Source organism: Squalius cephalus, assembly GCF_949319135.1.
Source record: "Squalius cephalus genome assembly, chromosome: 23".
Lineage (NCBI taxonomy): Eukaryota > Metazoa > Chordata > Actinopteri > Cypriniformes > Leuciscidae > Squalius > Squalius cephalus.
In genome coordinates, this window is record NC_137144.1 from 15,268,225 (window position 1) to 15,412,403 (window position 144,179).

The following is a 144,179-nucleotide window of genomic DNA, read 5'->3' on the forward strand; positions in this document are numbered from 1 at the left end:
TGTTGTCCAGTGTTTGTCACATCTGAATGCGGCAAATAATTACTTGTCCTGAAGGGACGAACACAAAATTCTAAAATAAAGCTCTAGCTGATGAAAAACATTTGATTTTAGTACAAAACAACAACATTAATGCGGGTGGAAACCACAGCATGAGTCTTCTAGATAAGTGACGTCCTAACAGAAGGGCTCAAGCGAAGATCTTCTAATGTGAATACAGTCTACCATTGAGAAACCAGTGTGGTGAGAGACATTAAGTCAACAGGCAGTGATGCTATAGCAGTTTGGGCTTCCCAAAGTGCTATCAACACCTCGACGGGATTGTTCAACTGAGATGAAACAGTAACCTCCCCTATCAAGCAGACCTCTCTGGGTGTTAATGCAAATATACCAGTATGCTGATAGGAATGGGTGGTAATTGTATTTTGATAAGTTTAGCTCAGCATTAAGTTGAGGCACTTTGATTTGGTTGTTTGATTTTCTTTTTTAAACCATTCTTTTACAATAGGGTTGGGCTTTATGACGGTGTAGAGATTCTGCTATACTGTATATGAACTTCAAGTGTGGACAGGTTAGTTGATTGTAATTTTGATTTGATGCGTCACATGCATCCAGTTTAAATGTAGGTTGTTCACAGTTGCTGAGTAACACTGCAACACGAAGCCATATCAACTGATCTGTGGTATGGCTGTTTCCCAAAAAAAAAAAAAAAAAAAAAAGATGAAATAAATGGGAAAAACAGAAAGGCAAAAAAACGAAACAAGAAAAAAGCAAAGTAGTTCTCAAAATAACACACAAAATATATTAAAAATAAATAAATGAGAAGAGACAAAGGCACTCAAGTAGGCACTTTTATTTAAAAAATAAATAAATAAGATAAAACTGTCTAAGATTTTTTGTCACAAAATGTAACTATTATTGCCCAGCTCTTCTAAAGTTAGATGTCCAAGTATGCAAGACTTTATTTGCATACATACATAATACATGCGGCATGTAGGGTGAGATTTACTATATAGCAAATCTCAACTGCTTTATCGACTGTATACTTTACAAAATGTAAATTATATTATCGCACAGATCTAATCTGCTAAATGTGACTACGGCATGAAGATATTAAGATATTATAAACATTAACATCATGATTTTCTGTAAAGGTGCTTTGAAACAATGCGCATTGTAAAATTTGGCGACTCAAATAAAAACAAAAAATTAAACTGGAAAAACAGAAAATAAAAAAAGAACCAAAGAAAGTTCCAAAAATAAATAAATACAATTTAATTTCCCACAATAAAAACATAACGCAAAAAAATAAAAAGAGAAATAAATGAACTTTACAATGATCATTAAATAAAAAAGACAAACTTTCTCTGACTGAACTTATGTCCCAGTGCCATAGATTATCATCACCGCTGCAGCTGCTCCATGGGCAACAGCATAGAGCAGCACCATATGGGATGGCCTTGATCTTTTAATCCAAATCAAATAACTGGTTCTCCACTGCCAAAAGTCACAGTATCACTTATTTGGCTCCTTGCTGTGCCAGGAGCAATAGAGGCGGGGGAGGGAGTAGATTGGGCACATCTATCCCTGGGAATTTGTAATGGATCCATTAAGATCAATTCGTGGCTGTATGCAGCACTACGCTAAGTGATATTGTAAGGTGTGCGGCTGTCCAGTGTCCCACAGTAAGATGACGTGGGAAAAATTATGGGGAAAAGGTCTGTAAAATGTGCAGTGTAAAGTATGCAAGGGCATTGACAACCAAAATGTAAAGTTTACTATATAAGGAGGCGGGGAAAAAAACAAAAACAAAGCAGCTTTATTAGCCCTTATTGCTGATATGGTCCTTTGAACAATACAAATGGCACATAGTTGACAAGAGCCGAAAAGAGAGACAAAAGGCCCAAAGCCAGGGCCTGTAACTGCTTGTCCAAATCCTTGAACATCCTGCGAAGGCCTGAGGCAGAGTTCACATCCATTATCTTTGTCCTGACTGGGCGCTACATGAGAAAAGAGATTGTCTTTCACACAAATGGACACAGGTGTGAACATTTCGGTCCACCGTGGTCCAATCCCAGTATTGTGCCCTTTGGAAATTTGTAAAGGAAGGAACTGAAGGACGACATCATTTCCCAGAAGCTTACCTGTCCTCTGTGGCTCTTCTACTAATTTTAAGGCCTGGTTTCACTGACCTAATCCTAGCTTAATCCAAGCCTTGTCTTAGTTCAATTAGGAGATCTAAGTAGGTTTTATAAATGCGTCTTAGAAAAAACATTACTGGTGTGCATCTTGAGACAAAACAATGGCACTGACATATTTTAAGATATGCCAGGGCACGTTTCTTTTAGTTAAAACTGTTTAGACATACATTTTAGTCTGGGACTAGGCTTAAGCCTTGTCTGTGAAACCAAGGTTAAGAATTTAAAAACATCAATAATCCCTCAAGAATGAGATTCGTGGCTTTTCAGGATTCAGAAAATCATGATATTTGCATACTGTTGATAATACTTTGCAATTCTTGCATCATGTCTACACCTGCAAAACACATTCATTAATTTAGCCAAATGGGAATAACAACTTGATCCCAAAACTATAGATGCAGTCCACCTTTTTCAAAAGATGTTTTTTGAAAAGAATTTTAGAGAAAGTTCAAAAAAGAGAGAAAAACAAAATCCTTTGGTTTTAGCACAAATAGATAAAACACTAAATAAAGATAAAACTAAATCAACACAAAAGCCACTAAGTCAACAATAAATAAAGGTCAATTACATAAGATAATAATAATGATAATACTAAGTAGAAGAAATAATTAGAAAATTGGCCTTTTGTCGTTTTTTCCATCAAAAAGAACTATATCGTGATATAAACCAAAATGTACTTTTAACCCATATACAGTTTTCGGCGATGACACAAAAACCTTACTTTTAACCCCGCTGGCTAACAATTTTAAGCAAAAACATCTGTGCCAGTCCGACAAAACTTTTTACGAAGGTATGCATTTCTTTAGCACTTCCTAGGTGTGCTTGAAATTCCACATTCTAGTGACGCTGATAAATAGATACTGTGTGATGATAAAGCCCTAAGGTGCTTTTGGTAGAACGAAAGCGGCGAAAACCTCTGGCGAGTTGGGACACGTTTTGAGGGGGGTTGGGGACAAACATTCTACACTTGTTAAGAGGGAAAGGAAATGGACGGACAAATAAGAAAACACACCCTCCCTTCACCATATACCTTTCTGGTTGATTACCATTCCCCCCTCCATTACTTGCTTCTGTTACACTTGGTGAAATGGACTAGAAAAGGTCACAAATCATAGGACGGCTGCGACAAAGACACTCCCTCTATTCTTGCTTTATGCCCAGGCCCCTAATGGGAATTCTCACCATTTGAAGAAAAGAAACTCTAATTCCACTTGGAATGTTTCCTCTGGGTGGGGCTGGACAAACTAGACGCAGACACCAGACCCTCAACTACACTCACATTCTTGCCTCTGGCCTTTAAAGATTTTTACTATCAAATGCCTCCTATTCAAGGGTTAGAGTTACCACCCTACCAGATACTTCACACTGGAACGGGAAGGGTGAAATGGCACCAAAACACAGCTATAAAACATCCATCTGACAGCTCTTACTCAAATAAACCACGTTTTATCACGGAATTGGGCTGATATTCTTAAGGGCTAATTGAATCGCCGCTGATCTATCACACAGATGGGCTGACGCCAGCGATCACAACATCATATAGGACCCAGGAGGGCCGTCCAACTGAAACTTCTCCATCAAGATGGACTGCAAAGCTACCAGAGAAAGATTGGCAGACCTCGCGAGCGCATTAATGCCCGTAACGCGTTAGAGAAATAAGCTACGCCGTGCTAATAATGTACACCAGATGTACGTGCTAACATTTAGAGGGAACGTACAAGTGTGAGGCCATCAGGTCATTGAGAATTTATATGGAAAATCATTCCACTGCGACAGCAATATAATAAGAATTGATTGCAACCGGCTGGGTTGTATCGCGAGCGTGGGGGTGACATGTTGTCAAGGTGACGCTGACAGTTAAATAATGCAACAGTTCGACAAACAAGATTGTCCCCCGAACCCAAGGACAAATTTCCTGTTGTTAGTTTAGAAACACGCTTTTGGGGGAAGGGAGAACATAAAGAGTGTGCAATCTAAAGCACTGCTGTCTTTTTGTTTATCCATACACATCACTTTTACCATAGAAACCCCAAGGAAGACAATGTATCCCAGTACATGTTGGGGAGCGAAAATGCAATTGGAAGCTTCAAAGTAAGACTTGGAAGGGAATATTTCGGCCCCTAAAATAATAAACAGGTACTTGGTTAAAAGATTTTGCTAATTGCTGCCATATATTTCTCCTGACAAACGCAGAATCAAAGTAGCGGGGGTGTTTCTATTGACCCCATGCCTTTGATATGGTCATCATACTCACCAAATGGGAGGCCGTAACTCAAGGCACATGCGCGCTCCGACGTCAACTGAGCCTGATTAAAACTCCATTAATCACCCAAGATTACCATGCCGAGCTCCCTAAAAGGGGCATTGTGTCAGCTACCGCTAAAAACGCTAGGTTTAAAGGGCGCCGAGCTATCTGGACTAGCCTCAGCCATGTGTTCAATGAAAAGTTTAATGGCAGCCATTTGACCCCCTCACTGACTTGGAGATGATTTATTGAATTCAACGCTAGTAAACCTGAAAAACAAATCAGCAACAACAAAGCACAGGAAGTAGAAATTACGATAGTAACATCCACGAGCTTCCCTCAAAAACCTGCAAAGTCCTTCCCCTTTGGAGATATTAAACAAAGCTGGCGTGAACTTCCTTTATCTACAAACTGCCAATTAACTCCCCCGTTTGCTAAGATTATGAGTAAACGCTACTGCCAACTTTACACCCGACTACTGCGCTTTTATTAAAGGTGTTTACTGATTGACTAAGGCTTATCCATTTAAGTGTGAAAAGCTTCAAAAAGACAACCCCCCACCCTCATTTAGAAACGCCATTTGTGGCATCTGTTCTCTTTTGTGTAGTCAGTGCCATCAAACCAGTCTCTTCACATCCCCCCCACCATGCAATCTGATACTGTTACCACAGAGAGCATCATTAAATACTAAAGGACAGAAATAAAGACGGGTGGGACCAAAAAAAGAGGGTGGGGATGGGATTGAAGCCCTCAAGGTCTAAAACAGTTCTTATTAAATAAGCTCTTTTTTGCGTGCACTAAAATGGGACCAAAAATGTCTGGGTCATCTCAAAAACCTATGGGTAAAAAAATAATTTACACTTAATTATTAGAATATATACTTAAAAGTACATTAAACTTAAGGAGACAACAGACACATGTAGGATCAATAATTATTTTTTTAGGACAAATTTCTCATTACCGTAATGCATTTGACATTTTACTTTTACTATTTCCATTATTTTTATTGATGCTTCTCATTACCACAATGTAGTATTTAAAAATAAATAATTAATTAGCATAAATTAAGAGCTATATAACAAATATTACCATCATTTATACATATACAATTCTAAAAATATGAAATTCTTTACATTACGGTAATGAAAATACAAAAACAACTTTTATTTATGCATAACGGTAATGAGAATTTAGGGAGAACTGCTTAATTTTTATAGAAATAATGTAATAATGCAGAAAAATCTTAATGGTTGTTAAAAGAGCTTTATATTAAAGAAAAAATAATTTCTAGATGCTAACTTTTGATTTTGGAGTGACCTGGACATTTTCTTGACAGATTTCTTTGTGAAAACCCCACCCTTAAAAATGCACTAAACATGAAGTGACTCTATAAAGCTCATTCACTAAACCCTTCCCTCTTAGTAATGAGGTATAAGTCCAACCATCAGCCTTTTCAGAGCACTGAATCTCCTATTGTTTCCTATACACGTGGACAAGCCTATATTTGAAAAGCAGTGTACAAGCCCTCAGACCACTACCCTCTATAAATACATATATAATGACATGGGTGTGATGAAAACATCACAGAGCTGCCTGTCAACACACAACCTTCCCAACCATCACTAGTTTTACCAACTTGTGCTTGTTGTTACTGATATACCGCAAATAAAACCGCTTTGAACGTGCTTGATGTGAGTAACTGTCAATAAAACCATGTTGGATGTTTAGCGTAAAAACACACGGTCATAACATCAAAGATAGCAACACTTACAGAATTAAAATGGACGTACTACCACTAAATGCCGCTTTGGGGATTTCGAGATATATAAATATATATATGTGTTATTCAACGTAGTATAATAAAGAAGGGTAAATGGGCTTTGATTGAAAGCATGCCAAATATCAAGGGCTCAAGAAGCCATAAGAGTGAGCGTCTGAAATTAGAGCAATCCATTTTTCCCTGATTGATCGATCACTCAAGCGCAGCTGAGCAAACAAAGAGCTCAGACCTGAGGCCACTAAAATGGATGACAGCACTACAGGGAAATGTCTCACTCCATATTAAACCCACCGAGACAGACTTCTGAAAGACGGCTTCATCCTAGCATGATTGACGCAAGTGCTTTAAAAGCACGAAATTACGTTTACGAAAATTACGTCACACAATCATGAAAATGCCAAAGTCGTCTCATGTAGTTCCAAACCTGTATGACTTACTTTCTTCTGTGGAACAAAAAAGGATATTTTGAAGAATGTCCAATGTCCAACTTTGGACCCCATTGACTTTCATTGTATGGGCAAAAAGACATTTCTCAAAATACCCATGTTCATCATAGGTTTGGAACAACATGAGGGTGAGTAAATGACATCCGATTTTTTTCTTCTTCTGATGAATAATCTCTTTAAATGCACTTATTTAAGAGTCCCACATGCAATTGTCTTGTTTAGAAGATCTAAATACTGCAAAATCTACACGTGTCAACTGTCAGGGCGGCTCTCCAACAGCATGCGCCTCTCTGACATTCTCCCACTTGTATTGCAACTTGACAGCGTGCCTCTCTGGTCACAGGCCAAGACAGCGTTACTGCCAAGAGCTTGTTCTCAAGAAACACCAGCGGCAGGGGGAATGACAGAGGAAAGTGAGACGGCAAGAAGTGAGAGAGAATGAAAGCGCTCTCCTGTTGGGCCGCCTGCCAGAACGCCACACTTCAGGGATATCCAGGGACAAAAGCCTTATGTCAGGACAGAATTCCCTAAAGACTCGGGCTGAACAAACGGAGAAATTAACTGACAGGGTCGAAGGACCATGTCTGAGGGTACAGCTTGGCTCACAGCAGGACACTATTGACGATAAGGGAAGAGGAAGACAATAGCTTCAGAAAGGAGAACGCAACAAGAAGAGGAAAAAGAGGCACAATTTCTTTTGTACACTTGGGAGAATGCATGTTCCTTCTGCGTTCAAGAAAACTGGAATTGGAATTGAATTTCAATTCTCATTACCATAATGCATTTGATATTTTCTTTTAATATTTCCAATGATGATTCCCATTATCGCTGCTTTTTAATTAATTGTATTAAAATTAGCATAAATTAAGGGCAGTATACCAAAGTACAACCAATTGTTTATAACTTGATTTAATAACATTATGGCAATAAAATTTCCGAAAAACTAGACTTTTTTTATAACAAACAAACAAAAAATTGATTTCTTCTGACATTTTCTTGACTGATTTAGAGAAAATCTCCTCCCTAAATTACACTCAACATTGTTGTATGTATAATCTTTCACTAAACCCTTACCTCCAAGTAACAAACAAATTCTTTTGTACACTTTTAGAACACACATTCCTGATGTGCTCAAGAAAACTTGATTAAATGTCCTATTCAGAGCCGAAAAACTTCAGTTGATTTTAGTGGTTTCACAGTTTTTGAACATGTAAAGACTCTTTACAATTCATCTTATGATCTGACTCCCCTCAAATAATGCAGTGCTGAATGAAAATATGCTGTATTGCTGCTTTTGTAGGTCAATGGTGATAGAGTGTGAGAGAACACAATGACAAGAGATAGAAATATAAACGCAAACCTGTTTCAATGAGTCATCGAGGCTCCAATCGGCCAGTCCGTTTGGTGTGTTGAACGATTGCTGGTCGTTGAGGGAGTCTTCGGGTTCATCTTTCACCTTAGTGGTTGGTGACAGAGCACGTTTTTTAGCAGCCGAGGGCGAGGCGGCGTAGACGGCGTACGGATATGGAGGGACTCCGACAGCCGCTTGCTGAAGAGCAAGGCTTTGCCTCCTGAGGAACTCCAAGCCTTCGCTTTCCTCTTCTTCACTGCCATCTTCTCCATCCATCATCATCTCGTCATCGTCATCTTCGTCCCCCTCGGAGCCTCTTCCCCTGTCCATCTCATCAGCGGCGTCCTCCTCGTGTACTAGGTCAGAGCTGGTTTTTATGGGCCCCCTGGCAGCTGGAGGCCCCTGGCCGCCTTTCAGCGCTCTGTCTCTGGAGTTTTTGCTGTAAAAATCAGGGGTTAATGGGGTGCCCTGGGCCCTAGCGGAGGCCATGATGGCTTGCTGTGCAGCCAGCTGTTGGGCGTACAGAATGTGGGCTTCCCTGAATTGTCTCTCCTTGCGCTCCATCTCCAGTTTAGCTTGTTGTTGTCTCTGGAGCTGCTCCATAACTGCCTCCAGTTTGACGCCAGCCGCACTTCCGAAAGCCGCCTGGGAAAATGCACTAGCCAGACTGCTGTCTTGAGACAAGCTGGGCTGGATTGTGGACAGAAGAAAATAAGTAAATTCATTCATTCTGTACACAAATTCTTTGTCAATTTCTTTGTCAACCTCAACAAAAAAAAAAAAAAATTATATATATATACATACATACATACATACATACAAGAGATTTCTATTTTAAATAAATGCTGTAATTTTTTATTCATCAAAGAATCCTGAAAAAAAGTATCACAGATTGTAAAGAAAAATTAAGCAGCACAACTGTTTCCAACATTGATAATAAATCAGCATATTAGAATGATTTCTGAAGAATCATGTGACACTGAAGAAGACTGATGAAAATTCAGCTTTGCATCCCAGAAATAAATTATACTTGAAAGTATATTAAAATAGAAAACTGTTATTTTTAATTGTAATAATATTTCACAATATTACTGGTTTTTTTTATCAAATAAATGCAGGCTTGATGAGCATAAGAGGCTTCTTTCAAAAACATTAAAAATAGTTATGTTTCCAAATTTTGACCAGTACTGTAATTTAACTCAAATATATAATAATAAACAACTGAATAACTCACTTTCAAACGTTCAGTCACATAACACAACTAATTTGTAAACAATCACATTCTACTTTTTTTTTACAACTTCAATTCTTTTAATTCGAATTAACAATATTTGCTTAATAGAAACGCATTAGAGTTCGAATTAAGGATAAACAAATACGCATTAAGAGCCGTAAACGGAGTCGGCTAATAAATTCGATTTAAAAAAAATGCGTAAACAAATAAGCACAAACGACAGTAAAAAAAGGAATTCAATTTAATTTAATTTAAATGGAACAAATACGTGCAAGCAAATCTTCACAACGAACGTGGCCCGGTCAGCCTTCGAAATTTCGAATTAATGTTTACAAGTATTTTAATTAGTGTTAACAGTATTCATGTCACAAAAGGATTAAAGTCGCATTCCGCAGCTCGCCTATTGCCCAGTAGGCCAACCTACCTTTGACCCCCCCCCCCAATACAGGCGACCAGTCTAGATTGTGGAACGACCGGATGTCCGGCCAAAACGGCGTCTCGCTTTACACTTTGTTAAATAATTAATATTTAGCCAAATCCACTCGAGTTATGCTTTTACTTTATAACTAATCAAAGCATAGTTTGATAAGTGCGCGCAGTTACAGAAGATATCCAGAGCACAGTCGAATCATGGCTGCCAAAAAGTATGGCGCTCTTCCAAAAACAATTAAGCTATTAAAAGAGAGTACGAACACACGACGCAACAAAGTATCGCGTTCTAATGGAAACAAACGGAGATGTTTTTGACGAATTCGAATTCGGCAGCGCGCGAACTGAAACTTTAAAAACAAATAAACAGCACGAGTAGTAGGCTATAATCAAAAAAAAAAAAAAAAAATCCTGATATCATGACGTGTACAATGTGGATTTTCGCTACATTTAATAGCTTGATCACTCACACGAAGGTAATTTAAATACATGTTGATTCATTGCGACTATGTTAGAAAATCTTTAGTGTATACATGATACAATATTTTATTCGCTCGAGATCGGCTGATGAAATATTACAGTAGCTTATCAATACATTCAACAGGGCTCTGTGCCAACAGGACGGAACTCACCACTTGCGCTTTGCTGCTACTGGAATTGTCCACCATCACTCTTTTCCTAGATGAACCACTGTGCGTGTTTTGCTCAGCGCACCGAGTACGTGTGCATCCACCCGGACGTTTAATATCCCCTCTGATAAATCGGTAATAAACCTCTCGGTGTTCGCAGAGGGAGGGAAAAAAAACACTCGACACTGGGGCCAGCCAAAGGGGAAACGCCTGACCTCACCTCCCGAACTGCGCGCTCAGGGACTCCCACAGTCCCCTCGACTTTTCCTCCTCCAGCCGGAGCCAATCCCCCCGCACATTCACGCACATTTAAATCCCGCCCCACTGGCTCGTGCAACAAGTTACTCTACGTTCTTACGTTTCCCCTATGTAAGCAGCCAAGTAAAATATTTATAGCACATAACCGATAGGACTTAACATACACTTACGTGGCTATTTCATGGATCTAATATTAGGCTGTCATTTTTCATTTTAGACTCAAAATTCTGACCCCAGCTTAGCTACGCATGGGCATACTATTTATTGAAGACCAAAATAAAAAAAATTCTCCGATGGAAAAAGTACGTTATACTCAAAAGGCTTTTTAAGTATATAGGCTACACCACAAGTTTTAATTGTAATTTTGACTTTTGATATATGATTTAAAGTTGAAAGCATACCTGCTGCGCCCTCTACTGATTCAAAACTGCTATAACGTTTACTATATAATTATAGTGTATGGTGGTGGTGTCAAGCAGAAAAACAAAAATTGTTTACTAGTCACCTTATTTTTAACGTAAGGGCGGGCGCGTTCATGTTTACCTCGAATGTGCGAGGCTTCCGGTATCGACCGCTTCCTCTTATTTTAGGTACGGATTGTTCGTTATGCTGATTGTTGTTGGAAACTGGTACTTTTTTATAATATTATTTTAAATGTATTATCATATGATATTCATAAACACTGGTTTGTAGCGCAAATTGTTTGACCGTTTACTGTTGTTTACCTATGGCGGCTATTCGGAAGTCTTGCACATTCACCGGAAATAAGTTGCTTTCATTCAATTTAAAAATTCAGTAACATGTAACAGACTTGTGGATAGATTTTAAACTTTTGTGATTGATTATAACGATTTAAAGACACAAACAAACAAAACTACATTTTTAAAGGGATAGTTCGCCCAAACAATGAATATTCTGTCATTTACTTACCCTCATGTTGTTCCAAACCTGTATGAGTTTCTGTTATGTGGAACATAAAATGAATGTTTATTACCAAACAGCTGATGGCCACATTGACTTGCATATAGTATTTGTATTTTTTTCCTTCATACTATGGAAGAAAATGCCACAACCTTTGGTTACTGGCATTCTTTAAAATGTCTTTTGTGTTCAGCATAAGAAAGAAATTCATACAGGTTTGGAACAACTTGAGGGTGAGTAAATGACTATTTTCTTTTTTGGGCGAATTGTCCCTTTAAGTTAACAGTTAATACAGCAAGTCTGGAGCAAAGTCTGTGAGGCATCAGATAAAAACACAACAAGATTGAGTAAAGATAAATCTCCCTTTATTAGGTCCATCAATATTTTACAAGCAAAAGAACGTAATAAAGGCCAATTAAATACAACACAAACACCATGACACGAGGCAAAGACTTCAAGTACAGTGGTCTACTCGGTCCAGACAAGAGCAGCAGGCCTCTGGAAGACTGTAGGTGAAAAGGAAAGATACAATGCACATGTTCAATCAAATAAGGAAACACCTTGCACTTTCATAGAGGAACAATACATCCTGCATGCTAATACTCACCACAATCGCAGACATCTATGCTTTGTCAATGCCAAGTTCCTCTGGTGTAGGGATACCAAGCTCACTGAGGGTAGGTTGCAGCTCTTGGAGAACATAGGGGTAGATCTCTTTGTGTGGCCCAGATTTGTCCTGTGTAAAAGAAAAAGTAATGCATGTGAGTATAATTTTACTTAAATTTGTAAAAATATTTTTTTGTATTTTCAGAAAATCACGTTAAAAACAGCTTCAAGAGATGAAGTGAATAATGTCTCTGTGGTGTATTTTGCAGTTGTCCAGAGAGACTGAATGACCTTGACTGCCTCGAGAATGCGGATGGCACTGGCTAAATCGTCGAGCCTCCGACAGGCTTTCAGGGCTGCCTCCAGGATCTTTGGCTCAGGTACCAAGTCGTAACCGATCAAAGTGTTCATTCCTGAAGCAAAAAAACAAACATTTTCAGACATTCACTCCACAGACACCAGATGGGTGTCATTCTGTTGACATTGTCTTCCTTACAACTTACACTTCCTTGTTCCAAAGATTTTCTAGGTTAAAGATAAATAGACAGTCATAAATCTTTTATATCAACGGATCAAACTAAACCAGCTTTACAGGTTAGTAAACATTAAAAAGCAAACAAAAATTACAACATAGATCCATTTGTTATGTTTAATTATGGAAACCTACTTGTATAATGGTGTATTATAGTTACAGAGTGATACAGCATTTATACAAAAGAGAAATCTTTTCAAAAAGTATTAATTTCTTTCAAAAAATAAATAAATATAAAATACTAACCCCAAATGGTTGAATGGTAGTGCATATTGTTACAAAAGACTTCTATTTGAAAGAAATGCTGTTTTTTATTTATCATAAAATCCTGAAAAAAAGTATCACAGGTTATAAAAAAATATTAAGCAGCACAACTGTTTCCAACATTGATAATAAATACAGCATATTATAATGATTTCTGAAGGATCATGTGACACTGAAGTCTGGAGTAATGATGCTGAAAATTCAGCTTTGCATCACTGGAATAAATTATGTTTATATTCAAACAGAAAATCATTATTTTATGTTGTAATATGTTATAATATTTCTGTATTTTTGATTAAAGAAATGCAGGCTTGATGAGCATAAGAGACTTTTCAAAAACAGTTATGTTTCCACACTTTTGACCGGTACTCCGTGTGTGTGTGTGTGTGTGTGGGTGGGTGTGTGTGTGGGTATATATGGAAAAATGGGGAGCGAGCATCAAAAATATTTCAGGGACATAACTTGCTACGTAATTTACTTTCTAAAATACGGCAATCATAAAGAGCAGCATTCAAAAGAGGATTTTAGATTTAGAAAAATATTTATGAGAGTAAATCCTCAGCAGTCGAATGCACAGCTGGCGATTCAATGAGGTCGAAGCGCCTCAGTCACCCACCTTTCCTCAGCTCCCAAGCATCGATGTCCGGCTTGCTGAAGTAAGTGACCCAGCGGGCATCGAACTCTTCATCGGTCTCCTGTTTGCCATGGGAATAAGAACGAGCAGCTACCGAAGCTGTGAAAGTAAAACACCAGAGACGATCAGATCAGAAGAGACCTGATACACTAAGTTAGTAAGAGAATGACATCCAGACAATAAACATTGCCGTCATGGCCAATGGTGTAGGTGTAAAAGGGCCATAATTCTCATAATAATGCTATAATAATTTAGTCTATGTATCAATGATTGCGAACAACTTTTAATAGTGCAGTGAGATTTTGCATACAGGCCTTGTTCCAGCTGGAACTGGTCCAGTTCTCGTTTGACCTATGTTACCTTGTCCGATGGGGAAGTATGACAGTCCTAACTGTTTGCTAAAGAATGTCATGCAATAAATCCAACTGATATGCTAAAAATGAGATGCAAACTAGATGTTGTATGATGTGGTCTATATACTGATGATACTATACTTGCATCGATTATGATCTGAGGTGTGGGTTCGCATAGAGGTCAGTCAGTGTATTGTATCTAATGGGAAGTGCGGTTTGCACTGACGCAAGGTGAATGTATGCGTAACGTTATTCTTCATCTTAAGATGCAAGTCTTGCACGTAGCCACTGACTATATGATTAAACTGCTTCAAAGCAAAAAGTATAAACCACACAGCCTGTTTGCTATGTTTAAAATGCAGAGTGGTCTTTCAAACTTCAAGTATTTAGCCATTAGACTTCCTGTTTCAACGAAAGCTCAGAATAATGTGTCAATCTAGGAAGCTTTCAGTTTGAGTGTGGCGTTTCCTCCGCGCGCTGGGCCGAAGCCTTGCTCTAGTGGGTCATTACAAGGACACTGTGAGAAAACATCTACAGGATTTAATAAATTACAGGGAAAAACACGATTATGAAATGGAAATGCTTTAATAAAAGCGTTTAATGAGAGCGTGATAATAACCTCTAAAAGGTATAACCTTTCAAGCAAGGCACCGGTGCGGCTTCGGTTAGCTCATATGCTAAGCTACGTTCAAGGTGTTTCAGTTAACTCTGCCTCTTATATAGTTTTTTTTCTATTAAAGACTTCATAAGTAATACGGCAAAATCTGCATTTACCTGTATATTGTGGCCGTGCCCTTGTTAAACTCCGAGCACCGGAGACTGAGACTCGAAGGGCGGCTCTGAACATTGTGCGGGTCACCGGCAAGCGCTGCTCGAACTTGAAGAACGATTCACGGGCTCGCGCTGCTGAGGCTACTTCAGATAGCCGACCTGCTAACACCATGCACGCGACTGTCACGTCACTGCGCATGCGCAATTCTTTGGCAATAAAGCAACGTATGGACTCTGTTCATGGTGAGGGGGTTAGCTAAAGAGGATTATAAAAAAGCATGAAGGACAAAAGATACATTTCTGTGTACAATCACCACGCCGCTCTATGAGCTGTATCCAGTATGAACACAGTAATAAATTTAAACTCATGTCTTGTGCAGTATGAAAGCAATGTTTGATTCAATATGTTTATATTATTTTGTTATTTAATATGCTTATTAATATTTTAATTGATATTTAATAATGGATAACACAAAAACCATCTAAATAAAACAAAAACTTACAGCAGCTGCAATATTCTGCATTTATTGCATATAGAAGCAATTTTCATTACATATTTATAATTTAAATGATATTATATGCCGTCATTAGTAAACTTTTTTTGTGCTATATTATGGCATTATTATCAAAGATTTTTTTTTTGATCAACATAGTTAAGTTTCATTACATTCATAGATTTTACTTTATAGAAGCATCTGTGTTTCCAAAATAGTTGTTCTCATCAGCAGGGGGCAGTATTACATTTCAGAATGTAAAACCCAGGTATAGTTAAAACTAAACTATAGGTAAAAACATTATTGTTACTTAATATATATATATATATATATATATATATATATATATATATATATATATATATATATATACATATATATATAGTTGCAAAATGAAACATCTCTCATTTACATTTATTTTAACTTGATGCAGCCTACTAAAATAACTGAAATAAAATGATGGTCACTGTTCCATCATTAATGAATAATAACTACACACAATATTAACATTCTAGTAACTACTATTAGCAAAAGGGATAGTTCACCCAGAAATGAAGTCATCTATTCACCCTCAAGTTGTTCCAAAGCTGTATGAATTTTGAAAGATGATATTTTGAAGAATATTGTGAAACAAACAGTTGATGGACCCCATTGACTTTCCATTGACTGGAAGTAATTATTTGGAACAGTTTTCTAAAGTGAAAAGCATGATAACTACCTAATGACTGAAGTCATACGCTTTTGAGGTTTTTGTAAGATTTTGGATAGTAATTCTTTCTGATGGATTTGGAAACCCTTGAGTCATGGTTACCATGATCTTCACTTTAGCATACTAATTTATGATTCCCAGTGTTGGGGAAAGTAACTTTTAAAAGTAATACATTACAATTTTGCGTTACTCCCTAAAAAAAGTAATCTGTTACGTTACTTTTGTGTTACTGTTTTCTCACCTGCTGGGCTTGCTTGTTTGTTTATAATAAAAAAAATCTATTTTTTGGCAAATATAAAGACCAAAAAGACTTTCAGACCAAAAGTGAAATGAATAAGCCTCAGGCTGAAGATATGAATATGAACACTGATGTCTACGATAGCGATCAAAATCAGCTTTTGATAGAAACTTGGTGCTTAAAATAACGCATTTATCGATTAGGCCTACATTGTTTCGCCACTAAGTGGCGACAAGTGACTGTTAAAAAATGTATTTGTAAGAACCATTTATTCAAGAGAATGTAGTAGCCTAGTCTAATGTATAATACTTCTGAAATAAAAGTCAGAAAGATGTGATGATTTGTTTTTGTAAATATGATATGACTCTATATCTTATACATCATGTAGTCTGTATAAGTGTATGATTTAACTTTTCCCGATGGTCTAGTGTTAAGAAAAATTCAATAGCCTATTGCAAAATCGAATCGCAATAGGCCTACATATCGGCACCCAAGTATCGTGATTCGTGATATTATCGAATCGGGAGATAGATGTATCGTCCCAGCCCTTGAATTGGATCATTGGAAGGTCAGCAAAGACAGAAGTGAGATTAAATAGTGTATTTGTGTTAACATATTTATTGCAGGTTTGTGTAATATTCTGAGTTTGCATTTCACTGTTTTCATTCATTTTGAGGAATGCTGAATGTATTTGTTCAAGTGAGATGAGTAAATGCATGCTCATATTTAGTCTAGAACTACAATAACATCATGTTCACACAGCGAACACAACGCTTCCGCACTTACATGATTTCTGTGGACAAGAGAGCTGTCAGTTTATAAATGGGAAAACAAAGTAACTTGCGTTACTTATTTGAAAAAGTAACTCAGATATTTTGTTGTAAATTTAAAAGTAATGAGTTACTTTAATAGTTATTTGAAAAAAGTTATCAGATTATGTAACTAGCGTTACTTGCAATGTGTTACCCCCAACACTGGTTACTCCTTTAGAAGGATGTCATAACATTTGAGTCATTATATGCAAAACCTTACACTGTCTTCAGTCATTACTAGAGTTATTATGCTTTTCACTTTAAAATACTGTACTAAATAATCAGTAATTCCTTCTGAAGGATTTGGTAATACTTGAGTCATTACTAGTGGGTTATCATGACCCTCACTTTAAAATGAATGATGCTTTATGCATTATTCACATTAATTATGAACCTGTAAGGTAGTTCTGGGAAGTGTATAGTGGTTAGCTAATAGAGAACTACCACATTCAACTGAGCACTATTACTTACTAATTCATAAATCAGAGTTTCTTGTCAGTTAAGGTGTTAATATTGCGTTACTCATTTGTTCATAGTTATTAATTAATGATGGAACAGTATTCCAAAGTGTTACCAAATGAATATAAATATGAATAACTTCGAGCAGGCATGAAAGTGAATGAACAAGAGAACTAGCCAACAATAAATTATTTGGTTTTATATTTTGGATGTAATTTAAACACAGACCATGTGGTAAAACTAACAAAATTACTACATGCATTTTATCATTCAAATTACACATTCATATTTATTGCATCCTGATATGTCCAAGTTGTATGACAGTTATAAGCATATAGCAAGTTATACACAAAATATACTTTTATATTAACATTTTTTAACTGGTTCCAAAGCTGCAATTTTGTCCTGTTCCAGAGCAGCTCTTTTAAGACTGGGAAGATCATGAGAACAAGGACTCGGTGGTCTTTTTTCTGGCTTTCCATTCCCATGCGGTCCATCTGCCCATTTGCTTTCCTCCGAGAGAGTCTCGACTGGAGGCTGATATCCCGGCTCATGCTGGTCCAGCGGTTCTTTGGACAGAAGAATACAAATGGAAGGAAGCGTTCTGTGTATGGTCATCTGAACCGGGCCGCTCTCCTGGCTCTCCCACACCTCAGTCACTGTCCTGTACTGGAGCTTTGACACCTGGTGTAAGCCCTGCACTTTCCGTTTCATAATCTCCGCACAGGTGATGGTTTTGGTCACAGCCCGTCCCGTCCCACTGAACAGAACCTGCGACGTTGGAGCCGCGTGCCCGTCGCCTTGAAACCGAGACATGGCAAAACCCAAAAGGTTCCTGATCTTGCTTCCTTCCTTCACACGCATTTCCAGCACCTCAGACGACAGTCCTGGGATTGGACATGGGATTGGTTCTCCAGTGGAACAGACCTTCCTGAATCCTTCTTGCTTTGGTTTGTTAGGAGATCCAGTAACGTTTGTGGGATTCAGTTTAGAGGGTTGGATAGATGTGGTACAGGTAGATTGTGTTTTATCATGAAGCTCTCTGCCCGGCATAAACATATTTATAGGTTATTTATATGTTCTTGAGGCTGCAAAATTTAGAACCACTTCATAATATTTCCCAGAACTGAGTCCTAGCACTATTCTGTTCCAACATAAAAGAAAAAGCACAAGCGTGAGGGAAACCAAATTATATGAAATGCTAATGTTCTGTTATTCCCAAAGCTCTGAACTGAATGACAAGGCAGTTGACATGAAGAAAAGAAAAAAATCTGTTCTGTAAATCGAGAAAATTCATCAAAGCTGAAAGTGCTGAGTATCAGCAATTTCTCAGTCACTACCTTTGAAGCATATTTCAGTCTCCGTTAGAGGGGAGCTGTAACCAAACAAGGGGAAAACATGATGAATTCAGAGGCAAAACCACATTTTAAATTTAACTAGCCCATTTTGGGCATAATGTAGGCAAATTTGTATCCAAACATTCAAATATTGCATCAAAGTTTTCAGCTTGTAGTTTATGGATGATACCATGTACAGTATAAACAAATGTATTCAAAATTACACAAATAAAATAATTTTAAATAAAATAAAATTGCAAATAATAATTCTAAAATAAGAACACATAAATAATAATAAACATATATGAGACAAAATCTGCTAAGTGGTAATAATGGAACAACAGTTTTAAAAAGTGATTTTCCACTATTATTTGCAACAGGATCTGCAGGATTCTGTTGTAAATAAAATATTTTTGTTATCAGAGACAATAGAAACAACTGTGCATCAAAACCACTCCTTTCCTGGTTAAAAAATGAACTTGATTTTCACAAGTCAACGAATTTGCGACAGCTGAATGTTTGACAAGCCAAACATGTCAGTCTCTGAGTTACATGTAATTTAGGCTATACAAAATAAACTTTATTTCATAAAATAAGAATAATGAACTACACAGAACGTCTCCAGTACATTTTAGAATTGCCCAAAAATCAAACACAGTTCAACCCTTATGCACGTGACCACGTCCGTCAAAAACTTAGGCTGGCTGTTGGAATATTGGAACTAAAAACATCGACATAAACACACTCATGGGCATCAATCACTTCACTGAATACTTGCTGGCTAATAAATTAATAATTATTATCGTAGGATCCATATTTTTTTTTTCATCCACATAATTTGAATATCACGACATCAAAGTCTGTCAAAAAATAACATGCACAAGACAGTAGTATTTACGAGAAGCAGAAGTCCAGCAAGTACACGCATTTCCTGGAAAACTACCGGATGTTTTGAGTGTGTCGTTGCTTTCTGAGAAGAGGAATAAATCTCACACTTCTGTACTATATAGTAGGTGAAAACAGTATGTGACAAAAGTAGTATGTTTGAATTCACAGTACTCATAAAAGAGTAGGCAAAAAGTAACCGTATGACCTACTTCTTCTGGTGAGATTCTGACGTGTGCATACGACGGACACTTTACTATCCCATGAGGCCACGGGAGATGATTTGTAAATGGCAGTGAAGCGACTTAACTGACACTGGTAGGTCACATGATAATGACAACATGGCGAATGAGTGTCATACTACACACATTCATACTATATAGAACATACTTTTTTTAGCAGTCGAGAAGTAATTACTTATTAAAAATAAGTACCTACTCAAGAGAGTATGCGATTTCGGCCAATGTCTGTCAGAGACGGTAACGTACGTAATTCATAACGCACACAAGTATAAATTTGAATGATCAGGGAAGTGAGTGAAATGCTTCCCACTTCATGCTAAAGAGAATAAATGCCAATCCAATTGAAAAACCTCAACGGGTTTGTGAACATCGTCCAACGCGTTGATCTTGAAATGAGTCCCTGTAGTCTTCCAATCTCTCATATGCTGATGTAATATAAATTTGACAGGTGATCTTTATAAAAAGAAGTTTGATCACTATCCTCTCAGTTGTTTAAAAGATTAAGGCAATAATCAAATTTTATCAAAAGTTTTATCAAATGTTGTTTAATATTCCAATAAAAGATGATACATTTTGAACATGATTTGTTCAGATTTGTAGCAGACTTTGACTCATATAAGAAATAAAAATAAATAATATTAAAGGCAATTGTATTTAGATATACAATTACACGCAATTAAACTAAAATGTGTAGATAATACAAATTTAATTTAATAAATAAAATAATAATAATATAAAAGTCAAGCATGCAATTACACACAAATACAATAATTTAATGAAATAAAAATGTAATAACTTTATGGAACAAGAACAAATTAACATTGAATTGATTTTGAAGAAACGTCTAGTGATGCATTTACCTTTTTGCTCTTAGAACTCTCATAAACGTCCACTGTAAGGTGAAGTTCTGCATCTGTTACCGCGTTTCACCCTTGACGCCTGGTCATAATCTGAGACCTTTCGCATATTTACTCTTAAGTGGTGACTGCCACACTCCAGAATGCACTGAAGACCCAATCTGAGAGGTTGTGAGGGACATAGAGAGGGAGGAGGGCGGAGAGGCAAAAGATCTCTTAAAGACACAGTAACTGAGTCTGGCAAGTGCTCCGTGTAGAATTGAAAATTTCATCCTGGCAAATGCTTCCCCGAGTTCCCCGTTTAAAATCCTCAGTGTTAATGAAGTCCTGTCAATCAGCGCATGTCTGTGGCTGATTAACATGCGTGACTGATTAAGACTGAGAGTTTTAAACACATCCTCCCATGCATGACGGCACAATCCAGCTAGTAAACAATTATCTATATAAGCACAGTTGACTTATGCCAGGAATCTGCTTTTAAATGTGGCTTTGGGCCAACTACTTAAATGATGAAATTATGTTTGTATATAAAAAAACTAATGCTAAATTGATATAGCAACAACAAACTGCCATTTACCAAGTGAGGATTCACGGTGAACATTAAAGTCCGAAGGTGGCAGTTTCGTCAGTTCCATTTCTGCATCTATTCCCACTGTGGCTGCTGAACGCTCTCAAAGTGTTAGAGCCCCGAGGCTGTGATTTCAATCAGAGAAGAGGGCCACACGGTTCTGCTTGACAAAATACACAGTCTGTATCCTGAAGGGGAGCATCCAACATTCTAGAAACTGGGTTGACAGAAGGAAAGGCAAGCTTTCTGTTCAATGAGACGAGAAAGAGTAAAAAGCACAATTATACACTGTAAAATGTACAGTAAAATATATTTTATATGCAGTTAGATTAATGGAGGGTCTTAAAGTTTATCATAAGTTGCTTTTCCTGTAACTACTAACATATAGACAAGGTACAAAAACAAAACACCAACGTAAACATTTATGTAAAATTAAACAACATTAAACACTCCATTGTACATAACCGATAACAAAAATAATAATAAATATAACTATAAAGAATTCGATACAAATGTGATTGTTCATGCAGTGATGTGTTTCTCCATAATTAAAAAAATACAATTTCAAATATATTGTGCTATAATGGTAAATATACTGTATTTTTAAAATATAATATTTTCATATGAAATATTTTTTTTTTTCTTGAAAGAAACTGTTTTAACAATATTACACAGAGAAATTACTTGACAGGTTTTTTTATTAATAATTTAATATGTATTAAATTATTAAAATATTGTTTATTAATATGCTACTTTAAAATGCAATACAACATTAAACAGTACAATGTACACATTAATAACAATAATAATAAGAGGAAAAACCCTTTAAAAAATCATACAAATGTGATGGTTGATGCAGGGATGTTTTTCTCCAAAATTATAATGCGATTTATAATAAAAAAATATATTTAAAAAATATTTTACTTTAAAAGTATATATATATATATATTGTTTTTTTTAAATATAACACATTTACATATAGAATTATTTATAATGTTTACTTGTAAGAAACTGTTTTATCAATATTCTATAGCAAAATTACTACAAAATGTTATTGTTAATAACTTAATATTTATCGAATTATTAAAAATGTTACTAAATAGTTTATACTTTATACCATTCAGAGTTAAATATAATGATAATTTAAAAGATGATAAAGTAAATAAAATGATACATTTAGTCTTTTACAAAGCACAAATTATGAATTACTTATTATTATTTATACTTTTATATATATAATGTTTTTGTTTTTATAATTTTATTTCATTTGTGTGTATTTTTCTTTTTACAATTATTTATGTTTATCTTGCATATTTGGTTAGGTAAAGATTTTTGCAGTAGCATTTTTACATTGTTTCCCACCAAATGAATGCTATTTTACAGTGTAAAAGAGTGGACACATTTCAGTGAGTGTCTTTAAAGATGCTATAGGACCAGTTACAGATATGCTGGTGGTAAAACTGGGCCTTTCAAGTGCACTGCCAACCAGACGGTCTTATTTTAGTAAGCTCCCAGAAGAGATAAAAGCGAACATGTTGACAATTACTGTTTCAATTACTTTATCAATCTCCATAGACGACACACACTCACAGCCGCTATCTGCCCGACAACAGAAACCAAGCCGCAGGGCCTCTCTAGCGGATTTCTTTGGAAGTCTTACTAATTTAATTAAAGGGAAATTAGGTCTCAAAGAGGAGCACTGCAGATTGCAACACCCCCAGGGAAATGAAGTCAGAATGAAGTTTGTTTAATGGTGTGAGGCGACTGAGTGGGGCTTCAGTGAGAACTTTGGTTAAAGAGGCAATCTCTCTTACAAAGGGATGAGAGGAATATTAAAGATTCGCTTTTTACTTCACGTCCGCTGGTGTGGAAGGAGAAATTGGGCGCCAGTCAAGAGCGTTTCAAAAACAAACTGTAACAGCAAGTTCCTCTGTAGCGAGAAATATGCAAGCTTGAAAACTGCCCGGGTAATTTTCTCGCTGATGAAAAAATGGAAAAGGGCTCCTTCATGCCTCACTTCCATTCTGGAACAGTTCTCCCTCACGGCTCAGTCCAAGTGCTTTTTGAACACGTTTTGCTGAGGGTGTCAGAACTACTCGAGCTGGATTGTATCGAGGTGTGTTCAGCCGTGATCTGCACTTGTACAACATTTGTGAGGGTCAGAGCATTCAAATGTGTCCCGAGAAAGATAATAACCACACTCAGTGAAAGGTAGAGTGTAAAAGAAAGGGGAACAGAAGGACTAACAGAATAAAAAGTGGATCGGGATGTGTCGGTACTGATGTCTGCACTGGGGAAAAAATTGTTGTTTCAACTTAAAAAAGTAAGTGTTCGTGCTGGCTTAAAAATTTTAAGTTTAGTCAACTCAAATATGCAAGTTGTCACTTAGTACAACTTCACATTTCAAGTCGACTAAACGTACAATTTTAAGGCAGCACGGACACTTACTTTTAAGTGGAAACAAAAAATTTTTTTACAGTGTAATTTAATGAAAGATGTGCCTAACATCAATCCATTTTGCACAGATCCTGTCGACTAAAAGAAAACTTTAGAGTAAATGATAAAGAGAAATCATGTGCACATTATCATACAAAGCAGTTTTTGGAAGTCAAAACATAATTTAGCCTACAAAGAAGAGGCAATTTAGTCAAAGTGGATAATTGGGACAAATTAAAACAGGTGACAAAAACAAGATGTTCCACTGCCTTTTTCAATTTTGTTATTCTAAAATAAGAAGAGAGAACAATTGTGTTTTATATGACATAGGCATCTTCAAAATAGAAAGATTGTGTTGGTTAATATATTAAATGACTGTTTTTAAGCCTGGCCTATAACATTTTTGTATACGACCTTAATGTAACCTATCTAAAACGTAAAATACATACTGTGTTAATATAATCAAAATAATATTTTTTTCAATGGGTTTATAATTGCACATTATAATTTTGTTAAATGCATTTTAATATGGGATGAATATTAAACAGTAAAGTTAACTTAACATTGTATTATTATTAATATGTTGTATCACGTTTTTTATTCATATAATAAATCATATATAAATAAAATAAAATAAAATACATAATTATAAGTAAATCTCTCTCACTCTCTCTCTCTCACACACACACATGTATAATATTCTTTGGGTATGGGGTCTCGGAGCAGATGCGGGGCTCATGTGGATGTAGTGCACTGTTATGAATTATTATGTGTTTCTGCTTCAGAGGAGAACAGACCCGCTGGCTAAACCGAGAAGTCAAAATGTCCTTTGGGACTTTGGCGCGATGCAACACACACTATTAATTTTTTTAGGGGTCGTGACTCATGACAGATAACAGTATGACAACAGACCTAGCCTATTTATTTCTATCATTATGGGGACTTTCCATTGGCATCTATTGTTTTTATAAAGTTATAGACTGTACACCAACAATTTGCAGAAACGTTTTAGCGTTTAGACATTATTCAGACCGTTTATAAACCGTTTTCATTGTTAGGGAAATTGAGAGGTCTTAAAGGGATAGTTCACCCAAAAATGAAAATTCTATCATGATTTACTCACCATCATGTTGTTTTAAACCTGTATGAGTTTCTTTGTTCTGCTGAACACAAAATAAAATATTTAGAAGAATGTTGGTATGTTGTCGTTACATGCTCTAAATGTATTGAAAATGAGCTGAAATACAAAAATGGGCCGTTTGAAAAAGCATGACCCTCAGATTAGGTTAGCGTCTTCTCAAGTTTGACATCGACCAAAAATCATACCTTTCTCGTCTGTAATGTGTCATTACGTGTAGTTTATTGTCAAGTCTTCTCCACTCGAAGGTCTCTGAAGAGTGAATGAGAACACGATGCCTTTATAGTGCACAGCACCAAACGTGAACATTTCATGTAGGCCTAAGAGGTTTAAGATCCATGTAACAAGTGGCATCACAACATTCTCATGAAAATAAACTCAGTCAACTGACGTATATGCTGCATTTCACTAGTAAACAACATACATTAAACAGGACCTGTAATCTCTAGTCTAGTGTTAGATGTAAATAGATGTAAACACTTCAAAATGGCATGTTTATAGAATTAGAAGCCTTTCCTATTTCATTTCCAAGTTATTTTTATGCTTCTCTTTAGGCAATAGAGACCCCCAGTGGGCAAAATGGGAATTCATTTTTTTTTTTTTTTCAACTGCTGTAAATTCAACAGCACTTCTCATGATGTAGAAAAAATGTAAAGCGAACATGACATAAATAGAGACTAAATTAAAAATCAAGAAAATGTTTTATCAAAAAAGTTACAAAAGGGGATTCCGTTCTTTCCATGTAAAGACAAACTTGACTGGAGGTTAGCGTCACCAAAAACACCTAGTTTGAGGTAATTCTTTCCCATTTTCAGTTGATATGTTCCCTTGTAGAGTTTCTCAAAGCATCACAGTGGTGAAACGGGTCAGTCAGGTCGATTGTCCTCCAATCACCCGCAATATCTCCTTCTGTATCCGGACGTCCTGTGTGTTTATGTTAGCATCTCCTACCTGACCGTCCTCGTACCTGAGGAATGACAAAGAACATGCTAAAGCGTAGACCCAGCAAACAAAAATATGTTTTATGATTGTTTTTTTAATGTTCACATTAATATTTAAAAATGTTATATCTGAATGTCCTCTGAATGTAAAAAATATGTTTTAAGGTAAAAACGTTCCATGAATGTTCTATAAATTATGTTTCTTTGTGCTAACGTTTTGAGAACTTTAATAAGACCAGATAACTTTGAACAAATGTTTTATTAAAAGGCGGCATGAAATCAAAATGGACAATTTTGTTTGACCATAAAAGTTAACCTCCCCTGTTAGCCGGGAAGATACTCACACAAAAAAGAACCGTGTGCAGACGTGATCAGAAATCGGGCAGACCCAAATATTTCCATGTTTCTGTAGATCTTTGGATGTTATTACTGTTGAACAAAAATTAATAAATCTCTACAATGATTTGAATGACATAATTTGTATTTCCAGGTATTATAAACATCATACCCTCACACAGAGCAACACAGTTCAGATTCCGACTCTGAAGAAACCTTGAATGTACGGGTCGACACTGCAAAAGAAAAATGACACATTTAACAGTGATACAATACAAGAAAGTAAGAAGTGTCTTTCTTGTAGCTGATAAACTAGCGATGTGAGTGCAATCCCAAAAGTGAACAAATAACACTTATATGACTCTGCTTATATTGTTTCCAATCAGGTTCGACTCACCTAGTATGATTAACTACAGATTGCACCTGTAATACATCCGTATCAGTCCAATCTCCACAGATAGAGTTAATACCTGTAAGACAGTGTTGACCCGGTTGTAGTGCTGTACTAATTCTTCTTTAGTAGGCATGTGGTGCTGTCCTTTTCCCATTCCTGCACACAAATACAGCAGCATTAATTAACACTGCAGTAAAACATTCAAAATTATTTCAAATACTTCAGAAATGTTTCCTCAAAAACATAATCTGGCAGTGGTATTGATGGTACTTGGGTATATAAATCATAGTACAGAATGATTATCATATTCAAATATTAAGGTATTTATAAGAGTGTTTGTTTCAAAGTTTTTGATGCCAAGGACCCTCAAAACGTATGATACCTTTGCGAGGGGCCTCCTCCTTAGAATATAAAGGCAGCTGTATATTTTAATACATGAAGATACATTTATGTGAGAAAACCATTTATTATGATACTATAAAGTGTCTATAATACAAAAAAAACATGTTGTTTTCTAAATGACTTCAATCCCAAATTAATATAAATTATTTATAATTACTTTCTCTGACCTGTTTAAAAAATAAAAATAAGTTATTAATTTATATTTATTGTGATTAATCTCATAATCTGACCAGTTTCTAAAGAAAATACCAATAATTTATATTTATTGTGATTAATCTCATAATCTGACCAGTTTCTACAGAAAATACAAATAATTTATATTTATTGTGATTGATCTCATAATCTGACCAGTTTCTACAGAAAATACAAATAATTTATATTTATTGTGATTAATCTCATAATCTGACCAGTTTCTATAGAAAATACAAATAATCTATATTTATTGTGATTAATCTCATAATCTGACCAGTTTCTACAGAAAATACAAATAATTTATATTTATTGTGATTAATCTCATAATCTGACCAGTTTCTACAGAAAATACAAATAATTTATATTTATTGTGATTGATCTCATAATCTGACCAGTTTCTACAGAAAATACAAATAATTTATATTTATTGTGATTAATCTCATAATCTGACCAGTTTCTTCAGAAAATACAAATAATTTACATTTATTGTGATTAATCTCATAATCTGACCAGTTTCTTCAGAAAATACAAATAATTTACATTTATTGTGATTAATCTAATAATGAGACCAGTTTCTACAGAAAATACAAATAATTTATATTCATTGTGATTAATCTCATAATCCGACCAGTTTCTACAGAAAATACAAATAATTTATATTTATTGTGATTAATTTCATAATCTGAGCAGTTTCTACAGAAAATACAAATAATTTATATTCATTGTGATTAATCTCATAATCCGACCAGTTTCTACAGAAAATACAAATCATTTATATTTATTGTGATTAATCTAATAATCTGACCAGTTTCTATAGAAAATTTCTCTCTACTACTCTATTCTGTTCTATAACAAAAAAAAAAAAAAAAAAAAAAAATGCGTTGAATTATACTGAGAAGGGTCATAGCACTTGCATTTTGTTGTCCTACTGCTAGTTTAACTGCTTCTATTGTTCTCATTTGTAAGTCGCTTTGGATAAAAGCGTCTGCTAAATGAATAAATGTAAATGTAAATGTAAATACAAATAATTTATACTTATTGTGATTAATCTCATAATGTCTGACCAGTTTTTAAATTATATATATATATATATATATATATATATATATATATATATATATATATATATATATATATATATATATATTATAAATATAAAAATTTGTTAATTTATATTTATTTTGATTAATATCAATCTGATATATTTGTAGAAAAAAAATTATAGATATATTGTGATTAAACTCAAAAAAAAAAAAAAATTTGTATAAATAATTTATATTTATAGCAATTAATCTGACCAATAATATCTGACCAGTTTTTAGAAAATGATAAATCGAAATGTTAAATGTGTATCTTAGGTTAACACAATAACCTTGAAAAACCAAAAATACATTTCAATATGTTTTTCTTTCTCTCAAATTTTCTGTGGACCGCCTTGCAGCCCTGGAAAGTTCCTGGACCCTTGTTTGAAAACCCCCGAAGACCTAACTGGTATTATCATGGTGCATGTCTAGAAAATCATGGTATTACCATGGTCCCTGTCCCAAATTGTCAAAATATGTCCAAAATGTCTCTGTCTCTCAAAATGTCCAAAACGATTAACTTTTCGATGCATATTTAAAAAAAATGTTGCCCCAAAGACTCCTACCTGAGTATCCAAATGAGATGCTGGAGATGGGGCTGAGGTAGATGCCCTTCCCATAGGCCGCCCCATGCAGCTTGTGTCAAAGAGAACAGGAAGAAATATTGGCCAAGGCCCAATATGCTATGTAGGAAATCTGTGGTAGGGTAACACACTACATTAGGGGTAACCGTGGTACCTGCAGTTTCGTGTAGGAGGCGTTTACAAGTCCATTTCGTAGAATGGAGTGCCAGTTTTCAATATGAGAACCACTGAAGATAGAAAACCAGGGATTAGTCACAAAAGTCAAGATGTTAGTGATCATGATATGATCTCATGCAAAACTGAAGCTCACTGAAAAGCGAACGTGCTGCCGTGGAGTTTTCGGGCGGTGCGAAAGCGGGCCTCTTTGGCAGGAGGACTGCTGAGGAGCAGGAACTGATGGGAGGTGTGCATGAACTTCAGTTGCTGGAAGTACAAAAACGGAGGAGTGAGACAGAGGACATAAAGGTTTAGTCACGCTGTTATTTGAGAGAAAATGTGATCAAACGCCCTTACCCTGCTGGAGGGGAGCTTGACAAAGTGAGACCTGTTGCTGGATATAATCCTGAGAAGAAAAAGAAGATTAAGGGTCATTACAATGACAGGAAAATGTCTGAGGAAACACAGCTTCACTCACCACTGTAGCAGAGGATGTGCAAGCGGGTCCATTTTGTCCATCTGTTTCTTTATTTCAACATAAGGGCCCTGTAAAATATTAGTTTAGGTGTCACTCATTTCCTTAACAAGGACTTTGGATGGTCTATAAAATGTGAATGTTGATGTAGCAATTGTGAGTCACAGTCATAGCGCCACCAACTGGCAGAAGGAAGTGTGTCACAACAACAGGCTTTGAAATTGTCTTCTTATATTCACAGAATTGTTTCAAACTTGGTTAGAATAATGTCAAGACACGGATAATGTAAAATTACGTGTCTCAAATAATGTTGGCATTTTACAAATGACTCACTTGTGTTATTTCTCGGATTGACGTGATGCTGTCTAATGCTCTCTGCAGCCGCTCGTAACTTCTTTTCTATAAGCGGAAAATGAACGAAGAAAGTCACACAGTCATTTTAAACAGGAAATTCCAGAATTCTAAAAATGAAATTAGAAACGTTTTGTTTGGTAAAGAAGCTACCTTCGGATTGAAGGCCAGAGACTTGGGGTCATGAGGGTCAACGACAGAGGGGTAAGGGTCAAAGATAATGCTTTTACGGGTAGATTCAAGTGCAGCACGACACATTGCCACCAGCAGGTCCACTACCTGTATAAAACAGTAATATTGTGAAATATTATTAGGATTCAAAATAACTATTTACTGGTAAATATACACTAAATGTATAAAACTTTTGACCGGTAGTGTATACATTTTATATAAAACCATCTTATTTAACAACAATAGAAGCCTATGGTATGGTATGGTATGGCTTGATTTAGCTAAGTGAAGTGTGTGTGATACCTCAGCTCCTGTGGCTACATCTTCCGCAGCTCCTGACATGACACCCAGAGTGTTGAAGGAGAACACGCACAGTTCTCTCGTGCAAACAGCAGGCTGAACGACACAATGAGAAAATAGATTGTGATGATAGTGATATGGACGTACAAGTGCTTTTCAATGGAGATTTCCAAGTGTGTGTTGTACCTTGAGCATGGAGCCGTTCTGAAAGACATGCTGTTCATCACAGACCACGCAATAATCGTTCAGAGTTGGGATCCTTTGTTCTGAGTACTTCAAAACCTAGAGGACAAAAAGGTAAGTTGGATAATCAGGTTAAATAGTTTTATGAATAAAACAGCAAGAAAGAATACAAGAAATAAGACCAATTGCAATTCATTATGCAAATATTAGAAGTGTTTTACATTTAAACGTAGAATGCATTGAATAATGTTGAGGTTTACCTGAACGAGGAAGCCGTACTCCAGGGTCGGGATGCTCTTGCAGTGCATGAGCGCTTGTGAGGAGAAGAAGAGTTGAATGAGCTGCCTGGTGGTGATGTGCACTGTGGATCTTGAGCCTGGGACGGCCACAGTCTGTTAAAAAAGCACTGCGTCAATCATTTGACAAATTGTTAAATAGATTAATATATACAAAGTGACAGTGTGTGTATATATATATATATATATATATATATATATATATATATATATATACATACAGTACCGTTTGGGGTCAGTAAGAGAAAGTGATACTTTTATTCAGCAAGGATGCATTAAGTTGGTCAAAAGTGACGACAATATAATAGATTTATAGTTCAAATAAATGCTGGTCTTCTGAACTTTCTATTGATCAAATAATCCTGAAATAAATGCATCACAGTTTCCACAAAAATATGAAGTATTAAAGGGATAGTTCACTTTGAAATTAAATGTTGGTATGTTTTAGCTTACCTGAAGGGCATCCAAGATGTAGGTGTCTTTTTTTCCGCAGTAGTTTCAATTTTAATATTTTTAGGTCAAACCGTTCTTGTCTGACAGTCATATCATGCAGGTCTATGGTCACTGTCTCAAAGAGCATGCACAGAGTCCAAATTAAACAATTCCCCATCGTAAGTACACATTGACGGCCTAAGACACGAAACGAGCGGTTTGTGTGAGAAAACGAACAGTATTTATATTGTTTTTACCTCTTATAACACAACCACGTCCAAGTGATCTGAGGGCGCGCGCGCTTCCTGCTGTGTGACGTGTACGCAGACTGGTGCATAGATATATATACACTAGATTTCGCATTAAAGACATTCGTTCCAATGAACTGCCGTAGCCAAGGCGACATCTAGTGTATATACAGTATCTATGCACCAGTCTGCGCACACGTCACACAGCAGGAAGCGCCCGCGCCCTCAGATCACTTGGACATGGGTGTGTTATAAGAGGTAAAAACGATATAAATACTGTTCGTTTTCTCACACAAACCGCTCGTTTCGTGTCTTAGGCCATCAATGTGTACTTACGATGGGGAATTGTTTAATTTGGACGATGGGGAATTGTTTTAATTTGGACTCTGTGCATGCTCTTTGAGACAGTGACCATAGACCTGCATTATATGACTTTCAGACAAGAACGGTTTGACCTAAAAATATCAAAACTGAAACTACTGCGGAAAAAAAGACACCTACATCTTGGATGCCCTTCAGGTAAGCTAAAACATACCAAAATTTAATTTCAAAGTGAACTATCCCTTTAATATTGACAATTGTTTTCTAAAAATGTTTCTTGATTTCTGAAGGACATGTGTGATATCAGGATACATATAGATTACATTATTATATGTAGGCATGTTTAAACGCACTTGTCCAATTGGGTTGGAGGTGTGCAGATCTCCTTTGGTGCAGGACATGGAGCGGCTCATCAAGCGGGTCACTCTCAGCTCTTGTCCTGCTGGCCTTGCTTTCACCCCAGGGCCCTGAATTAGAGGAACACTGGAGCACCTGGGGGGAAAAATAGCCGTTAACATGTTAACACTGTTAATATTACTATTAGGATATTTGGCACATATATTTTTTACTCTCTGGATCAGTGGTTCTCAACCTTTTTTACTCCAAGGTCCCCCTTCCTCTCCAAATCAATACTGCAAGCGGTTCTATGAATATGCAAATCAGCCCCGCCTCCACTCACTCACACCAGCTCAAAGATCCACTCGTTGACGATCACACGTTGACGTAATTGGTTACAAGGTAACTTGTGAACTCTTTTTTAAAAATATTATCTTGCGGTTCCCCTTGGATGATCACTGAGGCTAGTGAGCCTGAGAACCACTGCTCTAGATTGGATCTTATCTTACTTGGTTATTGGTGAGAAGATGCTGAGTCCAGCTCTGAACTTCTTGATGGTTCCTCCAGCCTTAAACCAGCTGTGTCTCTTCCTCTGTTGTGCGTTCAGGAACTCGTTGCTGAGATGTCTCCATTGATTAGATACAAAAGTGCTGAGAATTCTGCGAGAAGACATCAATATTTGTTGGTGTAATCATTACCGAGGCATATGCAGTATGTCAGTTTGGACAAAATAGAATAGAAACACAGCTCACCTTTTAAGCTGCACCCCAAGGCAGAAACCATCTTTACAAGTTGGCTGGAACACCTCCACAGTGGGTTCTTAAAGAGGTGGAGATGCTGTCAGCGGATTTAAGTTGAGTCACTTCCTGTCTTTCGTAACTAAAATAGTTACTCACCTGGTCCATCCAGATACTGGGAGAGGGAGAAACGAAGCCGTAAAATGATTGGCTCTGTTCTACTGACCTTCCATGCTGACGCCACCTCCTCCTGCAGAATGCAAACATTATTTTAGTAACATTGAGATACTATTATAGATTTTTTTATTTGTATTTTTTTATTTTCCATTTTCATTTTGAGTTAAAATTGTAGTAGTTTTATTTTATTGTGTTTTTTATTATTATTTCAGTTTTAATTTGAATTATTTTAGTACATCAAGCTAAGCTCAATGAAAATGTTGCATTGGGAACTAGCTGTAATGAAATAAGTTTTTCATATTTTATTTTAGTTAATGTTTATTTTATTACAAGTAACAAAATTAATTTTTCTGCTTTCAGTTTTAGCTAAAGTTAACTATAACAGCCCTGAGTAGGGGATGCAAACTTTTTCCTACGTGATGGTGCATTTCTGCTCTTTTTCAAATGGCTCATTTGGAATATGTTAAATTTGGAAATTATTAAAGTAAGTTTCAAAAGCTCTTACATCCAGGAAGCTGACATTAATGTGGAGGTCAATGTCCACATCGTCAATGGTCTCATACTCCCTGAAATAAAGAGAGCAGGTAAAAACTCCACAGTTACATTGATGGTGAACATTTTGTGGACAGAGGCTTCCCAACTAAGCAATGTAAAAAATGTGGCTGCAATTAGTTATAACAACTTAAAAAATTTTGAGATAACTTAAATATCCAACTTAACTAAACTAAACTAAAGTTAACTAAACTTAATATTTTAAGTCAAGCATGAACACATACTTTTTAAAGTTGAAACAACGCATTATTTCTTAATCACAGCAATCATTTTTTACAGTGTAATAATAAAATAATCATGAACAATGACCTCAAACACAGTAGAAATGACATGATCCTCATATACAAGCTTAGTTGATTTCCTTTTATTCCCATGTTAGCATTTCATGGGACTTGTTGAAGCTTCGTGGGTCAAAATGTACCTGACAAAAACGGCACTTTCAGAGTAGATGTCCTTCACTGCACCAACATCGATGTCCAGCTGCGGGTGTCGACCCAGGTCAGTGGCATAATGACCCTGCATAGAAACTTACGTTAGCATAAGAGTCATCTACAATGTACAAGGATACATTTCATGTCTATTGATGGTAATAAATATAAGTAATACAAATAAAATTTTTATTTAACGACAATAACCCTGTACTGAACGAAAAACTTCCTGCAACTAAAGAAAATGGTGTATCACAACACCATGTGACATGGCATCTTATGGAGTTATTTTAAATACATTACTGTAAGAGCCCTATCATTTTATTCCAATAATGAATCTAAAATAACATGTCAAGTCAAGGAGTATATTAATTAACTATCAACTCTGTTGGGTACATTGTTATGGTTTGCAATATATTTATGTTATATATATTTATTTCAGTTCAAATATATGTTCAAATGACGTTAACCTGACCAAGAAAATAGCATGTGGTTGGCCAGACAAGGCCTGCAACATATATAACATATACTGTCCTGGCTCTATGTGATTATGTCCACTGATGATAATTAATTGTTTGCCATAGATTGTTATTATTACATTATCCACACAGGTTGGAGTTCTGCATATCATTACCGAAATCATCCTGAAGGCATATTTATGGTGAAAAAAAGTTCCTGTCCTTAATGACTGTGCTGCGGATATCACATGAATATTTGCACAAAAAAAAAAAGAAAAGAAAATTGACCCTTTAAATACATGTTACTTGAAGTGTAGCACTTCATCAGAGTGTGTACAGCTAGATCTGACAGGGAAACCATTCTTTTATTTGTAATATCAAAATTATGTTTAATGATTTAGCTTGCAGTTATGTTACATTGATGCTGAACTAAAACCAATAGTCATTTTACTGTTTTAGGAGCTCAACCAAGTGAAAATAATGTCCCGAACGATACGTTCATTTGTTATTCATTAAGAGAGGACAGTTACTGAAAAACTGGAGCCATCTGCTGCTCCTCATACTAGGGAGCCGCCTTTAAACCTACACTAATCCCCTGAAAACCCCACAATGCACTTTGGTAACCCCAATGCACTCTACATTCAGCCACTGACGTATGTAGATGAGCAAAATGAACAAATTATAGATAAAATACATGTAGATACATGAATAAATTAACAAAACTAGCTTTGTTTACTAATTTAGCTAATTAGCTTCAGGTTTAGCATGAGTTTCTAATAGACTGTTTGGTAAGGTGCTAACCTGGGCGCAGTAGATGAAATCCTCAACATCGCTGTCACCATCCGAGTCCTCGTCGCTCCAGAATTGCTCACCGATGCTCTGAAAAAGTTATCAGGGGTCAATCACAGCTAATTTCCCCTGTGAAGCGCTAATTCATTACCCATCCCCCATTCATTAGACACTGAATAGCCCTTATCAGTCAGTCAGTAATCTACTCAACGAGGTGAGTGTGTCAGTAGGGCAGCCTACATCTTAGATCATCCGCTTGGTCTGGTTAAGTCAAGGCATGTTATTTGCGTACAGTGCGTTAGATAATGGTTAGCATGTTTGTTTTCCCTACCATGCTGTTCATAGATGCTGCTCTAGTGAGTTTCCTCTGCCACATTCATCCATTCCAGCTAAGTGTGGTTTGGCTAGGCTGGGATTTGTTTGGGAAGTCAACGCAGGTTGAACAAAGCCGACTGAAGGGCTGTGTTCATTTATTGGGGTCCATTAGCAAAGTCATCTCCATGGCAGTCTGTGACAGCACAATTCAAGAGTGGTAATTCATTAAACATCCATTTAGAGTTCATTTGGGTCACCACATATTGACTTATGTGTGGTGCACATTACAAAACACTTAAAATGTGATTGCATGTACGTATTCTATATGGAGGATTACATTTATTGATTTATTTTTAATATATATATTTTATATCGAATACAGTATTTTAAAATAAAGTAATTATAATAATCAATAATGTAGACTCTGTATTAGTCCATTGTTTCTGTTCTTTACAGACGTCATTTGTCTTTGCTAATTATCCTGTACACCTGTTGGATGTTCTGATGTTTTCTTTAAACAATAAATGAATGAACAAAAATATGAATGAATATAACATAATATGAGCACAATCCATAAAATATTAAACATATTACATTTGCAGTAGTTCTGCACTGTAAAAGAAAATTCCAGTCTTACCTCTTGAAGACAAGGCAGATGCTTTTGGAGGTTGTATGGCATAACCTTAACAAAACATCCCAAAATGCTCTACACCAGGAAGCATGTGTATATATAGTGAGTTGGCTGACACAAAGGGTCTTAATTAGAAAGGAGTACCCCTATTGTCTAGCGTCACTGTCTCTCATCTGGCTCCACTCATGGCTTGTTTTCTCGCTGTCTGCTTTCTCCCTGACAACACACGACAGCTCGGGCATGCTCAGTGTGTGCCGTCCGGGTCATGAGACCGGCAGCTGACAGCCAGTGTGTAGTAGCAGGAGAGGAGGGGAGGGGGTGAGCTGAAAAGACATGGCTGGTAGATCATGGAACAGAAGATCAAATGCAACCCCCTGCGTGCCCATGACCTTATATTTTCATCTCTTAATGCATGCTGTGTTATACACACACGTGTGAGTGTGTGTCATTCATTTAACAAAGGGCAGATCTGTTGCTGTATTCTGTTCTATTCTATTGTGCTGAGTTGTTTTCTATTCTATATTCTATTCTATTTTGTTCTATTCTATTGTATTATTCTATTCAGTTTTTATGGCGTGTTAAGTTCTATTCTATGCTATTCTTTATGGCGTGTTAAGTTCTATAATTCTATGCTATTCTTTATGGCGTGTTAAATTCAATTTTGTGCTCTGTTATATTTTGTTATTTTCTGGTGTGTTGAGTTCTATTCTATTGTGTTTTATTGTATTTCATTCATTCTATTCTTTTTCTTATAAATTCATTTCTGTTTTGTTCTTTTGTGGTGTGTTGAGTTCTATTGTATTGTGTTAAATTTAATTCTATCCTATCATATTCTATAGAGTTTTGTTCTAATCTGAGCTTGTGTGTTGAGTTCTATTGTGTTGAATTGTGTCCTACTCTATGTGCTGTTCTTTTCTGGTCTTTTGTGGTATCTCTGTTCTATTTTATTTTTTCTGTGCTGTTCTTGAAGTTGAGTTCTATTTAATTGTGTTCTTTTCTAGTTAGTTATTTTATGGTGTGGTAAATTCTGTTCTATAATGTTTTATTATATTTAGTTCATTTGTGTGTTAAGTTGCGCGCTATTGTGTTCTATTTTATTGTGTTGTTTTATTATATTCTATTATTTTGTAGTTAAATTCAATTCTGTGTTCTGCTCTTTTTGTGGTGTGTTGGGTTCTACTCTATTGTTTTTATTACATTCTGTTATTTTATTGAGTGATACGTTCTATTATGTTGTGTTCTAGTCTATTGTGTTGAGTTTCATTCTATGCTATTTTTTGTGCTCCATTTTGTGCTTTGTTATATTTTGTTCTTTTCTGGTGTGTTGAGTTCTATTCTATTGCTTTTTTTCTATTCTGTTTTATGGTTTGTTAAGTTCTATTCTATTGTGTTCTATTCTAGTGTGTTGAGTTGTATTTTATTCTATTCTTTTCCTTTGTGGTGAGGTAAATTCTATTCTCTGATCTATTTTGTTGTGTGTTGAGTTGAGTTATATCGTATTGTGTTCAGTTTAATTCTCCTGTCCTATTAAATTGAGTTGTGTTCTTATCTGTTATTCTGTGGTGTGTTGAGTTATATTGTGTTGACTTGTGTTCTATACTTTTTTTTTTTTTTTTTTTGGTATGTCGAGATCTGTTCTATTTTTTCTGTTCTGTTTTTCTGTGGTGAGTTGAGTTCTATTTGATTCTGTGTTCTTTTCTTGTCTGTTCCTTTACTGTGTGGTAAAAAAAATCTATTTTGTTTTATTATATTGTTGAATTCTATTCTATGTTATTTTTTGGTCTTCTGTGGTGAGTTATATTCTTTTTTATTTTGTTGTGTTCTCTTCTATTTTGTTGAGTTGTGTTTTATTCTTTAAGTAGGCAGTTTTTATTATATTCCAAAATATTGAGAAACACAGGAACTCATGAAGGGATAAACGCGAACCACATAAATCATAAACGAGAACCGCCAAGGGACTAAAATAAACAGGGAGTATAAATACAAGGCGAACATAATGAGAGACAGGTGCAAATCATAAGTATCCATAGAAACAAACAAGGATATAATCAGTAATCAAAGCGGAGAAACAGGAACTAATGGGAAAAAACAGAATATCAAAGAAAGGGTCAATAACGTAAACGTTATATTTTATTCTATTAAATTCTATTCTGTTTTATGTTCTATTCTATTCTATTGTTGTGTTATGTTGTATTTGGATCTGTTGAGTTGTGTTCAATTCTATTTGTTCTATTATGTTGTGTTTTGTTTGTTGTTCAATTGAATTCTATTCTTAATGGCATATCACTGGGCATTAGTATTACACTTAAAATGAATAGGCTGTCAAAACTATTGTACATGGACAAGTGATACATTTTACAGCAATCATGTTTGGAAGATTATGAATTATAAAAGATTATAAAATATTTAGATGAATTGTCCTTGAGGGCCTCAGCCCTCAACAAATCATACCTTCCTGTTCCAGGTATGTTAAGCTGCTCAACAAAGTCATTTTCATAATTTATCATTTTAACAAGAACTTTGAGTGGATAAAAATAGGTTACTTCGTGACAGTACCTCATCATTTAGTCATTATGGCGGGTGGGGAACAACACCAGAGATCTGAAGGAGATGGATGGCGGTGGAGACATGCGAGAGAGATGGAGAGAGGCCCAAATAACTGTACATGGCAAACTGTGCAAAAGAGATCATGACACACAAACACTTAATCTGTCAACAGTCTGACCCGTCCCATTTGTATCATGTTCACGTTACACTAGGGGTGTTTTCCGTTGACATACATCTGTAGCTACAGATGGTACCACAATCATTGCTTTGCGATGATTATGTAAAAATATTTTACAGTTTATGTTATATATTTTGTAACTATTGCAGCCTACTATAGCAATTACAATATGGAAGTAACATGGTTTGTGTGTTTTACCCATCTCAGACACAACATCCTGACCTTAATCTGTAATTATCGTCTCAGACACCTGGTAATGTTGGTCCTAAAGCAGGTACTGCAGAAATAACATTAACAACTGCATAGTCTGTGGACACTACAGACGCACCACAAAGTAGCCTATCTGTATACTTTTAAGTCACAATTAAAATGTTAAAGGGGCTATATGTAATTTTCATGTTTTACTCACTTTTTTATTGTCAACCTGTGAACATCTTGAAATTAAACTTAAACAACGAGACCTTCCTCGACTTCCTAGGTTGCCTATGAAAGCCCATAGGCTGATTTTTTGTGTGTGGAGGACTCGTCGGGACGTTTTTGCCAGGAAAATCAAAAGGATGTGACGTTTACGCGTGCAACCAAGCTTGTTTGTTTACGAAACATGAAATGAAATCTTATGAAGGTAATATGATGTCATAAATAATCACATGTGCAGGGTAAGATTTGTGAAAGTGTACATAAGATTGCAAGCGTAAATAAAGTCTCAATCCAATAACGTTAACACCAGCTCGAAATTCAGTATTAACTCATATAGTCAGCCTAATGGTGCACAGCTTATTAATCATGATTTATTTATTTATGTACCATGTATGTGTGCATTAAAAGTACAATTTCGGCAACGAGAACGATGCTGAGCCAAATTAAGATAAAGAAAGATGTGTTCCGGCGACTGGTGTGTTTATTGAACCAATCAGATAAGAGTAAATCGAGAGTCAGCGAGAAGCTCATTTGATTGGCTACATGATGAAGGTGGACCCGCCCTCCTCTTCGCGCTCGCAAAACTCAGTGAGTGAGAGAATCATGCCAAAACTTTAAGTGCAGGTAAAAGAAAGAAGCAACTGTACAAATATGGTTATTTCGGGAACTTTTTTGCGGGAAAAATGGAAGTCAGAAGAATACAGATCATATTTATTTTGCGTAAGCATGAAGCTGCAGTTTCGCAATACATGCATTACACTTACGTATAACAGTAAAGTGCAGCAAATATTTTTTTCTTACACTTGAAAGGCAATTTACACCTTTACAAATCTTCTCTTGCACACGCAAATTTTATTTACGCTTGCAATCTTATGTACACTTTCACAAATCTTACCCTGCGCATTCGATTCTTTATGGCATCATATTACCTTCATACCTTTAAATGTTTAATCCGACTCTTTCTGGTCAGATAGTGTGCTATCTGTTTTTGAAATAAATGCCACATGGTTTTATATTTTAGGAAATTTTAATGCAATGCCATTTCTATATTTTAAGTGTGGCTTATACTTGTATTAGCCAATGTACTGTATGTGAATGTTCTGGTTGTGCATATTATGTATTTTATTATCTATTATCACACAAATTTTAACCAATATATTTGATTTTCTGTTACACAATTTACAATAGGATTAAGAAGCAGTAAAATCCTAAAAATGTTCCAGAAAAATGTATATATTAAATGTTTTTTACTTTAAATAATTAAATACAAAAATAATTACAGTAATAATATAAATAAAATAATTGCATTCAAATTAACTGAATGCCTCAACAGTTCTCACAAGCAATTTGTCTCGTGTCAAGACTGCTTTATGTTGTATGAAACAGCACATACATACGTCACTGCACATGCACAAAAATGAGGACAACAAACCTTATTTCCCAACTTCTGGAGATACAAAAGAATAAAGCTGTGTAGAAACAGAGTATAGAGAAACTGTTCCACAAGAGCAGTGCTGACTGCTGTAGATGTAGACTGTGTAAGTATGGGTGTGCCATACTTGTGCCGTGATGTTTAAATATGGCCTAATAGAGGCAGGAGACATTTTCCATGGAGTTAGCCTGATGGTTTTTATATTGTCCACTAGAGGGAGGTATGTTCAGACTCATTTGGTCTCTAATAAAAATAATATAAAAGAAAAGAAAAATCAGATTACACATTTGACCACAGAATGTTCTCAAAGAAAGCAAATCTTTCTGCCAATTAATATATATATATTTTATAGAAAATATTTATTTTGTATATTGGCCCATTAATATCCCTCACTTTCCAATGAATTTGACAGTAATGTTAATAATAATAATTTTCAATAATTAATTATTGACTGAATTGAATTTAAAGGTACACTATGTAACTTTTCGGTTAAAACACAAAACTAAAATATAAACACGTATAATAGGCTTACCATACTGAATCAGGGTAAGACAAAATCACGTTTTGGAAGAAGCATTGATGATGTGTTGACTCATTATTTAAATGTTGTCAATTTTGAACAAAAAATGTTACATGATATTTACAATTTAAAAAATATACATCAGTAAGTAATGTTCATGTTCAGATGCTAAATGTCTTCTAATACGGCGCAAAATCACCAGTACGTGGTGCTTGTTAAGTCCATATGAAACTGCAAACCTAATTTAGACCAAAGTGCAAACCTAAAGAAATCCCATACCTATAAGTGTACATTCCTTATATGCATTTTTGGATCAGTCGATGGACCGTTCAAAGATTTTCGAATGCCAATGGTAAAGGGTTTCCTTGAGAAATGTTCTCCCTATGACAGGGAGAACATGTTGTAGTGAACAGAATCGGACTGTGCATGATTGCTAAAATGTTTGGTTGCCTTGAAGCTGTAATTTTGGCTTTAAAGTTGATTTGTTGTATTCCCGTTCTGATGTTAGTTGATGTCACGCATACTGTAAGTGTAAACAAAACAAATATTCACATTTAGAATTAAGTACTACAATATCTCTCACATGCATCCGTCTGTGCTTGCAGTTACAGCCTTCTTTAGGAGTGAATAAAAAGATAGACAATTGTAGAAACATGATTTTGCATAAAACCAAAACAAAGAATTTTTCTTGCAACATTTGGTAGTTAAAGCTGGCATGAAATGGAAGGTGCGATAGTGTTTTTTCCCTATTGTGATGTATACCCGAGTGAAACTTAAGTGATTTTGATTAAAGATGAGGGCACATGAATAAACAATGATGTGCATGGATAAATAATTTATAATAAATCATACAAAATAAGAATTGTCAATTTTGATTTAACGGTGACTTTAAAGCAGGTAGAATTAGTTACACCTGAACTAATTTTAGACAGGAAGTTATGGATTTTTAAAGGTCACCCATAGGCCTAGTGTTACCATCTATCCATCAGCTTGAAGGGTAAGTATGTGTAGTGAATTTAATGACAGAGTAATTATGACAATACACACAATATTTGGATATAATATATGCAAAACTTCAGATGATCTGACCTTTCCTGATCTGTGGAAATGGCAAACAGAGTGATGAGCAAGCCTTTCTATCATTGGCATCAAAGTTTCAGCTGTAGGCCTTGAGCTATTATTAGTACTCCAGATGCCAGTAATGGCTGGTATTTATGAAATGACATGACATGAAGGAGTGGTGAGGGTGTTGGGGGACAGTCATGTCTACTGTTCTTTTCATTGAGTGAAACACGATCATACAATACTTAAAACAGCAATACAAAATCAAAATGGCATGCAAAATTAAAATCTTACAATATGGGAATTTGAATTCATGCGATAATGTGCTTTTTGTGCGTTAAATCCCAAAAAGAAAACATCAAACTTACTTCTTCAGATGACGGTCTCAAGTTCATTCCTATTAACTTGCAGGTGGCGTCTGATTAACTAAATTCGCTCAAGATGAAATAACACCTAATACATAACAGAAGTATATATATATATAAAAATATATATCGTATTATTAATATTATTAATGTAATCATATGCGCTACATTGAAAATACCGAACTATAATATCCATCCGATCCTGTCGGAAGAACACGCAGAGCTGTGGGAAGTAGTGCCGGTCAGTTCAGACTGGATAAGTTCAGACAGTGGCTGTGATAGAAATCAGAAGTTCTGACCTGCAGGCGTTCATCTTCTGAGGTAGGAGGACAGAGGATTTAAACAGCGAAGATCAAACTCACTAGATGCTTATTACGACCTGAAAACACGCTTTAAATAAACGGAGACGTTTTAGCCTCTAAAATAAACGTTTATTTGAACCATTCCATAAATATAATTAGAAATAAAAACAAATTTCCACGTAATTACAGGCGCATTTTGGAGATATGGTTATTTATTGACAAATTACGCACTTAGTTCATTGATTTATAAAATATGTTTAGTCAAAACTTTAGCATATTCTGATGTGTATTGATATTTGATGTTTATTTGATATATTTTAAAATATATTCTTGAAAATATATTTTGTTATATTAGGGTATTTCAATATATTATTGGCTGATTATTGTATGTTATAACATTATTTAATATGTAAGTCCATTAACAATAATGATAATGATGATTATGATTATTTTTTTCCATGAGATCACTGTTTGCTGGAATGTGTGTGCAGTCTTGCATTTAAACCCACTCTTCCTTTTTGGCTCAGGCAGAGCTGCCAGTGGCTCTCATTTACTCTTCGTGTAACTTGTGGGTTAAACATAAGAGAAACATATAACACCAAATACAAGTAAAGTTGATTAGTGTCCTTTTATTAACATAAACATCTTACATCAGTAGTAAAATAGGGTTTGTGTTCTCCTGTAGACTGGTTGACTGATCTTTTCTTCAACTAACCTGCTACAGAAGTTATAAAACTAAATCATATGATAGCTATGTGCAAGGATCAGAATTATATTTGTCATTATTATCTGAAAATCTTGCTTTTCAAAATTGTGAAAAAGAAGTGCTCCTAATTGTATTGATTGTGCATTTGTAGTGAAATTAAAATCTTAAAAGTATATTTTTTAATAAACTGTACTTGCAGATAATATAAATGAGTGATGTTGTTGACTAACATACTAAAGCACATGTACATTTTACGTGAAACATTTCAAATGTACTGAGCTACAACTTCATCAATACAGATGTGTAATGTAATACATGACATACAAGTTTCAATAGAAATGACATTAAGTATATTTTAGAATACAATTAGAATTATACAATTCCATATGGAGATGTACTTAAGTCCTACTTAAGTGGGTCTAAAAAGCACTCTTAAGTTCAACTAATGTCATTTAATATAAATGTACACTTTAATACATTTTCATTTAATTACAATTAGCATGCAATTAAGTGTCAAAAACAAACATTCACACAAGTATATTCGTTTAATGTATATTATTTTAGTAATAAGTTCTTAAAAGTATACTAAAGTGTACTTTTTCACAAGGGCAATCTTGTTTGAAATTGTGGTGGGAAATTGTTGCAGCTTGGACATCTTGTCCTTTTGTGTTCCACGGAAAAAAGAAAGTCAAAGGGGTTTCGAGGGATAATAAAAAGCTCAAAATAATCAGTGTCCTTACATAAGCCACCCAAACATGCTTTGTCCATGTTTCTTCCAGGACTTTCCAAGCAGTCGCAGCTCCAGCCATGTCTCAGACGAAGACTACGGGCTCTGCCTTCATTCAGCAGCAGCAGATGCACGCTGCTATGGCAGAAACCTTCCTGGAGCACCTGTGCCTGCTGGACATCGACTCTGAAGCTACAGTGTCTCGCAACACAGGCATCGTCTGCACCATCGGTTAGAGGACCACCTTAGGAAGTTCTTAATGCAAATTGTCCCTCAAAACGTTAAGGAAAAGTTTCCAATATTTCGTTTTTTCTTAATGCAGGACCTGCTTCCCGATCTGTGGAGATACTGAGGGAGATGATCAAGACCGGCATGAACATTGCACGTATGAACTTCTCCCACGGAACTCACGAGGTACATGATCGCAGTCTATTAATCTTGTAATAAGCAGTCTATTAATCTTAATTATTAATATATTAATAAGATTTCTTCAAAAGTCTCTCATCCCCTTAGCTAGACTTTACGTCCGTACCATCGTAGATCCTCCGTTATTGTGGCATTTCCCACGTGCCTCTTCAAATGTCAGAAGTTGTAAGCTGATCTCGTCAGCCGCTCTGTCTGTCTGCTGAGTGCATTGAGTAGAGTCATGTTGGGCTCAAGCCAGAGCGTGAGTTTAGACTGCTCTGACCTCTCCCTTTTAAAAGTCATGGCTTTTTACCTTTTTCTGCATGGCACCTTTACTACAGATTACTACATCAGGCATGATATCATTAAGTAGAAATTTCCATCTCAGGGCTTCAGAGGGTCAAAAGCTCTTGTTGCTTTTTATAAAGTTGCTTCTAGTGTATGACAGGTAAGTGTGAGCACACAGCTCATTGAAAGATCCAATGAATGGTCCAATTCACAAAAGTCTAACCTTTCATTGAAGTAAAACAATTGGAAATGGGGGGAAATCTCATTATGAAATAAATGTTCTTCTCTTATACACATTGGCCACAATTAATGGGACTCTTTTATTCAATATTTTTACACTCTCCTCTTCAGTTTTCTATAGGGTTCAGGTCCTTAATTTTGTGCTCAGTGACACATTTTTGTGTTGATTTTTGTATTGGTTCATTGTCCTGATGGAAGATCCAAAAATGGTCCATTATACGATTTCTAGCAGAGGTATTTGCTAGAATCCATGATGCCATGGATCTGAACATGATGTCCAGGACCTCCGGCAGAAAAAAAGGCCCACGATATTAAATATCCAGCATTATATATAACTGTGGGCAAGGGGTACACGCGATTAGTTTTAATATTTGTTAATATCAAACTTTGGACCTGAGGTCACTGTAAATTATTTCAAATTCATAAACTATAGCAATACGAACCTGTCCTTGTTTTATTGTACTCTGTATTGCATTTGTTACTCATTGAAATAATAACTTCTTGTTGTTAATATGTTGTTATATAGCATTGTTACAGTTAGCCATAAGTGACTGTCTTGTTTTTTGCCTACACACGTTCTGTAATGAAAGGGATTGCAACCAAAATATTGACTGAACTATCAATAAAGCTGTCAGACCATTCATATTTATTCACTAAGTTCAGAAGCAGTCAAATGTTTCTGTGGGGTCCTTTGGAAACATAACCTGTCTCTCCCTGATTCTATATATACCTCTCTGTCTCTGCGATTGGACAGACAGGACAGAGACTATCATGGCGATTAAATGGTAGACTTTACTGCAAAGACATGTTCACTTTGTTCTTTTTATTTTGCATTCGGTAGAGTTCTACGGTTCTCAGAGCTCATGCTGTCAATCAATAAAAGCAAGAATAAAAATAAAAAACCTAAATATCCGTCCTCATGGGTGTCAAGTTGAAGTTGGTAATTGTTTTTAAATGTTTCTAAAGGAGTGTTCTTGAACAAAACATGGTCTCATATATAGATCAGGTCACCTGGATGGCATGATGAAGAAGTGCTGGCTTGAGAATATAGAGTATTATATATTTTTTTAACTTAACCAAATTGGCCACTATTGTATGTTCTTCTTGTTAATGCTTATAAATTACCTCTCTTATGCTAACTTAAAGTTAATATTTAAAACCCTTGACACTTAATTTGACAGTACATAACGTTTTTTCATGCAGTACCATGCTGAAACCATCAAGAATGTCCGTGAAGCCACTGAGAGTTTTGGAGCTGGTAGCATTGAGTACAGACCTGTGGCCATTGCCCTAGATACCAAAGGCCCTGAGATCAGGACCGGACTCATTAAGGGCGTAAGTATAGCGTCTCATTTTCTGATGTCCTTTTCAATATTAGAAACTCTGTAATAGATCTATAGGTTTAATTTCTCATGTATGTGGTTTCTTCAGAGTGGCACTGAGGAGGTCAAGCTTGAGAAAGGTAACATTATCAAGCTCACTCTGGATGACAAGTTCATGAACAACTGCGATGAGAAAACCCTGTGGTTGGACTACAAGAACATCACAAAAGTGGTGGAGATGGGCAGCCATATTTTTGTAGATGATGGTCTTATTTCACTCAAGGTTAAGGAAATTGGTGAGTTCCAAGTCGAAACTGACTTCAAGTTCAACCCTTTAGCACATAATAAAAGTCATACATCATGGGAGGACTGCCAAATTTCAATGTGTTAACATGGTTAAATGTTCCAGGTTCTGATTTTCTGAACTGCGAGATTGAGAACGGAGGCATGTTGGGCAGCAAGAAAGGCGTGAACCTGCCCGGGGCCAATGTTGACCTGCCCGCAGTGTCTGAGAAGGACATTCAGGACCTTCAGTTTGGTGTGGAGCAGGGCGTCGACATGGTTTTTGCCTCCTTCATCCGCAAGGCTGCTGACGTGCAAGCTGTCAGGAAGGTGCTCGGAGAGAAAGGCAAGGATATCAGGATCATCAGCAAGCTGGAGAACCATGAGGGTGTACGCAAGTGAGTGATAATATAAATAATATAAAATATTATTAAAAAAAAAAAAAAAAAAAAATTATATATATATATATATATATTAGGGATGCACCGATATGAAAATGTTGTCCGATACGATAATCGATAATTCTTTATATTTGAAAGCCGATAACCGATTATAAAAAAATTGTATATAATTTTTGAGAGCTTGATTACAAAAACAAAAGTCTCACCATTAAAATCCATGTCCCAAGCACACAATTATAATGTTCTCATTATAATTTTATGTATCCGATATGACAGCACATGTTGCACTTAACTGTATCTTCCTTTTTTGAAGTGATTCCAATCATATTTCAAGCAAGTCAAAACTATCATGGCGAACAGTCCGCATCAGAAGTGTCTCAGCTGAAGCTTTTATATATCGGCCAAATTTTCTTATCAGGCCAATAATAACATTAAAAATCAATGCATCAAAGAATGCAGAAAGAAAATATATCCTGGTTTTCACAAAAATATAAAGCAGCACAACCGTTTTCAACATTGATAATAATAAGAAATGTTTTTTGAGCAGCAAACCAGCATAGGATCATGTGACACTGAAGACTGGAATGATGATATTGAAAATTCAGCTTTGCATCACAGGAATAAATTACATTTTAAAATATATTCACATAGAAAACAGTTATTGTAAATATATTCACAATATGTTAATTGGAATTTCTTTGATTGCAAAAAATGCTAGAAAACAAACAAACCTCAATTTTAGTGAGTGTAACGGTATAGTGAGTTTGTTGCTCTGATTATTTCTTTATTTCTTTATTTGTGTAGGTTTGATGAGATCCTGGAGGCTAGCGATGGTATCATGGTTGCCCGTGGAGATCTGGGTATTGAGATCCCTACTGAGAAGGTGTTCCTGGCTCAGAAGATGATGATTGGTCGTTGCAACAGGATTGGGAAACCAATTATATGCGCCACACAGGTTAGGACTGATACCATGCAGAAGCAAGTTAGCCGGCTCAGTTCAGCGAGCACAAATTGACTGTTGTTCATCCACCGATTTTCTCTTCGACTGACAGATGCTGGAGAGCATGATAAAGAAGCCCCGACCCACCCGCGCCGAGAGCAGCGACGTGGCTAATGCCGTGCTCGACGGTGCCGACTGTATCATGCTGAGTGGAGAGACCGCAAAGGGACAATACCCAATTGAGTCTGTGCACATACAGCATCAGGTATGATCAAGAGCGCCCCCTTCTGGCTGTGCCCTGACTGGTGCCTGATAAGTGTGGCAATGCTAATATTCTAATAACATACTGTAAGTTTAGCATGCTAAGCAAAACATTCATGTAGTCTTACCCCAAACCTCTTAACTCTAGAAGCACAGCTAGCAAAACTAAACACAGTAGCTTAATGCTATTGCTGTAACTGTACTGACTACACGTGCAATTAACAATTACTCTTATGAAAAAGAAATACAGTTTAACATACTTTTTAAGTACTTGTTATTATGGAAATAATATGCTTAAAAAGAATATACTTAAGTTCACCCAAAAATGAAAATCCTGTCATTAATTACTCGCCCTCATGTCGTTCCAAACCCGTAAGACTTTTTTTCATCTTCTGAACACAAATTAAGATATTTTTGACGAAATCCGAGAGCTTTCTGACCCCGCTATATACAGCAATGTTATTACCACTTTCAAGGCCCAGAAAGGTAGTAAAGACATTGTTAAAATAATCCACGTGACTACAGTGGTTCAACCTTAATGTTATGAAGCGACGAGAATACTTTTTGTGTGCAATTATCATTATCAAAATTACAATCAAGTACTTTGTGCTTTAATATGTTAGTCATCACATCAAAATAAGTGTTTATTAAAACAATGATTTAAAAGTTTTAAAGTAAAACGTTTCATTTGACATCATCACAAATGGCTCGTTTCCACTGAGCGGTACGGTACAGTACAGTACGGTACGCATTTATTTCCGTTTCCACTGTCAAAAGTTGTGAATGGTAGCAAAATGCCGAACCGTACCGTACCACTTTTTGGGTACCCTTCCGTTGGGGTACCTAGCACAGTGGTACGGTACTAAAGGGTGGAGCTAGACTCACTGCAGGACGTTGATTGGTTGACAGAGAATGCGCGTGCTACAAGGGGAATGACAACATAAGAAGCGCCATTTTTTAATATACAGTTTAAATATAATACTACTTTTACTGTGTCACGAAATGTAAGAGTTTTCAGGCGAGAATGTAGTTGTTTAAAGATCAAATCTGTGGTTTATTTATAAAGATTTATGAAAATTTGATCCAGGTTGTGAGATCCAGGCAATCACCGGGCGATCGGCGCTCATGTACCCCGCCTGGAACAGCCTTTCCTCGGCTGGTCCTTCTGACGTTTGCCGCTGACTCTGACGTCTCTGTAGTGGTTAAACATGAGATATAATTCGTCTTGTGTAGACCTAATGGGCGATCTTTGGTCTTGTGAATCTATAATGTGTTCCCTGGCCAAACTGAGGGCTAAGTGAAATTTCATAACTTTATATTTAGGCTATTTAACTTTACCGTTGTAACGTTAGACTAGAGCGCTGACTTTGTATGTTTGACTGAATTGTTTGCTTTATTTCTTATTGTATAGCTTCTTGTACTCTTTACTTATACTTTTATAATGGCTATTATTGATAAAACTGAAATTTAACAAAAAGAGACAGGGTTTAGTTTTGTAATTTTTTATTTTATTACAGTGAAGATGATCAGAGTACAAATGCACATATTGCCTGAACCATATTAATAAGTTTAATATTTTTAAAATTTAAACAAAAAGAGGCAGGGTTGTGTTAATTTTTTTGTTGTTGTTGTTATAAATAGGCTAACGTTACATGCAGTGAATATAATCAATACGCGTTGCCTGAACCACATTTGTGTGGATATAATGTTTAAGATTTCTTTAAATGAAAACGTAAAGAGGCAGTGTGGTGTTTTATAACATATTTCGTTTTATTATTGCCTAAAATGTACATACAGAGATAACCGGAGTAGCGAGCTGAGTGACGCTTTGAAGAACGCACTGTTCCATTTGCAGAATTACCGGACTCGCGTCCTCGGGAGTCATTCTCCTGAGCTGGACTTGGCAAGTCCGAACTTTGCGTACTACTTTGCTATTGAGAAACGCCTAATGTCGGCGCTTGGCTTCTTGTGACAAACATGCCGAGAAGCAAGAACAAGATCTGCTGTATGTCATCCATTTTTGTTTATGTCGCTTTCTTCTTCGCGCGAAAATGGCGTCGATCGCTTCTTTCCGGCATAGGCTACACCACGCCTATCAAGTAAGGGTACTGTTGGCAGTGGAAACGCTAGCCGATTCATGGTTTACTGACCCGAACCGTACCGCACTGTACTGTACCGTACCGCTCAGTGGAAACGAGCCAAAAGTGTACTTGAGTGTGATAAGAAACATCGTCATGAAAGTGTACTCTCACACTTAAGTGGCCTTTTATTTCATTAATATTACATTACCTGCAAGTACCGTTTTTAAAAAATATACTTTTTAGATTTGAAGTACACTACAAGGGCACAATTAAGTGCACTTCTTTTTCGCAAGAGTATGTTAGCCTACCAGGATTTATGCTTTGACATGCTTGTTTCTGTGCCATTTGTAATTATGAGGATCTGCAACACGCTAGACAGTTCCAGCTTCTTCATTCACTATCAAAAGTTCCTCATCAAATTTACCAGCTATCAACGTTTTAATCATTATCAAACGGATTACATTTCCATCAACAAAAGTATTCAGGTGGTATCATGATACCAATGAGGGTATCAGATGCTAATACTGTGATCTATACTATGACAGAACACTAAGGACCAGATTTACGCAAGGCGTGGACAGGGTTATATTTGCAGATGATCTTATTACATATGCATTTGTAGGAGTTTCCCATTCAGACAAAAAATGTATGGGAGGAGAGTATTTAAATGAATCATGCAAGGTGATTCGCTAAAGTTTGCTCTCGTTAATTTTCTAGTATTTGCCGCATTATTTAACGCACAAAAAAAGCATGTGGAGTTTTTCCACTCCCAATGGCTCTTTTGTGGAATTGCGCTCTAATGCTAATTTAGCCTGTTTAGTAAATCTGGCCCTAAAGGTGCCGCCACATTTACGAAATTTGGGCGACAAAGACGTCCATTTTCTGTTATTTTAGTGATGCATGAAACACCACTCACATGGAAGTCAAATTCAAACCAACCAGCTCTCTGTTACGCGTTGAATTTGCATGAAAAGCATGAACCCGAATGCGAAATCTGCGTGGGTATATCTTTCGCTTTCACTTGAAATTCCCGATCAAGTGGATTCCAGTTAAAATGACTATTAAAATGTATTTATTTATTTTATCCATTTTCAAAACTCCAAAATTTAACCATATTATGAATGTGAAATCTATTAAATTCCTATTAAATTACTGGATTTCACTGAACAACAGTAAACGTGACCACACCTTTAGTCAGAGCTGCATTAGCTTGACAATAGAATAATATGGTTCTTGTATCCTCATTTGTGTCCTCATTTTTTGTTGCGTCAGATCGCCCGTGAAGCAGAGGGCGCTATGTTCCACAGGCAGTTGTTCGAAGAGCTTCGTCGTACTTCCCATCTGACCCGTGACCCCACAGAGTCCGTGGCCATTGGTGCAGTGGAAGCCTCCTTCAAGTGCTGTGCCAGTGCCATCATCGTCCTCACCAAGACTGGCAGGTCAGAGACACCCTTTAAAACCCTAAAGTCTTACAGTGGCATTTACACACACACACATGGTTCTAATATTAGGTACAGTAACCTCAACTCAGTGTTGTGCACATGAGCTAAAGAATGTAAAACGTATGAATGCAAATGCTTTGTAGTATGCACCTCTTCTTATGCCATTTTAAGAGAGATTTTGCTTCCTCTTAAAACACATAACTTCATTTGAACAGTTGTGTAGAGTTAGTTAGCCACATTAAAGAGTCTCTGTCTCTTTGTCATTCTCATACATTATCCGATTTGCCTTGTGGCTGATCGAAATGCATCTCGTTGCGCTAAGCGAGACAGTCTGACCTTTGCAGGCCTGAACCTTGACATTTCATAGGCTAATTTAAACTCCTTATTCACTTGTCCCGCAGTAGGTTGCAGAGAGGCAAAAGTGCACACACTCACTGGGGCTTTTATACAGGAGTACGTGTTTTAGTCAGACTCCAACCAGAGGAGATTCAATTTCAAACAAGCATTTGAATTATATCTATTTATTGCACGGCTATCTGGAATATTTAATTCTGATTGGTCAGTTGCATCATGTTGTCTAGTATTTTGTATAATAGTTCCTGAACTGTATAATTGACAGTGGTACACTTCGGGTTTATAGGGTTAATGATACTATTTTATATTGTCACATGTATGTTCTGGTTTGGTTTAGTTCTAATTCCTGTACCTGTTTTCCCATTTTCCCGCCACTAGTCTGTTTCTATGGTTATTGATGGTTACTGATGAGTTACTCACCTGTTCGCTGTTACGTTGATTAGCCTCCCTTGTGTATTTAAGTAGCCTAGAAATCTAGACACACCCTAGCGGCAGCAAATGTAATTTGCAGCCAGGGTCATCTTGCAACTCTCCGTTGGCTTGCGAGCGGGAAAAACCAAACTCTAGTCAGGCCAATCACATCGTGTATAGAGTTGGTGGGCGGGCTTAACATAATGACAGCATATTTGCAATGGTTCCATGTGAATTCCCTGCTACTTGAAAACAAAGAATGGCTGCTGCTGCTGGCGAACAACGGTCTTTCGAATCGGCTTTGGCCGCGACTCTGGAAGACTTGGAGTTAAGCTTGTCTTTGAGAAAAGAACAAAGAACGGCACTGAAGTCATTCTTAAAAAAGGAAGATGTGTTCGGAGTTTTGCCGACCGGATACGGCAAAAGTTTAGTCTATCAACTAGCTCCGCTGGTGGTTGGTTAAAGCGCTATCCTATTGCGTGCAGAGGGAATTTTTGAAAGACAACCGTTTATCCCGCCCCTCGGATTGAACCCTGCAAATGTTGTGTCCCCAGACCCAACATCTTGATGTGGGTCTGGCTTGTCAGGCTAGTATTTAAGCTCTGTGTTCTCTTAGTTCTTTGTTTGGTGTTGTACATGTTGCTTGCATTTAAGTGGCTGTGTATTATTTCCTGTTCCTGTTGGATTTATTGATTAAAGACTGTTTCTTGGATTTTCCTGCGCCGTGTAATTATTATAAGAACACAAACCTTTTTTTGCTGGCTCCCCATTCACTGTCTACCCAGCTGAGGAGGACATCACCAGCCCCACTCCAGACCCAGAGTGCAGCCAGTCTTCAGCCTTGCCACCTATGAACCAAGAACCTGAGCTCACCGTAGACTGGGAGAACGAGCCCACCACAAAGACAGCGCCAGAGCTGAAAACTGAGCCCCGTCTTCGTCCTGCATCCCGAGCCCCACAGAGAGCCTGACCAGGTGCGTGAGCCGGCAAAACTGTCCGTGGGCATCCTCGTGGAGTATGAGGGCATGGATGAGAGCCCCACCTATACTCCCGCTGCTGAGAGGGAGCTGTGCCAGGTCTACATAAAATGTTTTGAGGAATTGGAGGAGGTTATTCCACTAAGTTTCCTGTCATCGCTTGTCCCACCCAGCGCCAAGTCTCCTGCATCTCTGATGGTCCCACCCAGCCTCCCTCTCCCACATCCTCTACCAAAGCAAGCTAGTCCTCTGGCCCCGCCTCCGCTGGTTTCCTTCAGTTATTTGGCTTTTCCTCTGTTTTCTCCGTTCTGCTGCGCGAATCCACCTTGGGCCTTCCAGTCTCCAGCTTCGTCTTGGCAAATGGGGATCCCATGTCTCTGTCTCAGTCTGCCGAGCCCGTCACTCCACCTTGGCCCTGCCGACCAGTCGGCTACGTCATGGATTCTCCCTCCCTCTGCTCCACCTGGGACTGTCGTCCTTTGTGTATTTAAGCCCTGTGTTCTCTTAGTTCTTTGTTTGGTGTTGTACATGTCAGTTGCGTTTATGTGGTTGTGTATTATTTCCTGTTCCACCTGTTGCTGATATGTATGTTTTACATTTTAAACTATTATAATACATGCATCTAATGTCCTCATTTTGTGTCCTATTAAGAACAATTGAACACAGTCGTGTTCTATTAGCAAATTAAAATCTCATGTAACGGGAGCTCATTTTAAAAGGAGACTCCATGACTTATGATATTATTAGCTCTTTGTGATATAATATGAATAATTGGAATTCATATTAATAATGTTATTTATTTATTACACATGAATACAAATATTTATTATTAATTTTAATATTTAAGAAGAAGAAAAAGAAGAATTTATGACAGAATAATTCGAATAATAATATTATCATTAAGAATCAATTTATTATTATTTCTTCTTTTATAATTCTGTCTTAATATTTTGTGTTAAACTTCAACCTGTCTATGTCTCCTCAGGTCTGCCCAGCTGCTTTCCAGATATAGGCCACGTGCTCCTATCATGGCTGTGACCCGTAACGGCCAGACATCTCGGCAGCTGCACCTGTATCGCAGCATCATCCCCATCCTCTATACCAAGCCTGCTAATGATGTATGGGCTGAGGATGTGGATCTACGTGTCAGCTTCGCCCTGGAAATCGGTAATGAGACATCTAGACAAATCTAGTACTTCATCTAGTGTGACACTAACAGATGCACATTGATTTAGTCTTTAGTCACATACCGAGCTGGTTACCTTTTACAGGGATGCAAGTAGGGAAAATCACTTGATCACTATGAGTTGCCAAAAGAATATATAAATATACGTGAACTTCAGAACCCATGAAATTTGCTTGAGTGCAGTTTTCTGTTTTGACATATTTACATATTTAAAGGAATTTGAAGCAATTTTTTTTCAATAGTCAATACAATACAATACAGTTTATACAAAGCCATAATTTGTTGCTTGTTATTGCTAATCAAAGGTAGACAATGGCATTTTTCTTCTAGAGATCATTTAATTAGAGAAAATTGGGTGCATACGCCCCTGAGTGCAAGATGATTATTCTGTTATCGCAGACAAGAATATCAATACCGAATATACATTTAGTTAAATTTAATGTTAAATGCACTATTGTTTTATACATAATTGTTCTATAGTCTATTCAGTATTTAATGCAATTACATCAGAAGTAACTGTAATTAAATTACAGAAAAAATAAGAGTAATCCCTTACTTTACTTTTTCAAGGGGAAAGTAAATAAATTATAGTAATTAATTACTTATTAATGCATTACACCCATAAAGCTATAAAACTATAACTATAAAGTTTCAATATTTGACTATAAGTGTGTTTCAACTCAGAGGAACGATATCAATGGACATTAGAACGTTTTTTTTTCTCCAGCTGATGAAGAATAAGAACATTTACACTCAAACAGAATGAACTGACTTTAAACAGCTTGCGTGTGAAAGGCCTCAAAGCTAAAGCTAAAAGCTAGCATGTAGCCTATTTAGCAAAAGTCACAAACTGCAATTTAACATGCAATTAGTAAATCATGGATTATATGTGATTAGATGTGGTCAAGAGTGTTTGTAATCCATATATCAGACACTAAACCATTTACCTTTGTACATGTAGGCCTACTTGTTTACACCCTCCATTTTGATTTTCAGGTAAGACCCGGAAGTACTTCAAGTCTGGCGACGTTATCATCGTTGTCACAGGCTGGCGCCCAGGATCTGGCTACACCAACACCATGCGCATTGTTGTGGTGCCTTGAGCGCAACCTCATGAACTGTAAACCCCATATATTTTCACATGAAAACAGCTGTTCATCCTCCAAACAAGATATTCAAGTCCCAAAAATAGACTTGTGGTGTTGTTCACATGCTTTAAATTCCCATCAAACTCATGTTATGTCGAGGAGATGCCTCTTTTAATCCCTTTTCATCCCACTGCAAAATTATTTTCATCAGAACTGTACTGTATGTGTTTACAGTGAAACTTTTGAGTATCCTGAATTTATTAATGTACTGTGGAATTCCATTCTTTTCCCTGTATGTTTTCTCATTGTTTTGTATATGTTGTGCTTTCGCATAAGGCATATTGGCAAAGGCAAATATCCCAATAACGCCACCTCGTGGACTAAATTTAAAATACAGAATCTCGACAATTAGGTCAGTCCAATGTCATTTCTCTGTGTTGTTGATGTGTTTATACTTCTAAATAGCACCTCATGCAAAGTAATATCCAATATTTTTAGAGAAATTATATTGAATTGTTGGCTACATGATTGGATTAGAAAGTTCTGGATTTATTTGGCTATCAAGATCTGTACTCAATTAGCTGTAATATTAAATAAATTACCTGAGAGAAAAAGAAAGGTAATTTAATAATTCATTGGCTTTAGACAGTGACCACTAGGGGTCAGTGTGTAATTGGACACCCAAGGCGCATTATTAAAAACAAAACATGTAAAACGTTCATAATTTAATCATTTAATTTATCTGGCTAGTGCTAAATAGCGACAACTAATACCCTGAATATTCCACCGGGAGGAGGGTGCTGGAAAAAAAAGGACGGTCTAAATAAAACCGTATCTTCTGTGCAGGAGCCATTCGGTTGCAGAGTGAGTCAGCAGTCCTGATGCGCAATTAAAATTTACACAGTAACTTTTCAAACTTTCTCAAGGGCCGACAATAAGGGGAAACTTCAGAGCATCAGGTTTCACTGCAGACTTGGGATCCATTTGGCATTAATATAAGGGGATCACGCTGTAATAGCAAGGCTTGCAGTCTGGGTGTACCTTGGCTGCATTGTCAGAGTGACAGGGATCAGCTGGTCAATTTGTATGCAAATAGGGTGAGGCTTAGCCAGGCTTTGATTTGCCAGCAGGGCTCGCTGACATCAAGCCGCTATGAGTAGAATTCTTACGAAGCATCAGCGCCCGAGCGGGACAAAGTATAAACACCATTTCAGCCTTTGGTTTGTTCTTTACAAGCCCTGTGGAGGATAATACTTCTCTGGTGAGCATCAGATCTGAGCGAAACGTACAGATTAGATGCTCTGTTTCGCGATGATACTGATAGGGGTTAAACAGTCCAGTTGAGTGGGGGATGGAGAGCAAGACAGTGGGAGATTGATCCACTACTGCTATCTCAGTTCCCCACTGGAGCTACATCGAGTGTCAGAAGTGCTGGAAAGGCTCAATAAGTGGGAGAAACAGCAGTGTGGATTTTCAAGGACACGACCTTGTGATTCTCTCGTTCTGTGGTAGTGTTACAGAAGCCGTAGGCTGTGCTCGACTCGAGATGATGCATGAGTGCGAGAATTGCATTAGGGCTGTCGATTAAACATTTTGAGTCGAAATAATTACATTTCATTTATTAACATTAATAATAATTAAAATATTAAAGTATACAATATCAATATTCACTTCAACAGGGAAGTATTGCTTCTGAATGTGCAAGACCGATTCATCTGCTTGTTAAAGTCACCAAGAAATCAAAATGGACAACTCTTATTTTTTATGGAATATTGCAGCATTTGTTATAAATGATATATCCGTGTACACCATTATTTATTTATTTAAATGTGCCCTCGTACCTTTCCCTCCCTTTTGCAGCATCATCTCTTCCCTGATGACGTGTTTGTTGGCGCGAGGGCGGGGCAACCTGTCACTCACATGAGATTGACCAATAGCAAACTACAACTATTATATGCTGTTTTGTAATATAAATAAATAGTGTTATGCTGAAAATTTCAAATAAAAAAAGTAGTAGGCTACACTTTAAATACCCAGATGATGCGCTTAATTAAACGAAAAAACAGAGTGTGTAATGATGGACACTTTATGCACTCAACTGTCGAAACTTAGCGGAGGAGGAGGGGCTCATATGTTGAATGACAAAATAACCTTGTAAAATTCATACACTACACAGATGAGTGCATAGTGCACTAGTAGGCTACATAGTGTACAAGTGCAGTGTGTAATTTGGGACGCAGCGATACTCTGTAATAACGAAAAATCATTACCCTAACCTTAATCTCCATACCGAAATCTCAGATGGCCAGATAGTCATTCTTCTTTTATGAATCCTTAAAATATTGGTGCCTGAGACATCGAGAGCCAGGAGACTGAGGTGTACACACACACAGTCTTTAAAAGCTTGGCTTAAATGTATGAATATGGGATTCATAAACGACTGTTAAGAGAGTATTCTCAATTGAAATGAGTACAAGTCAATAGGTAAATAATTTGAGATAACTACAGTACATTAAAATAATATAACAAATACCTGTTTGCAACATCAAGGAACTTGACAGACTTTAAAATAACTGGAAGCCACTCTTACAAAAAAAAAAAGGTAGGTATTGTTTGTTGTATTTAATATCATTGAAAATTAAATGAATGTGGTATCATTAACAGCCCTGATACAAATATAATAAAATATGGGGAGGAATTTTACTCAAGATGGTACATGGTCAGGAAGAAAGAAAGATAAACAAAGGTCATAATAACACAGACTTAACAAAAGAAAACAATATAATTTAAATTTTTTTTTTTTTTACAATTATTTATCAATTACCAGTTGAAATGAAATATCATATAGCTATACTCATGAATATTCGTACATACATGATTATTCAGTATTCATGATGAACATTATATTCTGTAACATTTTGATTCTGAAGCAAGTTAGTCATATTACATATCGTTACTAAATATCATTATAATGAAGATAAAGTGAAACACTGACAAAATATGGCAAGTTCGCAATCTTCCAACTCCAAAAAAAGAGGGGAAAAAAAGGCTGTAATTGTTCAAAACGTGAAAATATTGCACTATGTTTGTGAATTCGGAAAGGGACATTGATGGAAGAACAATTTGTTTTTTGATGAATTGAAAGTGCACTGTAGACGGATGCATGATGACACAACTTGTTCATCGTGGATATGCCATATGGCTTAACCATTTTGCCATACAGTGACTATAAATACTGTTTTGAACTATTACAATTTTTTACCCAAAATGACATCCTTTATGAACTCATAGGCCATCCATACATGACCACCTCTTAATAATGTCAGGCTGTCTGTAATGACGTTGGTGGGGTGAAAATGCTACTGTATAACAATCATTAATGATACCTCACTTTGGTTATGATAAACAATAAATGCACAGAATATTATAAAATGCTACAACATAAATGCACAGTAAAACACGCATACACTCACACTCAGACCTGAAAAAGAGAAACATTACAGTGTAATGCATTGTGTGCTCTGTAATACTAACAAAAAGCTCTTTGATGCTTTGATATTTAACTCATTCATTTTCAACATCACATATACCACTCTCATTTGCATTTTGCCTTGCAGTTTTATCCAACTTCAATGCAGGGAACAATGTTAACTTGAAAAAAATCAGGCTCAGAAAATTCAAATAATGATATGATAATCAAATGCATATTGCAAGAATGGAACAGAATTAAGTGGAAGGACCGAGTGTTGCATAATGACAGTATCTGTAGACTGATGGTGACAGTATATAGATTATGAATATATAGATTAACAAAACAAACACATACACAATAAATAGATATATACATAGACATGTATTATAAAATCATATAAATTATACAATATATAATAACCTGGGACAAAGCAGGGAATTTTCATGATCAACCTGTGTAAGCTTTGCTCAAAAGGAAGGACACTTAGAAAAATACTATTCCTCCTTTTACCGCTAAGCTAACTATTGTGTTAGCAGAGTTCTTTTATGTTAGTATGCTGCTGCAATGCTTCTCAAATGGTCAAAAATGTTACATTTCACAGATATGAAATATAATACATACTAACCAAAACATGAATTGCACAACTAGAAAACATATGCAACCTCATGCAAATTGTGGGGTATAGACAAAATGTGCATTTTAACAGATGCCAAATGGAAGTCAAAACATACAAACCAAAATCTAAGATGACTTATGTAACTCATAAGCTTTGGTAACTGCAGTGGGCTCTTTTTTTATAACTGTGTCATATTGGTTGTCACTGCCATTGACAGTCATCCAGTATGTTTTGTTTGACAGGAAGAAAGCTGCAATTTACAGTTCAACCTCTGTGCACGTACAAAAACCAAGCATACAGTTTTATTGCTTAAGTACTGCACAAATTCACATACAAAGCGCATACAAAATGATTGCAAAACATTCTTAATGTTCTCGGTTCTGTTGTGGAAGTGAGGGTGTAATTCCCTGCATGGTGTCCAGACACTAAGGCAGTATTGTTACAAAAAGGAAAGGCCATAGATACTGAGCAGTACCTCTTTGTCAGCAAGGAGGTATGGGGTCAAGGTCAAGCGGAAAGATCTTACTAGGTCTAAATAATTGGGATGTTGAGGGCTAGGTTTGATTGTGCATGTGTGTATGTTTGTGTTATATCTGTGCCAGTGCCACCTGCCCGGAGAGACCTGTACGACGTGTTCTTTCACAGTGACAGATGATGCCCGACTGATGAAGTGCGACGGACGAATGTAGCTTTGCTTCCCTGACCCAGCATAATTCCCTTCTTTAAAAAAGAGCACACTATTATAACATAACAATAGCAATCGCACGCTCACACGTACACACAATCACAAACATACATACATCCTTTAGAATTATTACTTTGAAGTAACTTTTTTTTTTTTGGAAGTCATAATTTGCATATCCCTATACAGTCTTATCATCAGACAATAATATTGCAAAAATTACTGACAGAACATGGAAGACAAATTTAAGTCCCACCGTAATTTTCCTGTCAGTTTTTAGTCCATTTCTTCGTTTGGCATAATAAATAGGGAAGTCATTGGACCAATAAAAAATCCAAGTAGATGAACATACACCCTCCTTCTCTGGTGAGAAATGTCACAAATGTCAAAAAATGTTGCTCACTCATTGCAGGAGGGTGCAGACCATTCTCACAAGTTCGATGGGAGTTTTGGGTGCAAGCTTGGTGTCCCAGGGGTGGACCTATCACTAGACCCATGGGCTGGTGACCCACCTGAGGACCCAGTCTGAGTTATAGACAACTTTGAAGTTTGTCTCGATAGGACAACATGACCAGGTATTGAGCAAAATGGTTTCATAATCGGAGGCGGTGAATGTAGAGGTGAGTAACCTGAAGCCGATCCTCGGTGATGGGATAAGTCTGGTGGTTCTGGTCCTCTTCCAACTAACTTGGACTTTTCAGGTAGTCCTGGGATGGGGAGGGACATGGAAATGGTGGTTAAGTCTTGTGAAGGTAGGTCAACTAGAGATCCACCTCTCTGTCTTGTTTGAGGTGGTGGTGGAAAGAGTGTCTGAGGGGTTAGGAGTGAGCTTTGGGATCCAGAGATGCTAGCAGGGTTGCTGTGCATGGACATCCTCATCTTCTCCACTGTAGGGCTCTGGCACGTGGGACTCCAAGCTGAAGGTGTGCTACATGGGGACACATTTCCGGACCCATATTGTGCAAGGGAAGCAAGAGCGGATGGTTCTTGGGAAAGCTGGGAAAGAACATCTGGCTGTAGACCAATCTGAGTGTGCTGGGATGGGACTTGTTGGGATGGGATGGGACTTGTTGGACTCTGGACTTGTTCAAGAATGCTCCTTGAGCAGATAGGGGACTCTGTTACAGGAGACTGGGAGGCTGTCCTTTTAACTTTATTCAAGTCTTGACTTGGTTTTGTTGATTGAGGATTTGGCTGAGCTGAATGCAGTTGGGTCAGGATGGGACTTACAGAGTGCGCTATCAAAGGAGTAAGGGTGGATGTAGGGGGAACTGATAGCTGGACAGCCTCCCCTCCAACTGCTCCTTGTTGGAAGAAACCACGAAGTGATGCAGCAATGCTGGGGAAAGAGGCCTGAGGAAGTTGTGGTTGAGAATGAAGCTGGGCAACACTGAAGTCTTTGGACCCGTGGGAGACAAGGGGTCTATGAGGGTAGGAGGAAGACTCTGTGATGCTGGAGGTGGTGGTGGTGACAGTTGTTGTGATGGTGGATGGCAGAGAGCTGGAGGACGGTGGTGGAGGTGTGGAGGTAGATGATCTCTCGGCCCTGAGTGTGTCCAGAATTGGGGTCTCTATACAAGAGCTGAACTGTGAGCTGGTTGACGAGGAGCCACCAAATGCAGCAGCGCCCGAAAGTGCAGTTGGGAACCTTTTTACATATCCTGGCTGGTCTTTCAGCGAGCCAAGCAGCGGGACAGGGGGTCGGAAGAGGGAATGGGGCAAATGGGGGTGGCGAGTCAGGGCAATAGCTACGGAAGTGGTGGCTGCGGCAGCTTGTAGTGGAGCCTGAATAAGAGGTGCCCAGATGACGGGGGTGTGGGAAGATGGAGTCTGTGCTGGGTGAGGAGCTGGGGGAGGTGTCTGCATGAGGTGGGCACAATGGGCCATATCCCTGTCGTGCTGCACAATCTGCTGGATGATCTCGTTTTCTTGGTAGTTCAGAACTCCGGAATTAAGATCCCGTTGGACCTTGTGCTGGAGGACAGAGTTTTTCTTTCCTGTGAGGACAAAAAGGAAGACAGAAAAGCATGGATAACAAACTCAATAATGTAGTTTGACTTAAGCTTTAAAGGAAGAAAAATGTAGGGCTGGGAAAATTAACATGTTTATTTCATGCGATTAATCTGGAATTGTTCCTTTGATTGCTTCACCCTCTACTTGGATACTTCAGCTGGCAATTCCAGAGCTAATCCGTGGAAATGAATCCACATGAATCAAAATGAAATCAAAATGGATCAAAGTTACTGGTCTTAGTCAAAAGGCAAAGTATATAGTTCATGCCTACAGGATCACTAGAAACTTCTAGGCAGGTATGTTAGAGCTAACCTCTGCAGGCAAGTGGCCATACAGGAGCAGGGTTGGACACCCCTGACTTAAGCCATATGGGTGGTTCGATAAATGTTAACCATTAGCCAAACAGCTATTTAAACATTGGATATTGGTTATCTTATTGAATATCCTGTTTCAGATTATGATACAACACATTATTTAAGTAAAAAGGGTTGCGAACTGCAAAATTGACAAAAGCAAGGGACAAGATGTGACCGCTTATTAAACTCTCCACTCTTCAAGGACATCTCAGAGCAGCTGTGAAAAACATAAGCCTGTTGAACTGACAGCTCTCACCTATGCGGTCAAGGCGATCTAGGGCTACGGTCTCAAAGGCGCGTCGCATCATAGGGTACTCCTCCAACACCTCGTTGAAATGGTCCACAGAGAGCGAGTACAGACGACAGTATGTGTCCGCTCTGACGCTGGCTGTTCTTCTGCCTCGAGTCAGCAAACAGATCTCTGTGGACATTTTGCAACATGAGGCAAATGAAAACCACACAGGAAGAACATGTATCCTAAGAGCAACCATGTGGAAAGAACATGCACAATTTCACAAGTATATGCGTTTATGTATGTAAATAATAGAATGAATGAATGAAGAGTAAATGAATGCATGATTGGGTATACCCTAGTATCCAGCCCCTAACTGACCATTAAACATAAATGTCTTCAGCCTATGTTTAGAGCACTCCAGCACTATTAATATGTGCATAAATCCACAATGGTGGGAACCATGAATTAAATATACTTGCTGTGACTCAGACTTTATATACTTTGAGCCTGTTTTTTTTAAATGGTCTTTTTTTAATCTGCACCCAGAACATTAAAATACAATTTTGACAGCTTAAAGTTGTACTCAGCCATCATCTGTCCAGTCAGATCACAGAGTAAAAGCTGTATTTGAAATGCAGAGGAAATTTCTAAGCGACAGACAAGCAGGGGTTTGAGGAGAAGACACAGGGGACTGTCAACACTAATGTGGTAATTGAGTGTTCCCAGTCAGTATCTCACCTTCAAACCCAAGAAATACAGTTTTACTGCTTTCCCAAAAGTTCACTGACTATAGATCATAGCATTTTTAAAACCTAAAAAAGTGAATGTGCGTGGTTTTCTGTACAGTTAAAAACGCTAAGCACCGTTAGCCATTTTGGACTTAGCCACTAAACTGCATGAATTAGATCACGTTTTTTTTTCTTGTTTTAAGCTTAAATCTAACAGTTAGGTTAATGCTTAAAGCAGGCATTGGCAATTTGCCAATGGTATAACAAAATAAACCTAATTCAAAATATATTATCTGAAAGCAGGTTGCTGAATGGACAATGTAGCATGTGCTCAGGTTCATTTTGGCTGTTGGTCATTCAAAAACTTGAAATATGAGGTGGTGTTGTTTGGGTAAGACAGAGGGGTAGAACAGGCTGTAGAGATTAATTTCACTCTCTTTTTCACTCTCTTTCTCTCTGTCTAGTCGTCATGGCCAGAGTCATAAAGAACACGCTGCCAAAGAGCCATTCCATCAGAACACACACATTCACTAACACACATCCTGAGAGGGGGCATGAGGCTCGGGGAAAGATGGAAAAGCAGAATTAAAGAATGAATGACATAAAAATACAAAGACAACATGTTACCACGATAATACCGTGTTTTTTTGACCGCTTTCCTTTTACTATATAAATTATGAAATACGAATATGGGAATCATATAGTACCATATGATATTTGCTGTGATTTCCTTTTCGATTTGACTTAAGATACTTTTACACAAACGTGGAAAAATTCGATTAGAAATGCAAAAATATATGCTCAACAAGCCTGCATTTATTTGATCAAAATACAGTAAAAACAGTAATATTGTGAAATATTATTACAATATTTTTTTTTAATATAATTTAAAAATGTAATTTATTCCTGTGATGCAAAGCTGAATTTTCAGCATCATTACTCCAGTCTTCAGTGTCACATGATCCTTCAGATATCATTCTAATAGGCTGCTTTTCTGCTTAAGAAACATTTCATTTCATATTAAATACAGTTAAAATATTTTGTAAACTATGATACATTTTTTCAGTATTCTCTGATGAATAGAACATTCAAAAGAACAGTATTTGAAATACTTGACATTAACATTAACAGTAACATTCTAAATGCTTTTACTGTAACTTATGATCAATTTAATGCATCCTTGCTGAATAATAATATTAATTTATTTAAAAAAAAAAAATCAAACTGACCTCAAACTTTTGAATGGTACTGTATATATTTATAGTTATGCGTGCTATTTCACATAAAAAAATTTCTTGAATTTTCTTGAAATAATAAAACAGTAGGTATTTTACTGTATATACTTTGGAGTGTGTTTGCAGTATTGCATTCTTAACTAAATCCGATAGACAAGAGAAAGAACAGATGACATATGGGGACTAGGTGAGCTTGGTACTAGGCCACAATCCAAACTCCTCTTCCTTTTTGCACTTTCACACAGGGTTTATGGGAAAAGAGATTATGAGCGGCTTGTTGAACATGTAATGACCTCAAACGAGCCCGGGCAGAAGGGAAGGTTTTTTTTTCGAAAATATGATGACATTTTTTTTCTTGACTAAATCTGCAGCTCACTGATAGCACAAACTACTTAGTTGTGATCCCAGAATCACACAGGAGACAGTAATAGAGTTTTTAATGGCACAGAACGCCAGGAAAGAAAGAGGCTAGCCTGCATACGGAGACCAGGTGGCGTATAATTTATTTCTAAATATTTGCATCACCCTCATTTTTCCTCAGAAAATAGAGAATGTTGATTTGTTTGTTAGACTCACCATTTGCATACAAGGTAAACTTTAATGTGAATAAATAGTTTGTCATTTTTGCAATTGTGAAAGGCATTTTATAATGGACATTGGACAACATAAATGATACATTCACAAATGCAAAAATTAAAAACAGAAAATGTACAAGACAAGAAAACATGCACATCTATGTGGATTCATACAATGGTAATTGTAATGAGAAAAACTGCTGCGAACCCTCTCTGTTGACAAAGCTCAACTCAAACTGTTATCTTCCCCTCCTTCCTCAATCTTGTGAGGAAAATTAATTTCATGAATGGTTAACTTATGCTGGGTGAGGAATTTCCCCAGGCTCCAAAAGCATGGCCATTCACTGATTTGGTTCCCTTGGAGAACCAGCCGATAACACTGAAGAACACAGTGGTACCAGCCTGAACATTAAGCAAATAAAACCTCTCTAATAAAAACACAAACTTATTTGCTGCAACTTAAATGCCACTGCATCAACATTAGTTTCTAAGAGAATCCATACCAAGCGACATTTCAAAGCCATCATCATATAAATATTAATAAACATGTAAAGGTTGCATCAAACCATCCAATCAGATCAAAAACATCTTGCTGATATCAGTGTTCACTTACCTCCGAAGTAAGACCCGTCCGAGATCTTTGTCTCTTTGCTGCCCTTCGTCAGGACAGTTAGTACACCGTGTTGGATGAAATACATCTTCTTTCCGACGGTCCCCTCTTTGATAATGTAATCTCCTGGCTGGAACACCTCGAAACGTAGCTTTGTTAGCATGGAGGTCACAAAGTTGGGATCTGCGTTGGCAAACAACGGCATGGTGGCCACAAGCTTTCGACAGTTAAAACTGATGATTTCCTGTAAACAAAAAAATAGAGTATAGCAAAATAGGTGGATAGGACTGTTCAATACTAGAATACAAGAAATGGAATAAAAGTATACGCTAAGTGTCTTGTATTTTACTACTAACCTCTCTGAGTGGCTCATTTAGTTCTCCCAGAATGCTCTCCTCGTCAAACATCTTGCCCTGATAGCGATGTTCATAGTAATCATGAATCCTCTGCCGCATGTCTGCAGGAAGTTTGTGGAAGGACATGTATTGCTCCACCTGTTTGTACTGCACAAATGACACATACACTATATTTATTGAATATTACACAATTATTTACATGTTTAGCAACAGTCAAAAAAAGGAATGTGAAAGCTAATGAGATCATTTGGAACCATTCTTTAAGGACAATAGTGGGATCAAATATGAAACCAAATAACATCAACACGTAAAGACTAAAAAAATATTTAAAATAAAAATAAATGAATAAATAAATAAAAAGATGAAACAGAGAAATGTCAGTTTATCCAATAGGACCTTATTTGAATCTTCCAAATCAAAGAAATTCTATTAGCAGTCATTTACTATTTATTTTCTAGCAATCTAATTTATATGGGACCTTTGTTTGGCATGCAAAACAAAACACACAGCAAAACAAAACAAAAAACAAAACACAAACAAAAAGCAAAACAAAAAGAAAGCAAAACAAAACACACAGCAAAACAAAAAGAAAGCAAAACAAAACACACAGCAAAACAAAACAAAAAACAAACACAAAAGCAAAGCAAAACAAAAACAAACAAAAAGCAAAACAAAAAGAAAGCAAAACAAAACACACAGCAAAACAAAACAAAAAGCAAAGCAAAGCAAAAAACAGAAAAACAAAGCAAAACGAAACAAAAAAACAAACCTACTTTCTGAATATAAAAAGGCTTGTTCATTATCACTTAGCAAAAAAATAAACAATCTTTTTGTAACATCACAATCCTTTGCATATGCACTATAGTAGTACGTGTATGGTAATGTCAAGGTACTATGATATTGCCATCTGATACCATCACTTTACTATGGTACTGTCATTTCCTTCTTTAAAGGATCACAGCCCAATATTTTGTACTAAAGTCTTGTCATGTATGATTTTATGGTTTGGTGTAAACAGCCTTTAAACCCTCCTTAGACCCTGAAGTGTTGTCTCTAACTACACAGTTACTGATAAATAAATATTGACCAAATGTCTTGCAAAACAATAGCTTGGTCAGTGTAACAGTCCAGCTCCATATTTACGCCAGTCTTCCCAGGCTCCATTTGCAAAGCCAGGCAGTGTTTTCACATCAGCGGCCATCTCCCCATTTATCATTGTCTTTCTATTTGTCTCTCTCTCCATGCCTGTCTCTTTGACTTCAAGGAAAGGACGTACAGTATTGATAGGGTTTATTTTACCCACGATCCCCTTGTTCTGTCTCTTTGTCATTTCATTTGTGTCTCCGAAACTGGCAGAGAGCGTCTGCAACACTGCGGCTCGGCGACGTTACGCCGCATGGCTCTCTGCCTCTGCTGTCCTTTCTAATAAACTTTGTTCTGTCACTAGCCATTTTGCTTTCTCTCTCCCGCTTCCATGAACTCCTGTCTCGGCTGTCGACGGTAGCAGGTTCCAATGTGCCCTTCACCACATGCTAATGTTCCTGCCATGTCAGCTGTGAACATCTCACTGGCGGAGGCACACTTGGTCTCTCCGAGTGGCTCTTCTATTATCATATTCAAGGGCAGGGGACAAAGCCAGCAGGATGAGTTCAAACAACAGGAAATAATGTCACGCAATACAGTTAGGTTTCAACTGTGGAGACCGGCGAGGGTGTGAAGCCGCTCGCAGAAGTCCCAGCGTAAGGCAAGCATGACTCATGGTGTTCGGGGAGAGAGAAAAAAAAAAAAAAGTGTGTCATTGGAATTTGTCCTTTTTCTGGAAATGGATGCTGGTAATCGCATTGACACTGAGGAGAGATATTCAATCGGAGTGTTGAAGCCCAAATACAGCAGGTAATGAAATCGCCAGCGAAGTTCACTGGACAAATTGACAACTTCAGTCATTTTTATCCCTGTTGAACTCTCCCTAACCTAATCTTTCTCTCTCTCCCGGTCTCTCACTTCTGGTCGTGTTTATGCGGAGCTTCAAAACCCTTTCAAACAGATGTGGAGAGGAACTCTAAATTATGTACTGTGAAACCATAATCAAAACCGTTGGCCTTCATGTGTTGGGTTTTCAAGAAAACAAAACACAAGAAAGAGCCGTATCCTTTCCAGAAGGGAACCGCACATCAATACAGGCTCCTGTATCAACAATGCAAGTTGCCACGACAACTGCAGTCGGGCTGAATTGACTTGAATCTTTTAACGCAGCAGAGGTCAAAGCACTTGTATTTTCTTCTCATAGAAAATGACAACAGTTCAATTACCACTCCAGCACACTTACAGACACGATAAAACCGCGGATTGATCACCGCAGAGGTCAGAAGCCTCCACGACTCGCCGCTCAAAACTCAGGAACCCTTGTCGTTTTCCATTTTTCTCTCCACTCATTTTCGACCCGTGTTTTTCAAACGGGACTTCAAAGGCATTCTCGGATCTCGGAGTGGGGACATTTAGTCTGCTGGGAAACCTTTACAATGCTCAACAAAGTGGGAAACGGCAGCTGGCCACCCTCATTAAAATGATCTCTGCCTTAATTGCTGGCTTACCAATTAAAATTGCATTTTTGGGAGTTTTCCATTAGTATATATATTATCCAGTACAGGAGACAGTTGCAACATGTTCCTTCATAACTCATGAACTACTAACCAACATTATTTAATTTGGTATAGGAAATAGTTATATGTCCAAAAAATAAATGCACCATCAACAGAGTAATGCGAGTAAGTAATCTGATTACTTTTTTCAAGTAGGCAAAGTAATGGATTACTTTTAAATTTACAACAAAATATCCGAGTTACTTTTTCAAATAAGTAACGCAAGTTACTTTCCATTTATTGACTGACAGCTTTCCTGTCCCCATGTTGAGAGAAATCATGAGTAAGTGCAGAAGCATGATGTTATTGTAGTTTTAGACTAAAGGCAAGATTTACTAAACAGGGCAATTTAGCGTTAGAGCGCAATTCCACAAAACACCTATGAGAATGGAAAGTTCTGCGCGTGATCTACTGACGATACACAAATTAATGAACACAGTTATTTCTGATCAACTAAATGCAGCCTTAAAAAAAAACATTTAAAAATATCACTGATCCCATATCCTATACTCCATATATGATGTTATTAATATTATATTACTTTTACTTTATATTTAAATATATGAACATATACATATGCAAATTATATAAATAATAAGCATATAGCATATTTTTATATAATTGGATAATATCTATTGATATACTATTTAATTAATAAAATATAATATTATTACATTTTATTCTATTTTTAACTATTCAAGATGCGTTTAAGCTAATATTTAAGATTTAAAATTTAATTTATTTTTAATTTAATTCACAACTAAGAAACTATAATTATAAATACTGTTACAATGGTCCCAACTTGATAAAATGCTAATGGCAGCAATAGCTTTAGAAACATTTGACGAACGAATAAAATCGATAAGAACTGGGTTTCAAGGGCATCAAAAAAGTATAATTTCTCACATTTTTTCACAAACTTTACAGAGCATGTGTCATCATTAGCATATTTATGAGCAAAGAAATGTAGTGTTGCAGTTTCCCAAAGCTCCCCTACATTACATTATTCTGTGATAAAAAAGATAATAATTTTACATCGCAATGCAGCACACTTTATCTCAGAGCAACGGATTTTATCACCTCCTTTTTTTTTACTAACCTTCTCCTGGTACTGCCTGCGTGAGGAGTCCAGTGACTGAATGAGGGCGGTGGCGTGGCCCACAAACATGGCATAGCAGGTTGCGCCCACGATCATGCTGAGGATGGTCAGCCACACATCCGTCATGCCCACGGGAGGGTACATGCCATACCCGATACACAGCATGTGGCTCATGGCCTTAAACAGGGCATAAGAGTACTGCTGACCCCATGTGTCATTCTGTGAGGAAAGAGAGAAAGGGAGCGATGGACAGAGAGAGAGAGAGAGAGAGCGGGAAAGAGATAAAGAGAAAAAAGAACCCAAATTAAAGCATGAATATAATTATAAGCATGAAAGACATCAATTGTGATTGAAAGCAAAAGAAATAGGAGAGACGGTGAAAGAGGGACAAAACGTGTCGTGAAGGGACAAAGGTACTAACCAATGAGAGGGAGAGGAGAGAAAATAAGATTGAGGATGACAGAATGTGAGAGAAAGAGCGCAAGGGAGTGTTAGACTGGAAAAAAAGAGACTGTTTCTATATATTTCTGACAGGACTCAGAAGGAGCCGGAGTAAAGGCCAGAGAGAAAGGGAGTGAGGGAAATATCACGTCCTTTAGCAGAGGGGTCATTGCGAACGCTGCACACGCTTTCTTGATATCAGAAGATGGAGGAAAGCAGAAGGTAATGTTTTACAAATGCAAATGAAGCACAGTCGTGGACAGTATTCGTTTTTTCAGGCCTGGCATTTTTGGGACAAATACTTATCATGCAAGTCCAGGAAATGATGCAGCTGGCCTTATTTCAGTCAAAAACATTAATTTATAAATATTAGTTCAATATGCAAGCCAGTTCCAGTCTGCCCCAGAGGAAAAATATGAAAAAGTAATTACGACCTTTCAAGTTCACATAACTTAATTTTTTCAATTACGCATGAAGTTTATTTACTTAATTAAGGCAACGGGTTTCCTCACTTTTTTAAGTCAACTGATCACTTTTTACAGTGTTGTAATTTTGATCTTTGATCTTTGATCTTTGATCTAATTTTGATCTTGTTTGTCATAATTACTTTATATCTTTCAAAATGTGGCTTTATATTTCTAACAATTTCTTTTTTTTCGTAATTGCATCTTTATTTTTCATACTTGTGACTATTTCATGTAATTGCAACATAATTTCCCATAATAGCAACATTATTTCTCATCATTCTGACTTTGCTTCTCGAAATTTCACCTTCATATTTCACAATGTGGCTTTATATCATGAAAAATTGCAACAATTTATTTTAATTTACGACTCCATTTCATTTGATTCCAACTTTGTTTCTTGTAATTGTGATTTTATATTCCGCAACGTGGCTTTATCTAAACCTGACTTTTTATCTTATAAATGCCACTTTATTTCACATAATGTGGCATTTTATTTTGCTAATTTTGACTCTGCATAAAACAATTGCAACTCTGTTTCTTATACTTTGTGACACAAATCTCACAATCTTACTTTATATTTCAAAATTGCGACACTTTCTTTTAAATGTGACTTTATACAGTACCTACCCATTGTGACTCTATATTTCACAATCTGACAACTTATCTTGCAATTGTGACTTTTCTTCTCGTAATTGCAACTTTCTACTGCCAATACATACACACTGCTGTGAGCAAGTAAGACATGCTGCTGCTGCTGTAAATTATAACGTACATGAATTACCTGTAGCAGATCTATACAGGTGGAGCTGGGGAGGTAGAGGGTTTCTGAAAGTGCTCTGCAACTGCTACAGCAAATGCTGACTAAGTATTGGAAAATTGAGCAGAGAGCTCATTGGCTACTGATACAGCATGAACCAATCAGCTGTGCCCTATAGAGAATGATGTGATTGTAACAAGATTGAGTCAAGGACCTATAAGCCTGAGCCATTTAGAGTTTTGTGGCAGAACTTTGTATTTCTCAGTGTAAACTTCTTCTCACAATTACCCTTTTATGTTTTTACTCTGAGGCAGAAACAGCCTTCCATAATTCAAAATATTCCATACAGGTAATTTTTTCAGAATGTGGATATCGGAATGAATGAAATTCTGCACGTGGAAAATGAAGGAGAAACAAACATGGATCGGCCCTTCGCACTTACCACCATTTTGTTTTTGGCCACCCAGCAGTCTGAAGGGAAATCCTGCAGCATGGGCACGAGGAACTGCAAGCATCCGTCCCAGTGGCACAGCAACAGCATCATTCCAATGAGATTCACAATGCGCACCATGGCACTAGCCAGGTCATAGGTCATGTGAAAAATCTAAAGGAAAAAGAGGTCAGAGATGTGCGAACATGATGGCAGAACTAGAATATACCGTATTGGGTCACAATTAAGACTTAATCCTCACTCAGTTCTAGGCCACATTGTCCTTAAGCTGGTTTTTAGCAGCAAAACGCTTGGCTTGTGGAGTATTACATAAGGTACTGTATCTTTTCCGCTAATGTCACTAATAGTTCCTAGGAGATCAGTGGGAGGGCAAATAAGAGGCTGATGTTACCCACAATCCATAACGGCAGCAATGCACCACCCCCCAGTGGACAAAAAGGCGGTGTTCCCAAATAGCAGTAATTAAAGTGCGAAATCCAATAGATTTCCATTAACTCGCAAGGTTGAGGTCTGATAGGGTTGAGCGATCGAAGCAATTAAAGGGTCATGGTGCACGCTTTTAACTTTGCCATGGACAAACAATGGTTAGGTTGAGTAACACGCAATTGTGGCTAATTGCAGCTTGATTTAGAAGCAGCTATTTTTTGGCAGAGCTAAAATGAAATCCACGTGATGGCAAAACAACCCCTGAGTTTCAGATACGAGTGTGAAGTTAATGTGACTTTCTGTCCATTATTGCTGGCCGTGACTTTAACAAGCAGGGTGTGTTCCTGGATCAACACTGGTTGGTCCTAGAACAACATTTCCATTAGCCATTTTATTAGGTCACTATTAAGGCCAATTCACATGGCACAGACAGACGCCGACCAACAGAAACAGATCATTTGTTGGGTTTTGTCGGATAAGTGTGTTACTCCTGTTTTCGCCAGTTGAACATTGTCGGGTCGTGGATTGCCTGAGAAGGGACTGTAATCTGGTGATTGTTCACATTGGTCGGCATATGTTGGTACAGTGTGAAATGGTCTTTAGAGGCTTGAACAACAATGTTATCTGTTACCAATCATTTAGTTAAAAGAAGAGTCCATCCAAAACTTAATTTCTGCCATCATTTACATGTCGTTCCAAACCTAAAGGTGTCACATAGTCTCCTATCTTCACCACGGCTGCATGTATTTGACCAAAATACAGTAAAAACAGTAATATTGTGAAATATTATTACAATTTAAAATGAATCTACTTTAAAATGTAATTTATTCCTGTGATGGTAAAGTTTCAGCATCATTCCTCCAGTCTTCATTGTCACCAATTGATCACTTCAGAAATCATTCTAATATTATTATCAAAGTTGAAAACAGTAGGGATGCACTGATATGAAAATTTGGGTCGATATCGATAAATCTTTATATTTGAAAGCTGATAACCGATACACTGGCTGATAAATCTAAATCAGCTTTCATCTTGAAGTCCGCGTGAACCGGAAGTTGCAAACGACTTTTCTCCAGTGTTGTGACGTATTTCCCAGTGAAAAGGAATATTGAACAGAGGGCAGGGTTTTATTCTAGCGCTCCTCCTCTCCATCTCTGCTCATAACAGACTAACGGTTTGAGGGGAGTGGTTAAGCATTTCTCAACCCAAGCCGTCAAACCTACATCATCAGAGAAGGAACGCCATTCCAGACCGGAAGTAACTTTTCAGACTTTGATTAAAGATTACGACGGCAAACAATTTTTTTCTGTGTATTAACTTGCACGGATTCATTTTTCACCACAAGACTAGTAATATGCGCTAACAAGGTAAATAGAGTCAATTTTGATTTCAGTTGGACTTTAAGGAAATAATCCATTAATTATCGGATTTAATATATCGGCCAAATTTTCTTATCAGGCCGATAACATTAAAAATTAACATATTATCCGCTACCGATGTGCGCATCCCTGGAAAACAGTTGTGCTGCTTAATATTTTTGAGGAAACCTTGATACAGAATTCTTTGAAAAATAGAAAGTTCAAAAGAACAGCATTTATTTAAATATAAATTTTGTAACATTATTAATGTCTTTACTGTCACTTGAACAATTTAATTTATGATGTAGTTTATGCTGAATTATTCATTTCTTGTAAGAAAAAAAAAAATTCCCACTGACCCAAAACTTTTGAACAGTAGTGTATAAAACAGTATTTTTGGCATTTCTATTTATAATTTGTCATTTTAGAGCTCAACAACCCAAATCCCCTTTCTTCATGACTTTAGAACAACATGAGGGTGAGTAAATGATGGCAGAATTTTCATTCCAAGTCAAAAAAAAATTCCTTTAATGGTTTACGTTATGGTTACAGTTGTGTTTAGGGAATGAGTATATTCATTTGACAGAAATATTGCTTCAGGACCACCAAAAGAAACCACAGCTAGCTCCATTATTAGTATGGGAATATCAAACAAGGTTAATATCACAGTTCATTTTCTTTTCAACATTTACAAGCCACGAGAAAAGGTGTTTATTTGCAATAGATATGCTACAATCTAAAAGTCTACACAGGTGCATCTTACCTCCTCCCATTGGTGGATGTATCTAATGAGTCTGGACAATCTCAGTAGCCGAAGCAGACTGAGTATTTTAGTGAAACGCACAATCCTCAACGCTCGTGCCGTCTTGTAGAAGTCAGAGTCGATTCGTGTCTCCACAATGAGGAAGATGTAATCCACAGGGATGGAAGAGATGAAATCCACAGCGAACCAGCTCCGAAGGTACTTCACCTTGATCTGCTGAGGGTCCAGGATGATTTCCGTGCTGTCTTCCTTGACGATCCCGGTGCGGAAGTTCAGCACCAAGTCAACCAGGAAAAATGTGTCAGAGACCACGTTAAAGACTATCCAGGCGGGGGTGTGTTCATCTTTAAAGAAGGTGATGCCTACGGGGATGATGATCAAGTTGCCCACCATCAAGAGGAGCATGATCAGGTCCCAGTAGAACCTAGAGGACATAAAAGACAAAGTGTTTATTTAATGACTTAGGAACAGAAGAGTCTAAAATTACCTTTGGAGCCATTACCGATTAGGCAATTAAAGATTATAAATTACAAATATAGCTGCGAGCAGCAATTGTCGGGGTTCAAGCGGATTGAGTACTTAAAGCACATGCGTAAAAAGATATTATGTTTAATTTAGCAAGCCTGTAACCATCTCAATCATAGATGGAAATGGCCATTTACAGCCTAAACAGGAAATTTACCATAGGAAATATATAGATTTAAATCAGTATATAGATTAAAAACAGTAATTCATTGGCCGATGGCTGACATGTTTTTTGAGATACGCCAATGTACGCATATACAATTATGGAAGCTCGTGCCAGTTTTCAAGTCAATCAGACTAGCGGTGAATAGCCATTTTCATGTTTTTTCCTGTTATAGCACCACCAATTGGCCAGTCGCCACGTCCTCTTCAACTCGACCACAGAATGAGCTCTTACATAGGTGCACCGAGTTTGGTGAAAATATTTCATTCTGTTCACGAGTTACAGCCATTTTAGTAAAAGTGGCTCCTCCCACTTCGAACGTTTTGGCTAAGTGCTTGAACCCCTAATTAAATGCCTTTTTTTATTACCGGTAAATACTTGTTGAATTCTCTTTAACATACAGACAGACATGCTCAGAAACACTTAAGACCAACTAGCAAGCTCAGACAGAACTGGAAAGCATGTAGCTCTGTAGTTTAACTGATGCGCCAGGGAATAATTGATGAGATGCATGCCTTGAAAGCACTGTTAGTGGCTTTGGGTAAATGCATCTGCCAAATGCATAGATCTAATCGCCTGCCATCATTTCCTCAAAATAAGCATTATGATGTTAGCAATCACAAACACTAATCTAAAAACCATACTCAGGATTCCTTGAGAACGCTTCATGAGCACACGCTCATGACTGACTGACGCTGGAAATGGCTGGCTGTCTGGTTGGGCTATTACTTCTCATTTATGGATGAGTTCCCTGTTTGGTAATTGGATGTGTCATACGTATGTAAATGAAAGTGGCTGGAAGACATCCAGGAGACCTCCTCTGGCAAGACCGCCATTTCATCAATAAAAGATCTGCTCGGTGAAACATTTACACAAAAATAAGCCACCATAATTGCTGAACGCTGAATAATTACCCCATTGGCCTTTACATGCCAAAATTAGTCTTTTTTTGGGTTGCTTCTAATATTTCATGCTATTTTACAGCATTTCCCTGCCTCTTTCCCCCTGTGCTAATATTCTTTTACATCATTTGATATACACCACAAACTTAAGTCGTTGATTAGCCTTCTTCATTTATAGCGTGGTAGAGAGCTATATAGTTGGTTAATAAATTCCAGTCCTTTGCTGCGGAGTTGTAATTAAGCAGGAATCGATCACACAGAGGGTTGGTAAACCGTCCAGCTCGGTATAGATTGCAATGAGAGAACAAGGCTCTCAGCATTTCAGAGTTGTCCAGTGGGATTAGGTGTTGTTTGACACCACAGACAAGACAAAAAACATTCGGTTCGATTTTAGACTTGGCCCTTATATTTGTGTATAAATAGGTCACAATGTTTTCTTCAGTGACAAATTGCTTGCGAAAAGCAGATTAACCATGATTTCATACAGTATAGATCATGACCGAAGGTTACTTATCAGCAATCACATTAGTGTAAATAACCATAAACGCATAAAAAAAGCTACGTTTTGTTTCACGGATAGTTATGTGTCTGTTAAAACAAAAAATAATTGGGGTTTTGGTAGATTTTAGTCCAGTAATCCATATGGTAAAAGTATATAAAATAAAAAAAAATTCTCTCAAAGTTATGATAAAAATGTTCACCCAGTAATGTTAATAGAATGTTTGTTCAATGTTATGTGGTCTCTAATAACGTTAGCACAAACATGTTATTTATACATCGTTCAGGGAACATTTTAGTTCGTCTAACATTTTTTTAATGTTACTACTTGTTTCAGAGCATTAAGAGAACATTCAAAAGTAATGTTCCCATAATTTTTGCAAAATTATAAAAAAAAATATTTTTTTTTTACATTTAAAAACTGAACGTTTTGAACGTTCAGGGAACATTCAGACATAACGTTTTCATAACATTAGCAAAACATTCTTAGAAAATACTTTTATTAGTATCTGTATCTGTATTTTATTACAGATTTGTCCAATTAAATTCTCCCAAATTATATGATCAATAAGTTATGAGAACATGTTTTTATATTGCTTTAACTCAAAATAAGTTAATAAGTTAACTTTTTTTATAAGTTAAACAAGATTCAACTAAATTTTTTTAAGTCAGTATAATGTCACTTCAGTTGAAATTACTTAAACATCCAAGTTGATTGTAAAAAAAGCAACTAGCAGCTTATTACCTAGCATAACCTACAAAAATGTAAAAATAAAAGCCTTATGATATATGCCACTCAAACTTACTGTTTTAAATGCATCCTCACAGCAACAAAAACTGTGCTTTGCCTGTAAATCTATTTCAAGGAGTTTTTAAATAAATCAGCAGCACTTAGAATAGAATAGATGAAGTATCTGAAAGAAAAAAAATAAGCTAATATTATATGCTGCTCCTCTGGCAAGATAATACTATAATCACATCTATGTTAAATACCTACATTTAAGTGTAATCTATCAAATCTGGGTTTAATCAAATGGAAAAATACTACTTCTGCACTTCTGCGTTGCATTTTACATTGCTTGAAATGAGCTTTGGTAGAGATTAAACAAGAACAAACCATCTATAGGAAGTGTCACTAAATCTGCCAGATTATTCTCAGACAGTTTTCAGATTATAAAGGATTTGCCATTGACATTTAGCCTTGGACAGATGCTCCAGTGGTCAAAGCAGTCAGTAGGCAAAAAGAAGAAGTAATACAGCAACATGTGCTGAACTGTATACCATACACATGCAAGAACTAAATGTGATGTACCAATTCCGTACCAAGTTTTAAAACTATATAAATGTAGTGATTAAATTATTTAACAAAACATACATTTATATCAAATCAAATAAATGAATGTTACGGATGTGGAAGGAAGAAGTGCGGCGAGGACACAACGAAGATCATCCAAACCAGGCAAATGTCCAAACAAGAAAAACTAATTCAGACAAGTTAGAAGACGACAAACGCAACAGCTTTCCAACAGGGAGGTAAAGACTACGGCTGCGTCCAAAATCACATACTCTCTGGAGTAGTAACTTATTCTGAACAAGAAATTCACGACCGCTAAAAAAAAGTATGTTCTATATAGTATGAATGTGTTTATGTAATCTGGACTCACTACATTCGCCATGTTGTCATTATCATGTGACCTACCAGCATCTGTTGCGTCACTTCACTGTTATTCATAAATCCTCTCCAGTGGCCTCATGGGATAGTAAAGTGTCCATCGTAGGCAAACTTCAGAATCTCGTCGGAAGAAGAAGGCCATCCGGTTACTTTTTGCCTACTCTTTTATGAATAATGTGAATTCAAACATACTTCTTTTGCCACATATTGTTTTTCGCCAACTATATTGTGGGGAAGTATGCGATTTCGGATGCCGACTTCGACTGACAACAGACTTCTGAAACACAGGGGTATATATACACAGGATAACAAGAGGCTAACTAGGAACAGGTGAGAATAATCAATCACTATGAAAATAAACAAGAGTAACCATGAAGATAAACAAGGCAGCAATGCAAACAAAAGCGAACAGAAACTAAACACAGGAAGTGAAACAGCAAAACAATAGGAAAAGATAATACACTTTAACATAAGAGTCCTTGAACACAAAACAAAGGAGGACATAACACTTATTTAAAATTAATAAAAATGTAGTTGAAACAAAAATATGAATACAAAACTACATTATAATAATTCCTATAAAATGCTATATTTATAGTTTTCAATATTCAATATCAAGACCACTTCACAGAATTCTACACAGTCCCCAGAGCTTGTGCGTTTGTTAATTAAATACTTTAATAAATTATATATTTCTCCATGTTAAAACCACATTTTTTTCCACAAAATAAGCACGGAAATTGGAAGGAAAAACAACAACAACAAACAGATTCTGCCTGGGCCTACCAATTAGTTGGTAATCTCTTCATTTCATATCACATCACATCACATCACAGTATTTTCTTGGTCCACTTAATCTCAGGATTATATTATATCCTGTAAGCTTCCATCATGTGTGTATTAGCCTTTGCACTGCCTATATGCAACATTAATATGCTGTTGTCAACCCACACTGTTACTGTATTGTGAATATCCAACTTTAGTATCGCTGTAACCACATTATAGACATTATTCTCTTCACAATTCCCATGTGTGAACAAGTGATATAACATCCACTATAAACAACCAGAAAACACAAGAGGCAGTCTTCAATGTCATTTGCGAGAAATGTGGGCCTATACTCTAAAATGGGTAAAATACCAGCTTGGAAAAGTGGAGATAGTTCTGCGAAAAGGTCTAGCATTGTTTCATTGTTTGTGTGACATTAAGCTTTGATTCCCCTTCATTTTGAAGTCGTATGGATCTTTAACAACCCTATTTAGGCTAAAAATCAACTAACAGATGAGAGTCACTGTTAAATGACAGCAGTGGGAACACATTTCATCCAAACAAAAGCCTTTGCAATAATCAGCTTTCTGTTACAATCTGCCAAAAATACACTCTCCATTCTCCTTCTCTCTATCTGTTGCTGCTTAGCATATTATGAGTCCTAATTGTCTTTCCCAATCCCCATCCCTCCAATTGTGATGATCTCTCTGTGGAATCTGTGTCAACTCTACTCACCAGATCTAGCCATCATCCCGAACGCTCTGCACCAGAGCTCAACCAGTCGCTCTGGCCGCTGGAGTTCCCTGCAGAAAGCTAATGTGTTGGGTACATAATAATAGGTTTATGCAAGCCATGATTCACTTGGGTGGCTGTCATGCAGCCGTCATGCAAAAGAGTAAAATGAATACAGACAGCCTAAAGGGTGTTTCTTCAACTATGGCCACTTTTGGCCTTGTGAAAGTGAACTCAACCCAGACCTACAACACACTCACTTTAGTTCTGTCATGGCAACTCTCTTGAGTGTATTGGCATGGTAATGGATATGACAATGTTGATAATGTTTGGTCTTGGCGGAATAGATATTTTACGCTGCCGCTGCTGTTATTGCTGCCGCTGCAGAGCAAGTACAGGACTTGCTACTGTAAATACATACACAACACACTGCTGTGAGCAAGTAAGACAGGCTGTTGCTGCTGTGCAATATAGCGTATTACCAGTAGCAGATCTATACAGGTGGAGCTGGGGAGGTGGAGGGTTTCTGAAAACACACTGCAACTGCTACAGCAAATGCTGACTAAAGGGCAACTTTCTGAGCAATGTTGCTGGGCAATCTTGCCGAGCGATTGTATTTGAAAGTTGAGCAGAAAGCTCATTGGCTACTGATACAGCAGGAACCAATCAGCAATGCCCTATAGAGAGTGATGTGATTGGTAGCAGACTGAGTTAAGGACCTTAATGACCATTTTGATCATTAAAATGATCAAACTTATAATTCACAAACTCCCAAATGTCACAATGCTATCATGAACAAATCAAATAAGTTTTCATAATAAATGTTAACATTATATGGCTATTGGTCTAAAAGAGGAAGACATTTTGAAGAATGTTGGTATCCAAACAGTTGACTTTCATAGTATTTTTTTTTGGATGGAAGGCAATGAGGTCCAGCAACTGTTTGGTTACCCATATCCTTCAAAATATCTTTTGTGTTCAGCAGAAGAAAGAAATTCATACAGGTTTGGAATAACTTGAGGGTGAGTACAGAGGGAGAATTTTCATTTCAAAAATATAATAGAATACAAGTTATTGGATATTGTCCATTGCATTTAATTTCTTAGCCAATTAAAGGCAAGAGATACGATAATATAAATATAAAACCTGACAATTGCACAAAGATCAGAAAAAAATTGTATTACACAGATATCCACATCTACTGCAGTAATATATTTAGCGCATAATTAAAAAAAGAAGTGTTTGCTCTGTTAGTTCTCTTAAGATGAGTGGTGACGGAGGATTTTTTTTTATCTCTTGTGTGAGAGAGCAGTGCTTTCATTCTCCAATGAAGCTAATGGAGAAATGATGTGATGCACCATATTGTTCAGCAGAAAATTATATATCCTACGCTTTGCAAATGCACTGCAGAACAGAGCTGCTCTGTGGTGATTCATTAAAAAAGCACGTCTCTTTGCTTCCCTTATTCCAGAAACCCTTGAACACTGACGCTAACCTTCCACCCCCTCTCAACAGCCTCCCGCAACATTCTGACACTCTCTTCTCATTTTCTGCATCAACCAGGTGATGCAATCAGCAAATGGAACTCCTTGCATCGCCCGTCCCCTTCCCAAACAGTGCTGAGGGGAGGAAGGTCAGAGAGCACGAGGAGAGAGGGATGTAGCAAGTGCAAGAGGAAGGAGACAAGGGCAAATGTGAAGATGACACCTGAAAATGCCAAATGACTAAGGACGTTACCTCTTGCTGCTGTGTTTTTTGGGTACACAACAGGTCTCGCTGAAATAACATTTCTCTTAAAAATAACGTTTTTTTAATGGCATTGATGGTTTCATGAAGAGCCTCTGACATCCATGGAACCTCACCATTGCACAAAAGGTTCTTCAGATTATTCAAAATTTCTTCACACTAAGAGAAGAGTGGGTCTTTTAAGAATAGAACAATTGTTCTTATGGCATAGCTGCAAAAAAACAACTATATTTTCAAGAGTTTTCAGTCAATGACATGCATTTTGGATGGTTTTGCAAGTACAAATGCCACTTAAGTTAAAGAGAAACACTCTAGGAAAAATCCATAAAAATAGATCCCAATGTACTGTGTTAATCAGGAATTTTCTGTATTGATTTTTCACAGGTGTTTGTTTTACTCATATTCTTAATTACGCATTGCATTGTGATGTGTTTTAGCATTAAAGAAATAAAATTTGAAATAAAATTTACTCACGCTCATGTTGTTCCAAACCCGTATGACTTTATACAAATGTATGTCTTATATGGAACAGAAAGGAAGATTGTTTTTTGTCCATACAAAGTCAATGGGGTCCAAACAAATCAAAAAATGGTTTTGTTTGGACCCCATTGACTTTCATTGTATGAACAAAAGCAGTTGTTAAAAATATCTTCTTCTGTGAAGAAGTCATACAGGTTTGGAACAACATGAGGGTGATTAAATGACGGCAGAATTTTCATTTCTGATGAAGCTGTTGATTCAAAATCCACCTTTTGAAACGAAAACTCTGTTTTCGAATCTATCCGGATTAGCCAAAATCCAACTTTGCATTAGCACAACCCTGACTTACGTCTTTCATTTCAACTGATATCCAAAACAATGTGGCAATATCTCATTAGGAGCGCACAACTGCTCGGCTTACACGCCATCATGACTGTGCGAAGGCCATGTGGTCCATTTCAGCTACCTTACTGTTAGTATACTGCCCCCTCCAACTAAGACCGTTCAGCCACACCGACCAGAGTGCCATTAAATAAATTGTGTTGTCGTAATCCTCTCTGATGTTTGCTCCCAATAATGCCTGTCATCATGTTAACCCATTTTGATCACCCTATTTCCCGGCCTGAGCAGAACGGACAACTCTGTTTGAGTGAAAACAGCAGCGTTGCATCAGAACAACACAAATCTAAATATGATTGTGTGACTTATTTCAATGCAGATAAAGTGAGAGATTAGGGACAGCTCACTTCTGTGATTGGTGCAGTGAAAGTTTCACACAAGGAGCGCCAAAACAATCACAAAAACTCATAGGCACGGAGACAGGTGGCGTTGGTGACACCGTTTGCCCTTGCATTTTGTGTTCTGGCAATGTGGATGGTATCAATGTCATTCCAACAGAAAGCGGTGAATATGACCAAGTGAAGGCAGCAGCATGGGCCTGATTTTAATATCCTCAGCAAGCTCAAGGACACAGAAAGACGTTTTAGGAAACAAAACTATTATGAAATACATTAATGGGAGATGTATTTAATCTGCTCAGACGTGTGAGCAAACCACAAAATCACTTTCATTTTGGAGAGCTCCTTGCTAGGGGCCTGATGGCAGTGGGAACATTTGCACAGACAATAATTTGACAGTGGATTACCTGAAGTCACTGTATGGGTGAATGATCCAAAAGCCTGCCGATTTGACCCGTTCTTGCTCGCGCTCCACTGCCTTCTCGCTCCCGAACATTCGAAGCGAGAACTTGTTGACTCCCGGTTGAAGCATCGCTCCAAACTGCCTGTGCATAAAGCCCGCCTGGTACAACCTCTCATCGTCCGGCAGGATCTGATCGATACCCTCCAACTTTACGAAAGTCGACTGTTCTTCAGACGGCGCTTGCTGTGCCCCGTCGCCGCGACCGCCCTGCGCGCCCTGGCTCTCCCCAGGTCCGGTGTGCTCCAAGGGACCTTCATCCTCGGGGCTCGCATCCCCGATGAGCCGCCTCTGCTCCGCCAGATCCGCGTCTGAAGCATGTCGACTGGTGATGGAAGAGAGGCTGCCCCTGAACCTCCGGCAGTCCCCGTTCACGTTGGTTCTGAAGGGTCTCCCCACATCGGTCTCCGCGTCTCCGCTCTTGGCCTCGCTGACACCTTTAGAGCTCCCCGTGGAGGGAAAATGCTTCATCTTGACACTTTTCCTCCGAGTGTCCTTGTCGCTGTCTTCGCCGTCTCGAGTCATTGCACCCTTGTATCCAAACTGATGTGGCAAGCTATAGAGTCGTTTGCGCATGGAAGAATGCATTGTGATCGACCACCTTAACAGAACAAATGACAGTCGGTATCATCTGAGAAGAGACGGAGGCAGGAAAATAGGTCGTAAAAAATATGAATGCACATATATGCATCCCGCTGCATCTGTAATACTAGACACTGATCCCGAGAGCGCAGAATCAAAGCGCGCACACTGGATGCGGGAAGACGGACGGACGTGTCTGAACGGGAAACAATTTGACGCGCGTCTCAATGACAAATCATAGCACCCCCTTTTCAAATTACTCTTGAAACAGCACTTACGAAGCCCCCGGCCATTGACACATCAGTAATCCAATGTGCAAAAGATGTCCAGTTCAGATGTGGTAACGTGCATGGGGATGGATAATCTATTGCGTTGCCATAGAAGCGCAGACAGCAAATAAGCACGCACCACCGAAACAGACTGTTAGGGGTGTTGCAAAAAAAAAAAAAAAAAAAAACACGGCATGACATTGCCTGTCTTCAGCAAATGATTTACTGATGTGTATTTTCGCCAAACAATAACATACAAAAATCTGAATGGCAAAAGTAACGTTTTACGTCATTCAGTGTAGACTAATAGGCTACATTATGAATGGAAAAGAATAAGGTATTGTTCCATGCTAACAGTATGTAGCCTATTGTTTATCAGATGTCTTAACGAAGAAGTCCAAACAAAAAAGTATTTACATAATTATTCACGCAATTCAACAGCCTTTTCAAACGTTTCAGTATCGGACGTATAATTGACACAACACATCACTTTATTGTATGTAGATTATTCACACAACACAGCAAACTTATAAAATGAACTTTAGTGTTAATTTAAAAATGTCTTCAGATCCGATTGTTTTTTAATTGAATATTGCAGTAGCATATTTATTATTAATATATATATAGATATTTATCCATGCACAGAGGCACATAATTACTTTTTGAATTCACATGCCATTGTTATCATTAATCAGAATAACTTCCTCTCCCTCTCGCAACATCTCTTCTCTGATGACGTGTTTACTGGCACGAGGGCGGGACAATCCGTCATTCACATAAGATCAACCAATAGCAAACCACACCATCCAATCAATCAGGACTATCGCAACTTCCGTTTCAAGCCGACTTTAAGGTAGTTGATGGTTACTTGGGATGCCAGAATACAATTTTGGGTTGCACGACAAACCTGAAACGATTGCGCCCTGAAAATTACTAACAGATATTGAAGGTCGCTGAATAATTCGCACACTGCTTATTTATTATTCATATTCAGGTACTTAGTTTGGTAGAGTTTTATGAAGAAGATGCGATGAGACAGTATTGTGCTCATCAGGTTTGGCCATATAGGCTGTAGCATATTGCTGTCAAATCGATTAATCGCATCGAACATAAACGTTTTTGTTTATAAAATATATGTGACACACACACATTTATTATAAAGAAAAACGTTTATGTTAGATGCGATTAATCGCGATTAATCGTTTTGACAGCAGTAATATAGTAGCCTAATATATATAATATATATATATAAATATATATTTATATTTATATTTTTTTTAACAATTTTTTTCCCTGATATATATATATATTAGGGCTGTCAAAAGATTAACCGCGATTAATCGCATCCAAAATAAAAGTTTGTGTTTACATAATATATGTGTGTGTACTGTGTATAATTAAATTTATATATATAAATACACACACATGCTTGTATATATTTAAGAAAATTGTGTAATTTATATATATAAAAAAAAATATTTATATATAATATAAATTATATATAAATATATACAGTATATGTATGCAAATATTTCTTAAATATATACATGCATGTGTGTGTATTTATATATACAAAATAATTATACACAGTACACACACATATATTATGTAAACACAAACTTTTATTTTGGATGCGATTAATCGCGATTAATTTTCTGACAGCCCTAATATATATATATATATATATATATATATATATATATATATATATATATATATATATATTTAAATATATATCAGAAAAATATTTCAATATTTCAGGTTTGGTGTAGCTGGTGGACAAGTAAAGTAAAGCTGCCTGAATAGTTGCAGACTGTTTATACTAATAATGAGGACAACAGCTATGATATTCTTTGATGGGTCTTATGACACATCAGTGTAATGAATAAACAAAGAGGAGCATAATAAGGGCATCGCAGCCACAACATGTAACAGTCAATACATATAATTATTCTTATGAGTAATACAATTATCTGATCTGACATATTCAAGCCATTGATTATGTTAAATATATCCATGTTATGGCATGTTTCATGTTCAAAAACGACAGCAGAAAGCCCTCGTTTCAAAACAGCTGTGCTTCAGCCAATGTCCTTGTTTTTACTGTGCAGTCCAGATACAACATAACATGTCAGATGGTGAAGTCAGGGCACCAAGTGATATGATGAAACTAGATACTGAGAGAATAATGGCACTATAATCCGTAAGCGCCTGGGCAAAGACAGCTCTCTGCCTTTTGAGCAGAAAATGCATTGTGACAAATACTGCCTTTCCAGGAACCATCCATCCCTATGGAGAAATGGCTGTGAGATTATTCTGTTTGGATGTGATTCATGTGTGTGTGTGTGTGTGTGTGTGTGTGTGTGTGTGTGTGTGTCATATGGTAGCCTACTGTGAATACAACTCAGTCAGCTAATTTCCCCGTATATAGATTTATAATTTACAGGTCACATTTATTAGCTATATAATGAGATTTTTAAAAGTGCCTCTCACATTTCAGTGTTGTATTTTACACACTGTAAAAATTATTATTGGTTTAACTTAAAAAAGTAAGTTACCTGGTTGCCTTAAATTTTGAGTTCATTTAAATACATGTTTTAATGTATATGTGTTAATGCAATGTAGGATATTGGTTTAATCAACAGAAACACAAAATATTAAGTTATCTGAACCACATTATCTAAGTTGGGATGACAAATAGAGAAAATATTTTTTTTTAGTGTAGTAATGTGCTAAATAAAACACATATGCAAATAAAATGCATATTTACACCATGCACAGACATGCGGTTTGAACTGAAAAGCTAATTATGAGAGTAGATGATAAAACTTATGTAAATGGTATCTCCAAATACAGTTGCACAGCTCATTGTTGTTGAGTGGAAACAAACATTCAAGCGTTTGGAGGGTCTGAAGTTTCAGCTTTGGTCAGCAATGCCCCCCTCTGGTGCACAGACATATTTGTTATAGGACTGCAGGCTAACAGTGCAAAGCCTATGCTAGGATGATTCAAAAATGTATTAAATATATAAAAAAATTCCAAAAACTTGAAATGCATAAACACCCACACAAAGATGTTAACAATGAAGCAGATGGTATCTAAACAATGCAGTATTCTGCACTTATATATTTTTAGCTTGCAAAATTCTATATACACTGACTGAAAAAATACGCACTGAACATTTTTTTTACTCAGATTTTGCTAGTAAATTTCATATAAAATTCCAAAAAATAGGAAGCAACCATTTGAATTAAACTTGAAATTTTGAAGTCGCAAAACTGAAAGTATTTTCTTGTAAATCTTTGTTTTATTTACAACTTTTTTAGCACAGAACCCTGGGGTTCTAGACTCAAATTTAAAGAAACCATATGCCAAAAACGTTCTATATAAGGAAAAATGTCTTATGTTTGCATAATACTTTAATGTTAAACAGGTTATTTTAAAAATTTCTAGTGATAAAGTAAAGTAAAATTTTATTTAAAATGAAAATTATTACAACTAAAATGATCCCATGATGGGAACAATTCTATATATGAAGAGCCTGACAGAACCCTTTTAGATTCTATATCCTTTTCTTCAAATGTCCTTGTTTGCTAGTTTATCATGTAGGATTTATATAATCAAATTTACATAAACCTGTGTTAAAATAAACAAGGCATCATGTTATAAAAGAGGACAACGCATTTGACTTTAGATATTTTAATTGTTAAAAATGACTGTATATGCCTTGGTCAATTGAGATAATATTAATTTCTCTTCACATTCTGAATTAATAGACCTTTTATATGCGTAAGGAGCTCATGCAGTGACGTATTAAATCATGTGGATTGTTTTTCATGGTCTAAACAGTGCACTCTGCTAACTTATAATATTAAAGCCTAATTATACACAACCAAAAGCTAAAAAGTTGGTTCTACTGTATGTATAGATATTGCATAGAATAAAAGCCATGCTGTATACTATGCATACATAAAAAGCAATCAGAGAAGATAAGGTACATAAGTATAAAATGAAGTCACTGGTTTGCGAGAATATTATTTGAAGAGATAAGTGCATCAGTATGAAGAACATTCAGATATCTATAGATATTTCAAGTGATTTCATACATCAATGTATAATACATGTACAAATTAAACATTGCAGGAGACTTTGCAAAGCCCTTAATTGATACGATTGATTGATAGAATCGTATGCCACCGTACCGTAACATGATAATCTGTACAAAAACGGTCATACCAGAATCGTGGTGGCGTATTTGCGATAAGATAAAGGCTTGCTTGAACAGAAGTCATTCATAAATACACAAACGAAAAAGAAAAAAAAGCCTGTATCAAACAGTAGAATATCTTGCATGCAATTATTATTTTTGTACTTTTGCCTGACATGGAAAAAAAGTTGACTCCAATGAAAGAGATTCTAAAGAAAACGCAACACAATCATGCAAGAAAATGTTCAGAATCAGGTTCCGTTCTGTTCTCACGTCCTCCTCACACCAGATTTATAAGGCATGCCTCGGGTGCTCATTCATTCCAGTCTTCCATTTAACTCCTCCACCTTTCATTTGTTTACCAATGCGCAGAAATGTTCATATGGTCATGATGTGAATGTCTTTATCTGTAAACAAGAAACAGAAGTGAAAAAGTTATTGGTTAATAATGTGGGGTTTTCAGAAGAGTAACTGTCACAAATGGTTGCAGGGAGGCAGACGAAGATGAAGAATAAAGTTCCGATATGAAGTTTTAATGAGGATAATACAAATAATACTCAGACAGGCTGCCTGGCAACGCACACTTAATGTAAAATAGACCAAACGCTGAAGGACAGAGAGGGAAGTAGTGACTCAAACAAGATCATTAATGACGTGCACCTGAACAGAATTAACTAATAACAGTAGTCATAGAAACAAAGGAGTGGTGGGAAAATCAAACAAAGGAACACATGATGTGAATGGTTCACACTGTACGATTTTGGCCACGATTTGGCCGTCTGAGACACATTTTTGCAAATCCTAAAAGATTCCTCTGATCCTAGGCTAAATTCTGAATCTTTGATCGTTAGTTTAACATGTTCACCGACAGCCCATTAATGACCGTTGGATTAAATTGTACCTCCGACGAAATTCTGGCAGTGTCAGACGTGTGCATCCGGTTTAAGACAAACTGAACATAACTGTGACAGTTACTGTTTGAGAAACGCTTATACAAAATAGCATCACTGCCTCTGTCTAATTCCTTTTGGAATACTTGATTCTGATTGGATATATATATATATATATATATATATATATATATATATATATATATATATATATATATACATTAGTGCTGTCAAATCAATTAATCGTGATTAATCGCATCTAACATAAAAGTTTTTGTTTATAAAAATAAAATAAAATAAATATATATATATATATATATATACACACACACACATATATATATGTGTGTGTGTACACACAACCATATGTTTGCATATATATATATATATATTAGGGCTGTCAAACGATTAATCGCGATTAATCGCATCCAAAATAAAAGTTTGTTTTTACATAATATATGTGTGTGTACGGTGTATAATTATTTTCTATATATAAATACACACACATGCATGTATATATTTAACCCTTTCACGCATAGTGGTCACTACAGTGGACAGCTATTAAAAATGCATTTTCTTGAATTTGCACGGGTTTTTATGGCAAAGTTGCACATCAATCTCTTCATTGGACCCTTGTGCATCATCCTATAAATTGCAACCAAGTGGCAAGCCTTTGTATTTAGATTTTTTCCCCCTCCAAACCAAGATGGCCAAGGGTCAGTCAGACATGCCAAATTGCTCCGGAATATCCACCCATTCCTTCTAATCTAGGAGACTCTTGTAGGTAAAAAAAATATTGCAGCATCAAGCAATATCTAATGAGTCATATCACAGTAAAATTTTCCAAGTTTTGATTTTAGATTGAGAGAAAACTCTGATTAATCACATGTCCACTGTAGTGGACGTCATGCATCAACTGCTATATTTCAGCTACAATTCATAATTATAATGTGAATATTGTTTTTGAAATTTAAAACTTAAAAACTTAATCTGCAGTGACTTTTTTTTACTGTAAATAAATGTATTTGTATTATTAGAAAGTAATTTTCATTGACATCGAAAAAAGTAATGTGATTACATAATGTATGACACTTGTAATGCATTACTTTATTTGTTAGATCAAAAAGTAATCTGATTTCGTAATGCACGTTATTGTAATGCGTTTTTTTACTCATAACATCAAAACGTAATCTGATTACGTAATGCATGTTACTTGTAATGCGTTTCTTTACTCATAACATCAAAAAGTAATCTGATTACGTAATGCATGTTACTTGTAATGCGTTTCCTTCCTCATAACATCAAAAAGTAATCTGATTATGTAATATGCGTTATTGTAATTCGTTTCTTTACTCATAACATCACAAAGTAATCTGATTGCGTAATGCATGTTACTTGTAATGCGTTTCTTTACTCGTTACATCAAAAAGTAATCTGATTAGGTAATGCACATTACTTGTAGTTAATTACTTGTTAGATCAAAAAGTAATCTGATTAGGTAATGTATGTTACTTGTAACACATTACTTTACTTGTAACATCAAAAAAGTAATCTGAATGGGTTATGCATGTTACTTGTAATGCGTTACCCCCAACACTGATCATTTCAGATGAGATTGAAAAAAACGTATCGCTAGGTTTTCTCAGAGGAGGGCTATGATAGAAATGTGCATGTCCATCTTGAACATAATCAGAATTATCATCTAATAAGGGTAAATCTCCATACTCTGGTGCACAGGAGGGAGCGTCTGAGTGGTTTCCACAGTTGTACCTTGACAGGCTGTAGAAAATTCTGATGGAATCACGTCCTCATGTTCTGATATCATAGATACGCGAAGTGCAACTTGTATGAAGTTTTATGAAGCCTTTGCAATGTTTTGCATTTTAATTTTTTGTATATATTTTATAGTTTTCACATGATTTGATATAATTGTATTGATTAGTTCGTTAAATTCACATACTTTATCTTTTTGATTATTGTCTTATTTAATACAGTATATCTTCAGTTTAAACCATAAATGCATGCTGTCCACTCAAGTGGACATCTGAAGATCTCTTTGAAAAATTTGTAAAAAAATAAAATAAAAATCAATTCTTGTTTTTCATGCCCTAAGAGCAATAAAAACACATAGGAAAAAAATCCTGACTGAGGATATCATAATTCATGCATGAAAGGGTTAAGAAATATTTGCATGTGTATACTGTGTATATATATTTATATTATATATAACTTATATTATATATAAATATTTTACATATAAATAACACATTTTTCTTAAATATATATGCATGTGTGTGTATTTATATATAGAAAATAATTATACTCCATACACACACATATATTATGTAAACACAAACTTTTATTTTGGATGCGATTAATCGCGATTAATCGTTTGACAGCCCTAATATATATGTATATATTTATAAATATACTGTATATGTGTACATGTATATATGTGTATATATATGTACATACATACACACACACAAATATATATAAATATAATAATATACTGTATATACACACATATGTTATATAAACAAAAACTTTGAAGATAGATGCGATTAATTGCGATTAATCACTAATATATATATATATATATATGAACATGAAGCAAAACATTTTTTTGCTACTATAACCACAGTTTACAACATTATTTAGAGTTCAACTGATATGAATATGACTGAATACTGACCTTGTGATGATCAAATCAATTTGTATTTCTCTGACGTAGGTTTTTATCTTTGTGGTTGTTGGTGGAATTAGTTTTCCTTGAAGGTGAGATCATAAAGATGAGTCAGTGTGAGTGCCATGTGACAATCCAAAATGAAGTTACACCAGTATATAATTACATTTCCTTCATTCAATGTTTCTTTATACACTTCACATTCTGTATAAATTACACATATGCTGTCATCACTTATCCAGGACAGTTGCATCATACCAATTCTTATTTAAATGTAAATCTGATACTTACACTGGCCCTGTTGGTTCGTCATCTGAATGGGAAGCAAAACAAAGACCATTTTAGTTCGAGGCAGCAATGCTTCCAGTTGGCACAGTATTCACATTATTGAATGAATTCTGTAAACCGACTGAATTAAGTAGCTATAAACAACAACTCAATGCTATATTGTCTTTCAATATTTAAGTTATTGTTGCGCAGTAGAATTTCACAGAACAAAACTGCACTCCTTCAGCACTGGTGTGAGTAATTAGAGTACAAGAACAGAGAAGAATACACATATCACTTAAATAGCTCTAAAATTAATAAAACTTGATGTTACATTCATGCATCATATTTCTTTAATTTATGTAATGTATTATATATATATATATATATATATATATTTTTTTTTTTTTTCTAAAAGATGTATATATAGCTTTTCTAAAAGATGATAATTGAAAGGTGAAAATGAAGTCAAATCTCATGCACATGTCAACATGAATACATTTAAAGAGACTCCAGTGAAGAGGATGTACAGATAAACGAAGGTCATTTGAAGGTTAAACAGCAACAGACATCATTCTCATGATGAAGGCAAAATAAAAACCCATTTCAGCCTAATTCAAACAAGACATATATACAAACCAAAGTATAGGGCAACAGAGAATATGTGCAATAGGTTCACTCAAGCTGCATGCAGGTCTGTCACTTACCAGTGTTTTAGGTTGAGCCATTCAGAGAGAAAGAAATGAGTTAACGTTGTAAATTCTTAATGACAGGTACGTCCTCTCATATTAAACTCAAAAAGTGTGATTTAATTTGCTAAATTAATGCTGCAGTGATTCACAAATGACTAGAACACTTGCACAAAACATGCAGATAAACCAAATAAGGCTGAAACTGAATACTGAATTTATACACCTTATATTGAATTTGTATATAATATGCCCGCCCACATCCACGAACAATTTACAACATTAAACACTCTTATAAAACAAAACGCATAAATTGATTGTTTCTGGGTTATTTGTCCATGGCGATGAAATCAATACCGAGGGGAACCACTAGGTGGCGATGCTGGACAGGCAACATCCCAGTTAACGTCACTCACTATATCTGAAGACGTCTGTGTCCAGTTTGTTTGAAAATATCGACTGATACTTATTAAATGTACGAAATAACGAATATAATTCGACCCGAAAGCTAAATCATTTGCTTTAAGCAGGCTTTAAACGTAAAAATTAGTCGTTGTATATAAAGTCCCGTCTGTAAATGTACTGGCTTGCAGCAATACTTGACGGTTTTGTTTTCCCTCGCAATGCATTGTAGGTGAGCACTAAAGTGGTGTGGGAGTGGGACTACACCTCCACTCGCATCAATAATTCACTGCCCACTACTACCGATACACCACACAGAGGCATATTTTTCTTGAATATCAGATTAGTGTCCAGATGACCTAACACCGGTGCCCTACAGGAAAAGAATGAAGAGTGTGTGTTTGGTGTGAATGGCATCAGACTGAATTATTAAGAGTCCAGGTCAGGATCACATAACAAAGTGAGTTAAAAGTCGTGTGACGCAGTGAGAGAAAACTAGGTAAGAACTGTATGCGATGTAAAGGATGCTTATCTTCCTTTAAATAAATATAATTTGTAAAAAAATATTACCTAGACCACTGTTAGGCTATATGGGGTTGGTATGATGTTTCAACTTTTTTTGAAACAAGTACTTTGCAACAAGGCTGCATTTATTTGCTCTAAAATATAAATATATTTAAAAATGTAATTTATTCTTGTGATGCAAAGCTGAATTTTCAGCATAATAACTCCAGTCTTCAGTTTCGCATTACCCTTCAGAAATCATTCTAATATGATGATTTGGTGCTAAAGAAACATTTATTATTATTATTAATGTTGAAAAACAGTTGTGCTGCTTCATATTTTTTCATATTCATTTTATTTTTTTATTTATATATCTGCAATACATTCATGTTGGTTCTGTTCTGTTTGGATTCGCTCTTGCCCAGAACAGAACCATACCAGCAATCCTAACTGTATGCTAATTGTCAATCGAATTTGACGATAGTGGTCCTGACAGAAATGTATTTACTGACAACTTTGATATTTAATGTGACTTTGCTGAATTAAAGTATTCATTTCTTTCAATAATAAAAAAACACTGACCCCAAACTTTTCAACAGCAATGTAAGTTAATCTCCAGTGGCATCCTTTTTTTTTTAAACTTGATATTATACAGAAATGTGACAATATTTCTTAGTCAATATCTACAGTATTTACAATGTAATTCCTAGTAAATTGCTTTCTGTATTCTTCTGACGGACCTATACATAAATATACATTTTCTGTTTTGAAACATCGTACCAACCCCAAAGTGTATAACTTTAATATTTATAAATTATATTTATTTAAAGGAAGACAAGTAACCTTTACAATACATCGTATACAGTTCTTACCTAGTTTTCTCTCACTGCGTCACAAGACCTTTAACTCAAGTTTATGGAACACTTTGTTATGTGATCCTGACCTGGACTCTTAATAATTCAGTCTGATGCCATCCAGACCAAACACACACACACATACTCGTCATTCTTTTCCTGTTTGTATTGTATATAGTGGCCTCAAAGAATATTTGAACACTTAAGTCACAATTAAAAATGGTTAAACGTCACTGGATTAGATGTAAAATACCAAACCAAGTGGCATATGCAAACAAATTCTGCTCTATCTTTTCTCAGAAATAACTCATTTTAATAAGTAACTTTTAATAAGTCATTTTTGTCTTAATTTTGAACAACATATCTTGATTTGATGTTTTGTTCATCACATTTCTGTGTATCTTAAGTGTGCAAATCATTTTTGGGCACACTGTAGGTCTATGTATTGGCACTATATTAGGCAAACCGTGGTTGGGACGGTCATGTTTCAAATAAATAGCCTAGCATCAGTAGTTCATATTGAGACAGCAACCCACCCTTTTAAACTCACCGTCAGGCATATCATCGGGCTTCTTGCGCTTCTCGTAGATGACGATGATCAGCACCAGGATGATGATCTCGGCGAGGACGCCTAGGAGGGGCCACAGGGGGGCCAGGTAGCTCCTGACCCGCAGGACTGATGTCATGGAGGCGGAGCTGATGGTGTTGGTCGCGTTGCACTCGTACTCTCCGGGGTCAGACGTGAGGTCGAGGTTAATGATGGACAGCTCGGTGTAGCCATCCCTGCTGCTGATGAAGAAGCGCCGAGAGGAGTTGTCGATTTCCTGAGTGATTGATGGAGTGGGAGGAAAAAAACAGTGACAGATGAGGAGAGGTGAAAGACGGGGGAAGGAAAGCCACTGATTATTCGCTATTTCTGATTGAAAAAATACTTTTTCATCAAATGATAAATGCTTAAAGATAAAGTAACAGAAACTACATTTAAAGGGATAGCTCATACAGGTAAGCCTACTGTATCATATTCAAATTTCCAAGGCCTCAAAATGATCAACATGATCCAAAAATATTTGTTTGCTGTGAAATCTTAACTGATTTTTATCAAATAAACGAGAATAGCTTTTTTTTTTTTTTAGAAAAATCATGTTTAAATGTATCAAATATGATACATCAGGCTTTTGTTTTATTTGTAAAAATTTCTCAATCATCATTATATTGCATTCCCACAATACATATGACAGAGATTTGATTATAAAACTGATATTTATATGCATTTTATGCAAGTATCTCATTGATTTACATTACATCAGAATTTCATCTTACTGGCCATAAAAATAACAGCATCTGCACCAAATTGCATATTTTTTTCCAGTTTGGGCCTCTGAATAAAATTGACGTGTTTGTTCCTCCTCAAGTATGAGCTCCAGATTCTCACTATATCACACTGTGAGCCATAAAAGCCTGTTGCATCAATTGCATCAAATATGATTCTTGACAAAAAAATAAATAAAAAATTAGATTTTGCTTAAAGATTAATCTTTTTTAAAATAGATTATTTTATTATATTTCAGGCTTTACAGAGTTAAAATGACATGAGGGTAAATTCTTTTTTTTGAACTATCCTTTTAAATCTACCAAACAGCTGATCTTAGATTCACTCTTATGTAAAAATGACCATACCATATTTGATCCGCTATCGAGTTTACGCCAGGTCCACTGGGGATAAGGATAACCCACAGATTTGCAGTAGAGGACGGCTGTCTCACCCTCATTTTTATTCTCACTGCGCTTGTGCCCCGTGATGTCTGGTGCAGCTATGAGAGGAGAGCAGAAGGACAGTGAGTCCTTCAGTATCGCAACAGATTTCATTGAAGAAACCTTATTAAGCATTGTGATCTTCAATCACTGTGTGGATGTTTATTCTTGTGCCATTTGCAATGTCATTTTGTGTGGTAAATATAGCATAAAGCAGGGCAGGGGTGTCCAATCCTGCTCCTGGAGGGTCACTGTCCTGCAGAGTTCAGCTCCAACCCCAATTAAACACACCTGAACCTGCAAATCAAGGTCTTACTAGGTAACTTCCTGGCTGGAGTGTTGAGGCAAGTTGGAGCTAAACTCTTCAGGACAGTGGCCCTCCAGGAGCAGGATTGGACACCCCTGGCTTAAAGCTAGTGGCGGATCAGGAAATGTCAAGAAATACACCCAGATTGCCGGGTGATGCAGGGATGCATGATATATCGGCCACCATATCGGTATCGGACGATATATGTTCATTTTTAAAGTTATCATTATTGGCCTGATAAGAACATTTGGCCGATATGTTAAAGCCGATAATTAATGGATTTTTTCCTTGATGATGGTTCCGCCATGATGGTTTTGAATTGCTTGAAATATGATTGGAATCCCTTCAAAAAAGAAAAATACAGTTAATGCAATGTGCAGTGCAAGTCTATCATATAGGCTATAAAATTATAATGAGAACATTATAATTGTGTTCTTGGGACATGGCTTTTAATGGTGAAACTTTGGGTTTAGATTTATTGGCCAATATCGGTTATTGGCTTTCAAATATAAAGAATTATCGGTTATCTGTATCAACCAAAATTTTCATATCGGTGCATCCCTAGACATGAGGTTGCAAAGTTAAAGAGTCAGTAGAATGTCTGTTGAAGAGCATCACAATAAACAGTTAGCAGATATTAAGCAGACAGTCTTCTAATACTCTAATGAGAGTGAAATGCACAGTAGTTGCAAAGTTACTTAGGATTTCTAAACCATCGAAACAAAGTGTTACCATTTATTTTGCTGACAGTTTTTTTCCCTAAGAGATTTACAATGCATTTAAGCTGACATTTATCCAGTGACTTTGGTGTTGCAAGCACCACGCTTTACCAGTCGAGCTACAGTGAACTTACCGACACATTCATTCCCAATTTAAATTCTAAAACATTAAGTTAAGCGTGAAGTGCTGGCTCAAGATCTCAGATTTATTTAAAAAGCACAAAAGACAAATGAATAAGCCTATAGGGATGCACTGATATTATTCCAAGAAACTATGGTGTTGTGACCAAAAACCATTAACTGTCAGACAAAAGTTCTATACTATATTGTTTAAATAAATTAAAAATAATACACACACAAAAATCAATCATTTTAAATGTTACAAATAACATTATAATGTACAGTTGCAGAATGAAAAATGAATATTTATTTCAATTATTAGTGTTTTTAAATATGAACTTTAAATGGCGAGAAATATAAATCTAAGCAAATCAACTGAGCATGAACAATTAAATATCCAAAATTGACCCATATCTATTCAATATTATCAGACAAATTAATGATTACTGATATGGTACTGATATACTGTGCAAAATTAGACTTCATTTAAATGTAATTAATAATATAATAGAATTTTGAGATATTTAAAATTGAGACCATTTAAAAGACTGCTTGGTGTCATTAAGATTTTTTTTGAAAGAAATGAATACTGTTACATAATAAATTACATTTTAAAATATATTTAAATAGAAAACAGTTATTTCAACTGTAATAACATTTCACAATATTATTTTTGATTAAATAAATGCAGCCTTGGTGAGCATAAAAGAATGTTAAATACTGACCGCAAACTTTTGAACGATATTTGCTCTCGTCACTGGCATATTAAATCTAATGTGATAATATCTCAAGGACATGTAAAAATATATACACTGAATATATGGGGCCATAATAAGATGATTCACAATCTCAAAGGATTAATCACTGAAACCAACAGAGTGTTGAAGCATTAGCATCAAAAGAAAAATATATCATTCATAATATGCCAAGTACCCCCACAAATACCCAAATCATCTACATGTAAATCATGACAGGAGATTTTTTAAAGGTTAATTCAGTCTAAATGACACCAAATACCTCAGTTAAGAGACACACAGAGAGAGAAAGAGTGGCAGATTTACATCCCCACCCCCTCAGACATGCAGGCCACCATCTGGTGCCTTTGAGCTGACCGCAGGATAACCAGAGAGAGGTGACCAGGCCACGCTTAAACCGCATGGCACTTTACCAGCTGCTGATCTCTAACACACAAACCAAACAGCCTGCTAGCTTTAAAGGCCATTATTAAACACATGATCACAAGGAGATCTGGGCTGGCTGGCATTTTGCTTTACACCCACTGCTGATTTGAGACCTTAGAAATTACCCAGTAATAACAAAACAAAAAATGCTCTATATATCATGATGGGGCCAAACATGAAATATTTGTATAAAATCTGAATATATAAACCCTGAATCTAATTTAAAATCCAGGATTTACATTTATATATTCAGGATTTATAAATATAAGACTCAGACATATAACAATAGGATTATATGTATGTTCAGATTTGTATCTATAAACCCTGCTGAGAAATTCGGCATAGATTAGAATGAATTCCATGTTTGTCCAGGCTGGTTTATTCTAGTATAGTGCTGGTCTAGCTGGTGGATCAGCAAGTCGTGCTGTTCCTAAATATAAATTCAGATTTTATATCATTATTTCCTCTTTAGCCCTTTATAATATACACAGATGAGCTAAAACATTATGACCTACTGCCTAATATGCTGTTGGTCCTCCGCGTGCTGCCAAAACAGCTCCGACCCGCTGAAGAATGGACTCTACAAGACCCCTGAAGGTGTCCTGTGGTCTCTGATGTCAGCAGCAGATCCTTAAAGTCTGGTAGGTTGCGATGTGGAGCCGCCGCGGATCAAACTTGATGGTTCAGCACATCCCACAGATCCTCAATTGGATTCAGATCTGGGGAATTTGGAGATTTGTCCTTCCACCCACAGTGCATCCTGGTACCATCACTTCCCCAGGTAAACGGTGCACACGTACACGGCCGTCCAAGTGATGTAAAAGAAAACGAGACTCATCTGACCAGGCGTTCTTCTTCCTCTGCTTCAAGGTCCGGTTCTGACGCTCGCGTGCCCATTGTAGCCGCTTTCGACGGTGGTCATCATAGGCACTCTGATTGGTCTGTGTCTACGCAGCAGAGAGTGATGCACTGTGTTGTGACACATTCAGCCCATAATCATCAGTAACATTTACACAGTAGATCTTCTGTTGGCTCGGACCAGACGGGATAGCCTCCGTTTATTGTTCATTGATTAGCCTATGGTGTCCAACACCCTGTCGCCGGTCTGTGGTTCATCCCTCCTCGGACACTGTTGGTAAATTCTCAGCACTGCTGACCGGGAGAAACCCACAAGCCTTGCTGTTTCAGAGATACTCTAATCCAGTCGACTTGCCTTAACAATTTGGCCCTTGTCAAAGTCACTCAGATCTTTATTCCTGCTCATTTCTCCTGCATCCAACATGTTGATTATGAGAACTGATTGTATGTTACCATCTAATCTACCCAGACCTTAATATGTGGCCTTGTTAGGAGATGATCAACAATACACTTAATAAAAAAAAAATGAAATAAAATAAGCATAACAGTAATAAAATTAAATATAAAACACTTATTTTATTTCAGCTAGTTGCCAAGGCAAAATTTCTTATATTAATTTAGTTTAACTTGATGTACTAAAATAACAAAAAAATAATAAAAACTATCCAGACATATTAAAAGACAGAACCTATTAAAATGAACAACAAAATTACTAATACTTTCACTCAAATTAGAATAAAAACTGATTGAAAATATTAATAAAAACTATAATATTATCTCAGTGATTACTAAAATAAAACTGCTGTATACTACTAAAATGCTTCTATTTGGTATTTTTCATTAAAGATTATATTAGCATAACAATTAAGTAAAAAGTTTGACATAATAATTGTATTTTTATTATTATTATTAAAAATACTACTATTACTACTAAATATGCAGTTGTTGTTTTTATTATTATCCAAAAATTACAAATGAATTACTTATTTGTAGTATTATAATTGTTATTAATACTATTCAGATATTGCTAATTATATAATCAAATAATACTAATTATTAAGATTGCAAACAATGTATTCACATTCACCTGCCTAGTGAACAAAAACCTGGATGTCTTTCCCACTCAACTAACCAAGCTCACAGCTGTCATGGCCTTTGTTAGTGTGACTCAGCATGTGTTGTGTGGAGGAGATGGAAAGACAGGTTTAAAATGTTGACAAACCATCTGAAAATCAAACTCGCTGTGATACTAGAAAGAAACCACAGACCATTCAATCTCTATATTTGTTTTGACATTTTGAGAAATGTGGGGTATTTTGAGGGCATCTTACCTTTTACCTCAATGGTGGCATTAGCTTGGGGGGCCGAATCAAATGTGTACACGCACATATATTCGCCCGCATCATCTGCCCTTGGTTTATTAATTCTGTGTAAAAGATAAAACACTTTTCACTTATAAAAGGTACTGTTTTACCATTCAAATAGAATGGTATTCAGTACTTTGGAGTAATAAATAAGCAATCAGAATACATAACACACCCACATGTAGAGAAAACACAAATGCAGATTAACTGTTAGCTGTACTAGTGTGCCTATATGGTTAGTAGATTAGATTAGGAGTCAGGCAGAGAGATTAGCAACACGTGTTGGTAGAGAGAAAGGCCTTGCTCAGGATTTAGACCATTGCAGAGCAGTGCAGCATCAACAGACAGTGAGCCAAGGCTTGACAGTCACTGAGATAATGCATTTACAAAACAAAGGCCAACTCGAGTAATGCAAATGACTACGTGTTTAACACCTAGAAGCCTATATTGCTATATTTTGATCTGATAGTGGCATAGAATGATATTAAAGTCAGTGTTTCTGCACTAAATGTACTGCATTGATTAAATAATCTGTTATTAAATAATGTAGATTTTTTCAGTTTATCTAGTATTAAATTAGATAATATTTTTTAAATAAAAAAGAAGGTTTCAAAATCACTTCTATTTTAAAATTCTGAAATCTTCAGACAAATTGTCAATACAAAGTCTACATTTATAAGTATATTTATAGTATTACTAGCAGGGCTGCAACTAACACATTTTGATAGTTAATCAATCTGTTGATTCATTAATGTATGCTATACATTGTGTAAAATATCACGTGCTTGATGTGGCAAAATGGTCACGTAAAAAAATATGTTTAATTACAATATACAATAATATTGCATTAAATAAGCATAAAAGTAAAATTAAAAGTATTATAATATTATTTAATAATATTATTTTTTTTACATAATTAAAAATGTAGTACCATTTAATTGAACTCAAACTCAAAAAGTATTTTATTAGGCATTGAAATAGTTAGCATCCATATAAAACTACTTGGTAAAAATTATAATCCCACAATTTTGATTAAAATATGCCAATATGCACACAGTGTGTGTGTGTGTATATTGATGTATATATATATATATATATATATATATATATATATATATATATATATATACTTAACAAATCTATAATTACATTATTTATAATATATAAAACCTGTATATATATATATATATATATATATATATATATATATATATACATATTATAGTTTTTGTTAATATTTTGAATAAGATTATATATATATATATATATATATATATACAAACAAATAATATATATAATTACTTTATTTATAATATGTAAAACCTGTTTATATATATATAAATATACACAAAATCTTATTCAAAATCTTAACAAAAACTATAATAGTATATTAATGACATTAATTGAATTAATTATTATTTTATAAATTTCATATCATAATGTTTCAGACTCAATGCTCACAAATGTCCAGTAACAGCCCCTACCTGTACTCTGTGTTCTTGGCATCGCTCCTTGTTTCTTCGATTTCCTCCCCATTTTTCAGCCAGAAGCTCTCGCGGTGGGTGTTTTGGGAAACTGTAAGGTTGCACTGAAGCGTGATTGGTGGGATGTGGTAACCCCCGGGTATAATCATGTGATCCGATGAATCGATTGATGGTTCTGAAAATACAGATGCGTCGGTCAAGGCCAGAGAAATACTACATCACATTGATTGAAGGCGACGGGGATCTATATATATATATATATATATATATGTGTGTGTGTCTGGAAGAGTGGGAGAGGAAAATAAATATGCGGGATGAAGCTGTATATATACAGTATAGCGACCAGCAAAGGAATCACTGAGCTTTTCCAAGCAGCTCTTTTTTATGCTACTTTGTGTAAATGGATTAATAGTCTCACATGTGAATCATGTGATATTCAAAGCTCACTATTAAAATTATGAATTTCATGCATGTCCGGTTATGGACATTATGATACGATTTTTAATCATACAAAATCATTTTCCTTTATATCATACACTATGCAGTGGGGTGCAAAAGTCTGAGACCACGGTTGTGTCACATACGTTTACACAACAACAATGTATTAAAAACGGAAAAGTTTTTCCTTTGCATTTTTCGTGTACAGACGACAACATTGTCAAAATGATCCCGTTCACACCATGGTTCACATGGATCTGTAAAAAAAAAGCTGTATTATTCATGCCAGGCCAGTAGGTGGCGATGTCACTATGTAAAGAAACACTGCGCGCCTATAGACTGAACATGTAATACACACGTGCATAATGTCACCGTTTTCACAAATTCTAGTTTTTGTAGTTTACACAGAGATGATAACAGTATAGTTTTCAAAAACTTGCACTTTGAAACCCGTTTTCAAAAGTTTGTGTTTTTTGGCTCCAAAACAAACCACTGTTGTCGTATAAATAAAAAAATTAAAAAAAAAAAATTTCTCGCAATTGCGTGGTATAAACTGGTAATTGCGAGTTATAAAGTCAGAATTGCAAGATGTAAACTCGCAATTAAGAAAAAAAAGTCAGAATTGTGAGATAAAATGTCGTAATTACCTTTTAATTTTTTTTATTCCGTGGCGGAAACAATCTTCCATAATTTATGATTAAGATAATACATTCAAATAATAAGGAAATAAATACCAGTTAGCAATTTAAGCAACATAACAAGCTGATTTGTACAGCTAAAAATAACTGGAAGTGAATGAGACCAGAAGCCAGACACATTAAATATATATACATTAGCAATAAGGTGGATAAAGAAGTATAGTGGTCTCAGACTTTTGGACTCCACTGTATATCATATATGATCCAGGCCTATAGTATGATCAGTATTGGCATTGGTCATTGAAAAAACACATATCGGTTAAATACTACTGTACCTTACCAGATTCCATGGATTCCTTGGAACAGAAACTGATTGTCATAATCAGCATAAAGAAAGCAACCTTGAAATATCTCAATAAGGAGGACAAGGACATTTGACAACAAAAATAGGTCACTCACTGCCTGTATGTAGCAGCTACAAGCTACTAGTGATCTAATAGGATGGTGCTCTAACCGTTTTGTGGTCCGGATGAGTAAGGAGGAGGAAAAGGGAATACAGCAAATATTAATCATGGCACTATGCTAAATGTAGGTAAAATCAAGGGGGCGGGTGGTTTATTTCGGCCACACCACTAGCGGGGACAGTTAACTCACTCTGCAACACCGTAACTGTTGCCTGGGCTCGAATCCAGGTAGTGGACGGATTCTGGCGCAAATCGTTACGCCGCGGGTCGTTACTGGCTCTGCACTCATAAATCCCAGAATCCTCGATGGTGACGCGAGTGACAGCTAACACGCTTACACCATTGACGCCGTACGCAGTGTTGATGGACACGCGTTGCCTGCGCGCGCCATCCCACAACTGGAAGAAGTTGTCGGCCCTGTTCACCTCGGCGTACCACCACTGGATCTCAGGTGTGGGCTTCCCCACAACATCACAGTACAGCTCAAAGGTGTCGCCCGTCAGCTTAGTCTCAGAGAGGGGGGACTTTACAAACCCCGCTGAGGGGCGGCACAGAGACGGGAAAACAGGAAAAACGTGACAAATAAAGAGATGGGAGTGGGGAGGTAAAGGACAGTGAAAGGGCAGTGGGTGGAAAAAAGAAAACATAAAAGATTAAACTCAAATTACAAACCAAAAGTGCAATGAGAAATTAATCATTTAACAATTGATCCATGGGAAAATGCAAAAAAAAAGTCACCATGTGCAAAGTGAAAGATCCTGCACTGAACAGAAGTGTCATTTACTCGTGTATCTTTAGAGCAAATTAAACTGGGTCAGGGGCCTGATCTATATTTTATCTTTTTTCCATGTCGAAGTACTGATTACTTCACCCAAAAATTAAAATGATCCCATAATGTACTCACCCTCAAGCCATCCTAGGTGTATATGACTTTTTTTCTCTCCAGCCAAACACAATCAGAGTTATATTAAATAATATCCTAGCTCTTCCCAGCTTTGTAATGCCATTGAATAGTGTCTGAGATTTTGAAGCACTAAAAAGCACAAAAACCACATAAGTGAAGCCAGAAGCCAGTGATTATAGTTTATAAAGTTATAAATATGGATATTTTTCTTACAAAAACCCATCGCTTCACTTCAGAAGGCGTTAATTTACCTCTTGAAGCCGTATGGATGATGAATGGATGGATGCGCTTTTTGGAGCTTATTCAATGCCATTACAAAGCTTGGAAGAGCCAGGATATTTTTCAATATAACGCCGATTGTGTTTGGCTGAAAGAAGAAATTTACACATAGGATGGTTTGCGGGTGAGTAAATTATAGGATAAATTTCATTTTTGGGTGAACTATTCCTTTCATTTCTGGTCGATGCTGAAAAGCCAATAAGTAATTTTCATTGTATGGCTGACAACTAAATAAATGGCATAAATAATTCTATATTATTTTGTCTAAAAAATCTAAATATATACACACAGTATAGCTTTCAAAAGTTTGGGGTCAGTAAGACTTTTAATCTTTTTGAAAGAAGTCTCTTATGCTCACCAAGGCTGCATTAATTTGATCAAAAATACAGTAAAACAGTAATATTGTGAAATAGTATTACAATTTAAAATAGCAGTTTTCTATTTGAATATATTTTAAAATGCAATTTATTCCTGTGATCAAAGCTGAATTTTCAGCATCATTACTCCAGTCTTCAGTGTCACATGATCCTTCAGAAATCATTCTAATATGATGATTTGATGCTCAAGAAACATTTCTTATTATTATTAATGTTGAAATCAGTTGTGCTGCTTGATATTTGTGTGGAAATCATGATCCATTGTTTTCAGGATTCTTTGATGAATCAAAAGAGCAGCATTTATTTAATGCAGATAAAGCAGAGTTTCTTCCACAGAAAGACACTAAGTGCACAGCTGTGAACGGTGCCGTTGGCAATCTCTGTGCAATCTCACTATTTATGTGTGGGTATGTGCTGATGGACAGGCGGTTTCCATAGAAGCGTATGAGAAGGTATATGCCTTTTAGCCCACCATCCCCTCATTAACTGCTATCTAAATTGATTGCATTCAAAGATATGAAGCCTCGCAAAGTGTTAACAGTCATATAATGTAGTAAGTGTTTGTTGTGTGCAACTTAGGAGCAAAACTGAAAGAAAACAATGCTTTCTGCTTTTCATTGTAAACAGCAACAAAATGTTTGAGCTAGGAAGAACATATCAATAAAACATATCAATTATGTATGCAGAGAGGCTTTGTGATTGTTGCATTGTATCATGTTAATCTGAACATTAGTTTTACACATCGCAATCTACTGCTGGTTCTGTTGATAGTGATTGTGATATAAAACAATAATATACGAATGAGAAATAAAGCAGGACCATATATGATTTTTACATCTAAACCAAGTCCTTTAAAAGAATGAAAACTATGTTACAGACTTTTTCAATGTAAGTGCATCTAAGCTTGAGGAGCAAATGGACTTGTAGTTACTGTATATGTGGACAGGCTTGTATGCTTGTATTGCATACAAATAACTAGTGCACTAAAATTAGAAGCAAAAACCTTGTTAGCCTGAAGGCATCAAGCGCTGTTGTTTTATGCCTGTAATGCAAAAACATCTATGCCAAAATGATCCATTTGATCAAATGTGTGTGTGTGTGTGTACCGAGAGATAAAAAGCGTGTGAGTGAGATGAAAGGAAAAGTGTCAGGTTTGATCTTCATATGAGCTTATGGCTCCTCACAAACAGGAAATGGGCTACAACCAAAAATGGGCCCCAGATCTGTTCTGAGAAGCTCGCCGACAGGGCTAATTGCAAATTCTAAATTGCAATTATATAATCATATAAATAGGCTTATCTACATCTAAAAATTAAGAAAACATTCAGTTGTTGACATATAGCCTAAAGGATTTTGACACACATTTATTTGTTGTATGTTAGAATCTAGTCGAATTTGGCAGAGGTCAACTAGAAAAGTTGTGCGACAACATGAAAAAAAAAAACACGAAAGGTGAAAGAAAATATGATCCAGATTCCAGACTAAAAACTAAAAAGGTTCACTTGAATATTGTTGGGCCTATCTGCTGTAAAATTTTGAGTTCGTTGAAATAAAAAATTTGAGTTAATTCAATGAAGATCACTCAAAATATTATGTTATCTGAACTACATAAATTATCTAAGTTGATTTGACAAAAGAAAAAATGTTGTGATGATAAATCATGACAGTATGTTTTATAAAATGCGTTGAGTTGCAAATGAATATCCAACTTAAGCAAAACCAGTTGAGAATCGGTTCACCTTGATTCAGATAACCTAACATCAACTCAGCTTAATTAGGCTAACACATTTTTCCAACAGGATGTCTGTTATAGGTATTAATTCATAACATTTATATGTTAAAGTTGTATGCATTATTTAAACGGCAGGAGGCTAATGCATGGCCAGGAGATGAAAGGAGATCGGACGGGCTCATGTGTTACCGCTCATTATCTGAGCGCGTCCATGACGTCACAATGCACCGCGGTGCTCCTCCATTAAGACTTTAACGGGCCCGCGCGCACGGGGAGGACGGGCATTAACGCCATGCATACCGCTACTGCATCGGCTCTATAAATAGAAACATGCAGCAGAATGGACTGCTGCTATTTACGGCGCTGCAGAGGACCGGTGCTTAAAGAGGGGGTAGGCTATACCTGCCTCTACCGTTATATTTGACGAGCGAGTTAGCGTGCAAAAGGATCGGTTTGCGTTGAAAGAACAAACGGGAACATGAGAAGAATTCCTGAGTCATTAGATTGGCCGCATGCAAATCAAGCACAAGTGCGAAACACAGTCCTGCATTCTGATCGGTCCGCGTTTGGGTTTGTGACAAGCAGCCGATGACCCATCTAAGCACATCCAAATCTGGAAAGGGAATCTTTTCTAAGAGAGTCATAATCACAGTCACAAATAGACGCTCCCTGTGGGACAAGTAACCAAATATTAAAATGTAACCTTTTATCATTAAGTAGAATGGCGAGCTGCTTTTAAGCATGTGAGACATAAACTGCTCTTTTAATGCGGAATGCAGTGCGCTTTGCCATTTAAACGCACAAGGACGCATTTTCTTAAATATTGAATACACACAAATGTCATCTTACTCAACTCGAGCGGCTATTTAGTTTTGAGTATTCCCAAATGCAATGCTGAGGATTGGTGAGACTCGAGTTTATCCCGTGCGCTCGAGGCAAATTGCACCTGCACGTGCCGCAACCGTTTCCCTATCAAGAAAGCCTTCATAATCTGCGATGAAACGGTTCTTTAAACGGAACACATGAAAGTCCTTACCGTTCTCAGCGGAGCCCGAATGCAGCATCAAGACCCCGAATAATATCACCAACGGATTCCCCGCGTAAGACATTTTGTGGGTCGCCTGGCTACCTGGGATATGTGTGGAGGGATGCAGAGGAGAGGGAGAAGAGGGCTGTCGAGGAGGATGTGAGTGAGTGAGTGAGTGGAGAGGGAGCTGCTACAATGACGAGGCGACCCTGGATGGAGCTCGAATCGGGTCACGTAAAAAGCCCGTCGCCTAGCAATAGCGAGCGCGGTAAGTAGATGCCGCCGCTACACTTACATCCGGTTTAAAATGAGGCTCGTGAAGACGATGGTTGCTGTCCTCTTAACCGATTTAAGCCCACCGGCAACTATAGTTGCCGCAGTGTATAGTTTTTCCTTTTGTAAGTATTTTTCTAGATGTTATCCATGTTTTATGTCTCAATGACATTTAAGCAAACAACCAAATAAAGGATTTAAAAAAAAAAAAAAAGGTAGGCTATTCACTTCCTTCCTGTCATATGAGCAGAGGTAGGTAGAGTATCCAAAAACTGTACTCAAGTAAAAGTACAAGTATAGAAATATTTACTCAAAGTAAAAGTAATAATTTTAATAGTTACTTGAGTAAGAGTAAATGAAAAAACTACTCAAGTAGCTATTACTGCTCTATATCTATATCTATATATATATCTATATATATATGTATATATATATATATATATATATATATATATATATATATATATAGGGGAGCGCGGGGCACAACCTAACGCGGGGTTAGTTGTAACACGCTTGTTTTAAATACTTCCGCACATGCTAGGATGACGGAACTTTGTTTATTTACTAGTTGCCATATCAACACTATATAGAAAAAAAAAATCCGCCAAAATTATTTTCTTTTTGGAAGATATCCATAGACATTTATTAAACCATAGCAAAAGTAAATTTCTTACTTAAGTTAATTTTTCATCTCTATTTTTTGTGTTTATTTAAAATAAGACAAATCTGATATTATTTTAATCTCCAAGATGTTATTTAACAGTTGAGATAGTTCTTTAATGCTTCGCTAATTAGCAGAAGACACTAGCCGGGTTTAAATCCCAGTTGTGCAGGTGGGGGCATGTTGTAACACTGCGTTACAATGTGCCCCTATTAGAAATATGCTATTATATTCTATACTTTTATTAATTTTATTGAGAAAACGTGAGAAAAAGGTGAATAAAGACTGAGAGTCAATGTTCAGAAATTACTAATTATTTATTTGTTTTGAACTATGTTGTATAGCTGTGTTTTCATGTGTTCGTAGTCAAAACTCAAAAATGAGTTTCTATTTAATTATTAAAAATTGCCATTATTTTATATGAAAAAGTTTTTTAATTTTATTTTATTTAGAAAATATTTTAGTTTGTTTTGTATATTTTTTTTATTAGATCAGATAACATTTTAAGCTGTCATATGGTCATGTTACAATGTGCCCCACACATGTTACAATGTACCCCTCCTATGGGGCATGTTGTCACATTTCACTTCCATTCTTTCGGGCTATATCAAGAAAAAAGTATATACTGTATTAATAAAACAAAACCACATAATTGTACTAGACATGTGGGAAATTAATGTGGGGAAAAAATAAATACTCTGAACCATAAGTAGATTTGCACAAACTGAGAAAGTCAAAAAGCGTTACTTTGTGCCCCGCTCTCCCCTATATATATATATATATATATATATATATATATATATATATATATAGTAATAGCTACTTGAGTAGTTTTTTATATATATAACATGATATTATTTTGATATTTTTAATTTAAATGACTATTGTTATCATAATTAGATATTTTTAAGGCTATCTTTGCAACAAAAACAGAAGAGACAAGCATTATTTCTGCCATCTATAGCCCGAAAATCATTGCCTGTCCTTTGGTTTGTATAATAGTAACTTACACAATTACATTTGGATTATTAGACTATGTCGAAATAAAGCGACTCACTCTGCAGAGTTCTGCATTCACATTACTGCACACACATTACCGCGGGATGGGGGGTGTTCATTTCATAAACTGTGGACAATGGTAGGTAGCTTATTTAATGTATAAATTGATGTATCCAAAAAACGGGTAATGTCATACTTTGTAGTAGTGCTATCGTGGCGTAATAATCTGTTTGGTTGTAAAATGTATTACCTGAATTAAATGAAATCAAATGTATTGTCCTGTGGAATCATTCATTCACAGACAGTTTACGAAGATGTTCAACTAATAAAGATCTTCATCGCTGGCAAAAATATGATGCATTTGCAGATTTGCTTTAACTGACTGTAGGCTGGTCCACGGCCATTTCATCTAACGCTCTTAAATCTTCCTGTTACGACTCCGAGTCGAGTGTGAATTGAAAGCGCTTCAGACGATTCAGTGAGTGCAGGAAACTGAACAGATCATTCAAACTGATTCGCAAACCGATTTAGACAGATCTGCCAACTTGTTTGATGAAGTCTTTGGACAGAATCGACTCAAAAGAGTGATTCATTTGTGAATTGAGCATCGTTCATGCCCAGAAAAAAAGATACAGCACGCTTGGTATAAACTACTCAGATAGCACACATACATCACGGAGACGTCTATTTGATGTGCGTGTTTACATCTGGAAGACGTATTTTTTAGAGTGTTTGCTCATCTGCAATACGTCTATAGGACGTTTCCTGTCAGATGTCAAATAGACATTTAGAAGATGTCTTTAAGATGTAATGATTTAGAATGTATGTTAAACTGACATCATTAAAGATGTCTATCAGATGTTAGTAAACACCAGATGCTTTCCAGATGAAGTGATCTTTAACAGACATCTTGCAGACGTACGTGTGCTATCTACAGTGTTGGGGAAGTTACTTTTAAAAAGTAGTGTTTGCTCGTTACTCGTTACTTTTTAAAAAAGTAATCCGTTACTTTACTTAGTTACCCCATTTGGAAAGTAACTTTTTACGTTACTCGTTACTATTACGTTACTTTTATGCGCGCCCGCACCACTTCTCTCCGCTCCGCTCCCCCCACCGAACTTTAAATTTCGGCAACAGCCAATAAAGCGCTCCTGCTCTCTAACACCGGTGCGAATCGCGTCTTGATAGCATAGGACAAAATGATATAGAAGACATAAGCTTAGTTTTCAGACATACGACTCACTCTAAGGGAGTAGGAGAAAAAAATATATATTTTGAGAGAAACAAATATATTTTGTTTAAAAGTACACATATTCAAGCTTTCTATATATTTCTCAGGTCTGTGAGACAAGTATAGCTTATCTGAGTTTCGGTTCATTTACAGTATGGAGACGAGCTCCAGTTCACGCGCTGGTACCGTCATGATTATTTTGCATGCCATATTTACTTATTTATTAAATTCAGGCAATTAATTGGTTGGTAAAACATTGATTAAAATTAAGATACAATTAATACACAACGAAATTTGTTTTAAAGAAAGTCTTTCTACAAAAACAAACTTAATAAAGTGGTGTAAATCATGTCTGCCCACTCCATTTATCTCCCGATATATTGCACAAAATTATGATCTTACTCATGCTTTTCACTTTTCATATAATCAACATAGATTAAAATATTTATTTATTTATTTTATTTAAACATAAATATGAAACTAAATAGTTTTCTTTAATTTACTTCTTATTAAATTCAGGCAATTGATTGATAAAACATTGATTAAAATTAAGATACAATTAATACAAAACGAAATTCACTTTAAATACAGGTTTTCTACAAAAACAAACTTAATAAAGTGGTCAAAATCATGTCTCCACACAAAATTGTTATTTTATTTAATTTAAACATAAATATTAAACTAAATCGTTTTCTTCAGTTCTCAACAGTTCTCTTCTCTCAAGCGCGCAGCTGAGGCAGTGTCGCTGTCAAATATATCCATGGGAAAAGTAACGTTGCGCCGAATTGAAAAAGGAACTACGTTTCGTTACCAAATTTTTAGTAGTAACGCGTTACACTACTTTTTACACGAAAAAGTAGTTACGTTACTGTAACGCGTTACTTTGTAACGCGTTACACACAACACTGGCTATCTATTTAACAACATGTATTGCATTAAAATAAAGTAACGAGAGAAACGTCGCCCAACGTAACGAAGTAAAAGTACTGTTTTTTCATTAGAAATGTACTCGAGTTAAAGTAAAAGTACTCACATTAAAATCTACTCTTAAAAGTACAATTTTACCAAAAAAATACTCAAGTAAATGTAACAAAGTAAATGTACTTTGTTACTACCCACCTCTGCATATGAGGCTGTCAACTTCCTACCCCTACTTCCAGGAAGCATGGCGAAGGTAAACCCTCCTAAAGAAAGGTCATTTTCAAGTTACTAATAAGTATTTTTTGTTGACATATATATATACACACATAATCATGCAAATAAATGTAATTTTTTTTTTTAAACAAATGTAATTTTACTCAGTTTATTAATGTTTTTACTCCACTTTTGGACATTTTTACTCCACAAAACTCATATAAATAAATTACAAAAATATTTAAAAAATAGGTTTTTATAAAAAAGTGACAGTAAATGGCTGTTTCTGTTTTGAAGTCCATACAAGTGCATCTATCCATCATAAAAGTGCTTTACACTGCTCCGGGGGGTTAATAAAGGCCTTCTGAAGCGAAGCGATGCATTTGTGTAAGTGTCACGGTTGTTCTTATGATCATTTGGACCAATCATAAGAACCTTGAATATATTAGATCTGCTAAAAGACTCCACTCCAGGCAGGCTCGGTGGGCACTTTTTTTCGGACGTTTTGACTTTTCTATTTCGTACCGTCCGGGGTCCAAAAACATCAAACCCGATTCCTTATCTCGTATTCCCGAACTCCCGAGTGCATTTTGCCCGAGAAGGTAGTTATCTCCATACTCACATGGGAGGTCGAATCGAAGGTCAAGACGGCCTTAGAAGGGGTAACGCCTCCGCCCGGTTGTTCACCGAGTCAATTGTTTGTTCCGGAGGGGTTACGGTCCGAGGTTATTCGATGGGGTCATTGCTCCAACATGGCTTGTCATCCAGGAGTAAACCGCACCAGCTGTTTAGTAAAGCAACGATTCTGGTGGCCATTAATGGCTCACGACATTCGCAGTTTTGTTTTGGCTTGCTCAGTTTGTGCCATTGGTAAGACGTCTAACTGACCTCCTGATGGGTTACTCCAACCGCTGTCTGTCCCTTCGAGACCCTGGTCCCACATAGCGCTAGATTTTGTCACCGCCCTCCCGCCCTCAAATGGCATGACGGTTGTTTTAACCGTAGTGGACCGGTTCTCGAAGGCGGCACATTTCATTCCCTTGCCCAAATTACCCTCAGCCAAAAAGACAGCGGTGACTGTAATTGATCACGTCTTTTGGTTACATGGCCTCCCGATGGACGTGGTTTCCGACAGGGGTTCCCAATTTGTGTCCAAATTCTGGCAAGAGTTTTGTAGGTTATTAGGAGCTACAGTCAGTCTGTCTTCGGGTTATCATCCCCAGAGCAGTGGTCAGACCGAGCGAGCCAACTAAGATTTGGAGAGAATGTTGCGATGTTTGGTATCCAAGAATCCTTCATCCTGGAGCCAACAACTCGTACGCACATAACTCGTTACCAGTGTCATCCACGGTCCTCTCTCCATTTGAGTGTAGTCTAGGGCAGTGGTTCTCAACTCCAGTCCTCGGGACCCACTGCTCTGCACATTTTGTATGTCTCCCTTATTTAACACACCTGAACCAGATCATCAGCTCGTTAGGAGAGACTCCATGAACTGATTTGAGTGTGTCAGATAAGAGAGACATACAAAATGTGCAGAGCAGCGGGTCCCGAGGACTGGAGTTGAGAACCACTGGTCTAGGGTACCAGCCACTAATTTTTCCATGTCTGGAATCCAAGGTCGCGGTCCAGAGGTGCCACCGCACATGGACCAGAGCCCGTGAGACTCTGCTCCAGGTGGGGGCGCGCACTAAGACTAAGACCGATCGCCACCGTCGTGGGTCAAAAAGTGTGGCTTTCTACCAAGAACATTCCGCTCCGTTCCGTTTCCAACAAGTTAGCTCCCAAATTTATTGGCCCGTTCCCTGTTACCAAAATTATTAGTCCGGTGACAGTCCGACTCAAACTTCCTCCGGCGTACAGGAGAATTCATCCCGCCTTTCATGTGTCAAGAATCAAGCCCGTGTTTTATTCTCACATTAATCCGCCGGCCCCGGTTCCCCCACCGCCTCGACTCGTAGATGGGGAACCTACATATTCGGTAAATCGTATTCTGGACTCAAGACGGAGGGGACGCGGTTTCCAGTACTTGGTGGACTGGGAAGGTTACGGTCCGGAGAAGAGAAGTTGGGTACCTGCTAGGGACATCCTGGATCACTCCCTTATCGATGATTACAATCGGCAGGTAGGTTCATCTGGGAACGCCAGGAGGCGTTCCTAGGAGGGAGGGTACTGTCACGGTTGTTAGATCCGTTGTTTTACCCTTGTCTTGTGTCTGTGTATATGTATGTGTGTGTCTCGTTTATGCTGATTGTTTCATGTGGGCGTTACCGCTGATTGATCCTCATCAGCACCAGCTGCATCCCATCTAGCCAGCCTGCTTAATGCCTTGTCTTTCGTCTTGTGTTTGTCAGATCGTTGTCTAAGCTTCCCGTGTCCGTGCCTGTTCCTGTGTTCCTTGTGTTCCCGTTTCTCTCTCTGGATTCTGGATTCTTCTGTCACGATCTCACCACTGGTACATCACTCATCACTCTCCGAGGATCGCCCATCTCAGTCCCTGCGTCACCGCTCTCCTGCTGTCTGCTGCGTGCGATCAGCTGTTCACCACCTGATGTTCCACGTTTTCCTGAGTTTCTTCCTGAGTGAACTTTGTTCAATAAAGAGTCTTTTTACTTGCAATTGCTTCCGCCTATACTTAACGTAACAGAAAGACAAAGATCCATATTTAACACGTAACAAAGTAAAATTCTAGCTTCCGGCCAAACGCAGTCTACTTACGTCTAAAGCACAACTTGCGCAACTTATGACGTTGGAAATAGAGTAGTGCATCATGGCGTAGCGTAAATATCAGCAGTGCGCTGCTTTACTCGCGTTAGTTGCGCTTTAAAGTAAAAAAAAACTGTTTTTTTATGTAAAATTCACGTTATACATTTCTAAATTTCATTTATGGGGATAACATGGATAATTTGACATGGTTTAGTGTAAGATTTTTGCCCATCTTTTGGAAAATGCAGTTTTAAAAGTAAAAAAAAAAAAAAAAAAAAATCACTTTAACCAGATAGCTGCAGAGCTCTAAAAGTACTAAATGTTTAAAACTAAAAGACATATTTTCACAAGTTTTTCCAGTTAGATTCATATCTACATATTATGAAAGTTTTTGTACTGAAAAAAATCAGTTTTTCAATAATGTTACATTATGATTAGAATCAAACCTGATCTGGATGTTACAAAGAGAAAAGTTGGAGTTTTTAGAGTTTATCATTTATTTCAAACATCTGTTTTTCATATAATTCTACAAATTGAATCTAATTTCTATGTGTGTGCTGTGTTGTCTCTGATTTTGAGGATGCCCTTTGTCCATTGACAAAATTAATTTGATTCTAATCATAATATAACATTATTGAAAAACTGATTTTTTTGGGCAAAAAGTAACTTGTATTGTTATAATTGTGATTTCATAATATGTAGATATGAATACAACTGGAAAAACTTGTGAAAATATGTTTTTCAGTTAGTCAAATAGCAAATAGCAAATAGCGGAGCTCTGCAGCCATCTATAAGTTATTACTTTTAAAACTGCATTTTCCAAAAGATGGGCAAAAATCTTACACTAAACCATGTCAAATTATCCATGTTATCCCCATGAATGAAAGTTAGAAATCAGCACACAAGGGTTAAGACAAATGGATTTGTTGTTTGTTGTGTTTTCATATTCAAGAGATTATATGCAGCTTTTTTGGGTTCACATCAAATGTTCTTCAAATTTTATACATAATACATTTGTTTATGAATAAAGATTGATCTGTTGAAAGCAGTTATTTTGAGATAGATGCCAAATATTCTCCTCCTATTCATATTTGACATTGAGGGGGTGCAATGGTGCATACAACATATTTGCCCACCAGCAACTATTCAAATATGATTTTCAAGAAAAAAAACAAAAACCTGGAGAAAATAAATGCAGAACATGTTCACATAGGACACTATTAACATGACTATATGCATGAAACCATTCAGAAAAATTTGGGCACAAATGGGTTAAATTCCTGCGATAGCAGACCTGTCCTGTCCTGCCTACATAACAGACCCAGATAGATGAACACAATCCTCAGGTGATCATCAAATTTGCATATACACCCTTAAAAATAAAGGTTCTTTATGGTTCCATTAAGAATAGAAACTCTAAATATTATGTTATCTGAACCACATTAATTATCTAAGTTGATTTGACAAAAGATAAAAAGTTAACAAATCATAAAAATAATTTTTTAAAGTGTGGTGGTGACAACTGGCAACTGTTGCCCGAGATTTACCATGAAAATAGAGTGCTGGCAATGCATATAATATCAGTTTCTAACTGGCCTATAAATTTACATAATGTAAATATACCAACCTGAGTTTTAATCTGAATCTGTCTGGCACTGTAAAATGTATTGAGAATAACACAAGTGTGGAAGGTCACAATATGAATCAAAGTTTAAAAAAGGCCTCAATTAAACGCAACATAAAACACTCAAACGTAATAGACAACAAGAATAAAAAGTAAAGAAATGTGATGGTTTGTGGAAGGAAAAGTGGCGATGGTCTTTTGTCCATAAACAGGCTAATATAGCTTTTCATGCATTTTCAAAACAAAACAATTTCAACAGTATTGTACAGCAAATGTGTGCATTGCTTTGTTAAATATAATATAAATGTGCTGTCCTTAAATTATGATTATTCTTTCTACTTAAAAAGCATTTTTTTTACAATATTAGATACAGGAAAATTACATGTAAAACATATGATAGGTAACTCACCAGCTTTTAGCAAGTATTTATTCAGTACAATTAAATTAACCATACAGTATTAAATAGTTTGTGAATGTGAGATGAATGTATGAAAATAAGGTGGCACATCTATTTTGTGATATTAACTTTTTGCACTCTAGATGTAGTCGTTTAAAAAAAACAGATATTGATGGGATCATGGGACATTGCTGTAAACTGAGTTTCACAACACCCTTGCTGCAACAAACCATCTTTTAGGAAAACATGAATTTAAATATTTCTATATACTTGTTCTGTATAGGAAACCTGCCACAAAAATAAAAAATCTTATAACAGTAAGAGTTTATTATTCTTTTTTAATCAACATATTAAACACTAGTCTATTATTGCCACACATTGACATTCCCTGCCAAAACAAACAGTTCTCATGTTGACAGTTTACTGCCATCTACTGGACAATGCACGTACATATCACATATATATTATATATCACGTACAACGCATTTCCTTCATTCCCTGGGGATTAATGTTAATGTTAACAGAATATGAATGTAAAAAATGCTATAGTAAAAACATGTTTATTGTTTAACTGTATGTTATAACTTGCATAGGTGAAAAAATGCTTAATTATGTAATTTTAATTTTAATAATGTTTTTTTTTGTGCAAAAATAATAGCTTATTTTATTTATATTAACCAATCTGAATTTTGCAGAAAGTATTTTGTAAACTATGGCATAGCAAAAATAGACAATTGTGCTCTTTGAACCAATCCACCTACATTATAAACAAAAGCATCAAGAAACAACTATCTTCAATACTTAAACATCATCATTCTATCATTCACTTGTGTCTCTCACATTGCACTCTAGTTTGTGATTGTTTGCACTTGTACCCTACTGAGTGGGCAAACATGGCACTTCATGTCATGCGCAAGCTGTTCACACTGGCTCTAAATAGATAGTGTGATATCTATGTATACATAAACATCAAGTTTCAGTGGTTTATATGGATGCATGAAAATTGATTCCTAAAACTGACACATTCCACGCAAGTGTTGGAAATGCCAGAAATGCCCAGAAATGCCAACACATAAGTTTCAGTTCATCTTGGTTTCCACTTCTGTATTCGATATAGCTTGCGGGTCTGTCTGATTCATACTTCTGTTTTGCTCCCCTTCTCATCTTTCCCACAACAGATGAAATGTGCATGTGTTCAGAAATACACACGAAGGAAAATGCAAAGTTGCAAATAATGTTTTTAAGCTTACGCTTATATGCAATCTATATCCTTTAAAGAATTATTAATTCATTAATTCATTCGTTATATTTGAATTGGCATTTTGGGGCGTGATTTCAACTAATGTCTGTTTTCACCAATACTGAATGTATTATGATAAAATTCATATCTAGAGGAAATTGATCAATGAAAAATGAAAAGAACAAAGTACCAGTTGAGTGATGCTGATGATGCCTCTGGTGTTCTTCCAGCATATGATTACTGTTGCTATTAAAACAGCAATGTGTCATTTGCATATCATTTGCACTCTCAGATATGAGCACATGTCCTTCTGACAAGGTCGAGCAACAGGAAGCATGTTCGATTTATTTTTTTAAGTGACTCACAACAGTTTGACAAAATAGTAATGATACTTATTTATTAATTAAATGAACATAGTAAAAAAAAGTTGCTGCATTAAAATTTTAAGTACAATCAACTTGGATATTTAAGTCATTTCAACTTAAATCACATCAAACTGACTTTAAAAAAATGAGTTGAATCTTGTATAACAAAAAAGTTGAAAATTGCTTAACTTATTTTTGATGAGTAAAATCAATGTAAAACATATGTTGCCATAACTTATTGATCATATCATTTTACAGTGAATGAATAAACAAATGAGTAAATAAATAAATAAATAAATAAAGTCACACATTTCTGTATATGTTTAATGTACAGGCCATACAGATACAGATTTAATTATTTTATATATATAATTCCAGCCTTAGGTGTGAAAATAATTATAAAAAATAGCCTTCAATATATTTTTAGTTCTCATTAAAATATATACTTAGAAATATTAGATTTAAGATTTAAAATTTGCTGTCTTAAAAACACTGGGATTTACACCAGGAAATGGAAATGAATTGAAACAAGAAAAAAATGTACACCACAAAGAACAGTTTATTTCATATTGTTGCATCATTCAAGTTTAATTATATAGTACGTTTTTTCCCATTTTTAGTCAGACTAGTTCAGCTATATCCTATTGAGCTCACGTCTAATGACTATTATTGATGTATTTGTGGCAGCATTGTGATTTTAATTTCTCAATGAAAACTAGAATGAATGAGCATCGGTAAAAAGTTTAAAAAAAAAAATTTTTAAATGAAAATGTACATATGTTTTCATGTATCATTTTACAACTTTCCAAGAAAGTATTGAGACATTTCAGTCGTGAGATTTGAGCTAAGTATTCAATCACTCAAATTTAATTTTCTTTTTAAATGCTACTTTAAAACAAAGATATTTTATGATCGAGTAAATCACAAAACAAAACAGCACAAATATCATCAAAAGAGTCAAAATAACATCTATAGAGTAGTACTCAATCCAGGACATTCTGAAAGACTGTGTTCGTAAATGAGGGGCTCCTCTATTCCTCATGACAAACTCAATCCAGAAGACGGCACGATCAAGAGGTTTCATTGGCTGGTCGTGATGCAGTCTGGACAGTCTCTGCATGTTCTCCCTGTAAGATGAGTTATGCAAAACCTCCTTTAATGCCTCTAGAAACACATTCCTGTCTAGAGTCGCAATATCTAAAATCTTTGCTGTTCCCTTTGCTTGCATCCTGGAGAGATTGTCTGGCTGATCAAAAACTAATGGTAGACCCAAAATGGGAATCCCATGATAGATGGCTTCCTGAATTCCATTGGTGCCTCCATGTGTTATAAACACTTTAGTTTGAGGATGTCCAAGCAGGTCATTCTGAGGGAGCCAGTCCACAAGTAATGTATTATCACCAATGTTGAAAGGTCGAGGTCCAGTGTGTTTCCAAATTATTTTTTGAGGCAGTCTGGCAAAAGCGGCAGCAATTTCCTCTGTGATGTCTTGTGGAAGATGACTAAAAAGAGTTCCTAGGGACATGATAATGACTCCATGATCTCCTGAGCTCCGCACAAACTCCTCAAGATCAGCTGGAAGTGGCTTAGCTGGTTTACACTGGAAGCCGCCCATATAGACGATATTGGGCATTGTGGGTCGTGGAAATTCAAACGTAAAGTCATTTCTCATGAGCCAGATGTCGGCATCCCGAAGAAGGTTTTTGTAGTTGATTTCTGATCCAAAGTATTTGTTGCAGAAGGACTGGTAGTGTGAGGTGACAAACCTGGCTTTGTGATAAAGCAAAAACAAGTATCCCATTAGGTTCTGCACTCGTTGAGCAAACGTCATCTTATCAGTCAGCTCCACTCCTGGTACAGGAACATACGACAGAGGTGAAGGAGCTATTTCGTAATGTGCTTCTCCATGCATCGTCCAACGGACATTTAGCACAAGAGGGAGGGCAAGACGATGGGCCAGGAAAATTCCACCTCCAAAAGCCGGATCTGTCAGAACCAGGTCATACTTTGCGGTATGAAGTGAATCCATTAAGTCTTTATTTTCAAATATTTTTCCCATGAAGGCAAGTTGATTGGAATGCATCTCTTTAAATACCATTCCAACCTCGGAAGTCAATGCGAGGTAAGTCCAGATGGACATCTTTTCTCTTCTGATGACCAGAATGTGTCTTGCAAATGCATCAAACAGCTCCTTTTCAATGCCACCGCTATTAGAAACAGTGATGGAGGTGTAGAAAGGAGACTCCTCTTTGATATACCAGCTGTTGGAGGCTCTAAGCACCGTCATGTTGTGACCTCGTGAATGTAATTCCTCGATCAGGACCTTCATGTTCACCCAGTGACTTCCATCCAGTGGAAAAACTAACACTTTACCTCCTAACACTTGAGATAATATGCTCAAGAATGTTAGCAAAGTGACAGGGAGGTAATGCATCTTTGTTTTTAACCTTTGATGAAAGAAAGTTACAAAACATTTCAGTTACACACAATATGCCAACACTTATTATAATTGTTTAGGATAAATAAAGGTAATCTGCTTCACTTACCACACGAGCATGTGACTGACCGGGTAAGTTCCTCACTGCATTCCACTACTAAAATGGTGTGAAACAAGCCCTGCCCAGCTAATACGTGCAAAACGCATTGGGAGTGCACGTGTGGAAGTTAACACCACTCCTCTCTGCACACAAAACATGTCTAAACTTGATATTATTCTGAGAGGTGCATTGTTTTAGAAGCTTCTAATCTTAGTGTTAACCAATGAGACAAAAGCATCAGTGAAAAGCTTAAGATGAAATATATGCTTCTTATGAAAACACAAATCATAATTGATATTTGATGGAAATGACACTGAGCTTTTAGGAAAAAATGACAAAAACTATTTATTGTAAAACAAGGATACACTGTTGGATGTTACACAAAGTAAACTAGTGAGAGAATGATGGCTTGTTAGAGCCATCTTGATTTTCTTTGAAAATATTTGTAAAACATTCTTATATTTAATCTATTTATCTCAAGAATCACAATATGTATTAGGAACTCACTTATCCTCATTGAAATGTACATGCTGTTCCAACACTAGATGGCGATTAGGAGTAGCATACTTACTAATTTGGGCCCAATTATTTAAACTTTTTCCAAAGCATTATTTTCCGAAAAATAATGTAAAAATGTAATAATAATAATAATAATAATAATAATTGCATCATAATAAGTGTGATTGTCAAAACATTGGTAACTAAACAGAATGTCATAAGTTACAATCAATGTTTACATGGGTTACTGTTTTCTTAGTGCTTGATACACATTTCACGATTTCAATTTGATTCCGGTCTTGATTCAACATTCATTTGGAAATATCAGGTAGGCTACAGGATAGCCACATGTTAATTTTTCTCAGGAAAAAAATCTCTCAAATAGCCTAATGCTGTAAACAGTCACATAAGTAGGCTGGACAGCTGGTAGCCTATATTAAATGTTAAAATTAACAAATCAAATGAATGTGATTTAGCGTTATTATTATTCACAATAATAACGTTATAGTAGGCCTAGGCTATTTTAATTATACAAGTAAAAATATAATAAACGTGTAGCCCATATATAGTGCATATATTTAGCAAAATACTCTAGTTAATTTTTCTAGCAATAGCTATGGTCATTGAATGGCTTTCCTGAGGTAAATGTAACGTTACATGACAATATTACAAGCTATGACGTTTTTTCGTGGTTGAAACATTGATTGAGCGATTAGGCTACATGAGACATGATACATATTTCGGTAAGTTGTAGGCTACTGTATCTTTCAACATATAGCTAGGCTACCGTCCAATGTTTATTCGTGCTTATTTAGGCCTACTATTAACTATAGTAGCCTAAAGAGAAAGAGATGATCGGTTCACGTAAACACATTTACACAATTCAATTGACAGAGTTTTAAAGCTGATTTTGTTTCATTTCAAAGTAGGCCTAACCTGTCTGTCAGTGTTAGTCCTCTTTGCTCCGCAATGTTTTTTCACTGCGTGAGAACATGAACGTTTGGCGAGAGAGCGTTTCTAAATTCATGACATACTACTCTCACTATTTTTGCCATAGAAAAATACGGAGGGAAAGTAAGAGTAGTATATGCGGTTCCGAATTCAGCACGTGAGAACGGTGTCGTAGCCCTGGTGGTTGGATGACTGGAGCTTGCCTCTGGATCCTCAGAGGAATAACGTGAGTGATATATTTGCTTATATAATTTTCTGGATTTTTTAAAACTTGAATATTTGAAAATTGTATGTGTTGTTAGTTCAATGCATTTCGTAGTGCATTAGTTTTTATTAATATCCTGTAGGCACAATAGTTCGTTTTTTTTTTTTTTTGGTTTTCCTCCACTGTACACAGGCTGATTGAACCAACTAAACGCTATAACCAAAAGTTATTACTAATAACAAATTAGGTCTATACATATATAGCTACAGAGTCCACTTTCATAAAATAAAAACATCACTGCAAAACATCTATTTCAAAATTTTCCTTCTTTGCTGTGTTGTGGAACCTTAAATAAGTTAATAAACTGTAAAGCTCATAGCCACAATGAAATTGACCTCCTTTGCCTGGAATAATTCACAGAAATGGTGTTCAGGGAAACCTGGCTTCATCCCCCAGCCAGCAATGACACGTGGGGCCCAGATGGGTTAACTACGGGTTCCATGGGTACTGTGTGGGCATGGGCTTTGGCTGGGTGAAATCAGCGGGTCCCATGTAGGTTTTGTAGTACGAGTCCCACATAGGAAGCCCATATGAGCTGATTACATGGGCCCCATAAGGGACAGGCATGGGCCAAGTGGGCATGGGTTTGATCTGGGAACACATATATGGGTCTTGCATGACATATTTATGGGCCAAGTGGGAATGGGTTTGATCTGGGAACACATATATGGGTCTTGCATGACATATTTATGGGCCAAGTGGGCATGGGTTTGAACTGGGAATGCACATATGGGTCCTGCATAGAATTTTTATGGGCCAAGTGGGCATGGGTCTGAACTGAGAACGCATATATGGGTCCTGCATGGTTTATTTATGGGTCGAGTGGGCATGGGTTTGATCTGGGAACACATATATGGGTCCTGCATAGAATTTTTATGAGCCAAGTGGGCATGGGTTTGAACTGGGAACACATATATGGGTCCTGCATGGTTTATTTATGGGCCAAGGGGGCATGTGTTTGATCTGGGAACACATATATGGGTCTTGCATGACATATTTATGGGCCGAGTGGGCATGGGTTTGATCTGGGAATACATATATGGGTCCTGCATAGAATTTTTATGGGCCAAGTGTCCATGGGTTTGAACTGGGAACACATATATGGGTCCTGCATAGAATTTTTATGGGCCAAGTGTCCATGGGTTTGAACTGGGAACACATATATGGGTCCTGCATAGCATATTTATGGGCCAAGTGGGCATGGGTTTGATCTGGGAACACATATATGGGTCTTGAATGGCATATTTATGGTCCAAGTGGGCATGGGTTTGAACTGGGAACACATATATGGGTCCTGCATGGTTTATTTATGGGCCAAGTGGGCATGTGTTTGATCTGGGAACACATATATGGGTCTTGAATGCCATATTTATGGTCCAAGTGGGCATGGGTTTGAACTGGGAATGCATATATGGGTCCTGCATAGAATTTTTATGAGCCAAGTGGGCATGGGTTTGAACTGGGAACACATATATGGGTCTTGAATGGCACATTTATGGGCCGAGTGGGCATGGGTTTGAACTGGGAACACATATATGGGTCTTGCATGTCATATTTATGGGCCAAGTGGGCATGTGTTTGAACTGAGAACACATATATGGGTCCTGCATGGTTTATTTATGGGCCGAGTGGGCATGGGTTTGATCTGGGAACACATATATGGGTCCTGCATAGAATTTTTATGGGCCAAGTGGCCATGTGTTTGAACTGGGAACACATATATGGGTCCTGCATGGTTTATTTATGGGCCAAGTGGGCATGGGTTTGATCTGGGAACACATATATGGGTCCTGCATGGTTTATTTATGGGCCAAGTGGGCATTGGTTTGAACTGGGAACACATATATGGGTCCTGCATGGTTTATTTATGGGCCAAGTGGGCATGTGTTTGATCTGGGAACACATATATGGGTCTTGCATGACATATTTATGGGCCGAGTGGGCATGGGTTTGATCTGGGAACACATATATGGGTCCTGCATAGAATTTTTATGGGCCAAGTGGCCATGGGTTTGAACTGGGAACACATATATGGGTCCTGCATGGTACATTTATGGGCAAAGTGGGCATTGGTTTGAACTGGGATAATATATATATAAAAATATATTTTTGATTTATTTACCGGTATGTTGTGACATTTGAATTGTTTTTTAAAGATTATGTTTGTTGTTCGATGTAACAATTTTGTATTAATGTATTTTTTGGAGAGCTGTTTTTTTTTTTCAGAGATTTTTTTTAAATTTAAATATATTTTTTGATTTGTTTACCGGTATATTGTTGTGACGACCACAAAAGTGTTGTATTTGTGTTTTAAGAATATTCACAATTATTGTCTTTTATTTGAAACAAGTGATTGTATTTAAAAAAAAAAACAAGTATCCCAATTGTTTTATTTTTAATGTGAATTTTCGTGACTTAAAGTGAATTGTGTTTGCTCCAGGCCAGTAGGGGCAGTGTAGAGTGACGAGTTACTGTAGCTGCGTAAGTGTTGCGGGTTTCTCACATAGACAGTAAAAGAAATGGACACAGCGACCCCATTGGAACTCAATGGAGACAAGTGAAGCCCATTTTCAGCGATTTCTTAGCACTTCCTTTCCTGACGCGCAGACTCAAACCGAGCAAAGCGTTACACGGACCACGTGAGCAAACCGTCTGTCTTCTAGTAGCTGTGCCGAGAGAAATCTGAATCATTCCCTTCCGAATCTTGCAGAGACGGAGAGTGTGAGTAGGAGGTGTCCATGAGCGATGAGCAGGAGAAACTTTTAGTAGGTGTTCTGATTAATTATATTGTCATTTTCCCTCCACGTCTCCCCGATTGCCCGCGAGCTTATCCTCCTGTCCATACGGTAATCTCTCTACTGTGCGACAGAGAGTCGAGTGGTTATGACGCAATCGTTAGCCTACTTTTACAAAAACTGCTTCTACGGGCCCATAACATAAGCTACAAGGTAATGGAGCATTTTATACATTGCCGTGTTTCCTTAGAAATAAAAAATGGACAAATGGAGTCTTCAAACGCCTCAGATGTAAAGTTATTCGCTGTCAAAGTGACGCCAAAATGAATGGAAGTCAATGGGATTGCTAACGCAAGTGAAGTTCCGCTCAAGATGGCGGCACCCGGCCGACTTCAACTTCCGGTCGACTTCCTTCCCGCCTGGTTTCTCATTACTGCAGAGAGCTCGAAACTGATAACACTGTTTCCTCGTTTCTCTCCTGTTTTACAGGTGGGTAAATGTATAAAAACACCCCAGAAGTAGCATTTATCTATGCTGGAATGTATGTGAGATATGAGTGAACTGTTTTTAGTGAAATGAGTTTCGTTAGGGTCTGTTTTTGATTTAGTTTGAAATGAGTTGAAACGAGAGGGCAAAGTCCTACAGAGTAACGGTCGAGAGACATTACTAGAGAGCAAGTCAGCTCAACATACACTTTCCCCGTGTATATGATATTTTTTTGAGCTTGTAATGTTAACAGATATGTTTAGCTCACTGTATGTCAGTTTCCCACCATCTGTTGGAAATGTTTTTTTGCTCAATGAGTTTATACAAAAATGTTTACAGTTTAAAATGAGGTTAAAAGTTACACTTTAAGCACTTTATGAGTTCTGAGCATGATTTTGCAGTACTGTATTAACATGATACTGATAAAATACTGTGAATGGAAGATTCTAAGTATCTAAAAAAAAGCTGGTGAACATTACCATTGTCTTTACATTTCATTTTGATAAATAGTATAAAATACAAGCATGAAGAGTAAGTGAACATGCATTTGGTGGAAAGAGGTTTATTTTAATATGGATTTTGCATTGACATGGACACTTAAAATTAATTTTAATGTTAAAAAGACACTGAACATGTAATATGTGAAACATACAATGATACTTAACAATAGAGATGTGATTGCTGAAGAAAATTCAGAAAATAAATTACTGCAGAGAGCTCGAAACTGATAATACTGTCTCCTCGTTTCTCTCCTGTTTTACAGGAATTAATCTGTTATCCACGGTGCCGTTGCTACGGTACCCGTTACATTGTGACATTTAAATTGTTATTTAAAGATAATTTTTGTTGTTCAATTTAACAATATATTTCTTGCAGTTCAAAGCGTTTTCTTAGATTGTTTCCTTAAAGGAGAACTCTGGTCAATTTTAACATTGAGCTAATTTTTTTGTACATTTGGAGTGCTGTCAATACAGAGAACAACGACATTGGTGTTGCCTACACCGTGTTATCCTCTTTTTAAAATTTGCACCCTGTTGACTTCAATGGGGCAAGTTTTAAACCTGCTTTTAGCCTCTTAACATCCTTGATGTGTCATTACAAGTGCACAGGTCATGTGAGTGATGTGAACGCGGGTCAATCTGACTGCAGTAGATGTGAAAGATATGGATAAAAATGATATTTATTTAGCCAGCGCTCATACCTGTATTTACATCCTGTTTTCGGTCAAAGTCCATAGTAATCAATTGTCGAGTTCACGCACATGATCATAGGTACTAAACCAATGCGCGTTAACTCGACAATCGATTACTATGGACTTTGACCGAAAACAGGATGTAAATACAGGTATGTGCGCTTGCTGAAATAACATCACTTTTATTCATATCTTTCACATCTACTGCAGTCAGATTCACCCGTGTTCACTCTGAAGGAATCACTAACATTACCTGTGCACTTGTAATGACACATCAAGGATGTTAAGAGGCAAAAAGCAGGTTTAAAACTTGCCCCATTGAAGTCAACAGGGTGCAAAAAAAATTGGGTGTTAAAAAGAGGATAACTCCGTGTAGGCAACACCGATTTTTGTCGTTGTTCTCTGTACTGACAGCACTCCAAATGTACAAAAAAATGTTAAAATGTCAATGTTAAAATTGACCGGAGTTCTCCTTTAAACCATTTGGCATGGTTGGGCTTAGATAGGCCTTGCATGAATTGCCCAGTTAGGACCCACATAAGATCCTTACAGAGCCCACTTTAAGCCCAAAGGGGCATTCACGATTGAATCCTGGTGCAAGCCCACTTTAAACCCCTTTAGGCAGGTGGGGCCCAAATGGGTCTGACATGAATTACCCAGTTAAGACCCACATAAGACCCTTACAGGTCCCACTTAAAACCCATCTGGGCATCCATGGCTGGCCCCCGTGTGGATCCCGGGTGCAAGCCTATTTTAAACGCCCTTTAAGCAGGTGGGGCCCAAATGGGTCTGTCATGAATTGCCCGGTTAAGATCCCACATAACACCCTTACAGATCCCTTTTAAAGCCCATCTGGGCATCCACAGCTGGATCCTGGGTGCAAACCCACTTTAAACCCCTTTGGGCAGGTGGGGCCCCAATGGGTCTGACATGAATTGCCCAGTTAAGACCCACATAAGACCCTTACAGATCCCACTTAAAACCCATCTGGGCATCCACGGCTGGCCCCCATGTGGATCCTGGGTGCAAACCCACTTTAAACCCCTTCAGACTGGTGGGCCCCAAATGGGTCTGTCATGAATTGCCCAGTTAAGACCCACATAAGACCCTTACAGATCCCACTTAAAACCCATCTGGGCATCCATGGCTGGCCCCCATGTGGATCCCGGGTGCAAGCCCATTTTAAACCCCTTTAAGCAGGTGGGCCCCAAATGGGTCTGACATGAATTGCCCAGTTAAGACCCACATAAGACCCTTACAGATCCCACTTAAAACCCATCTGTGTAGCCATGTTGCAAAGCCCACTTTGGACCCCATTGGGCAGGTGGGGCCCAAATGGGTCTGACATGAATTGCCCAATTAAGACCCATGCAGTACCCTTACAGGTCCCACTTTTAGTACGTCTGGGCTTCCACGGCTGGCCCCAATGTGGATCCCGGGTGCAAGCCCATAATGGGGCCCACATTTGCCGCCCATGAAGCCCTCATCTGGGCCCCACATGTCATTGCTGGCTGGGCCAGACATGGCCAGCTCTCAGTTTGAGGTGGATGGCTTCTCTCTGGTTTGGGCCGATCGTTCTGCATCATCGGGCAGGAACTGAGGTGGGGGAGTGTGCGTGCTTATGAATGAAGGCTCACAGTGAGAGCCACTGTTTTTATATTGGACTTCAACAACTGCAAACCGTCTGGAACTATATTTGGTTTTGAACAATATGTTAAAGGGGTCATATAATGCCATTTTTGTACAAGCTAATATGATTCTTTAGGGTCTAAATTAAAAGTTTGTAATATACTTTAATTAAAAGTTCTCATTAGTATTGTAAGAAAACACTCATTTTACCTGGTCAAAAACAGCTCTGTTTTCAGCACGCCGTTTAAGTGCATGTGTCTTTAAATGATAATGAGCTCTGTTCTGTGGGGCGTTTTGACACAACACACGTGCCTTGACAACAGTTGAGGGTATATTTTGAAGAATGGCAGCGGGAGTCTCTGAGGAGACTGTGCAACCAGAGAATGTCTAATAAGGCGAGAAGTTTCACTCTCAGTACACTTCCGGCTTCTGAACTGGTTGCAGTTCCACTCTGATTCCATATGAGGGCGCTCACAGGACGAGTGCAGAATGAATGGAGGTCTATGGCGAAATACCCATCAAAATCCACTTTTCTCAGGATATCATTTTTTGTCTAGTAATTTGAATGTTGTATTCGAAAGGAGATGCAAAGAAATTACACATTGCTGGGTGTTAGATTTTTTAGAGTCACTTATTTGCTTTAAAAAGTCTTTTAAAATGTCAATGACGTCATACACATCGTACGACCAGAGATACTGCTTTACGGCAATCCTTCAGTCACTATGGTGCTTTCGCGCTCTGCACTTTCTTTCTCTCGAGGCATCGACAACACAGCTGACACAGGTAAATACACGTGCTAGATGAGTTTTTGTTTTGTTTGTTTCTGGTCCCGCTTCGGATGCCACGATGCCATCAAGCGGTTTCTCTGGTCGTAATCAGCCCTTCACTGACCAATCAGCGTTCATTAGCAGAATGCTAGCGTGTTATGGGCAACAATAACTCAACCTGTAAGAAATCGAAAGGTCATAAGTACTCGTTCATTCAACTTTCGACCTATAACCCACGTTGAACTTGCAAAACCTACAATCAAATCTGAGATTTCTCAACGGCAATCGGGTGAAAGAGACAAATTTAGCCGTCTAGCCCCATAGACTCCCATTCATTTTGCACTCATGGGTGATCGCCCCCAGTGGAACTCTGGTTGAACTACAACCAAAATTCGGTACAATAGGACTTAATAGGGAGTGGGCAGGCTCTCCGTAGATGGGCTCTGGTGCAACCATATCAGTTTGCACCGTAGTCGGACCCGGAACAAGATGACGGCCCGAAGAAGTTTGACAATTAAGGCTCAAACAGGACATTTCTGAATGGTTGGTTAACGTAATGTCACTTTGATCTATCTTTGTGTGTACTGGCAGGGTAGAGTGAGATACGAACGCTATGTGTTTACTGATGTATACGTTAGTTCATTGACAGATTGATGTTACAGTTAATGGTCATGACATTTTTTTTTCTGGTAAATGTAGGCTTGTCAGTGATGCGTAATGTTATCTATGCAGTGTTAAGTACAACTGTCAGGGCTGAAGCACTGACATGAGGTCACGGCAGGAATGTTTCTAACAGTAGTTGAAGGACACCTAAGATCTTTGTGTTATACCATTCATCTTCATGCAGTTATAACTGTTTTTTTGACATTACTTCTTAATCAGTAACAGACACCGTTATAAACCATCTACAAAAGGCGTACACAGTTTGTAATAACACAATAACCATAACGCGTTGTTCATTATAAACGTGGGATTATGAATTATATTGAGAACGTTGTAAATAGAAAACATGCCGTAATGTACCCTGAGTGTAAACTTAGCCGCATTCATCATGAAGCATGCTAGCGATTTGCAAAGATTAATATAAAGGTTAATAAAACGTTACACTCACTTCTTCTGGAGGTGCAGCAGGAACACGAATAGTTGGTACCGATCCTTTTTTCAGGAGCAGCTTCTTAGCAAAACCAGCTTTATACTGACCCTCGTTTGTAAAGCAGTCTGGTGTGAAATGATTCGCGCAAACATGAAAGCATTGACGTTGATCGTGGGGAATATTCCCTTCGAAAACAAACTCAGCCACTGCGTCTTCAGCGGTTCGGATATAGGAACATCAAAATGACTGCTGTATTCCTTATTACACCCAAGAACAGAACACCACAATCGCTTAGACGCCATTCTGCTCCAGCGTATCAACAATGGCGGACTATGATGACAGCTCGCTCACGAGCGAGGGCGGGTCTGTGTTAAAAAGCTGCTGTCAATTAACAGTCGTGGGAGGGGCGTCCAACCGTGTGACGTCACACGGTCGAACGGCTTGATTTGAAAACTTATAAGAAGATAAAAAAAAAAACACTGGATGGATTTTTATCATTTTATGATGGTTGTGTACAGGTACTGCCAACACACATTTCAGTACAATCAACTTGTAAAAATGCATCTACCATTATATGACCCCTTTAAGAGAAATTGTAATGTTAGACAAATGCAATGGGTATGCAAAGAAGGCTTGTAAAGCTAAATCAAGGCCCCATTGGCAAGTTCTGATCACTAGTGATTATCTTATTCCAACATACAGGACAGTCTTGAAGAGTTCTAAACCTGTGACTAAAGATCTGTCATTGTGGTTGGAAAACAGCATTGAGTCTCTGAAAGGCTGGTTCTTATGCACTGAGTGGGATATTTTTTATGGCGCTGACATGGATGAAACCACAGAAGTAATAACTGACTATGTAAATATCTGTACAGATAATGTGGTTACTAAAAAACAGGTAACTATTTACCCAAATAACAAACTTCACATCACAAAGGAGATAAAACATTACATTAACAGGAAAACCACAACCATGTAGCACTAAAATATGTTCAGAAAGAATTGAATCAGTTGCATAAAGTAGCAAGGAAAAGACACACACACAAAAAAACTTTGTAGAAGAGAACTTTTACAAGTCTAAGCCCAAAAGGATGTCGAATTCAATAAAAATATATAACAAATATGCAACCAGCAATGAAGAGGCTCTTTGCATCAAAAAGGCAAATACTTGAACTGTTTTTTCCAAAGGTTTGATACTCATGACTTTGATTATGATTGTAAAAGTGAATTGAACTCTATGATTATTCTGACCTTGGGGAGAACAGGCTGATGATTGACCCTGACCTCATTCAGTTGTTTTTCAAACTTATATACAGAAGTCTTCTGGCTTTCTGGCTTTACAAACCTCAAATAACACACTTACAGAGAAATTGGCTAATTGGCAATTAGCTAACCGTGCTGAGAATTCTGGGGTGAGAACATTTTGTAATCGCACAGTGCCATACCAGGCTCAAGTGGAAATATAATTGGAACCGTTCTTAGAATGTTTAGGCCCGATGGTGGAAAAGATGACAGATTTTAGAGTCAGGGAGAGATAACATATCATCATGAACTCATGACCAGATGCCCCTTTAATTGCAGGGTGTTCAAAAACTTTGTCAGATAAGAGTTCAGCAAAAGCTTATACAGAAAAGTCATTCACAATTCTGTTGACTTCTTATACTGTATATAAGAATATATATATATTCTTGTACATAAAAAAGCAGCTTAAAACAAACAATATAGAGAATATTGATTTAATATTGAAGTCTCATGCATTGGACTAAAACATTGTTTCTTAAATCCAGTTAAATTTTTATTTGAATGATTCTGTAATTGTTACTCTAATATCAGGAGAGGTTTTATATTATTGCGACAGGTAGAGATCCATCCGTGTTAGATATAGATCCGGGTCGCTAAAGACCCAATATGTAATAATGATTGGCGAAACATTAATGCATTTAAGGATTAACTTATCCCTTGCCATCAAGAAATGCCACTTCAGTAATAAGGTCAGATGTTACATCTGTAAGTCACTGTAGTTTGCTTCAATGACTGATTTTACACAATCTCACTATGTATAAGAGTCAGGGGGTGATAACATATCATGATCAGGTGCCTCTTTATTCCAGGGTGATTATTTTCATAAAACTGTCTGATAAGAGTTCAGCAAAAGCTTATACAGAGAAATCATTCACAATTATGTTGACTCAATCATAAACACAAAAACAAATTTAATTATAATGATTGGGGTTAATTTGAGCAATTGTACTGTCACTGATAGATGTAAATGATACTTGTCTGTAGCAAGTGTTAATAATATAGATTGTTGCACACTAAGAGCAAAAATGTTGTTTAAAACAAACAGTGTAGAGAATTTTGAATTAGTTCTAAATAATTATTTAGAATATGCATTGGACTAAAGTATTTTTCCTTTAATTAATTTAAATGTTTTAAAAAATGTAAGATTCACAAAAGCAAATGCTGTCAGGAAACAATCTGGCAACATTTTTAAATTAACTGATATTTCCAGCCACTATTATTCACGTTTCACCTTCTTTCTGAATACAACTAGACAAAAATATCTAATTGTATAAACAGTCACAAATGCAAATATAAAAATTGTTGCCATTAAAGTCAAAATAACATCTATAGAGTAGTACTCAATCCAGGACATTCTGAAAGACTGTGTTCGTAAATGAGGGGCTCCTCTATTCCTCATGACAAACTCAATCCAGAAGACGGCACGATCAAGAGGTTTCATTGGCTGGTCGTGATGCAGTCTGGTAGACTTGTAGTCAAGACCGCCTAAACCGAGACCAAGACACTACCAAGACCAGAGGGTATCGAGACCAAGACAAGACCAAGACCAAGACCAAGACAGACCAAGTCGAGACCAAGACCAAGTCGAGACCAAAACCGAGACCAAGTCGAGACCGGAGGGGAAAAAAACAGACTAGTTGAAGCTAAGCAATAACTTGTGAATTCAAGAACAGCAGCATAGGGTTCAGCCGCAGTTTACATTCAATACATATTAGATGGTATTACTTCAACTACACAGGCAGAACAATACAGAGACAGACCATGTCATGTGTGTGACTGTGAGCTCATTGTAATCTGTATCTCTAGAGATATCAAAGACACAAATTCATCCAAGCAAATGCCTGCCTATCTCTGCCGATTTCGGAGTCTCAGACTCCAAATTAACCCATTCTGCAACTTTTAAATACATAATTACATTTTTAAAAACGAAATTATAGGCTTAAGTGCGGGATCCGAAAGTTGGTCGTTTTGTCGCTATGGTTACACACACAACACACACACCGTTGGCGGTGCGCTCAAAGTCATCTGTCAGTTGTGTAGTTGTGCAGTTACCCAAAATGAATGACTCCTGAATGAAGTTAATACCCATCATGTCACTGATATGTGTTTTTTAAACCAAGTGATCAAAGTGCTCGTTGCCGCTGCGATCAGTGGCGCGGATAAAATGTTTTCTCGTGTGGCTCGCGCACACACCGCACTGTCATCAATCCGGCGCGCGCTTCAATCCGTTCCGTTGCAGATAATAATGTTGCATTATCGAACGTTGTGTCGTCGTGGATATTGTAGTATTGTATTTCTAAATCCCCCGACCACTATGTCGGTCTGAGACAGCGAGACCAGACAAGACCGAGAGGTCCGAGACCAAGACCAAGAGGTCCGAGACCAAGACCAAAGACCGTCAAGGCCGTGACAAGACCGAGACCACGTAAAAGTGGTCTCGAGACCGGTCTCGAGACCAAGACCGGTCTCGAGACATACATCACTACAGTCTGGACAGTCTCTGCATGTTCTCCCTGTAAGATGGGTTATGCAAAACCTCCTTTAATGCCTCTAGAAACACATTCCTGTCCAGAGTCGCAATATCTACAATCTTTGCTGTTCCCTTTGCTTGCATCCTGGAGAGATTGTCAGGTTGGTCAAAAGCTAAAGGAATGCCCACAATAGGCACCCCGTGGTAGATGGCTTCCTGGACTCCATTGGTGCCTCCATGTGCCACAAACACTTTAGTTTGAGGATGTCCAAGCAGGTCATTCTGAGGAAGCCAGTCAACAATCAATGTGTTATTACCAAGATTGGCAGGCCGTGGTCCTGTGTGTCTCCAAATAACCTTTTGAGGCAGTTGGGCAAAAGCTGCAGCAATATCATCATTGATTTCACTCAGAAGCTGACCAAAAACAGTTCCTAAAGTCATGATGATGACCCCATGCTCTCCTGAGCTCTGTACAAATTTCTCCAAATCATCTGGAAGTGGCTTAGCTGGTGTGCACTGGAAGCCACCCATGTAGATGACATTTGGCATTGTGGGTCGTGGAAACTCAAAAGTGAAGTCGTTTCTCATTAGCCAGATGTCGGCATTCTGGAGGAGGGAGAAGAAATCGACATTGGGGCCAAAATATTTCTGGGCGAACTCTTGGTAAGGAGACCCAAAGTATTTGGAATTTTTATAAAGAATCATTATATATGTCATCACGTTCATTACTCTCTGACTGAAAGTCATCTTGTCGGTTAGCTGTAACCCTGTCACAGGTATATATGAGAGAGGAGATGGAGCTATATCAAAATGGGCTTCTCCGTACATGGTCCAGCGGACATTAAGCACAAGAGGGAGGTCAAGACGGTGTGCCAGTAACACTCCACCTCCAAAAGCAGGATCCGTCAGAACAATGTCATATGCAGCATCTTTCAGTGAATTCATCAAGGTCTCGTTTTCAAACATTGTAGCTGTCATATTGCATATTAGCTGATGAATTTCTGTAAACCTCCTATAAGTTTCATCAGCAAGTGCCATTTCATTCCAAAATGATCTTCCTTGTCTCTGCATTTTCAGTAAGTGCGGGAGAAACTTCTCCATGAAGTCATCGTCAAATTCGCCATTGTCCACAGTAATGGAAGTGTAGAGAGGAGACTTTTCCTCAATGTACCAGCTGCTAGACCCTCGGACCACGGTGATATTGTGACCTTTTGAATGCAACTCCACAATAAGGACCTTCATATTAATCCAATGACTTCCATCCACAGGGACGACCAGAACTTTACCAGCATAAGATCTTGACAGAGCAGATAACAGGATGAACAAACCAAGAATGGTGGAGTGATGCATCTTAAATGACCACCTTTGATAAGAAAGAATATAACCAAATTAAAAGAGTACACAAGATTTCACAAAAACAGTGATAAATACAATATCTATTATTGTCCTGAAATAATCTGTAAAACTGTGAGGTAGTCGGGCAGAAGATATAAAGTCATACAGATTTGGAACAACATTAGGGTTAGTAAATGATGAAACAAATTAAATTTTTAGGTGAACTTATTTAAAACAATCAAAAAAGTCTCATTCTGCTTAAACTATAGAGGCCCGTTCACACCAAGGACGATAACTAAAAAGATATAGTTCTAAAAATCTTTCTCAATATCAAAGAATAGAGTTCACACCACAGCTATAACTATAACAGCACAGAGAAACTATATCGTTGGAATCACTTTCAGAACGATTTTATCCAGCTGACGAACAATAAAAACATTGCTAGCCAATCAGAATCCATCCAGCTGTAACAAGTTTGAGTATTTAATGTGACAGACAAGCACTCACTTAGAATAAACAGAACGATATTGTCCGCTGGTGTGGAGGCTAATATAGTTATCTTTATAGTTATCGTTCTTGGTGTGTACGGGCTTAAGGCTAGATACTACATCTGTAATGGTGCTTTACCACTGTGTGGCATGACTCGGCACAACTTGCCTCGGCTCGGTTTGCTTTTCCACTGCAGTTTAGTATCGCTTCAAAGTTGGTTGGATTATAGACTGATCATTATAGTTGCGCCTCCACCTCATACTGACCACGATACAGCCATTTCTTTTTTCAAGTTGCGTGCGACGGTTGTTTAAAGCAAGTCGTTTAAAAAAGTTGTGTGAACAAATGATACTGCGGTGGCTGTTGCTGACTATTTAAATCCAGTGGGTTTGGTGTCTCGTGTCACAAATCCAATCACACCGGTAGTGTCGATTCTCTCTGACCAATTTGTGATCTACAGTGTTTATAAATCACATTAGCAGGTACTAGGTACTGTACACAGTGGAAAACCCCCAAAAGTGAGCCGTACAAAGCTATCATGCAGTTGGCACTAATGACCAATGATTTGTTGGCATCATGGTTGAGGGTGAAAAAAAATTATGAAATCATGTCTGCATTTTGGAAAAGGGAGAAGAAATCAGCATCGGATAGAATTGAACTTTCAGTCTGTAAAATTTCAGTTAGATCTGTACAATTGGACAGTTATTCAGTTATTTATTGCTTCATAAGCCGAAGTCAGTCACAGTTTCAATAAGTGCATTTACATAGTCATAATTGATTTACAGTGGGTTTTCATCTGTCTGTCTATGTATGTGTGATCTAACGTGTAATCAATATAATTTCTGTTTAAAACCTTTACATGACATTCTACATAGACTCTACATCTGACTGAAGTCAAACTTTTAAACTGCATGTTAACACAAAAAAATAAACTTTTTGAAATTTGCATCTATTGAGGCTCAAGATTCTACTGACAATAAATGCAGCTCTAAATAGTCCATACAAAATTAGCAGTAAATGCTTGAATTTATGTTATAAATCATGCACATTTTACTTTCTTTTTGAACAGAACTCTAAAAAGATATCGAATCACATATATAATCAAAAATGCAAATATGAAAAATGTCGCCGTTAGAGTCCAAATAACATCTATAGAGTAGTACTCAATCCAGGACATTCTGAAAGACTGTGTTCGTAAATGAGGGGCTCCTCTATTCCTCATGACAAACTCAATCCAGAAGACGGCATGATCAAGAGGTTTCATTGGCTGGTCGTGATGCAGTCTGGACAGTCTCTGCATGTTCTCCCTGTAAGATGAGTTATGCAGAACCTCCTTTAATGCCTCTAGAAACACATTCCTGTCCAGAGTCGCAATATCTACAATCTTTGCTGTTCCCTTTGCTTGCATCCTGGAGAGATTGTCTGGCTGATCAAACACTAATGGTAGACCCAAAATGGGAATCCCATGATAGATGGCTTCCTGAACTCCATTGGTGCCTCCATGTGCCACAAACACTTTAGTTTGAGTATGTCCAAGCAAGTCGTTCTGAGGGAGCCAGTCCACAAGTAAGGTATTGTTACCAAGGGTCACAGGTCGAGGTCCTGTATATCTCCAAATCACTTTTTGAGGAAGCTGAGCAAAAGCTGCTGCTATGTCATTGGTGACGTCTTGTGGAAGCTGAGCAATAAGGGTGCCTAGAGACATGACAATGACTCCATGATCTCCTGAGCTCCGCACAAACTCCTCAAGATCAGCTGGAAGCGGCTTAGCTGGTTTACACTGGAAGCCGCCCATATAGACGATATTTGGCATTGTGGGTCGTGGAAATTCAAAGGTAAAGTCATTTCTCATGAGCCAGATGTCGGCATCCTGGAAAAGGGAGAAATAATTAACATTGGGACCAAAATGTTTGCGACAAAAAGAAGAATAGGTAGGTTCAGCGATGATTGCAATCTGGAACTGGGTGAAAAGAAAGGTCAAAACATTCTTGACACGTTGAAGGAATGACATCTTGTCTGTTAGCTCTACACCTGGGACAGGGACATAAGACAGGGGGGAAGGAGCAATGGCAAAATGTCCCTCTCCATGAATCGTCCAACGAACGTTGAAAACTAAAGGAATTTTAAACTTGTAAGCTAGGATTGGACCACCTCCAGCAGCTGGGTCTGCTAGCACCACGTCGTATTTAGCATCTTGGATTGAGTTTATAATTTTTTCATCTTCTAATATTCTCTCCATCATCTGCAACATATCTTCATGCATGCTTTTAAACTTCATGATGATTTCATACTCCAGCTGAATGCGGTTCCAAATGGAATGTCCTTCTCTTTTAATCTTCAAGAGACGGCTGATCATCAAACCAAAAAAGTCCTCATCAAATCCTCCTGTGTTTGGAATGGTGATGGAATTGTAGAAAGGAGACTCTTCCTTGATATACCAGCTGTTGGAGGCTCTAAGCACCGTCACGTTGTGACCTTGTGAGTGTAATTCCTCGATGAGGACCTTCATGTTCACCCAGTGACTTCCATCCAGTGGAAACACCAGCACTTTACCGCCATCTATTCCAAATAATACGCATAAGAGCGACAACAAAACGAGAGGTGCTGAATGACGCATCTTCTTACACAACCTTTAAAAACAAAAGAGAAGAAAGAATGAAGGGAAACAGAAGAGAAAGGACCAGGAAAAACAAAAGCCAGCTTATCTTACACTGTAAAATTATCTTACACATCCAGAATAATTATTTTAAAAATACAGTAAAATGTTTACAAAAATATTTATTTACAGAACAACCTGAACATTTTACAATTTAAACTGTAATTATCAACAAGAAACACAAAACATTTCAAACCAGTAAATCCAACAGCCCCGAATTAGCAAAGCCATGCTGTTACTGTTTTGTACTTTTTACATATACTGACATCCGCCATAATAACACTGGTGGTGCACATATTAATATATAGAAGGCGTACCAGAGTCATGTACTGCCCAGTCCTGCAGATTCGCCTTATACAACATCAGGAGGATCAGGCCCTTCCTATCAGAGCATGCTACACAACTCAGTTTAGGTTTTCCAGCTTGCAGTATTAAACCTCAGCAACTGATCCATAAGTGATCTTTAACGAATCGCATCAAATTCAAGTCACTGACGTTTGCCTACAGAACAAACCACTGGTCCCTCTTACCGAAACTCATTACTTCAGACTTACGTGCCATCCCGAAACTTGCGCTCTGCAAGTGAACGTCGTCTTGTGGTGCCTTCTCATAGAGGCACAAAATCTCTTTCTCTGACCTTTTCCTTCACTGTTGGAATGATCTAACTCAACCATAGCAGCTGAGTCCGTGTCCATTTTCAAGAAATGGCTGAAGGCGCATCTTTTTCGGCAACACTTGATCCATTAATACTAACACTTTCTCTTCTATTCTTTATCTATTATCTTTATATAAAAAAATAAAAATAAACTGGAAGTGTCATAGCACTTGCATATTGTTGTCCTATTGTTAGTTTAACTGCTTCTATTGTTCTCATTTGTAAGTCGCTTTGGATAAAAGCGTCTGCTAAATGAATAAATATTCATGTAAATGTACACAAATACAAAATGCCATCATGGTAACAAACATAATTATTAAAATAAAAAAACATCAAATGTGACCTGTCACACATTGTAATATACAATAAATTATAAGTTGATTTGTTCTTTTTGCTTTCAAAAAGGGTTCTTACAGTTTTTCTTAGTATATAGTACAGGAACTTACTGTTAACCACTTAACAGATCGCATTTTTACAGTCTTTTACAGTTAAAATTACAATATTTTTTTCAGTGTACATTACGATTGGATTGCCAATGATTTAAATTCATTCTGCTCTACAAGTCTAATATTTGCTGTTATTGATCTGTTAGACTTTTGACTTATAGAGTAACATCTGGGCCTTTTTGCAGAAGAATTTATATTTGTCCAGTAAAAACAACATGAATTTCCTATTTTTTCACATGAGACCTGTTCCAAAACCATGTTTCCCATGCATGTGCAAAGTATGTGTTTCACATGTGCACATTCGTTTTTGCACATGGAAAATTCATGTTTATAATAATAATTCATAATATTTCACATTGAAAACAAAGTGGAATATACAGTTCTGCTTGGATATCCATTTTATTTGCCACTAAATACATCAAACTAAATGTTGCATAGGCTATATGCCACCAAACTAAGAAACTTTGGTAATTCCATTGAGTTGGTTCTCTTGGCATCAACGTTGTACCTTGTAAAAACCACTTTGTTTGCAACAACACTTAAATGCAAAGCAGGTCTACTGAAGTAAAGTATAATTGTGGCATGGGCCACAGTGTTTGCAGGAAAAAAAGTAAGAGGGTCTTACCTTGTGTATATCTAAATTGGCTATTTGTTTAGTAGTGTTGTATGCTGAGAGCTTCCTAAGAATCAAAGTTATGCAATCGTTCACTACACATGCTGCAACATTTGGAAAAAAGCTCCCTCAATAGAGTACATGCTAAAACAATACCTTGCAATATGTGCATTCACCTTTCTTATTAAAAACAGTGTGTTCGTTTGACATTTTCTAATTCGGTTTTGTAAAAAAAAATCACAAGTTAAAAAGTATAAAAAATAATCACAAAACAGCTTGATACTTAGCTTACTTTTTACAAATTTCACTTCTGATGGAAAGCTGAAACAGTTCCGTGAAGATGAATTTGGTTTAAGTAAAAAATAAATAGTGTACACACAATAAAAGGCCAAGATATTACATAATGAACTAAGAGCAGAATGGAAATCTAAAATCTGATGTATGGACTGACCAAGAAAGAATTTGTACTTTGTCAGAGCAAATTCTACTTTGAGATAATTCTATTTTAGGAATATTTCAATCCTCACCTGACAACCTGCTACTACTCCTCGAAGTACACCTTGGCACAGTGTTGCGTCCAAAACCGTAAACACATTTGTCCTGCAACGCTTGAGCTTATCAAGTGCATTTAGGTGAAAGGTACCTTTGAATGAGTGAGCTCAGCAAAAGCGTATCAGGTGCCTTGACGCAGGGCAGTTAAACAATGCCACAGTCATTAAGGGTCAAAGACCCTGTTTTTAAACCATGATTTGCTACAACCAACCAAAATGAAAAGCTATCTATTACTTACAAGGAAATTATAAAAATTTGAAAATTCTTTGATTTTACACAACACACTAGAAGTTCACAAGATACTTCAGATTAAATGTCTGGCTTTGTAAAGACTGAAGATCATGCTACACTCCCGCCATTTAGAACATTCCGGGGAGAACTGAACTGAACTAAACGGGTGGTATTGTTCGCGTCAGTTGTGTAAAAGGCAGAAAGAATAAAAGGTAATCTGAGAATCTTTCAGCACAACGTATAAAGTACAGAGACTTTTTGGAAACTTCAGCAGTGTCAGCAGATCACCAGGTGGGAAAAACTGACACTTTACTAAACAGTCACTAAAAACATGGTCAAAAAGTCCTTTAGTCCCTTAGACCCAATAAAACACTGACTTTCACAAGATTTATGACAGTGAAGTTCTATTTTCTCTCAACAAATTACAGTACAATGTCACTGCGATATATAAAAGAAAAAGTCAAGAATATGCACATACATTGTATATATACAGGGGTGCACCTAACTTTTTTGGTCTAGTTCTCATGGGAGCACCTGGAGACGCTGCTTGATACTCACACTTTACACGGCACACTTATCCTGCAAGCTTTCCTCCTGACTGACTTATTTTCTCTCCAACATGGTAGATCATGATGATCATGTTTTTATTTTATTTTATTAACATTAATGGCACAGACAACAGCAGGAATATTAGGCTGCTGTCACTTTAAGACCGCATGCATATACTGACACACATCCTGTTCACTTATGGCATTACCGAGAGAATACTTGCCGAGACGGGTATTTTGACATAATTTTGTGTGTATGTGTCCGTTCAAGCGCAAGTAAATGTGAAAGGGGAATCAATTCGGTGTTTGCGTGCTGTCTAAAACGTGCTTCTCTCTCTGTCTCTCTCTCTCTCTCTGTGCGCGCGCGAGTCCCAAGTTTCGCCTCATCTTCCGCATTTAAAATCATTTGAATGTGTAAACTGGCAAGACAAAACATGTCCAAATGATAAACTTTCACTCTATGGTTAAACTGAGCAGTTAATCCGCGAATCACATGCGTGCCGAACCGTGGAGCCTGGCCCGTACGGATCACGATCAACTGCGCTCCGTTGCGTCCCTAATAATTAATAAACACACTTATTCTCATGATTGCTATCTTACCAGATATTGATCCTACTCCAGTAAATAAACGTGTCCCTGTCCGCACAAAAATGTTGGTACTCAAAAGCGCTTCCCTCCACGTTTTCTGCGCATCGTTTCTTTTTTTATCATTTATGTGCACCGTATATATGTATGTGTTTGTTTTTGTGTGGTATCTGTATGAAGTGTTTTACTATACTGTAATATTGTGATATGAAACATTACAGTAAGTAGTATTAGAGTACAGTGCACAATGTTGAAATACTTGTCTACAAAATAAGTAAACAGTTGTTCTCCCAACATCAAGCCTCACTTTTCGACCCGCCTCAGCCATTTAAGGTCATAATTGAGAAAATGCTCCACAATAGTGTTCCTTATTTCATCAGAAACATGTACTTTGCCTTATCGACCTCTTCCTTTGCCTCCATGCCCGTCCACCACACATCCATACTCCCCTTCCTCTTCCCGGATGTTGACCCTGTTGTTCCTTGTTGCTCTTCCATTATTGTAACTCTGTGTTGAG

General features: G+C 36.9%; 9 protein-coding genes across 14 annotated transcripts in view; 1 reads left to right on the forward strand and 8 right to left on the reverse strand.

Annotated features, from left to right (window-relative positions):
- The window catches only part of arid3b (AT-rich interactive domain 3B), a 31,800-nt gene extending 21,170 nt beyond the window's left edge, over positions 1-10,630 (reverse strand). The window contains exons 1-2 of the mRNA XM_079858528.1: positions 10,316-10,630; positions 8,030-8,710 (exon numbers count right to left, since the gene is read on the reverse strand). Of these exons, the coding sequence (XP_079714654.1) occupies positions 8,030-8,710; positions 10,316-10,351 (717 nt within the window). The 5' untranslated portion in view covers positions 10,352-10,630. The remainder of the gene's footprint in view (positions 1-8,029; positions 8,711-10,315) is intronic.
- Positions 10,631-11,839: 1,209 nt separating this feature from the next.
- cox5aa (cytochrome c oxidase subunit 5Aa) lies at positions 11,840-14,862 on the reverse strand. The gene is made up of 5 exons (XM_079858550.1): positions 14,655-14,862; positions 13,510-13,626; positions 12,389-12,510; positions 12,099-12,227; positions 11,840-11,997 (listed from the first exon to the last, which is right to left on the reverse strand). Exons 1-4 carry the CDS (start codon positions 14,848-14,850, stop codon positions 12,114-12,116), a joined length of 549 nt encoding a protein of 182 aa, XP_079714676.1. The 5' UTR covers positions 14,851-14,862; the 3' UTR covers positions 11,840-11,997; positions 12,099-12,113.
- A 2,799-nt stretch (positions 14,863-17,661) lies between these two features.
- rpp25a (ribonuclease P/MRP subunit p25, a) lies at positions 17,662-20,767 on the reverse strand. Its single transcript, XM_079858549.1, has 3 exons — positions 20,688-20,767; positions 18,704-18,738; positions 17,662-18,405 (listed from the first exon to the last, which is right to left on the reverse strand). Exons 2-3 carry the CDS (start codon positions 18,712-18,714, stop codon positions 17,730-17,732), a joined length of 687 nt encoding a protein of 228 aa, XP_079714675.1. The 5' UTR covers positions 18,715-18,738; positions 20,688-20,767; the 3' UTR covers positions 17,662-17,729.
- A 4,254-nt stretch (positions 20,768-25,021) lies between these two features.
- parp6b (poly (ADP-ribose) polymerase family, member 6b) lies at positions 25,022-39,414 on the reverse strand. Of its 3 annotated transcripts, none has more exons than XM_079858526.1 (26): positions 39,248-39,414; positions 39,061-39,115; positions 38,670-38,714; positions 36,120-36,436; positions 35,499-35,675; positions 35,180-35,257; positions 33,914-34,008; positions 33,446-33,506; positions 32,923-33,013; positions 32,779-32,845; positions 32,536-32,685; positions 32,044-32,182; positions 30,654-30,785; positions 30,397-30,492; positions 30,214-30,306; positions 29,893-30,018; positions 29,722-29,787; positions 29,392-29,459; positions 29,271-29,319; positions 29,068-29,180; positions 28,912-28,984; positions 28,740-28,809; positions 26,574-26,653; positions 26,276-26,339; positions 26,112-26,196; positions 25,022-25,793 (listed from the first exon to the last, which is right to left on the reverse strand). In XM_079858526.1, exons 5-26 carry the CDS (start codon positions 35,541-35,543, stop codon positions 25,697-25,699), a joined length of 1,938 nt encoding a protein of 645 aa, XP_079714652.1. In that variant the 5' UTR covers positions 35,544-35,675; positions 36,120-36,436; positions 38,670-38,714; positions 39,061-39,115; positions 39,248-39,414; the 3' UTR covers positions 25,022-25,696. The 3 variants fall into 3 exon arrangements, 2 of the variants coding, with proteins under 2 accessions (XP_079714652.1, XP_079714653.1); XR_013819793.1 differs by having other exon boundaries at positions 25,028-25,793; positions 26,501-26,653; XM_079858527.1 differs by lacking the exon at positions 39,061-39,115 and having other exon boundaries at positions 39,248-39,389.
- Positions 39,415-42,853: 3,439 nt separating this feature from the next.
- Positions 42,854-56,458, forward strand: pkmb (pyruvate kinase M1/2b). The gene is made up of 11 exons (XM_079858530.1): positions 42,854-42,955; positions 44,422-44,600; positions 44,692-44,783; positions 46,506-46,637; positions 46,734-46,920; positions 47,034-47,304; positions 48,112-48,262; positions 48,360-48,512; positions 51,862-52,028; positions 54,759-54,940; positions 55,956-56,458. Exons 2-11 carry the CDS (start codon positions 44,450-44,452, stop codon positions 56,060-56,062), a joined length of 1,593 nt encoding a protein of 530 aa, XP_079714656.1. The 5' UTR covers positions 42,854-42,955; positions 44,422-44,449; the 3' UTR covers positions 56,063-56,458.
- A 2,400-nt stretch (positions 56,459-58,858) lies between these two features.
- Positions 58,859-84,684, reverse strand: hcn4l (hyperpolarization activated cyclic nucleotide-gated potassium channel 4l). The gene is made up of 8 exons (XM_079858518.1): positions 83,957-84,684; positions 75,327-75,750; positions 72,771-72,932; positions 70,664-70,882; positions 66,926-67,072; positions 66,573-66,813; positions 63,443-63,607; positions 58,859-62,814 (listed from the first exon to the last, which is right to left on the reverse strand). The coding sequence occupies exons 1-8, from the start codon at positions 84,595-84,597 to the stop codon at positions 61,247-61,249; spliced, it is 3,567 nt and encodes a 1,188-aa protein (XP_079714644.1). The 5' UTR covers positions 84,598-84,684; the 3' UTR covers positions 58,859-61,246.
- Positions 84,685-88,154: 3,470 nt separating this feature from the next.
- On the reverse strand, positions 88,155-109,493 carry nptna (neuroplastin a). Of its 4 annotated transcripts, XM_079858543.1 has the most exons (8): positions 109,013-109,493; positions 103,145-103,319; positions 101,628-101,722; positions 97,037-97,170; positions 95,910-96,183; positions 92,935-92,956; positions 92,653-92,728; positions 88,155-89,474 (listed from the first exon to the last, which is right to left on the reverse strand). In XM_079858543.1, exons 1-7 carry the CDS (start codon positions 109,083-109,085, stop codon positions 92,668-92,670), a joined length of 834 nt encoding a protein of 277 aa, XP_079714669.1. In that variant the 5' UTR covers positions 109,086-109,493; the 3' UTR covers positions 88,155-89,474; positions 92,653-92,667. The 4 variants fall into 4 exon arrangements, with proteins under 4 accessions (XP_079714669.1, XP_079714670.1, XP_079714672.1 ...); XM_079858544.1 differs by lacking the exon at positions 92,935-92,956 and having other exon boundaries at positions 88,546-89,474; positions 109,013-109,360; XM_079858546.1 differs by lacking the exons at positions 88,155-89,474; positions 92,653-92,728; positions 92,935-92,956 and adding an exon at positions 93,575-93,606 and having other exon boundaries at positions 109,013-109,189.
- A 10,159-nt stretch (positions 109,494-119,652) lies between these two features.
- On the reverse strand, positions 119,653-122,349 carry LOC307150905 (UDP-glucuronosyltransferase 2C1-like). The gene is made up of 2 exons (XM_079858529.1): positions 122,177-122,349; positions 119,653-122,077 (listed from the first exon to the last, which is right to left on the reverse strand). Exons 1-2 carry the CDS (start codon positions 122,185-122,187, stop codon positions 120,487-120,489), a joined length of 1,602 nt encoding a protein of 533 aa, XP_079714655.1. The 5' UTR covers positions 122,188-122,349; the 3' UTR covers positions 119,653-120,486.
- A 9,919-nt stretch (positions 122,350-132,268) lies between these two features.
- LOC307151646 (uncharacterized protein) lies at positions 132,269-142,332 on the reverse strand. Its single transcript, XM_079859760.1, has 5 exons — positions 142,274-142,332; positions 138,431-140,006; positions 137,820-137,830; positions 135,569-136,915; positions 132,269-134,542 (listed from the first exon to the last, which is right to left on the reverse strand). Exons 2-5 carry the CDS (start codon positions 139,991-139,993, stop codon positions 134,299-134,301), a joined length of 3,165 nt encoding a protein of 1,054 aa, XP_079715886.1. The 5' UTR covers positions 139,994-140,006; positions 142,274-142,332; the 3' UTR covers positions 132,269-134,298.
- Between the last annotated feature and the right edge of the window lie 1,847 nt (positions 142,333-144,179).

What these genes read in the sequence shown, in the direction of transcription:
- cox5aa (XM_079858550.1), bottom strand. Translation starts at nt 14,850, where the DNA reads ATGCGCAGTGACGTGACAGTCGCGTGCATGGTGTTAGCAGGTCGGCTA. An exon ending in GGCACGGCCACAATATACAG is followed by an intron (nt 13,627 to 14,654) that starts GTAAATGCAGAT and finishes TTACTTTCACAG; the next exon opens with CTTCGGTAGCTGCTCGTTCT. An exon ending in TGCTTGGGAGCTGAGGAAAG is followed by an intron (nt 12,511 to 13,509) that starts GTGGGTGACTGA and finishes TTTTTGCTTCAG; the next exon opens with GAATGAACACTTTGATCGGT.
- parp6b (XM_079858526.1), bottom strand. Translation starts at nt 35,543, where the DNA reads ATGTGGCAGAGGAAACTCACTAGAGCAGCATCTATGAACAGCATG. An exon ending in CCAGTATCTGGATGGACCAG is followed by an intron (nt 32,846 to 32,922) that starts GTGAGTAACTAT and finishes CACCTCTTTAAG; the next exon opens with AACCCACTGTGGAGGTGTTC. An exon ending in GGCAGCACGTTCGCTTTTCA is followed by an intron (nt 28,985 to 29,067) that starts GTGAGCTTCAGT and finishes TTCTATCTTCAG; the next exon opens with TGGTTCTCATATTGAAAACT.
- pkmb (XM_079858530.1), top strand. Translation starts at nt 44,450, where the DNA reads ATGTCTCAGACGAAGACTACGGGCTCTGCCTTCATTCAGCAGCAGCAG. An exon ending in AGGCATCGTCTGCACCATCG is followed by an intron (nt 44,601 to 44,691) that starts GTTAGAGGACCA and finishes TTCTTAATGCAG; the next exon opens with GACCTGCTTCCCGATCTGTG. An exon ending in CAGCTTCGCCCTGGAAATCG is followed by an intron (nt 54,941 to 55,955) that starts GTAATGAGACAT and finishes TTTGATTTTCAG; the next exon opens with GTAAGACCCGGAAGTACTTC.
- hcn4l (XM_079858518.1), bottom strand. Translation starts at nt 84,597, where the DNA reads ATGCATTCTTCCATGCGCAAACGACTCTATAGCTTGCCACATCAGTTT. An exon ending in ACATCCACCAATGGGAGGAG is followed by an intron (nt 72,933 to 75,326) that starts GTAAGATGCACC and finishes TTTTTCCTTTAG; the next exon opens with ATTTTTCACATGACCTATGA. An exon ending in AGATCGCCTTGACCGCATAG is followed by an intron (nt 62,815 to 63,442) that starts GTGAGAGCTGTC and finishes TTGTCCTCACAG; the next exon opens with GAAAGAAAAACTCTGTCCTC.
- nptna (XM_079858543.1), bottom strand. Translation starts at nt 109,085, where the DNA reads ATGTCTTACGCGGGGAATCCGTTGGTGATATTATTCGGGGTCTTGATG. An exon ending in TGCCACCATTGAGGTAAAAG is followed by an intron (nt 97,171 to 101,627) that starts GTAAGATGCCCT and finishes CTCCTCTCATAG; the next exon opens with CTGCACCAGACATCACGGGG. An exon ending in GCCCGATGATATGCCTGACG is followed by an intron (nt 92,957 to 95,909) that starts GTGAGTTTAAAA and finishes CTTCCCATTCAG; the next exon opens with ATGACGAACCAACAGGGCCA.
- LOC307151646 (XM_079859760.1), bottom strand. Translation starts at nt 139,993, where the DNA reads ATGCGTCATTCAGCACCTCTCGTTTTGTTGTCGCTCTTATGCGTATTA. An exon ending in ATGCAGAGACTGTCCAGACT is followed by an intron (nt 134,543 to 135,568) that starts GTAGTGATGTAT and finishes CAAGTCTACCAG; the next exon opens with ACTGCATCACGACCAGCCAA.